The following is a 141,482-nucleotide window of genomic DNA, read 5'->3' on the forward strand; positions in this document are numbered from 1 at the left end:
TTCCTCCTCAGCCACGGTCCAGCTGTTGGCACCTGTTCAGGTTGAATGCACCAATGGCATCACCTTTTCATTACTAGTTTTACTGAATACAACTTTTAAGTTTTATTCATCAACCTTTGCTGTTCTGTGAGGCAAGTTTACCCCAAGAAAAAATTGCAGGAGTCCTTTCCTGCCATCATGCCTCTGGGTTCATCCACTAAATCAGCAGTGGTTAAAAAAAAAAAAAAGCTTACAGCCCTCAGCTGACAAGTGGGTACACAAAGAAAATAATAGAGAGCAAGAGAGGCAACCTAACATTTCATTTATCCTAAAGTAGCAGACAAGTACTCCTGACCAGTTACAATAATCTGCAGATTCTACAGTAAAAGATCAAAACACTTGTAAATAATTTTTATAAACCCAAAACAAGAAAACAAAACATCAGGAAAAAATATTTTGGCTTTAATCACTACAGTGGTGTTTTTCTCTAGAGATTTAATACATTTTTAGATATTCTCCAGAGTGTTGTGCCCCACTGTAGTCTCTAGAGATTACAGACTGAAACCCTCTCCTGCAAAAGCAGTCTGACAGAGCTGCTGCTGAAGCAGGACAGGCAACAGTGCTCCAGGCAGAGCTGTGCAGAAGTCAGAGCTCTGCTCTCAGAGGCTTGGGCCAACTCAGTCCTCTTGGTCTCACAAGACTGTGCTTTTTAAAAAGTCATCACATTTCACTGACCACAACAAAATATAAGGAGAGTGTCTAATAGTCCATCTCAGTTCCAGAACTGATTCTGGTAAAGGTTATAGTGGCAGAAGCTGTCTCATAATTCCCTGAAAAACTCTAAATAACAGCTGAAAACCAAAAGAAAATCTATTTCAAAGGCTATAGATATGATGAAGCTATAATGCCTTCAAATGAATTCTTGGATCAATAGCTCATTTAAGAGGCCCATCTCTTTCAGATGCACAGGCACATAAAGAGGGCAGAAACCAAGGAGTGTGGCTTAGCTCTGTCCCAGCAGCTCCCAACAGCACACAAATGACCTCTCTGCACACCAGCTAGGCAAGATGTATGTGACAAGTTATTTTTGGTCGCAGAAACAAAAGGAAAAATAAACTTACATTCTGTCACCCCAGCATCTATAGCTCCTTTTACTTGACTGAAGCACCACAGCACATCCTGCATGAGGCTTCCAAATCCTGCCAGGAAAACACATTCAGAAAGAAGATACAATCACGTTGGTACGTAGCTTGTCCTTTTTTCAATGAGCATACACGCACACACAGGCACACACAGGCACGTGCAATCTCTGCGTGGAGATAAATATCTGCTCACCTGGTGTCATAGTTCCTTGCAAAGTGCAAAGCTAGCACTGCAGAGCCAAGAGCATTGTGCCTGCCTTATGAATCAGCCTCTGTTCTCCCCGTGCCATGGCAGGGCTCTTGGGAAGCGGAGCCATCAGAGTCAGTCCCCTCCACATCACTGGCAGCAGCACAGAAGTCAGCAGGCCCTGTAGTCATGGTCTTTGTCACAGCCTCCCTCTGTCAGAATACTAATGCTCCCAGTCATTCCCAGCACAGTTAAAGGAGGAGTGAAACAGAAAAAAAGAACTGCTCCTACTACCACAAGAATTTTTTTTTCACATTTGTGGTCAGTGTAGTTCTGAACTGCTTGGCAATGAACCCAAACAGCATGGAGCTGCTTTACAACACATTATAACACTTTCCTCAAAATCTACCTGCAATCACAAGTGCCTGATAGTTGCTTTAAAAGATTACTACAGACATTTCCATTGACAGTCATGTCATTAAGCTGTAGGGCTTTCAACTGTGTTTGCTGCTGCAGCAATACTCTGTGTTAAGATTCTCTGAGAGAAATGAGGATTTCATCTACCAACGCTCCTTGTTTTCTTGACAGCTCAGCAGAATTTCCCTTTCTGTAACATAGTTTACACTGCTCCACAAAAAAAAATCCACTGCCTCAAAGGAAAACTTGTTTCCTTTCATCCTAGCACACATTTTATCTTGAAGAACTTCCAGGCATGAAGAAAGCCTGAAAATGGAGCCACGAGGACCAGTAAATTTCATCTCAGCTGTTTTACACACAGGTGTAACAGAAAATGTAGGTATTTCACAGCTGGCAGGTGTAATACTGGGCTCAGTCTGGGGTCATGCCATGGAGACACAGACTTGTTACTTCTCTACAAAAGAAAAGGAAAACACGGGGTTGGGAGACAGTGTCCAGTAGGGGATACCACCACGCTATATGGACTGTACTGAAGCCTAACTGGATGTCTTTGTGAGATTTCTGTCTGATTTTATTTATATTAATGGGTTTTGTATATTAATACAGGTATATATCAAAAGTAATGTAATAATCTAGAATACATAATAGGTACAAAGTCAAGCGTGAGCCTTATTGGATTATTCAAGCCAAATACCAGGAAAAGATGGAGCTTTAAGGGTATGAAAGGGGGAGGGTGAGGATTAAATGCTGCGTCTTGGCAATGAGGAGATGGACATTTTCCAGAGGCTCTGTGGTGCTTCCTGCAGCTTGAGCAGAAGCTTTGATAAGAGTGACAGTGAGTCTAACATCTGGGCAGTTTGCAGGGTTCTGTCTCACATCTTCACTCTCATAAACATTGCTGATCAATATATTTTTTGCCCAACAGTCTCTGACAGGACTTGTTCCTGTCCTCACCACTGTGGTTCTCACACTGACTCCAGGGATGGCTTATTCCTGCTTTGCATTGGAAGTGCTGACAGCGGCAGAGAGGTTTCTTAGCCTGTGCTACCCGAGACTTCCAGAGCACAAACGCTGCACTGTTCAGACTCAGGCTGGGCAAAGCTTGTAGTAACTGAGCCCTCTTTTCCTATGTTGGAGATGGGTGATTTAAAGAAAGTTGTTGTGGTTTTTAAGGTTTATTGCTAACTTAATTTGTGAAATTTCTTTCTGGACTGTGCAGACCTCACCTGTAATTTCTGGAGTTCTTTCTCTTGGCACACCAGTTCTTGCTTTTAGGATGGAATTTCACTAATGAAGTACATGGCTATGATATTGATGTATAGGGAAATCTTGCCTGCAGGCTTGGTCTCTCTCCTGCCAGTATGCAAACTAAAAGCCTTTTCATTCTAAGAATTTTAATAAATCTTTAAAAAATCAGATATGCATGGGGAAAGGCTGCACATAGATATTGATTAGTTCTATCTGTACTGTGTCCAGCCCTGGGACTGAACAAGTCCAAATGCTGGGGTAGAGCATCTGCCTGAGGTGCACACAACAAGCCTGGAATGCTGATGGGAGTGTACACAAGGATCCTGTCCCAGTGGGAGAGATCACAATACATACTAGTGAAAAGGAGTAGGAGGAGTGCTTTTACGTCCCAGCCATCTATTGACACCTTGTGTGACAATGGACCAGTGTTAATTAATGAGTCCCATTTCTCTGCAATGAAAAGTTGTTAGTCGCTGTTAACAACCCAGCTTGCTGGAGGAGAGCTGTCACTTTGTATTCTGAAGTCCTGTCCTGCCTTAAATTCTAGTGACCCCTAGCTGAGGAATCCTAGTGCTTCACATCCTGCAGCCAGGAAAAGACATTCCTCAGTGTGCTCTGTGAAATGGAGCTCAGACTCTACAGAAATCTTGCTGGGATTGGTGAGTTTAAGAATGCAGGTTCTGGAACACCGGGGTTTGCATTGTGAAAAGGATGTCCAAGCTATTCTCAGAAGCAGTCTCCTCACAGCATAAATCAGAGTGGGTGCGGGTAACCATCATCTGCTGAGTCAGGGGCCAGAAACTGTGAATGGGATAAGGCACCAGGGACAGATTTACCCATCCAGAAAACACTTAATCCCTGATCATGGGAGAGCCCCTGCTACAGGAGGGGAGCCCTGGTGATCCACACCTCTGCACAGCCGGCAGTGAGATTTATCCTTGATTCAGTATGTATTTCAATACCTACTGGTATTGGGACTGGCAGCCACCTGCAAGCCATACCAGACAATTCTCATTCAGAAGGAGCTGTGGGCAGTGTGTGAAGGTAAACCCACTTTAATCACAGGAGATGGCAGCAATGGGTATTGAAATCTAACACATGACAGGCATACCATAATGTTAAAGTTTGATGGAAAATTACAGCTGAGTTATGGCTGCTCAGTATAATTTCACTTCTTTAAAGACTTATGGTTCCAGAAAATACATAGAATAAGCATAGCAATACTTCTCTGGTTTTGCAAGCCATTATAAAAATTAGTTTGATAGTTGAACCAAAGGTATAGTTAGCTGAATAGTTAAAATTGTAAAGGTGAATAAAACTTTTTAAAATTATTTCTTAATTCAGTGGCAGCCATTAGGGGCTTTGCCCCCTCTGACCTTTGCGGACCCCAGGGGTTTGCCCGGGCCGGGGGAGAGGTGGGGTTTATGTGCTGGAGGAGTGCATGGGTTGGTGGCAGGAGCCTCTTGGAGGAGGGGGATGAGTCGTGCCTCCTGTCCGTTAGAAGGCACCAGAGATCCACGGCTGCGCTCCCATTTCCCAAGCCAGGAAAGGCGGCGGTGGCTGTTGTGCATGACGGGTGACTTGGAGAGACCACTGCACTCCCCGGAGTTTCTTCTTCTACTACAAGTGAAAAAATTCCCCAGCTTGGGACATGCTTCCTCTTTCTGGGCTGACACAGTAGAAAAGCTCCATTTCTTAAGAAAAGTGGGGGGCATGTTTAACTGATTTTTTTTCCTAAGTGTGCCCTCTTTTTATTGCAGCCCAAAGCCCCAGCTCTGGGACAGGAGGCTCTCTGTTTCCCATGGAAAATTAACCCTTCTGATGCACCAAGCGGAATGGTGTTTTCCCATTGCCCAGTGGGGAACAGAGCTGGCTGTTTCACAGGAGCTGTTGCAGATCTGCCTTCTGTTCTCTTATTTGCTGTTTCTTTGGCTTACTCAATGAATGTGGTGTCTCTCTTCTTGTGGGATCCTCCCAGGGGGAATGCGAACGGGCAGGGGAAGCAGCGTGACCCCGGCACCCGGCCTTACCAAGGTCAGAGTGACTGAGGCTCCGACGGGACCGCCCTCTGTGAGCTGCCCCCGAGGCGGCTGGGGGGGCTGGATGCACCCGGAGCCCGCATCCCCATTCCAAAAAACAGCAGAGGGCAAGGCACGAGGCTCAGAGCAGAGAAAGGATAACCCCGCAGCGAGGGGCGGCAGAGGGCTTCGGGCGGTGAGGTCGCCAGAGGGACTGTGGTTCCTCGCCGCAGGGCGGGGACAGGGACAGGGACAGGGACAGGGACAGGGACAGGGACAGGGACACCTTCCTGGCGGCGTGTCCGCGGCGCGGCCCCACGCCAGTGTCGCTCGCGGTGCCGCAGGCTCCTCCCGCCGCCACCGGGACCCGGCCCGGCCCGGCCCGGCCCGGCCGCTTCCTCGGCTCCGCCGCCCCCGGTGCCTCTCCTCCGGCAGGCTGCGCCGCCAGGGCCGGAGGCTGCTCGGTCCCGCTGCCCCAGGTAGGCGCCTCCCCGGTGCCGCTGCCCGGAGCGGGCTCTGATCCGCGGTGCCCGTGGCGGGGTTGGGCGGGGGGCGAGGCGGGGACGGGGCTCACTGTCGGCGGCTGCTCGGGTCGAGCGGGGTTCGCCGCTGCCCGCAGCGCGTTTGGGCTGCGGGTCCTGTCGGAGACCCGGCTGCGGCGAGGAGAACCGCAGAAGACACCCGTAGCTCCGTAGGAGACGCCCAGTGCACGGATGCTGAAACTCAGGGCGCCTCCCCTCTTCCTTTCCGAACGCCGTTGGGGCTGCGGGGCAGTTCAGGGTCATCGTTAGTTCCTCTGGGACCAAAGCCCAGGGTGATGTCCCTCCGGTGTGCCACCGTCCGGTCCCAGCTCCTCGGCGGAGCAGTGCTCGGGTAGTGCAGAGGTGCTGAGAGAAACTGCCGGTGAACCCTCGGAGGCAGCAGTCCCTCCGGCGTTTCGGCAGTCCCAGCAGGGATGACTCTGCCGGTGCGGCCGGTGCCCATCCTTGGGCTGAGCCTCCAGCCCTTCCCTCAGTCCCGCTGCGCTCCCGTCCCCTCGGAGCGCATCCTGCTCCCCGTACGAGCGCAAACCGCGCGGGTGGCCGCACTCCTCAGTTCCCCTCGGGATTTCGGGGTTTCCATTCATCTGTTGTAAGGCGTGCTCGGCCGTGTGCGGTGTGCTGCGGCTCCGGGGCTGGGAGCTGGGATGGCCCGGCAGCGCTGTCCCGCCGGTAAAATCCCCCGGTGACCGAGGAGCCCCGGAGCGCTCGGAGCGGAGCTGCTGCCGCGCTGCTGAGGGAACGAGGGTCCGACTGAACATGGTGTTAGCGTGGAAGACCTAGTAAATTTGGCCCGAGGAAAAGTAATAATTTCAATAGTTTTGTGACTTTACAGCGGGAAACAGTAAAAGATTTATCATTTTCATCCCCGGCTACACTTTGTAAAGGTGCAAATCCTTCTAATTATTACTCAGGCTAGCTTAACTTCAAGAAATATCTGCAGTCCTTCCTCAGAGCTTGTATGTATTGATGTGTTTTCAAAAATGAACTTGGCTCCAAACTGCTGTGCGAGGAAGTTTCCTCGGGAACCTGTGATATGGGAACCTGATTTATGGCTGTTGCATCTGAAGGTCTGTTTTTATTCTGAAGAGTAAGTTTTGGGGCTCGAAAAGAATTACTGCTGTGGGCTTGTTTGAGACTGAAGGCTCAATCTTTTCCTGCCAGAAGCACTGATTGGAATCGTAAACATTTGCTGCTTCATTTGTTTTCTTGCTGGATCTTGTTTCAGTTCTGAGATGGGAAATTAAGATTTCGTTTTGGTTAGCTGGAGAAAAGGAGCTGCATATGCTGATGGGGTAACCCACTGTATCCCATGACAGACCCAGTTCCCAGTAATTCTCATTTCTCCAACATCTTTCTTATGATTCCTCCCTTTTCTGCTTCAGTACCATGATTTTGTTAATTTAAAGAAGTGTAGTTAGTAGGCGTTTCCAAAGTGTAGATCTGAGGAAATGTTCAGTGAACATACGGGTGCCCTGGAGAATGCTCTGGGCTGGACCCGTCCAGATCTTGCTGCTCTGGTACTCCCTCCTTTTGTTCGTTTAAGGCTGTGTACTTGCAACATGGAATAAAGTTGTATGTCACAGGGATGTCAGTATCAAAAACAAGCTCATAGAGGTGCATTGCATGTGAATGCTTAAAAAATATAGTGGGTGCTGTAAATTACAGAGAGTGTTCAAGCTCTCTCAAGTGTCAGTAACTCTACAGACATGTCAGGAAAGATTGGAAAATTCCTGTGCTCCCTGCTAATGAAAAAAGCACAGGAATTTTCTCCTGTCCCTTTGCAGTGGGAGAGAAATCAGAAAACAGGTTTGCTGTTCTGTTCATAATTCGTATCCAAGAAAAATCTGAAGAACCTGACTGGAAACTGTACCTTGATTTTACATGGAATCTTTTTGTTAGAAATACCAGAATGGTATGATTTGAAATGAAAGACTTGTGTAACTGCTTAAATCAAAAGGTTGACACTGTGAATTTCTTCTTCCATGGCTTTTACCCTTCCACATGACCTCAGTAGTCAAAAGTGCCCTTTGGTTTTATCTAGCTAAGTCAGTATGTCCATTTATTTTGGATATTGGTTTCACTACAAGTCACCCCCGAAGCTACAAAATACATGCTGGATGATATGAGCCAGATCCTTGGATCTTTGGGTCTGTTGGTCTGCTCCTACCCTCCCTGTAGTGGGCAGCAGTCCTGCTCTGAGTTACAAGGCTATGGTGTTACGGGTTTCTCTAGTGAGCTCCATTGCAATGTGATTTTCCCTGACAGTCAGTCATGTCCTCAGAGCAGAGAACCTCCAGTGAGACTTTTGCAAGCTGTAAATGATGAATTTTGCTTCCTGCCTTCTGCAGGATGCATCAGCAGGACATTGCCAAGGTCTGGCAGGACTGACCCATAGCAGAGCTGAACCAGAGCCTTCGAGTGTGGGAGCAGAACCCAGGGCAGTGGAGAGTGCTGGGCCCGGGCTGAGCACACCATGGGGGCAAGCACCTCCAGCAAGGCACCACCCTTGGATGGCAATGAGGATGGTAAGAACTTTTCCTGTTGTTCCTGGGGCTGCAGAGTTCTCCAGTGCAGACTGACTGTGAGGGTGCCAGCCAGCAGCTGTGCTGAGGCTGCAAACTCCTGGGTGTCCCAGGTCAGCAGAGGGCTGAGGAGGTCAGCAGTGGCAGCAGCAGTGTGCCCCTGGCTCCTGCAGAGCTGTGGTCTGCTGCTGGGGTCCTTTTTACCTCCCCTCCCAGCAGCTCTGAAAGCAAAACTGTCAGCAGAGGTTTGGTGTTGAGGAGTCCCTGGGACACTGCCAGGCACCTCGAAGGCAGGGACAAAATGCTGCTGCTCTGGGGGCTGGAGAGGTCTGTCCTGCAGGTCCTGGTGCAGGGAGGAGCGGTAGAAGTATAGTGGGAAGGTGGCTGGAGTGATGGATGTTCCCATGGGAGTTCCTGGTGGCTGCCCAGCTCGGCAGGACTGCCTGCAGGCACTGGGAGGCCAAGCCTGCAGGTTGGGTTGGCTGGAGAAGGAGCTGGAAAACTACTCAGGGAGCAGTATTGGAGGCCAGGGTCCCTGTGCTGCCAAGAGACAGTCATTAAAAGATTGCTCCATAAATGTATTTGCTGTTGCATGAGTCAGCTTGCTGACTGCCATATGGGCTTTCACCTAGGCACAACAACAATATGCATATGTAGATAAATACAAATATATAGCAATAAACCTAAAACATACAAAGAGCTGGATATCCCATCCGCTGCTGTGTGGTGCCACTGCCAGTCTGCAGCTGCTCAGCAAAACCAGCTTCAGTTTCCAAATTATCAATGCATCTGCTTACAGTTTTTCTTTGGTTTTCATATTTTTTCCATTTCTGTAGTGCAAAAGAAATTTGTGCTGTGAAGTTTTCTTGAAGATTTTGTTCCTGCTGCATCTAAATGCTCAGTATTGGCATTTCTCATAAGCAACCACTTATGCTTGCTTGGGTTAATGAGCAGGTCTGTTCCTGACCACCTTCCCCAGGGTGGTGTGCTCTGGCTGTGGGATTTTCCTGGGAGTGGCTGGTCTCTGCTGGCTCTCTCTCTTGGTTCAGTGTTCATACAGCACCAGCTTCTGTGACTGAGAAACACAATGCCAGGAAAGGCTCTGTCCTGACCGTGCTGGGGGGTTTGCTGTCAGTTTGTCAGGTTTCAGTGGGCTCGGGACCACTCTTGCACACCGACACAGTGCACAGACTAGGGCAGTTCTGTTTCCATGGCCCTGCACAAATTTAAAAAGTGCTACTGCATTTTTTTCTATTATAAGTCATTTTCTAGTATAATGAGGGGAGAGAACCCAGCTGAAACAGAGCTGTCCCCTAGGGAATTTTCAGTTATCTTGCAAATTGGTAACCAGGGGCTGTATCGCCTTAGATGTCACAATCTTGTCCTCATTCTGATTTCAATTAAAATTGTAATTAATTAAGAGCTTCTAGGTGCAGTAGGAAACAGCACACTGCTCCATGGCACGGGCAGGTGCCCCCCAGGCAGCAGGTGGTGGGCACCAGTCCCATCTCTGCAGCTGTGCCACTGGGATGCTTTTCCTCTGGGCCCCGTGAGGGTCGGTGGAACAGAAAGAGTTGTGCAGGTGCTCCAGTGCCAGTCCTAACAATTCTTGCATATTTTTCCAAATTGCTGTTACTATAATTTCACTATTTTCTGTAGCACCACAATTTCTGTTGGAATTTCTTGAAGGGCTCTGTTTACCCTCAGCTGAAGTAGGGTGACAGGATTATTTTTCTCTCAGCATTTCCTCTGAGCAGACAGTTGTGGATAATAAGCAAGTGAAATGAAAATATAATAACCAGACAGAAGATTCAAGGCTACAAAGTGATCTGATTCCCAGAGTAGGCAAGATGAGACCATACAAGAAGCCAGATTTTGTTTGTGCTGCTCCTGGGCAGAAGGGTGTGGGAAGTGTCCTGGGGGATGGCAGCCAGATGTTCCCCCCAGCTGGTCGAGTTTGCTGCAAGATAAAGAAGGAATAGGTAGAAGGTGAGGACAGTGGTGGGTTGAGAAGGATGCACATCAGTCTGTGGGCCTTTGCCAGTGTCCTCTCCAGCCCACCAGCAGCTGCTGTGGTTAAATCACCCTTGGACCAAGCAGAGCATCAGCTGTGTGGTTGTTCCTCTGCCTGGCTCTGTGTCACATCCTGCTCCCTGGTGGCATGGCTGTTCCCAGTCGTGTGGCAGGGTTCTCCTGAAGCTGCAGAGCAGAGGAGGAGATAGGGAGGGATGGACTATAATGAAAATTGGGGAAATAACAGTGAGAAAAGGAAGATGAGTTGTAACAGACCATGTGGTGCTGTGCTGGCTGTGCTGGGGTGAGCAACAGGGATGAGGGAACCTGAGCCCCAAAGCATTGACTTCGCCTGGCAGGTGAGCCTGGGGACTTCAGCAGTGCTGACTGCTCTTTGTTAAGGATGTTTTTATGGCTGGTTAGGTCAGTATTTTTTATCTAAACATTGTTCCTTAAATCTTGGTTTAGAAATATGACCCCTGTTTACAAAACTGTGTTTCATGATTATACACCAGTTGCTTCTTTATGGCAATTGTATTATCTGCCTTTGCATCTCTTAAACCCTGTTGTCTGAGCTGGTGAATTTTGAGCTGAGCATGTGAGTTTTGTCCCTGAAGGGCAAAAGCTCATAGGGATAAAAAGTAGAAATAACATAATATCATCAAATGTTTGCTCAGCCATTTAATATTGAAATGTTGTTCTTTCTTGCAGTTACCTTTGACCATTTTGAGATTTTGCGAGCTATTGGGAAGGGCAGCTTTGGAAAAGTGAGTGTTTTGGAAACTAATCACCATGTGGGCAGCTGGAGATGTAACTGGGTGGAAATAGACGAGTTGGAGGCACACATGAGAGTACAGAACCAAAGCCCATGCACTATCAGTGAGCCTTGACCTTCAGTTCCTGGTAATCAGAAAGGAATCAGAGCCCAAATCCTTATCCATTCTGTAGGCACAAATCAAAGCCCAGTACCCCTTAAACAAAGCCCAAGATTTCCTGTGAACTGAGCAACACTTCTCAGGAAGGTGAGGATCAGGTGCTGGTCCCAGTGCTTGACCTGTAGTTCTGTGGTGGAGGGGGCTCTTCCCAGCAGTAACTAGTGAGGGAGGAATGGACATGATGGTTAGTGAATGAGAGGAAATAGAACGTTGACTTCTCTGTGATTCCCTGTCTCCCATGTTGTGATGATAAAGCTCTTCCTCTTATCTTCCCCCAAAAATTTCTCTTTGGGTGAAATTCACAAGAAATTCCCAGGCAGTGTCAGGGTTGCAGCATTGGTGGATGGAGCTGTGCCCTGGCAGGGTCAGCACTGGAAAACACTCATGTCACTGGGCTTTACCTGCCCAAATTTGCTGACAAATCATCTCTGCTTTATCCCCTGACTGCTCTCTTAGGTCTGCGTGGTGCAAAAGACTGACACCAAAAAGATGTATGCCATGAAATACATGAACAAACAGAAGTGTGTGGAGAGAAATGAAGTGAGAAATGTTTTCAAGGAGCTGCAGATTATGCAGGGCCTGGAACACCCTTTCTTGGTTAATTTATGGTAAGAGGTGGTGCCTTGGCTCGCTGTTTGAGTCAATTACAGACACTTTTGAGATCAGACCCTCCTCATCTGCTTCAAGCCTGTGCTGGGAGCAACTGGTGTGTTCCACTGATTTGGGCTCTTGTTTCAGGGGAATCCTGTTCAGTTAAGCAGTTATCTCCATTGTCCCCTCAGACAGCACAAGACAGTTTTCATGTGTCCTTTTGCAGTGTCCCCCAGGCAGGTGTTGGCTATCATCATAACCCACCTGTATTGAAAGGAGCTCTTTGCAATCAACAGCAACTTCTGGCAGTGTGGGACTGATGGCCAGGCAGGGCCCTTTGCTGGCTGTCCCCTGACATTTCTTTTTTCTTAATTTTATGAGGACACCAGTAACATTCCAAGGGGTGTGAGCTGACATATTGCATGATAAAGTCTCCAATATCCTGTAGTTTCATACTCCTCTAGGGTTGTGCGTAATTACGTTTACACAGGAATGCTAAAGGCATCCTGAAGGCAGGGATGGCAGGGCAAGAAGAGCAGCAGGGACACGTGGATGGTTTGCTCTGTACAGATCTCTAGACAGACACACCCTGGTCAGCTTTCAGCTGCTGAGTGAGCTTTGCCTGGGGCTTTGTGTTCCAGTAGGAAAGACAAGTCTGGAGATATTATATGGGAGGTGTAGCTGCACCTTTACCATTCATACCCCAATAAGAACCACTCTAAGTGGCAACAGCAGCAAAATACCAAGAGTTCACTGAACTGCACTCAGGTTACAGGTTGTGAAATTTGGAGTGAAAAATTCCAAGAAATGATGAGTATTCCCAGAGGTAACACATGTTCCTCTTTTACCTGTCATTTTTCAATGCCACTGTCCCTGAACCGTGTGTGTGCTGCTTTAGGTACTCGTTCCAGGATGAAGAGGATATGTTCATGGTGGTTGACCTGCTGCTGGGAGGGGACCTGCGCTACCACCTCCAACAAAATGTGCGGTTCCAAGAGGGAACTGTGAAACTCTTCATCTGTGAGCTGGTGCTGGCCCTTGACTACTTGCAGAGCAGGCACATCATCCACAGGTCAGCCAGGCCACAGGCAGGCATGTTACTCCATGACGTGAAGCAACAAATAGAAGTGATAAACAACATATTCTCCTGTGTGTATTTGCTTCTATGTGAAACACAAGGCTTCCCCCAGAAAAATATTTAATATACAGCAGAGACCATCTGATTTGTCCCTCTGGGGTAGCTGTGAAATAGAGTATTTGATTGCCCACTGATCCTGCAAAAATTTGTCTCTGATAGGTTTTAATTAGCTGTAACTCATTAATGTCCATCCTCATCCAGGGAGAGCAGGTGTCAGCACTCAGAACTCCTGCACTCATGCTTGAAGGTGTCTCCCTTTTCCCCCCTCTGCATTGCACCAAAATGCAAGGACTGGGCCCAAACACAACTTTTCCCTGTATGAAGTAAATCCCTTTTTAGAAGTGCAGAGAGTTTTTTTTTGGCTACTACAATTTCTCATGGCCGGTGAAAAAAAATGCCTGAGCTGTTCCCATGCCTTTGAAGACCTGCAGAACAGCAGAGGAGGCAGAGGTTTCCCCTGGCTGGGAAGCAGGGTTTGGCTGTGGATGGACAGACACGTGGCTCTTGTGCTGCTGTCATGGGCAGCGCCAAGCCCAGGGGCCCAAGAGCTTAGCTGAGTTAGCTGCTGTCAGGGGGGATGATCAGAGAGGGTCTGTGAGGGTCAGGAATTGCAGGGAGAAGGTCACTCCATTTAGACATACCCCTCCCGATGAGCATTCTTGTGCAGTATCAGAATTAAGCATGGAAAGTGTAAAGCTGAAATGGTCCTGGCAGTTGGTGGGAAGGCACACACTGTGAGGAGCTGTGAGGTGAGTGCCTGCCCTGTCCCCCGTGTGCAGCTGCCGTGTCCAGGGAGGGAGGCCAGAATGACCCCTTGCCTGCCCCTGCAGCACAAGAGCTCAGAGCAGTTCTGCTCTGCTGCAGTGGGGCCAGGCCCAGAGACAGCTCCCACCTCCTCAGGGTCTCCTCTTTCACACTGCTTCTTTTGTGCTTTACCTGCATGGATCTTTGCCCCCGTGTGAATAGGAGTGGGAGAAACCGCAGGCGAGGTTGCAGTGTGCTTTTCACACAGCTGCACTGTGTTTCAGGTAGATCAAGTACAACACAATATGTATGGCAGGCTGTAAAATTTGCAAGTTATTTAATTAACACGGTAATGCAAGTTGCTTAATTAACACTGTAACCCAGTGGGATAGTACTTGATTGATAAAGTGATTCAGCTGAGGCAATTACACTGCAACAGCTGTAACTGGGAACATAGGGAGACAGGGAAGCAATGGTTTTGTTTGGCTGAACAAAACTGTGCAAAGACACCAAACTCAGCCTGTAATTATTTCCCACCTAGATGTAAAAGAATGGGAAATATTAATATCTTTTAGGTTAGGAAATTATATAACCAGCTTTGTCATCGTTTGAGCTTATAAAAGAGAAATATACAAATGAGCATAACAAGAACTATCTCTGGTATTTGTTTGCATCCTGAGAATGATCTCACTGTGCTGGTGTAATTTCAGAGGCTGTATGCCAGACTGAGGGAGATCAGAAACAGCCACGCTAGAAATTAAAAAAAAAAAAAAAAAGGAAACAGTTCCACTGTGCATAGGGAGAAAATCAGCTGCTTACCTGACACTGCCCTGTGCTCTGCTAATGATGCCTGTCCCTACACTCACCTATATCATGGGATGGCACCAGGAAGGGAACCAGTGTTTATAACTCACTGGGAGTTTTTGGTTAACAAGATGCCAGAAAACTGTAAGCTATTAGATGGCAATTAGATATATTGTGGGGCTTTGATTCCAGGTGGCTTGGAGAACTCAAACTGTATCCTAATGATTGAATTTTTAAAGATAAAACCCTAATCGTGTCCATTTCTTCCCTTGGAACTCCTGTGCCAGGTGGGGAGCACCAGCTGGCACAGGGTCCCTGCACCTGTTGCCTGCCTCCTGGCTGGGACCTTTTCTCTGGGGCATCAGCTGGCCAGCTGCTCAGTGGGGACTGGTGTAATGAGCTCATTAAAGCCAGGTAATGGCTTGTAAAGTCACTCGGGCGGACACCGTGGCTGTATCAGAGTATCAGGTGTACATTTTCTCCCTTCAGTTAAGGTGTTTCCTTACAGCATTGCTACAGGTATTATTTTTTGGGGTCCTTTTACTTAGGAATAAACCCTGTTTTATTCATAAAGCCGTTTGTATCTAGAACAAAGTTGTTAAAATACTTTAATTTGTACTGGGGCCCCCTTCTCATACAGTATTAAAATAGATTGAAAAGTAACAGGAGGAAAAGGACAAAAAGGCTCTCTAAGTGAACTGTGGGTGGACTTAGCTGAGTGCTGCTCCCCCAGAGCCCTGCAGCCTGGCAGCATACCCACTGCTGCTGGTGCTGGTTGGCTGGTCACCCTCTGACACCCGAATCAGAGGGGAGCATCAGAGCTGGGGAGCCCCAGGCTCTGAGGGTGCAGTGTCTCTGGCCTTCCTGGGTGCCAGCAGCCTTGCTTCTCCAGGCTAATGGCTGTCTCTCCTTCTCTGCTTTGTTTCTCAGAGATATCAAGCCTGACAACATTTTACTGGATGAGCATGGTAAGTGCCAGGTGCTCTGTGGTCATGCAAATGTATAGCAGCAGTTGGAGACTGTACATACATAAACGTTTAGCAGCAGATAGAAGACTATATATATATATATATATATATTATATATATATATGTATAGCAGCAGACAGGAGACTGTATATGTGTATATATATGAATGTATAAGCAGCAGACAGGAGGCAAGCTGCGCTCTCAGGGCTTGCTGCTGCCATCCTCTGGTGTTGGGCTCTCCCGCTCAGCCCCGCTGGGAGCAGGATCATCCCATCCTTTTATGCTCCCCTTGCTGTCTCTTGCTTTTTGAGCAGCAGTGTCTTGTACCTTCAGGGCACTGGGCACCCTGTGATGCTGTGGTGTTTCTGGGGTTGCCTCGGTGTTTTAGCCAGCACCTCCTTTGGCTCACTGACTTGATGGTGTCCCTACAAGACACTGGCAGGGCCCGTACGTTTGGTGTCCCTTGGGGTCAGTAGCCCAGCACACCTGGTTTTAACATTTTCTTGGTTCTCGTTTAAAACTTCCTCAAAATGCATAATTTGAAGGGCAATGCTTGTGTCACTGCAAGGTTTGTGCACAACAGAATTAATTATGGTGCACTGCATAAGCTTTGGTCACGTATTTTCTTTTTTCTTGAACATTTGGCATGGGGGGAGCTCTGAAGAGGATTAGAGGCAAGGTATGTTATAAATGTTGCTATCGGTTTTTCTATAGTTTTTCATGAGCAAAACTCTTAACTATATTCTTGCAGGGCTCTTCAGTCACATTTTTTCCTTGTCAAAGATCTCACAGTGAAGAGCTGTCTGCTATTTATTAGTTTGTAACTCATTAGAGAAACATTTTGTTAGTTCGGTTTTTTTTTAATCCAAGTAACTGTATTGTTGTGAGAAATCTTCATTAGGGGCTAGAGCAAGGTGCTTGAAAAGTCGGTGCAGGGAGGAGGCATAGCTGCCTTTGCTGTGGCTTCAGAGGCTGAGGCAGAGATGCTGCAGCTCCCGAGGGAGGCCCTGCCTGGCTCTGTGACAGGGTGTGTGTGACCAAGGTTGCCTGGCAGCACCGAGCCCAGGCTCGGTCCGTTTGCATGACCTCCAGTTTCAGAGCACTGGTTGATTATTTATTTAGGAGCTGGCAGCAAAGTGGCTCTGCCTCCAGGAGCAGGAGCCCCTGTCCTGCCTTGCTCCGTCTTTCTCCAGGTGTTGCCCCTGTCCTCCCTGCCATGCCAGGGCCTGGCACTGCCCGTCTCATGTGGGACTGCTTTTGGTCAGTGCTCACTGCTGGCTGCTTTGGTGACCCATCACCACCCTCCCAGAACTCTGCTGCACAGACTTGGAGACACAGCTTCCTGAGAGGAGCTGGGATCACCGTGGCCATGGGAATGTGGGTCAGCACTCCCTGAAGAGGGGAAAAAAACAAGAAAAGGCTCTGTTCATCTCTGCAGCTGCATTCAGCCCAGGAAGACACAACCTACTAACTTTTATAATGATGCTGCAATTCGGGATGAATTTTGAGTCTATTCTCTGTTCACTGTGATTTTTTTTTTAACGCTCTCTTGCAGAGGTTTCAGAGTGTTTTTTCTGGGGACGTAACCCTGGCTCCAGTGTCCTTTTGTCTGTGACTTGTAGTATTCCTTTTCTTCATCCATGGCAGCAAAGGTTTGTCTTCCAATAAGCTTAGAAAAGCTAAGAAAGCTTTGGACACACACAGAGTTAATTTTTTTTTTCCAGACTGATCCTAAAATACAGGAAGACTCAAAGCAATCATTGCTAATTTACTTTTTGGAGAACTCTTGTATTTTCTGCTTCCCCAAAGAGAAAATAAGGGGATATTTGAAATAAGAGACATCTGCAAGCAGCCTGCAAGCTGAAATATTTTCTATCAGTTCTCCCACCAGAATTTTTTACCTGGAAACTCCTTTCCATTGAGTATTTTACTTTGTGTTTCTGATTCAGAGCTATTTCTTATGTGAAATTAAAGCCAAGCCTGTTACATGTTGGCCTCTGTCTTTCAGGACACGTGCACGTCACTGACTTCAATATTGCCACCTTGCTGACCAAGGACAGCCCTGTCACCACCATCGCTGGCACCAAGCCCTACATGGGTGAGAACCAAAGGCAGCTGCATGCTCTGCAGTCCCCATTTTGTGGGCTTGGGTGGACGGCTGTGGTGGGACACAGGTGAAGACAGTTTTGGTTGGAGCCGGGACTCTTTTCTTCCTGATCCACATCAAAACATACAGAGTTTGAAGTGAGGAGCACCCTGGAGAGGGGAGGCAGGGTGGGGACAGGAGTCCCCCCCCAGAAATGCTCAGTGCAGCTGGGGAATGTGTGTGTCCTACTTCAGGGGGGAGGTGAAGAGACACTTGGGTCACCTGATGCCTGGGTTGAGTGAATGTGCTTCTTCTGGAGAGCATTTACTGTGAACGGCAGGCAGCTCCTGTGTCAGTAATAGGCATTTGTTGGTTTTGGGCTTTGGGGCAGAGAAGCACAAAGAATTTCATGTGGAGGGGACTGTGGGGCTGCTGGGTGGCCCTGGTGCAGGAGCCTGGCAGCATGGGAAGGGCAGGGCTCACGGGTTCTGTGTTGCTCATTTCCACTTGGGATTGCAGCAAGGCAATTTTTTTCCCCCTGTATTTAACAGCACCTGAAATGTTTAGCTCCACAAAACCCACCAGCTACTCCTTTGCCGTGGACTGGTGGTCACTGGGAGTCACTGCCTACGAGCTGCTCAGAACTCGGGTACGTGTGGGGCTCGTGGCCTGGCTTGCTCTGCCCTTGGACACGCTGTTGGGAGGGTTAATGCTTTATAGCAGAGATGAGATGGCCAAGCTGAATTCCAGGCTTTAGGACTTATTACAGCAGAGGAAGCAGAGATCACATCTTCACCAGGGTTCTTGTGATCATGGTTAAGAGCTCAGAGAAGCTGCTGAAATGCACAACAGCACCTTGCGGCAGTTCCCTGCGCACCTGAGGCAAACAAACAACAGCTCCTGAAGTTTGGGGTGATATATCCTTTACTTGGAGCTTCTATCCTCCAAGGAAAAATAAAACTTTAAAAAAAAACTTGTTGCTGTTGTAACAAGACTGAGCAGTTGGAGCAAATGATGGGAAAAACCCAATCCCTGCCTGTGCCATCAGGGCTCTGCTGCTGACTTGGGCGAGGTTGGGAGCTTTTAGATAAACACATAGATAAGTGTTTTGAAAATGTTGCATAAAAAAGTGGGACAAAAATTTTAAAATTACATTATTCTAAACAAAAGAATGTAATTTAAAGAGGATCATTTAAGATCTTGTGAGGCTCAGAAGGTTTTTCCGTATGAGTAAGCAAAACATGGCTTTTAAAACCTCTCATCATCAGTCTTTGCAGGAGACACTTTGATGAACAGATTTTTTCAGCTGAATTTGAGTGTCTCAGTTGCAAGAGAGCAGTTTAGCAGACCTTGAGGAGATGTAGCTGTCTGACCTGTTGGGTAGCTGAAGCAATGTACCCTCTGTGAACATCTTAACGTAATATTTGAGTTTTCCACCTATAAAGCTAAATGAATGGCAGGACTGTGCATCACGTTGGTTTTTGAGTTGGTGGGACTGTTTCTAAAGGCAGGAGCAGCAATGCTGTCCTGTGCTCATACTTGAGGGCACGGCCATGGAGAGATGGTGGCACCTGTATGGCTGCCACACGCGGGGAAAGAAAGGGGCCTTGAGGTCCATCTAGTATTGGCACATGTCAAGAGCACTGCGCCTGATCTGATCTCGCTGTTTATAGCTACTGTTCTTTAAATGTACTTTTAATACGCTCCCGCCTTCCTCCCCCCAAAATAAGGTAAAAAATCTGTGAATCAAAACTTTTGTGATGGAAACACTCGGCCATTTTAAGTTCTCTCTCCAGATAAACTGGCAGAATTGTACATGGAAAATAAACAGGGAGGTGACTTCCCCTGCATTCTACACTGCGTGTGTCACTCACTAGCTGTGCACTGCAGGCTGATGCAGGAGGAGTCCCTGGTGCTCCACTGTGCCCTGAACTCCTCTGCAGTGGCTCACCTGTCCCAGTGACATGACAGTGGCCACAAAAGAGACTGACACCCTGAGTCCTGATGCCCACCTGAGGCTGATGACCCTTCCTGGGACATCCTTTTCTGAGCTGATTTTATTGTTGGGGGATATTTGTCTTCTTTTCACTGGCATTGTCCCCAGCATGAGTGAAAAACGTTTTAAAAGGAGTATCAGGAGTGGTCCAACCACAGCACTATGTGTCACAGTCTTGTAAGATAAAAACACTGAAAAGACCAAGCAAATTCCCACTGGCTGATAACTCCGACTTCTGGGGTTTGTTCCTGCCTGTCTTGCTGTTAAATGCCCAGTTATTAGTGTAGTTCTTGCTGACATTTTGTTTTTTTGACTGAGCCATGGTCACACAGGGGGAGATGTCCTACAGGAGGCTATGGACTGGACAGTGAGACTGTATGAAGCTTCTGTGCTCTAACCAGATTTCCCAAGAAGTCTGAAAAGCAGATAAATTCATGCTTGTGTTGTGGTGTTTTCCACAGAGGCCATACCAGATTCGGTCCAGCACTTCCACAAGTGAAATCGCTCGCGTGCTCAGGACAGCGGCAGTGACGTACCCGGCGGCGTGGAGCCTGGGCATGGTGGGCCTGATCAGGAAGGTGAGGGGGATGGCAGTGCCCAGTGCTCCTGCCACTCGCAGCCCTGCACGGTGGGAAGCGCTTGCAAATGGTCAGGGCAGGCCAGTGAGCCCCAGAGCTCAGAGTGACAAATGTCAGTGCACCAAGGTGACGGCAGCGAGCGGCGGGCAGCGGTGGCAGCGGCTGCTGCAGCTTCTCTAAGGACATGGGCAGCCTTGGCTTCCAGAGTTTCCTCTATAACTTTGCACTCTGGAATTAACTGACTTAGAAGCAGATATTGATACATGTGTCAATAAATTTAGTCCAAGGATCACATTTTTTAATCCTCAAGAAACATTTTTTCCAGTAATGGAAATATTTGCAAGAAGTGCTGACACTGTTCTAATCTTTTGATTCTGTGCTGTTTATGCACCACTGCATTTTTTTTCAATAAAGCTTTTATAAAAATTGCTTCAAAATCATTACTGGAATAATTTTGGAGCTGAAATCCCATTTGAAATGAAGCCATTGCTTCAATAAATAAGACTGGGGCTTAACAGTGGCAGCAAAGCTGAGCACTTACAATCTGCACAGCAGCACTGGCAGCAAATTTTAAGGAAGTATGTAAATAGTTTTTTAATTTCAATTAAGTGTGGGCAATGAAGTAGACTTCATGTAGCTTTCAACTGGCTTTTGTTCCAAATAATGTATATATGTATTCTGTAATTTCTAATGAAATAGACTATCAAACATTATACAAAAAGAGGCTGTAAATTCTTTACTGAGACAGAATCATGGCGTATTTTCCAGGAAGAAAATTGCAGAATATCTCCATTTGCTGAAAATTCAATGAAGCTGGTATTTAATTAAGTCTAACAGTAATACAGGAATATTTGCTGCAGATGTCCTGTGTGTTGCTATGCTGGCAGTTTCTTCCTGGACCACAGCAGGCCGCAAGTCATGGAGGCTCCCTTGTGAATAAATTATACAATGTCGCAATTATTTAAATTTCCCAGTGCTCCTTTGCATCTGGTTTAACAGCCATATGTATTATGTAAGAAGCCAGCTGTGGCTCCCTCCTGGCCCAGCCATGGCCTGTGGATTTCTGCATTTGCTCCTGGCCCAGGCAGATGTTTGTCCTGCGGAGCCGCAGCGCTGGCGCTGGGCTGGAGCCCGGAGCTCTGCAGAGAGAGCTGAGCTCTGGGGACAGTGCTTGTGCCTGGCTGCACTCCAGCACGGGCAGGCTGTGCAGGTCACCTTGCCTGTAAATTCCCCAAAGCGTTTGGATCATCTGGTTTTCCTGCTGAGTTTTGGGAGTGCAAGGTGTCAGGAGTTTATGCAATACATAATCCTTGAACAGAGACCACTTCAACCCTTTCCTTCCACTCAAGTAATCCCTACAAGACTGTTAAAAAATTATGAAAATTAGCAGTGTGAAGGCATACTTTCACACTGAAACAAGAATATTACTTTAGTAGAGTGAGAAAATAGGATGTTTTACTGATCCAGTATTAAAAGCAGAACCTGAGTGAACTCCCCATTCCAAACAAATGCTCGTTTTTAACATTGGACAAATTGTTTAATGCCACTGTACTGCCTCATTGCCTGGTCCTACAATGGGGATAAAAGTAATTTGTAAAAATGGGAATAAGCAGAGGCAGAGCTTGTGAGCCTGTCGCATACCCTGGTGAAGGGACTCTGAGCCAGAGCAGGAGAGGCACTGGTCCAAATGCCAGCACTGATGGACAGCGATGCAGTGTCTCTGGCACCGTGTGTCCTCAGCCGTGCTCCACAGAATGTCTGCCCTGGGGGATGGTCTCATCTCTTCCCTTTAACTCTCGCTGCAGTTGCTCGAGCTGAACCCCAAGAAACGTTTTTCTCAGCTGAAGGACATCCAGTCCTTCTCGTACCTGTCTGATGTGAACTGGGATGCTGTTCTCCAGAAAAGAATACTGCCAGAATTCATTCCCATGGTAAGGCCATTGAGTGTAAAGGTTCCTCCCACCCAGCACTGGGACATTCTGACAAATTTCCACTGAAGCATCAGGTGTTACAAGGGGAAAAGAGAGTCCCAGGCAGAGCTGTCTCTTCCCTGAGTGTGTAGGAAAGAGTAATGGAGGGAGACTCTAGTGTGGGAGCCCCAAAAATGATATGCCCTGTTTGTAATGTTCCCGGAATTTCTGGGTACAGAACTGGTGTTAGAGCCCACTGCATCTGTGTGGGATGGATAGTGCCTGTGAGCCTCTCGTGCTGACCCATGCTCTGAGCAGTGCAAACACCTAGTGCACCAGGATGGACTCAGCAGCAGCTTGGAGGTCACCCACCATCTTATGGGAATTGTTTTCTCCTGGAATGCTTCCCCAACAAGCACATTGTTAACAGTAAATAGCACATACACTAGAGTTGTATTTATGGGCCTTTTAAAATTGAATTAAAACAGCACATAAGTAACATAACCCTTATGAAGAATAGTCCAACTACTCCAACTGATTTTCAGCAGAAGTTGGGCTAAACTATGAGTATCTGTTAATTGTATATCTGCCCTTGTTGCTGGGTGTCTCTGTGGTGGGTTTGATTCTGTATTGCTTCAAGACCAGTTCCACGGGGCTGCTGTGGTACTCTCAAAAAGGCACAACCCGGCCTGGACACTGTCCTCCTCCTCATTGCCACTCTAAAGCAGCCAAAGGGCAGAGTAGAAGCAGCAGCACAAAAGGAGCCACTGTGACACCTTGAATATGGCCCATAGCTGAAGGGACTGATAAAGTATATCAAGAGCATAGCCAGGGCTCTTGGCTGCATCTGCAATTATAGTTAGTGCAATTTTTTACAAAATTCATCTCCCAGATGCAGTCCAGGTTATAAGATGCTCTTTAAGACAGGCTCTCAGGCTCTGATCACTTAAGGCCAATTCTCACTTCCCTCCAGAAAGGCAGACTGAACTGTGACCCAACCTTTGAACTGGAAGAAATGATCCTGGAATCCAAACCTCTTCACAAAAAAAAAAAGCGCTTGGCTAAGAAGGAGAAAGACCCAAGCAAAAGCAATTCATCCCAGGTGAGAGCAAACGGGTACAAGCACAGTAGGCCTTTCATTTTTCAATGACTGCTACCTAGCAAGACCACAGTAAACTGAACAGAATGTTTTTTTTTCCATTGTGACAAACTTTATTCCTAAAACTCTCCCCATCTTCCCTGTGGTGAACGGCAGAATGCGTCTGCATTGCTTTACTGCAAGAGAACCTTAATGCCATTTTCGCCACTGCAGGGCTAAAGGTGCTCTGCCAACATATCGCCATGTGTTATTGAAACTGTCCTTGCAATGTTTTTCTGTGTAAACTGTGAATTTATTCCCTGTATCTTTAATTTTTCCATTCTAATATGAAAGGCCAGCCACCTCCAGAAGCACCTGGAAATGCTCCAGAGGGACTTCATTGTTTTCAACAGGGAAAAGTAAGTTTTGATCCAGGGGCAGCAGAAGAGGCACTATCCCTTGCCAAAGCCTTTGACAGTTTTTGGGGGGGCAGGGCAGGGGGGGCAGGGGGGGCCCTGTGTTGGAGGAGCTTGGGGCACTCAGGGCTGCAGGAGCTGTGCAGTGGGTGGAAGCTCACGTCAGGCAGTGGGGAGCTCCAGGGCAGCTGTACTTCTATGGGGTCTTGGCACTGCCTGGGCTTTTCCTCACAGCTCAATCATCCTTTTCTATCCCCAAGGGTAAGACTCCACCATGACAGCATCCAAGAGACCATGGCAAAAAGTGGAGGTCCACACAGGGAGGACAATCAAAACAACAACCTCTGAGAACAGCTCAGCCCCTGCAGGGGACCTCCTCATGGCACTGGGGCTCACCCACCCATGCACCTTCACAATGTCAGGCCATGGACTTGTCCTCTGATGCTGGGACCCAGCCAGCCTCCCAGGACACAGAGGAGAGCTGGGGCACCAGTCCCTCAGCTCGTCCCCCACAGCCAGAGGGTGCTGAGCATGGGGGGAGAGGCTGTGGGGGCTGCCTTGCTATTGGCCGCAGTTGGTTAGACTCAGATCCTATCACATTGCCTTTCCTGGGGGCAGGAATGGGACCACAAGACAATGGATAAGTCAGTTTCCACTGTTTTGGCTTGGCTGGCAGGTGCCACAGCCCTTGGTGTCACCGTGCTTCCAGCTGCTGCAGCGTGCTGAGAGGCTGAGCTGCATTGTGCCGAGAGGTGCCCACAGGGCTCTGCAGAGGTTGGCATTTCTGCATGGATGGGCTCATGGCTGGTTGTTCCAGGGGGAAGAGGTGGCTCCCAGATGCAGGGTCTGCACCAATGCATTGTGACAAAAGTGGCCTTTGCTTACAGACAGCTCCTGCAAACATCCTGTGAGGGTGGGCACAGGAGGCTGGAGATGAGCTCCTTCCTTAGCTGGGAGGAGGCAGCAAAGATTTCCTGCCCATTTTGTGCTCTCTCCATGTACCCAGCAGGGCTGGCATGGTGGGTGGCCAGTGTGCAGACAGATGTGGACACCAAGCAGTAACACCAGGTGCTGGTGAATCCAGATGCTTTACCAATCTATCCTGAAAAATACGTTCACCATCATGTTAAAACTGCTGCAGCTCACTGAATCTGATGGGGTTTGGCTTCCAAAACCAGATGGGAATTTGAAAGTGTATTTTGAAGGTCTCTGCCACTGAAACCACACTTGATTTAAGCAGGAACTGTCTTCAGGAATAACTGCATTGCTTGTGTCGTCTTTCCAAAACTAAGATTGGCCAAAGTATTGCTACTGTGGTAATGCCAGGAATGATGCTTTTATTTAAATGCTTTGACATTCCTGATGTTTCACCTCCTTATGTGACATTTTCCCCATTCTTAGCAATGTAGTGAACATGTGATGAAGTCTTTGCCTCCCATTAACCCAAAGGTAAAAGTCCTCTCTGCCCCATGTGTCTGTGCAGTGGCTTGCAGCGCGTGTCCCAGCATGGAGCAGTGCAGTTCATGATTGAAAACAAGCTTTAGTTTCGTGTCTTCCACGCTCTGGTCCCTCCTGCCGTGGTGGGTTCCCCAGCCCCTCGGGGAGCCGGGGTGACGGGAAGGCTGCCCCACTCCCTGTGCTGCAGCCTCGCCCCCTCCCTGCGCATCGCCCAGCCTGTGGAAATAGCCCCGGGAAAGGCGACCCTGCTCCGCCCAGGGAGCTGTAAAGCTGGAACGGAATTAATTCAAATTCATCAGTAAGAGGGTATGGGCGTCCTCAATGAGTGTCTTTGTCATGGGAAAGTCACCTTTTCCTGCTTACTCACGACACACCTTTCCCTGATCCATCAGAAGGCACCCCAGTTAATGTCACAGTGCACTTCCTCTCCCCTTCCCAGCCATGCTGGCTTTCAAGCAATAGGACTTCACAGTGGGGTGGGGACTCCACCTCTCTCTGCCTTGGACTCATCATTCCCAGGAAGGCAACCCAGAGCACCTCCAGTGTTCTCCGTGGATGCTCTGCTCTCTGCCCAGCCCTCCAGCAGCTCTGGTGCCAGGCAGGACTGTGCTGACAGCTGCCCCTGTCTCCTGCACAGCACATCACCATCGCTGCCTTGCTCTGGTGCAGGCACAGGTTCATATACCGTAAGTGTATTTATCTGGAATCCCAGCTCTGCTCCTCACTAGGGAAAAATCTGCTGCTGCAGAGATACCTCTCCACTGGCTGGTCAGAAAAGCCCCAAAACAACTGAAGTACCTAAATGGAAAGAACATTGCATATTTAAAAATTTTAAAATGTAGAAATTTTAAGATTTCTACAACCGTCTCTCTATTCCCCTCTTCCTCTGTACACAGAGGCACAGTCTCAGCTTAATCTCTACCAGGCAACAGGAAAAACCTTTAATTACTCGATGGAAGAATTTCACAATGCTTGCAAGCACAGCCTTTCCCACCGTGGCACAACTATTATGGCCTGGCCCCTTAAGGATTGTGGCAGAGACAGCTTGCCCTGCCCTGCCACAATCCTTAAGGGGCCAGTTGCAGACATGTAAAAAAAATATTTCAAGATCAAATACTAAAGAAAGAAGGGAAAAAGTATATTCGTTTAGCATAGCTGAAACTGACCCTTAATTTTTGTTATCTTTAAACAGTCACTTTTTTTTACATGCTTTGCAAGCTTTAAAGGGCAGTGCCTTTTGTTCTAACAGACAATGCCTGATGGAAGGGGAGCATTTCACTAACAGGAGTCCACAGAAAACAGCCTCCAAGGCTGTCTGGCCAGGATGACCCCACAGCCGTGCCCAGGTGGAGCTGGTCCCTGTCAACACACAGAAGACAGGCACAGCTCTTGCCAGGCAGTCACAGCCCCTGGTGGCTCAGAGACTGCATGGACAAACTGAACAGCTGTTACAAATACTTGCATTGTGCTGTTCTGCCAATACCTTTACCTTTGCCTGAGAAGCTACACCGAGACCCTGACACGTGCAGCAGCAAGCACTGCGTGGTGCTGCCCCGATAGGCTGCTGCTACAGCCCCCTCCAGCCCCAACACCACCCAAACCCCTCTGCTGCCCCAGCCCAGTTCCCTGTGGGTGCAGCTGGGCACTGCCCCTGCCAAGCAGCAGGGGCCCAAGGAAGAGAAGAGCCAACCGACAACATGAGCGTTTTGAAGGAACAACTGTTTTTTTAATAAAGTGTACAAAGTAGTAAAACTCCTTACACAAGGTGCTGTGACAGCTGTTACAGAGATGATTCAAGCTCCCCCACAGGCCTCCTGATGAAACGCCAGAGCATTGGGTGGAGATGAAGGAGATGAATGTGACAGACCCACCTCTCCCTACGAGCTCAGTGCACCTGCCCTCCCCATCTGACATCCTGCCTCCGGCCAGACCCTGCCCCCTCACCTGCCTGGCCGGGTGCCCTGTGGGCCATCCCCACTGTCCCACACCACGGCATCCCACACACGTTCAACACCAATAACATTGAACCGAGCAACCTGTCCGAGCAGCATGCATACAGAGAGGAAGAGCAAAACACAACCCAACCAAACCCACAACAGTAACAACAACAGAACTTTAAGGCTATGCAAAAACAAAATGAAGCAACATCTTTAAAGCTAGGTAGCAAGTAGCATTTGTGAAACATAAGGCTTGAGGCTCATTGATTCTTCAGAACAGGTTTATTTCTTTTCATTCTTCAACACCAATGTACCATTTTTCTTCCTTTGCTTGAACAGGGGTTTTGTTTCCTCCTCAGCCAGGACATTTAGCTCAGGGAGGTGATGTTGGAGCGGCCTCCCGGGGGTGCGACAATGCGCTTGCTTGCTGAGCGCATGCCTTCATCAACCTGGGTACCTGGGATAGGATGAGACAGTACAAAGGGAACGGGGAAAGTAAAGTTAAGAGCATCTTCTTCACAGGACTGAGCAGTCAGGCAGCCTGGAGTCCTGCCAAGGCCCTCCAGAGGCTACCTACTGCAACCCGCTCCCTCTCCAACTCCAGTAGCAACTCAGAGCCACAGCAGCTTTAAAGTCTCTGCAGATGCTTTGTGAAGAGACCCACACAGCAGGAACAGCATTGGATGCTGTGCTGGCCTCCATGGCCACGGTGGCCTCCAGGTAGTCTGCCTGGCTACTCCTATAAGGTGCAGCTCCAGCCATGTCCTCTAAGGGACATACAGCATCTTGCCCTGCCATCATCCACTCTTGTGCATACCTTGCTGCAGGCCACCCCTAACTGCCCTTTGCCTCAGGCCAGGGACAGAAACATATGGCCAGTGGCTCTGCCCCCTCCCAGCCCAGCCACAACATGTATTCACCTGACAGGCTGAATCCAGACTGATGGAGATTCCTGACGGGCGGTGTCTGACGTGTGGGGGACCCCCTAGTTGACCCCGCAGGGGTGCCCCCCTTGGGGGTGGCGGTCAGGTCAAACACGGGTCCGTCATACAAGCCCCGGGGCACAGCATGCACCTCGGCCATCTGTCACCAGAGAGAAGAGGACAATGACACTTCTCTGAGCCCAGGGAACATCAAGCTCCAGCCATCCACCAGCTCCTCAGTCCCCCTGCAGAAGGGGGGACATTGCTACGTACTCTAAGTCCTGCAGCACTGAGGCCTGGCACAGCCCCACGGCCCTGCAAGGTGTGCAGAGCCAGTGCAAGAGGCTATCACCGTGATGGGGTTTATGCTGCACAAATCAGGCAGGAGAAGGCGATTTTGGCCAATCTCTTCCTTTTAAACAGTGTTTCCCTCCAGACTCCTGCTGCAGCAGGACAGGATGAGAAGAGACATTACCACTGCTAACCTTAAGGAGCATCTGTCTCCACCATGACACATCACTAACACAAAGGGCTCCCTATCCAAGCCTCAGTTATTTTGTATATTCAAAATACAACAGCAATTTGCAGCACTGCTTACAGGGTCCAGCAAGAACAGTAAATGAAAACCAAGCAGTTATTGAGGGCAATTTGGCCTACCAATAACCCAGCTCTGTCTCCTGGCATCCCCACCTCCTCACCTTCCTCCTGGCTTTGATGCGCTTGTAGACGTAGTCAGGGAAAGGGCTGCTGGGCAGGAATCGTCCAGTCCCCTGGGTCACATGCAGGTTGCCATCCTCCAGCATGATCTTCCCCTGGCATATGACAACCAGTGGGGCCCCACGGAGCTCCATCCCCTCAAAGATGTTGTATTCAGCCACCTGCAGCAACCCCAGGATGATGGTCAGGAGGGACAAGAGCACTGCCTGCCCACTCAGGGTGGGTCAGTCCCCACACCTCACTGCTGGAGTCACCAATGCAGGCAGAAGACACCCCTAAAGCCTTGCATGCTCAGAGGCCTCCTGTTGCTCACTAGCCCATCACAGTAAAAGCCCACCAGAGTTCCCAACATGAACCAGGACCTGCTGGTTTGAAGCTCAGTGTGAGGAAGAACTCCCAGAGCAGACAAAGGCAGGACTTAGGCTTGAGGTAAGGCACAAACAAAGCACTGTGGCAATGCCAGGAAAAATATTTGTGCCTGGAAGAGGAACCAAGGTAAGGAGAAATGTGTGTCTTTCCAGTTGCATAGGCCATGGTCAGGAGAAGAATGCTCAAGCAGTGTGAAAAAAGGCCCATGTGCCTAGGGCCCAGAGCCTGGTCTCAGTCCCTCCTCCTCAGAGCCAAGCAGCACAGTACCAAGCTCCCGGCAGCCAGGCGACCTTTCTACAAAACTACTCACACACCACCCTCCAGCGTTCACACAGAAGAGCAGAGGACTTACAGACTGATGGGTTTTTGCTGTGATGATTTTTACTGCATCAGGATCCCATATAACCAGATCACTGTCGGATCCCACTGCTATTCTCCCTTTTCGTGGATACAGGTTGAAGATTTTGGCAGCATTAGTGCTTGTCACAGCCACAAACTGGTTTTCATCCATCTTGCCAGTGGCCTGCACACACACAAAGAGAACTAAGTCCATCTATGGGGAAAGGGTGAGTAAGAGCCCTGGGAAGCACCATCCTCACTCCCACACAAGGTGCTGGCTGGCTGGGCCCAAGCTTCTGAGGCTGATCTTACTAGCTAGTGCCAGACAGACCAAGAACTGGAGGCACAGTTACAGCTTCTGGATGTTCACCCCAAGCCTGTGACAACCATCTCTCCTGCCCCAGCTTGATTTGACTCTCAAAGCCAGAGAGGGAACAAGCTGGTGCGCAGCTCTACGGGGCAGTAGCATGGGTGTGTGAGATGGCAACCAAAACCAACTCTTCCCACTCTGCCCCTTCCCTGGCTGGACTCTCACCACTGCTTTGTCCCAGATGACAGACATTCGTTCCTCTATGCCATTGGTTCCTTCTGGGATTGCTGTGAAGTTGTCTTTTCCAATGGCTTTCTGCGCGGTGCTGAAGGTACAGTGGGCACTTCCTGACACCTGCAGATCACCACTGCACAGGGTGGAACAAACCCACTGTCAGTCGTTTGCAGTCAGACAGCAACAGAGACATGAGGGATATGGATTTTCTCTGGCACAAGCTCAGTTTTTTACTCTGCACCCTCATTCCCACATTCCCTCAGCCTGAAGACTTCCACCTGACCCAGCCTCTGGGGCAGCTGTGTCACATGGGGGCAAGAGACCTTGGCCGAGCTGTGCCACCCACCTGAGCACAGACAGCATCAGTACAAAAGAAAAGCCAACAGCTCAGGTCCTAGGGAACAGGGCGATCTTTGTGTCAGGCCAGATGTCCTTTCATACTGAACCCCATTTCTGGCAGTTTGTCAGGTCTGCTTGAGAGAACCCTTCTGCCACAGAGGGAGGAAGAGGCCCCTCTGCTCCAGGGCTGTCTCCCAGTTGCACAAGCCAGCCCTTGCATTGTGCACTGCCAGCTCCTGCATGCTGAGGGCTGGCACAGTCCTCCCCCACCCTGTGAAAGCCTGCTGCAATGGGATGGAAGGAGTTTGGACTGCCCAGAAGCAGCTCTATGCAGGAAGCCCAGAAATGCTACACCCTCTGCCCAAAGGGCTACCTGGACAGATGAGATACCCTGACCCATCCTGCTCCTAGGAAATAGGAAAGGCCAGCGAGCTGCCCACAGACAAGGCAGGGAAAGCAGCTGTCCATGGCTCCCTGGAAGTCACCCAGCTGCTACTTGCTCCTCAGGTAACATTGGACAGGCAGCAACTGGAAAGTCAATGCTGCCAGGCAAAAGGAAGCAGACCAAGGCAGGCCAGCTCCCAGCACTGCCTGCATGAGGCAATGGGCCTCAAGCACCTCGACAGTGCAGACAGTGACTCTCCTTGAGGCTGCAAATCTGCCCTAATCCACTGGTAATCTCCACCTTCCTCTGATCATTTCTGCTATATGTCTGATGAACTGTACAGACAGAGGCCCAGAATGGCGACACAACGTGCTTCCTGCTGGAGACAAACAAGCCATCCAGCCCAGCTGGAACCTCACAGTCTCTCCTCCTGCTGCAGCCTCAGAGAAAACGGTATGGCAGAGGTGTCAGGACAGACACCTATGAGCTGCAGGGACCAAGAATTGCTTGTGTCTTCTTTGAGGTCTGGGCTACATTAGAAGTGGAAGGTAAGGAGTAGAAAACCAATTCAGGAGCTGGGCTCACATTTCCTTGCTACTTGTTAAGACCTGCACCTATATCATACATCCAGTATGCACTGAGGTCTCTCTTGTTCACTGACAAATGAACACCTGATGTAAAATGCAGGGTAAGCTGCATACTCAGACTGCAAATGCACTGGCCCTTCTCTTACACACCGACACAGCATCTCCACTCTGGCACAACCCAGAGTCCTAACATGCCCTGCTGGAGACACCTCTTAGTGAGTCTTCATCCCTTGTTCACCTTGGTAGAGATGTTTCCAGCATCACTTCAAAGGATGTTTCCATTTACAATCCCCTCAGAATCAGCCACTCCCCTGGCTAACAGACCAGGCAGCACACGCACAACTGATGTACAAACATGGGCTGAGAGTGGAGAGGGATGGACACATGGCACACAGACAGAAACATGCAGTGTCCTCAGCTGCTGTGCTGGCCTTGCCAGTGAGAGAATGGAGTGTAACTGTGAAAGGTCGTTGCAAATTGCTGAAGTGCTTTTTTTTGTTTGTCTTTGTTTTCAAAAAATCCTTTTGTTCACCCTCTTGCCTTCAGGATGAAAAAATAACCTGCCATCCCAGGCAGATGTGCAGGAGCTGCTCCTGAAGGTCCTGCACTCTGCAGACTCTGCTACTTCTCACCTGTATAGGTGTGTGACTATATCTGCTTTGTATTTGACTGGGGTCCCCAGGAGCCTGTCTAAACTCTAACGCTCTCCATGTTGGTGCAGCATCGTGCATCATCATCCAGCATCCCAATCCAAGCATCCATTCCCCACTTCTCCAGCTCGGTGAATCCTTCCATTGACAAGTCTGTTTTAGCTTGTCCTCATTTCTCTGTCTTCTTCAGGGCTTTTAAAATGGTTCATGACTACTGGTATTTTTCTCATTAGTGATGTTAAGCTTAACATGTCCCCCCTCAACTTGAGGACAAACCAACATGGCTTGGAGTCAGAGCCATTTCATTACATACCAGTGAAGTAGTTCAGGCTGGACTAACCTCTTTCTTCCCCATCCAGAGTACACTTTCTCCTAGCAGTACCCCCAGCAGAGCTGTCACTCACCTGGCCAGGAGGGAGTTAAGGTAGTCAGGAGTGGTTGGATCTGGGCTCAGTGGCGGAGAGACCACAAATGCCGCAGCCTTTGCCCAGTTCTTGCTCCAGTAGTGTGTTCCATCAGTCCCTAGACTGGCCGTGATGGGCTCACCAAACACCACAATGCCTGCAGAAGGGCACAGAAAGAACAGTGTTTCAGTAGAGCCTGGTGGCATTCTCTGCTCCACAGCACTACTAACAGCCTGCAATGTCCTGAGAACACCCAGACCCATGCCATCACCATAGGGTCCTCCTGCTCAAGGGCACAAATCTTCATGCACCCCTTCACACCTCGTGGGGCAGGGGCGCAGAGCCCGCTGAACAGAGCCGTGCACATGCCTGAGCTTGTGGGGCATCTCTGTGCTCCAGCACCACTGACAAATGGAGCTCCAGACACCTGAAAAGGCACCCAAGCACTTCCAAGGGGCGAGCATTTCAAAGGGAGGCCAGAGCTCTACACAGCAGCTCAGCCCACATGCATTGAACAAGTATCCTCATTAAGCCCTTCAAGCTGCAAACTGTGGTGTTTAAAACATTGCTCCTACCTGTGCCCCACATATGGATGTTACCTGACAGGAGGTGGCTCCACGTGTCCTACTGCAGTGTCACCCTGCCCTTCACAAGTCAGGCAAACTCCTAAGCTATCTGCTCCCTAGAAGGGGAAGCACTAGACAGCACTTGAAGCACAGTGCTGATCTTGGCAAAATAACCACGAGGACACCAGGACCACATAATCCAGCATCCTGGTGGCAGCAGCAGGGCTGAGTGTAGCACCAGCTGCCACTCACCTTTCTTTCGGGCTTGTGAGATGAGGTCAGCAGCACTTCTGCTCATCACTTTAGTCACGTAGAGAGGACAGTTGGTCTGGCTGGCAATAGTGATGGCCCGGAAGACAGCTTCTGCTTCCAGCTGGAAGAGAGGATGGCACACAGCTGCAGAGGAGGACTGGCTGGGCAGGGAGGAGCCCCTGTTCTCCCAACACACCACTGATTGCTGCAGACACTCCGTACCCTCGCTTTTACCCTTGACTCCCCCAGGGCAGTTTCAGCAGGGAGACCTGAGGGGGGAAGCTTCCGTCTCCCCAGGGCCTGGCCCAAAGGCAGGCTACAGCAGCACAATGCCTGGCACAGGAGCACTGTCTGAACCCTGCTCAGGGGTCAGCAGAGCTGCATCTGCTGTTTTTTCCACTGCCTGGTTCCAGCTCTCACGACAGCCCAAGGAGCCCAGGGACTGTTGCCCAGCCCAGCTTGCAGGCTGCTGCCAGGCAGTGGGAAGGTCCACCCTTTCACAGCACTCCTCTGCTCCAGGCTGTCCTACAGCTGCAGCAGGTTTAACCAGATGTCCCGTGTCACCCCCATGGCAGGGTGCAGAGGGCTGCAGGGTGGCAGGCTGCTTGTGTTTGAGGCCTAGCCATACTGTAGTGCAGCTTCTGCTTATCCCAGCCGGCTGATAGCTGCCTCATTTCACTGTCCTGCTGTTAGTGGAGGGTAGATTTCCACCAGGAAGGATATCTTTGGAACATTACATCAGCCTGTGCTCAGCCTGAGCTCAGCCCCAGAGTTCCCCAAGTGTTTGCTCCACAATTTGGCCTCAAGTGTTGGCTTGAGAAAGCTCAAAACAGAAGCCTTAAAAAGACACAATGATCCAGCCCGCAGGGCAATGCCTGGGACCATGCCAGCCGAAATGTCCCAGGGCAGAGAAGCAGAGCACTGCATCCAGACACACATGCACTTCTACTCCTCTCTATTTGCTGCACAGTGAAAAGAGGTTTTTCTCTTCTTAAAGACTCTTTAAATAGAAATTTAAGCAATAAGTGATTTTTTTGTCACCATACTTATGGGCTATAGTAGTTGATGGGGTTTAACATTTGGACAGGAGCAAACAGCCATCACTGCATACCTTCAGAGCAGGTTACCATCTGGAGCTGCATCATCCTGCCCTACCAAGTCACCACCATCACCTGACAGAAGAACATGCCTTTAACCCCCACTGAGGTCCCTCCAGGACAGAAGAGAAGACCCACAGAGCCACAGACCACTCCCCTAATGCTTTGCCATCTGCCTGCAGGCTTTATGTGGTAGCCAGGGTCATTTGTGCTCCACCTAACATTTTCCAAGGAAGAGTATGTTCTGGAAGAAGGACACTGTTTATTTTCAAAGGCAATGAGATCTGGATTTGGCTGAATGCATAATATCTACAGCCTTGCACTGTTCTCACTTGCCTTATACTTTAATGGCATTTCAAGATCAAAAACCTAACAATGTTTTATTGGCCTTGGATGAGATCTGCACTGCTTATGGTAATAGGACAGTTCTCAAATCTGGGCACAACCACAGCTTCCCGTAATTGCACTTCAGCTTGCCAACTAGTGGCAACAGGTTAGAGTCATAAAAATAAGAGGGACTCTGAGCCATTGTGTTTGACATTGAGACTCTTCCCTGTACAGGAAAATGCTTTATACTCTTATATTTCAAAGAGAGCAAGTACTGTTATTACACTAGGCCATCTATGTTGTTACTAACCCAAAAACAGCTAACTTCCTACACTTTTAATTTAAGCCAACGGATTTTATTTCAGAAGAACCTGAAGTACAAATCTGTCCCTGTGCTGCCCAACTTTGCTACTGTACCAAATTCCTATTGTTTTCTTCTTTTACATGCTGTGGGAAGTCAAAGCACCTCTCAGCAGGGAGTTATGTGAAGGGAACCTATCTAAAATTAGACTCAACTCATATTAATGGACCAAACAGAAAAATCCATACAAGCTAAAATTAGAAGTAATCTCATTAGTGTTCTGACAATCATTTGTAACCAGGGAATTCCCCTTCTCTTTCCCTCCCACTCCTTCAAACAATGGCTTTGTCCATCTGCCTCTGAAACACACTTTAGAGACTAAGCAGATACAAAGGAGGAAAAGTCTGGAATCTGCCAGCACTTACATGTGAAAAGTGAATTCTAAAACTCGTCAGTAGATTCTTCTTAGGCTTCTCACACCTATGGAGTCACCTATGTAAGACAAATGCCCCCAAAGCAGCCTCAAAGACTGCCATGCAGACATTTTGGTTGATTGATTCCTTTCTGTGAGACTCAGAACAAGGGCTTCTGTCTCTGCTGGGCAACTCAAGCACTACTAAGAAATGTCTATCACAAACATGCACTCGCTGTTTCCTGGGCTGCTGATGAAAAAGACAGCAGTGCCTGTAAAAATGGATACCCCTGGATGTACACACACTCTCCCCTGCCCTGATGCTTGCTCGGCCCCACTGAACACGCTGAGCCTTACTGTGACTGGGAAAACTCTTCAGTGAAGCAAGGCTGAGCTGTCCTCTGCATCTTACCTCCTCAGGTCTGCTCAGCACGTGGCCTTCAGGGCCTGTTATTCCCATCTCCAACATCCTGGCTTGTTCCTAGGACATCAAAAGAACAGAGGGATATTACAGGACTGAAACTACTGACCACAAAAAAGTAGATCCCCTCTGTGTCAAGCCCTTCCCTTAGGACCTTCAACACCCTCTGTCATGTGGGACCACCAGGCATGGTGAGAGGCTGCTGTACCCTCAAGGGATTTGAAAGAGGAGGGAACATGGGGCAATGGGAGGGCAGACAATGAGTTAAACCACTTCAGTGAAACAAGAACAATGAAATGTGGCAACACAACAGGGCTACAAAACTCCCAATTCTCTCCAGTTTCCTCTCCAGGTCTGTGAAGTGCTACCAATTAGTAATTTTGGGGCATTTTATGATCAGGCAGGTGCTAAAATATAGAGATAAGCTCTGGTCAATACAATTTCTCTGACCACTCGGTTCTCATGTGAAGGAGCCATCCAACTGTGCACTGCAGCTCTAAAAAGTCCAAACAAAAACTACTTCTTGTAGTCTGAAAAGATGCTCAAAGAATGACGTCTTGGTTCATGCTCCTTAACTCCCAAGAACAAGAGAGAAAAAAAATCAAATAGTTGTAGTGCTTAACTGAGCAATGTCTTCTGTGTCTTAATGAGAGTCGAAAGCATTTGGACCTTCTGTCACCCAGCACCAACTACAACACAGTAGGCCAATACACACTACCCACTTGATCAGTCAACCACGTCCCACAGAACATCTGCCTTGTGAATCCAGCTTCATTAGCTACCTGTTTGCTTACAGGGAGAAAATCTCTCTTGCCAAGGCAGTTCTCAATGGACTTTTCCTCTCCTTGTTATGTGCAAGGCAAAGGTCTCTGCCTCTCCTCACTGAAGGCAGCTGTAGCAAACATATCCTACCTGATGGACACTCACTTCCATTTAGGTAATTGCTATGCACTATTTCAGATTTGCTTATGCACAAGGTATTCACAGCAAAAAATCTTGCGAACTTTGATATTGCTTCTGAACAGCAAAGATATCACCTTTGCACAAGATGTCTAGTGTCAGAGTCATTTTGCTAATGCCCCAGACCAAATCTGCCTGCCATATTTTCAGTTCTTGCATGCCAGAAGTAGTTAGTTACCTGTGCAATTATATCCCCGTTTTCTGCATGAACTTGAGCTATGGCACCTAGCTCTGCTAGGCAGCTGAAAATCTCATACAGCTAAAAGAGAGACAAGAAAAAAACATTAGTAAGCAGGCTGCCTGTGGCCCTGCCACCCCTCATGGCCCTTCCACCCATGGCCCTGGCAGCAGCAGGACCCAGTGTAGCCATGCCAGGCAGAGCTCTGGCTGTGCAGAGACCAGCTCTCTGAAGGATGCAGTCACCAGCAGATGTTCTTGGTGATCTCCACACTAGACCTGTGCCTCCACCTGGCAGTGCGGGAGCCCAGCCAGCCCACAGCACAGCCTGGAGCAGCTATGCACAGGCAGCCAGGGTAGAGGTGAGGAGCAGCAAGTACCAGCCTTATGAGCTGTCCTATGCCCACCATGGCTGTCATCCTGCACTGCTCCTTGAATCAACACAACCACCATGGTGCAGGGGGTCTCACCTCAGTGTTGGACATCTGGTACAAATCCTTGTAGGCCATATACACCATGAAGGAGTTAACACCTGGGGCAGGGCAGAGGGGAGAGAGAGGTGAGCTGGGTAAGTTAGGCTGCCTGCTCTGGCCACCCTCCCCATCAGCCACCCTCTGGGGCACAGCTCCTGCTGGCAGCTCTGCAAATCCCCGCAGGCACCTCTTGTCCTCCCTGGCCAGGGGACAGGGCTGGCCAAGGCCAGGCAGGGAGCCCCAAGACACAAACCTTTCTCCTGGACCATGGTGTGCAGCTCCTGCCGGACGCGGTCGCTCCAGTGGGGGATGTCCACGTGCAGGGCGTAGTCGCAGCAGGCCTTGCCATCAGCCCACTCCCGCCACCGCTCCAGCGCCTCGGCCAGGCTGGACTCCGGCTCTGGCACCACGTGATCCACTGCAGGGGCACAGCAGAGCAAGGGCTGGGCAAGGGCTCCCTTCCCAGCCTGCCCATGCCACCGTGGCCTGGCAGCTCCACCACCCCAGGCTGGCCTCCTCAACAGCCTCAGGGCAGTCCACCTTCACAACATGCCTCGGCTCCTCAAGTGCATTTACTGGAAGTGCACAGAGCCTTTGTTTAATGGCCTCTGGCATAGGATCAGGGGTTTTTACACTCAGCTTCTGCTGAGAAACTGTCTGAAAGCTGAAGAGCCTTGTCTTTCCCCATCCCCACTCCCACCCCATTAGCACACAGCCTCCTGCCACACTGCAACACTAATGCATCTTTTATTGCACAGCATGGAATCTCCACACCTTGCCACAGACCATTTCACAAAACATTTTTTTTTTTGGCACAGAGGAAGGAAAAATGTTGGGGGGAGGACAAAGAATTTAGCCCTTTATTGGAAGGATCAACACTTGCTCCTGCATCCCAAGAAACCCGTCAGTGCAAACAGCAGCAACCACTGCACAGGACAACACCTGGACCTCAAACCAGTGCACAGCCATAGCATCCTTCAGGGAAGGACCTCAGAAATCCCTTTCCTTTTTCGCTAGCACTATTCATTTTTGAGCAGTGTGGGATGCCAACACACTGCTCTGCTCCTCTGCTCAGAGCCATCTGAGCACCATGCTGCCCTACTGTTATTTAACAGACAAGTTATGCCATTGCTCCTTTCTGAGGGTCCCAGAGGCAACAGTGGCTGCAGACAAGCACTGCAGAACCCAGGATCTCCAAGGCCAAGTTGTCCTGTGCACATCTCCTGTCCTATCATTTCATCATTACAAAGGATCAAAAGATTCATCCCAATCCTTACTCCCTTGAGTGCATTGTCAGAGATCACAGAAAGTATGAATGCATTGTCATGGGCTTTGAAAACACAGAAGACTGAGAAAAGCACATAAAAAATAAAGAACTGGGTGACCTTGCAGGAGTGCTGGCTGGTGTCATGCACAGGCCATGCCTACTGCACTTACTAATCATGGTGGTTCCACCAGCCAGAGCTGCTTTTGTTCCTTGGAAGAAATCATCCACAGAGGTCATTCCCTTGTATGGCATCTGCAGGCGAGTGTGGACATCAATTCCTCCGGGGATCACCATCTTCCCATTGGCTTCTATGGTTTTGACCCCTCCAGGAACAATCAGGTTGTCTCCAATCTGCCTGATAAGATCACACCAAGATACTCTCACAAAGGAAAACCTGCCGAAACTTATCTCTCAACAGCTCAGCCAGGGACTGCCAGGTAAGCTCCCTGCCAGCAGGAACACCCCACTCTGTCCTGCTCCCAGACACAGGCTCACTCCACTCTGCAGCAACATACAGGATTGTCTGGCTTGCTTACACCCATGCTGTGCTTAGTCCAGGGGTGGCTGCCATCTGTCCAGCTGCTCTGCAGGTGACTTGGATGGCACCTGCTGCCTTGGGGCACACACTGGGTTGGGGTAGCTGGGGAGTATGCTCTGATGGCAATCTGCAGCATGTGGTGAGAACCTGCCTAGGACACCTCATCCCATACAGGCTCAGGAAACAGGCTGCAGCACGCATTTCCAGGGTAGCAGCTCCAACTGCTCACCCAGGGTGCATGCTCACAAAACCCGACACCAGCCCTGCTTCCAAGTGAGCTACACCCCTAATCTCTCCTGTCTCCCATCCTTCTGCCCACCTTAAGTAAGGATCAAGTCTGAGCTTACTCACAGATAAAGATGATTTCCACTGTAATGCCACAGCTGCTAGACCAGCTCAGGGCTTATCAGGGACTTGCAATGCTGCTCACAGCACAAAGTCCCAAGAGTGAAGGGACTCCTGGGACCTGGGAAATAGCTCAGCAAGTGTCCAGGCAGACAGGCTGCAGCCTGCTGGCCTTGTGGCACAACCTGCAAGCTCTGGGCTCCCTGTCTTCCCAAGAAGTGCACAGTTCCCCCCTCTCAGCTTGTCTCTTCTGTGACCCTGAAGGACAACTTTGCTATCAGCAGGGCCACACTGTAGTGAAGGCAGCTAAAATCACAAGTACCTAAAAATGTCTTCTGAAAACAAGAAATCTAGAGAGTTCCAGCATAAATGGAACCTAATACACAACTATAGTGCTCTGGACCCTGTCCTGTTTGAGCACAACTTGACATAGCCAGCCCTCCTGCAGGCCAAGTCACCTGAACCTCAGCATTCCCTTTTTCAGCCCCTGTTCCCTCAACCCCTTTATGTGTCCATTTGTTCAACTCAGCCTTCAAATCTCTTCCTTCAGAAATCCTACTTTCATCAAGCCTTTCTCAGTGCTCCTTGATAAATCAAGATTAAAGGTAAGTTGGTTTTAGTGGAAAACTTCTGATTTCCTTGGCACACTGAGGAGGTAAAAATGAGAAACAAATTCCATTTTTGCACTTCATTCAAGATGACTCACTTTGCAGGTTTTTTTCCCCCAGTGTAACAAAAATTCTGCGGACAGAACTGCTCACTTTACTGTCCTCACAGCAATAAATCAGCAGCTCTTCCCACTGCTTTTACGGAGATGAATCCATCACTAAAGGTTTTTAATTGCTCACTCTATTCTTTGCAGAATTCAAGTTTTACTGCTTAGCAAGTTGGGCACAAGACCGCATCCACAAAAAGCCAATAACCAGCCAACCTGAAGCTGGTTTAAGAGGAGATGAAGATAAGAGAAATTCAATACTTACTTTATGAGGCCATCCTCCACGTAAATGTCAGCATAGAATGACTGGTCATCATTGACTATTCGCCCTCCTTTAATAAGGAGACGATCACTCTGAAAAGGGAAGAGCACAGCAGCTGTCAGGAGCACATAACACACATGCTTCGTTCACTTTTGACTGAGAAGGTGGGCAGACACTGGAGCAGGTTATGGGAGGTTATGGATGCCCCAATGCTGGCGGTATTCAAAGCTGGGTTGGTTTAGTCCTTGAGCAACCTGATCTAGTGGGAAGTGTCCCACTAGAGGGGCTTTGGACTACATGATCTTTTAAGGTCCATTCCAGCTCCTTTAATATATTATGATTTTATGATTCTCAGCACTCTGTACAGGTGCTCTTCCACTGCTCACCTCAACCACCAATGCTGCAGAAAGGTCATTGGACCTGTGTTAACACTCCAAACAACAGTACAAGAGCAAGGATTGAAAATGTCATACTCCTAAAGCTGTTTCTAAGTGGGAGAGGGGCTGCCAGAAACGCCACCGAGGCAGACTGAGCACAAGGGAGAGTCACTGGGGACACAGCAAATATGCTTCGATAAAATAGAGAGAGAAGTCAAAAGCTTCCTATGCTGGGACATTATGCACATAACTTGCAGGCATCATGAGCCACACACCAGCATTTAGAGTAAGTTTGTACTAAGGGCATGTCTCTAATGATATCATGTAAAGTAAGTTGCATTAAAGAAGACAAGTTACTCTCTCCTCTGTTACCACCTTTCAAAAACCACCAACAGGACAGGCAACCAGCTGCTAACCTGTCACTCTCCTGCTGAGCTTGGGATAATGCTTCTGAGGCATTTCACAGGTCTACACAAAAACCAGGAGGCACTGGACTGCACTCCAATCTCATGATTTACCACCTCTTCTGTTCTCCTTTCTATTGACCAAAATGGCCAGCAGCAGACACCAGAGGAACACCCCAACCAGAACTGTCCTTACGCTCTTCCTGCATTCACAGTTTTGGACCAGACAACTCAGTATACACTGATGGGAGAGGATGGGCACTGTCCTGTGGGGAACAGACCCTGTCCAGAGGAACTGGGAGGGCTGAGGTCCTGCTCTTCTACCTACCTCTACCTGCACAAGTCTGCACAAGCAGCTGCAGGCAGTACAGGGGCAAACCTGATCTCACATATGCCTGCCATGGATGCAGGTGACATAGGCTGACTGCTGTGCCAGAGAACATGTTGTCTACTTGACTGCTTAAAACACCTCCAACAACTCTTCAGCTCTTAATCACACCTTACGTTCCTCTCTGTTGCCCCTGCTGCCCACAGCCCACCCAGGTTTTGGCATGTAAATACACTCCCTTTCTACAGTGTGAGCCTGGACAAGGGCCGACCAGAGCCTTCAGCAGGGCTCACATGCCAGCCTCACCCTGTGATGCTCTGGCATGGTTAATTGCTCTGCAGGGAAATGGGTTTGCTGTCCACCCGCCACCCTTGGGGCCATTTCTGAAGTATCGCCACCATGGTGGGAATTTGCAGCTTCCTTTCTGTCAACAGAAAGATGCAAAGAATACTCCTGCACCACGGCAGCAGCCAAAGCCCAGAGCCCCGCGTGCGTTTTTACAGCAATCTCATGCACACGCAGCGCAGACAAAGGAACTGGGTGGGGAAAGGAGGGGAGCGCCGGCGCGCTCAGCCCCGCCGCAGCTCTGCCCGCCGCGGGCTGCCCGCGCTGCCCCCCGGCCCTGCGCACGGCCGGCACCCCCGGCAAGGGGCATCTTCCCTCCCCGCCCGGCACGGCCCACCGGGAGCCTCTCCTCCCACCGGGAAAAGAGCTCAGCTGAGCTGCTCCCGGTTCTCCTGCCACTCACCGTCCTCTCCAAAAAGCAGACCGGGGGTCAGCTCCGCTTCTTCCCTGACCCGAGCTAACACATCGGGCAGAGGTGTGCCCAAACTGTGCTAAGGGGGGCCTGGAAGCAAGGGCACGTCACAGCCCCCACGCACAGCTCCTTCAGACATCCCGCCCTCCATGAGCACACAGCGATCCTGATCTTGACCAGCGACCTGGGGACCACAGCCACGTCTCCCTGGGGACCAGAGCCACCTCTCAGGAGCAGCTGAGGCACAGGGACAGCTGCTGTGCGCTGGCTTGGCAGTCCCAGGTGCTTGGGCCAGAGCACAGCTGAGCCACGCCTCTCCCCATGGGGCACATGCTGGACGATGCTCAGCTTTGGGGCTGAGGGCCCTGAGCACAGACATGATAACAAAAACATTCTCCCTGCCCAGATCCACTAACAGCCCTCCATTGTTTTTGTCTTGCCCTCTCCAACTTGCTTTCTCGAATTCCTGGAGCAGGTTCTCACTAGAGTGCAGGAGCATTAGCAAATACTGATGCTGGCCTGCCCTTCCCTGCACATCAGACCGGAGGAAGCCAAGGGAGTCAGGCAGAGGCGGCACAGGTGCAGGAGACTGTAACATTGACAATTACTGAACAAAGTATTGATATGAGCTCAAGAAATATGCCTGCTCCACAGTCACAAGAGGTCATTCTGTGGCAGTGTGAAGGGCTGCTCAGTGCTAACTCTGTCAGTACACAAAATTGAGAGATCCACAGTGGCTGAAGCACAAACAAGGAATCCATTCAGGAGATCAGGCGCTGCTAGAACCCACCGTGCCCACCCAACAGTGAAGGGACTGCACCAGCACCCACCCATTAACTGCAAGGAAAAAAATGCAACTAAGTTCAATACGGAAAATTCAAATTACATGCCCACAGGCTCTGGCATCATTCAGGAGTGCACCCAGGTGTCAAGAGACAGGGAAAGAAGAAAGGAAGAGAACGAAGCAGTTATGAGGAAATGAGTCTGACTTAAAAGCCAGGCTTCTTCAGTGCATGCTACCAGAGCAGCCCCAGACCACAATAAATGCACTGTTCCCATATCATGGCTCACTGTGTCTCTGTACACCCACCACAGCTCTTACCAGCCAGTGTCAGGCTGTGTCATCAGCCTCTGAGCAGAGGGAAAAGCCCTCCTGCAGCAGGAGCCATGGGGCCCGGCCAGGGAGGGAGGAGCCAGTGCCCAGCACAGCCTTTGGGCAAAGGGCTCCAAAGCAGCCGTGAGCGGGAGATGCTGCGCTGGCCGTGGCTGCAGGCGGCCCTGCCTGACCCTGGCACTGACCTGCTGACCTCCACCGCTGACAGCACCTCCAAAGCAGCCAGTGACGGCTCATCTGCCACTGGTGTGATGCCTTCTGGTGCCTTCAGGCACAAGAGATGCCTACGAGGCCAAGCCTGGAGCTTTCCCTCCAGCACAGCTCCACCAAAACCTGCCAGATTAACCACCAGCCCTCCACACCTCTCCATGCTGGTAAGCCTTTATGCAGAACTCTCCCTGTCTCTCTGCCTGTTTGTATTTGGGATCAAGCTTTCAAACCTATTCCCCATTCCCTCAGGCCCACACTCTGCTCCTGATGCCCTTAAGCATCATCTGGTCATTTTGAGATCCCAAAGTATCAGGTGGTCTTCAGAGCAATACTGCAGAAAGAAAGGCAGGCCGCACTTCCAGAAGGCTGCTGAACCCAGCCAAGAACAGTGCTCACCTCATTTACAAAGCACAAGGGCATAATTAGGAGAGCACAGAAGCAGGTGTATGGTTTTACTGCTTTTTCCCTTGTAAAAGCAGACACACTAATTGCAGAGGTGTTTCATCAGAAGTTTGTTTCTTCCTTACTAATGCATCACACAACAGCATGGAAGAATCCCTGGCTAGTGTCATAGGGAGAGATAGCTGCCAGCTACGCTGTGATTCCCTACGGTTTGAGGCTTAGAAATTACATATTGACAGCTACCAGTTCACCAAAACCTGTCTAGTCAGTAACTGAGGCCTTCTTCCCCATGTGTAGCTGAAACACCATACTGGCCAACACCATACAGACCTCCTTGTTTTAAGAGGTGGCAGAGACATCACAGAGATGATGTCTGTGGGCTCCAGCAGGAGAACTGGGGTGGGCATGGCTCACACCAAGAAAAAATATGGGATCTCCAGTTTACCAGGCCTAGGAAAGGATTTTAAGACAAAAGCACAAAGACTGAGTAATTTTGATTCAACCAATAGTTCTGTTAACAGGTATTTTGTAATATCAGGACATGATTTTAGTCTTCCACCTCTTTTCCTGCAGAAAAACATACTGCAAGAGGGGAAATACTTTGATTACCTTTCCAAAAAGCCAAAGAAAAGGAATCGATAAAAAGTCTCTCAACAGACATACAAGATCTGAAATTGCTATTCTCCTGAGCTGGGCACCCTAGAATCAGCCCACATGTAAAAAGTAATATGACATTTAGTGGTCTCTGATGCGTGGTGCACAGCACGAGACAGTGAGGAGCAACCCATCCATACCAAGCTGATGGAGCCATCACTGAGAAAGCCAAAGCTCTGGCTAACCTCCCGTGCCCGTTTCCTCCATGGCGCAACTGACAGCCATGCCTGTACTTCCCAGCCTTCCATCAATAACTACAGTCTTGCCTGTCACGCTGTCACATACAGCTTTTGACCAGGCTTTTAGAACCCACGTTGGGAATAATTTGCACAGAAATTTATCTCGCACTAACACATGCACCACTCACTCGTACTCCTGGCCTCTCCACTAAAATGGCTGTCCTGGAAAAGATGAGAAACTGCAGCAAGCAGATACAATAGGCAAACTCTGATTTTTCAGATAGATGTTACTGGCAGAAACCGACTACAAATACTGACTGCAGCACTGTGAGTACAAGAGGAACCAGGAGGGACTGTTCCTGCATCTCCAGAAATACACTAGGCAGTTGAAACAATAGCTGTTGGAAAGTACAAATACCCAGTTTTCCAATACATCCTTCATGAAAGCCCAATCTGCCTATTGCTCAGGTGACAGAAGTGCAGCATTTTCAGCTTCAGCAAAAAAGCAAAGGATTTAATAGGGATAAATTAAGCAGCTTGGAAGATTTTGTTACCACTGAGGGAAGAGAGCTGCCATTGGATCCCAGAGGAGCAGGCACAAGCCCTGCATATTGATAAAGCGTATCATAAAGAAAAAGCCCCAGCAAATGGGAGAAATCCCACCTGCAGCAGCAGTTGGGGTGTCTCCATTATGGTCTAAGGATACAGAAAAGGCAGTAGGTGTAAAGCCATATTATTGCTTGTGAAATCATCAGAATCTAGGCTGACAAAGGAATTTCTCTTTACAGTGGTCAAGATCTTAATGCTTCTTTGAGAGCATTTTGTTCACATTTGTAAAAAGAATAATGGAACTCAAGTGCTTTGCTTTTCCTTTTTCTTCAGAGGGCCAGAACTGTCCTCAGCAGAAAAAATCAGAAGCTACAATGAAGCCAGCGAAAAGCCAACAAGATGAAAGACCAGACTGCCTTCCCAGGAGCAAGCCCTCCGCGGCCTCCGCAGGGCGAGCCGCGGAGCAGAGCTGCCAGGCAGAGATCAGAGCAGGAGAGCCCCAGAGGGAGCGCCACAGCAGGGTACCGCTGGGACCGGGGCTCCCGCAGCTCCAGGGCCAACCCACCGGCCGCCGCCTCTCCCGGGCGGGTCCCGGAGCGCTGCAGCGACACCGCCGCACCTGATGCGGCGAGACCGAGGAGCTGCTCGGCGGGGGCACCGAGCATGGGGAGCGCCCTGCGGGAGGCTGGAGCAGCCGCCTGCCCCCTCCGGCACCGCACGGGGGAACATCCCAGCGGCTCCGGGCACCGCCAGGCACCGACCACCGCAGACGCTCCAGCCCGCGCTGCGCCCGCGGGGGCGCGGGTTCTGCCCAGCACAGTTCACCAGCGGGGCCGGGACACCTGCGCGGGCGGCGGCTCTTTGTCTGCGCGCCGCCGCCCCGCTCCGACCCGCAACGCCGGACGCCGGCACCGAGTTTCACCCTGCCCCGCCCGCCGCACCCACCGTGATGCGCGGGATGTTTTTCTTGCCCTGGTACGACATGGTACCGCCGGTCCGGCCCGACCCGCCGCCGCCGCCCGTTCTGCCTCCGCGCCGCTTCTCACAAAGGCGAGACCGAGCCCGCACCCGCCGCACCGGGACGGCCGCCGCCCGCCCCGCCCACCGCGCCGCCCGCCGCCGCCAGGGGGCGCCCGGGCCTGGCCCCGCGCAGGGCGCGGCCGCCCCGCCCCGGCAGGTGCCGGCACCGACCCCGGGCACCGGCAACACGCACCGGCCCCAGTAACGAGCACCGATACCGGCCCAGGCACCAACGCAGTCCGGTCTGCGTCTCCACCCAGCCTTCAGGGGCGGCCCATGGGAGCAGCCACAATCAGGGCTCTGTGCTGGCCAAGACTTTCCGTGTAGCACTGGCAAGTAGAATGAATAAGGTTTGTAACAGAACAGGCAGTCTCGGGCTGCTGGAATGCACCTGCATCACCTCAACTTTCTTTCACATGCACAAGAATTGGAAACATTAAAAAATAATAAAATACACCATACATCTGGCTCCAGGAATCCTACATGCGACGCAAGCACTACAAGTGCTGGCAAGGACTCTTCCAAGGACTTCTTTCCTTTTCTCTGCTGTGACTTTGGTAGGAAGGTTTAAATGGTGGTATCCTTTGCAAGTACTCATCGTGTGCTGAAACAGATGATGCTGAGCCTGGCCCACAGCTGGGACAAATTTGTCTTCCTTTCTTGCTTGCCACAATCCTGTGTTGCCAGCAGATCCTAAGACCCACGGCCACCCTGAACCTTGCTTTCTCTTCCAGGCTAGCTGCGACAACACTCTTGTGCAGAGCTTTAAACACCATCAGCAAGATGCTCCTACAGATCCTGCTGCCAGGCAGCTCCACCAGGAAAATTTTACAGCCACACCTGGCAAGGACATTGCTGTAAATCCAATTCTACTTCCTGGCAGAAAAACAAGCCATCTGACCTGGGTGACCAACACCCAAACCCTCCCTCCAGTTTGCTTTCTGAACTAGAACCTAACAACGGCATCTGGGGCCTGACAAGCACCCTGCTCACAGCGTGTGCACAGCCAGAGCCATCTCACAGCACAATCCCTGACACTGCAGCCAACGTTGACTGCTACAAAGCCCTGAGAAAAGTGGGTGACAGCAGTGTGGACTGTCAGTACCGTGTGCTCTGCAGTAACCCAGCCTAAAGCTTTTATTACCCACTGAGTCTGTTACTCTGTGTGCTTCTGCTGAAGGTCTTGGCAAGTTTTACTGAATTTGTATTTATTCTAAACTCAAAAACCTTTCACCAGTTTGAAGTCAAAGTCAGCAGTTGCTCAACAACTTACTTATAACTACCAGGACTGTGAGAATACTGACAAAATTGCAAGGGCTGCTTGGCCCTCCTGTTTCCCTGTCCAGCTACTATGCCACTGCTGGTGAGCTGCTGCCCCCCAAGTCAGCAAGAGATGGCTGGAAACCTCCCCCTCTACGGCAGATCTGTGGGCAGGGGATGTCTGCAGGCACCAGGCAGTGAATGGAGGAGCAGTGCTGTGCCAGAACCTCTGCAACTAAAAGCCTGTGGGGAGAATATCAGGTACCAGACCACACTGTTCTTGTCACAGCACTCCAATGCATCAAGAACAGGTCCTGGTCTCTATTGAAATTAGACTGACTGGGTCTGGGAGGTGAGGAACAGCCTCAACTTCCATCACCAAACCTCTCAAAACTTCACTCTCACATTTTCTGGAAAGTTTATGAGCATCCCTACGCCTGGTGGTGCCACATTAACTTCATCTAGACTCAGAGCAGCAGTTACTTAGTTAATAATAGATAAATGACTATGCAGATGCTGCTGACTTCAACACTTGGACAGTTTCAAGAGTCAAGCTTGCATCAGCCCCCTGGATGCTGGCCAGTCACAGTGACTTCAGATCCCTAGTTTGAAGAGATGTGCTTTCCTCACGGTTGCTATGTGACACTCACACAAATACAATCAAACACCCTGCCCTGGGCCCAAAACATTCAAAACAGAAAAAAAACTTTTTCCATAGGATCTGTTCCAGGTGCAGCGTGTGAGGCGCTACTCACACACTTTAAAATATCCTCTATGAGAAGCATGGTCAATCTGAAAGTTACTTAAAATGGCAGTCCTCAGAGCTCAAAAGCTCCTCATGGCTCCAGGTGTTTGTGGACAGCCACAAGTGAGAAGAGCAGGATGAGGAGCACCAGTGGTGTGAAGACAGAATAGAAGGCCCATGGTGCTGCAAGGACTTTGGCACCAAAACAAACACAGCTCTGACTGTGGCCCACCAGTGCTCAGCAGCCTGGCTCAACCCCCTCTCTGGGGACCGGGAGGCTTCTGACCCGACTACTGCAAAGGGAAAAAGCAGATCCCACCAGCCCTATGAGTCTGTGACCAATGACTCTTATACAGGCACAACCAACATCCAGTGGGTATCACCAGGCATGGAACTATCTGGGCTCAAATGTCATAATATTCAGCAGATTTGCCAGGCAAGCCTGTCCCCATGCATAGAATCTCCTACTCCCATACATACTCTTTGCATGAAACCATCCCCTCTGCTCTTCTAGCAGATGAGTTTTCAAGGTTTAAGTTATCTCAGAGGCAGTGAATCCAAGGGACAGAAATACCATCCCTGCACCAAAGTGGGAAGTCCTGTGCTCCCAGAACAGTTCCTGCACACCCAGAGCCCCTGCCATGTTCCTGGAAATATCTGCTCCAACCAGGCTGAAAACAGGTTGTGTCAATGCGGGGCTGGCTATCTGTTTTATACCTGGCTACAAAACCCAGTTTCTTTTCTGCTTACAAATTCCATAATGACCAACATGTCCTGAGAAGAGCATGATGTTTTCAAGACCACATCAGCCCAAATAACACTCACACCATCATATCAAAACCCTGGCAGAGCAAGACTGGCCTGGCACCTCAGTGCCCCAGATGCAGTGGCCAGGCACCCCAGAGGCGACTCCTGCCAGCCAGCTCCCTGCCACCCCTGCACTGCCCCCACACCAGGGCCAGCCACTGCCAAAGCCTTGACCCCCCCAGAGCTGAGAACAAGGACAGAAGGAAACCAAGGACTGTTGCCACAAGGTGGGGTGAAAAATCAAACTACTTCCATGCTAAGGTAAGTTTTGTGTAAAACATAAGCTCTTTGCAGCAAGCAGGAACTCTTTAACTGAATCCCTAATTTCTCTGGAAATCTAGCCCTGGTGCATAACTCCCATGGAATCCAATATCTGTCTTCTTAATCAGGGGGGTGGGATAACAAACTCAAAGAGTTTTCCTTAAGTGCTGGCAATAACCTCTGTCCTAGCACGAGTAGCCAAAGAACTGACTCTTATTGCTGTGCTTCAGGCATCAGATTTCTTAAAAAATACAAACACATATATGTGGGATTTTTTTCAATAAAGACCTGAATACTTAGTATTCAACTCCACAAACTGTAATGCAAGTTGAACTGTTGCATTTGTTATGTAGGAACTAGTTCAGGGTGTTGTCTGTGACCTACAGAGAAACTCTCTTTTTACTTCATGATAGTGAAGTAAACACAGTAATCCATTCTGGCTTAACAAATGACATGACAGCTCTCAGAGAAAACTACAGCACACTTCAGAAGGGTAGAGTCCACACTGGCTATTACTGATGAAAACCTGCACTGAGTTAAATCACTCTTATTAAAAAAGGTCTCTGTGAATAGCCAAGATGAGCACTGAATCTGACCCCACAGTGTTGTTCCTCCAAATCTTAAGTCTTGTGTCAAAAACTCTTGCTGCAGAACTCAGTAGCAGGGAAACTAACCTCCTGGTTTGAGCAAAGAGCACCTGAAGGAGACTTCAGGTGCCCATCTCTTGTTCCCCAGGAAGCCCACCAGCCCACAGAGGCAGCTCCCCATAGCCATGACCTCCACAGTAGTCCCCTGGGCCACCACGCTAATGACTGTCATTCTGTCCCTAAAGCCACTGGCAAAGCTCAAACTCCCACTGACAGAGCAAAGGCATAGCTCCCAACTGCTTTGAGCTATATCCCCACTATGACTTCAGTACGCTCCAATATACAGCCGAGCTTTTGTCCTTCCAATAGACTTTGTGATAAAACAAAGCAAGACTGGACCATGTGCCTGGGTCTATATTATGCTGTCCAGTTGCATGACACCATATGTTATCACCAGGCATTTATTCACTGGAGTTGTCTCCCAGCAGAAATGTTGGGGCTTTAATTGTAATTAATGACCTTACAGGAAAACAAACAAGCAAACAAACAAAAAGGTGTGTTGGTCTGTTGTACTTCCAATAAACTGTTCACTGCAAAAATTAGAGAAGACAGATCTCTGTCTGTTGTCCTGGGCACAGGCAAGTCTCTTACTTTCAGCTTCTCTAATAAACAAGGTGCTTGGGCAAGAATAGATGACTTGAGCTCTCTCACTGTTTCTTAATCTGTGAAATTATTCAAAGTTCAATTTGCCTTGACAAAAGTGCCTTTGTGTGCCCTGAATCTGCGGAGTCCAACACAGGGAAACTCCCCATGGCTGTGCAGGCAATAGGGCTCAGCATGCACAGTTCATTTCCCATTGCACTGTCCTATTCTGGGTCACCCCAAAGCTTGAAAACCACAGTACCAAGTCATACAATTCCTTCTAGCCAGGCACACACAAAAACACATGCATGAAGTTGTGCACCCTCTTAGGGAAGATGTGCAGATAAAAGGGGTTACTTACTTACTGACCCTTACTTTCCTGATGCTTATCAGCTGAAGGAAGGATAATCTTTCAGAGGAAGAAATCTAGAGGCAGAAATCATCAGGAAGAGAGGAGCTGCTGAAGGAAATCCTCAGCTACAAAACACCAGAGATAAGGGTCTACATAAGACCTTAAAAGGGAACAAGGCTTTTTTTGAAAATTTGGCACAGCTAATAAAGGAAAGCTCACAGCAAAGCATGCAGACAGGCTGTCAGGAGCTTCGGCTCCTTTTCCAATAAGCAACAGCATAAAATTGTTAATGCAGCGGTTAGTTCTGCAGTTGCTACTTAAACCACAAGGACAAGGTTGGTACTGACAGGAATAATGTTAATTTTGTTCCTGACTCTGTAAAACAGCTGTAAAGGAGCAAAGCTCAAGAACATGAATTGAGAAGCATGCCAAGGCATGCCAGTAAGAAACCAAAAAGCAGAGGCTGAAGAAATTAAAGTGCAATGAAAAAAGCTCAAATTAAGCACTGCCTAGCTAGACATTCCTATAGAAGACAGTGGACACTTAAGACAGCCTGATTCTCTTCCCCAAAATCAAGACAGCTCAAGTTACCACAGTTCACTGCCATGCTTCCACTAGGCTCATGCTAGTGAGGTTAGGCTTCCAGATCACCAGTGTCTGCTGTTTATCAGGGGTTGCACTCCAGACCCAAGTGGAGGCTTCTGCAGAACACGAAGACAACCACTACACCTTCTGTGCTACGATGCAGGTGATTTTTTAGTCCATCTTCAAAAATGGGGAGGTGGGAGGAGGTTTGCCCCTGTTCACAGTTGAAAAAGAGTGACCTTAAGATGGCTATTCAAAAGTTCAGCTCCTAACAACAGCAACAACATTGACCAACAACAGCAAATAGCCTTACTTGCTTGATGCAAAAATGAGCCACAGGACCACTGAAATCCCAAACAAGATATTCACGCAATACTATTAACTTAATCATCTTCTTGCCCAACTGCTAGTGCAAATAAGACCAGAACCAGCACAGCAAACCAGTTCACCCTCCAGCAGAAGGACTATACTGTGGAGCTGGATGGATTATTTTATCATTTTCACTTTGGTGTAAGTTGAGAAACTTTGTGCCTAGTGACACCTTCAACGCCGTCACTTCCAGATCAATGTGCCGCCCCCCACTGCTGGTGTGGTACTTCTAGTTTGTGTCCGTGAGAGATAAGGATCTGCCTGGTTTGAAGTAGCAGCTCCAAAATCAGCACTGTTTTTGTTTTTCTTCCATGTTCGGTGGCGCGGGAGTAGCTACTCTTTCATAAAAGTATAAAAGAGCTCCTGCAGCAAACCGAGCCAGCGACTCTGACTCTGCCGGTGCCGCGGCGAGACCGCCGACATCCCGTTCGGCGGGCGGAGCTCCGCGCACCGGGGACGGCCGCGACGGTGCCTCGCCGCGGGGGCGGCGGGGGACGCTGCGGGCAGCCGGGGCGGAGGAGCCACCGCAGCACCACCAGCGGCTCCTCCAGGGCCAGCGCCGGAGGCGAGCGGCGGCCGGACCCACCCGCGGCCTCACACCGCCCCCGAGACCCCGCCCCGGGGCCCGCGCCCGCTGGCCCGGCCCCGGCCCGGCCCGGCCCCGCCGCGGGCCCTACCCTGTCTTCCGCGGGGGCTGGGTCCTGGAGCCGCTCTTCACCGGAGGTGGCGCGGAGGTCGCCAGCGGTCTGACCGGGGCCGGGGGCCGCGCCGGGCGGAGGGTCGGGGCCGGTCGGTGGCGGGGCGCGGCGTTGCCCAACGCGCAGTGCCCCAAAGTCGAGGGTCTTGCTCTCGAAGGCGCCCTCGACGTTGCAGAAGAGCCCCCCGCGCTTCGGACGAGGCGCCGCCGCCGAGCCGGGCCGCGCCAGGTACACCGGCAGCTCCTCGTCGTCGCGCCGCCCGTCCGCCGCCATCCCCGCCGCGCCGCCAGGACGGGACGGACGGGGCGGGATGGGGCGGGACTGGGCCGCAGCGCGGGGCGGACCCGACGTGAGGCTGAGGGGCGGCGGGACCTGGGTGGGTGGCGCTCGGTCGGACCTGGGGTCGGCTGCTCCGCTGTGCTCCGGGCTGGACATTTCTGTGCGGGGAGCTGGCACCTTCCTGGGACGCTCCAGCCGTGAGGACGGCGCGGAGCACAGCAGCGCCTCGCCGCTGACCGTGCGCGGCGCTCGGCAGACGGGCTCTGCCCGGGCGCACCGGCAGCAGCCCTGACAGCCGCAGCCCTGACAGCCGCGTGTCGGTTTTCCCCCGCCGGTACGCGGTGCAGCCCGCAAACCAGCGTTCGCTCGCAAGCCCGGGGCCGCACCTCCCTCTGCAGCCCCAGTGCGGTCAGGCGGACGCTAGAGCCAGACGTAGGCACTGCCCCCTGCACAAAGGCTTCGCTGCTCCCAAACGCGACCGCGACTGTTCCGGGCTGACCGCGCAAACAAGCTCCGTGTGTTGGCTAGTTTAAGGTGTTGCTTTGAGAGCTCCATTGCGACTTCATTTCAAAAGTACTGGAGGCCCGAAGGACAGACGGACAGCCAAGACTGGGTCTTACAAATGCTAATGGCTGCATAACAGTGGTAACCTGTGAAGTCCATCGTAAACACCAAAACGGGAGCTTTGACTAAAATCGTTTTGCTAAGTGCTCATTTCTTTATTTAGAGCAAGTGTACATGGTACCTGGGCTCAACATACTGTCAAGTGATTTTTCACACCACATTTTTGTGTTATGAGATATTGTCAGTCATGCTTTTTTCAACCTTTTCTGCAAAAACAAAACCGTGCCATTATCTCTGCCAGTCCTCCAAGGACTGGTGGTTCTTAAGGAAAATCCACACGGAGCGTGACCCATCATGGGTCAGAAAAATGACCCTGTGATTAAGCCTGGAGAGGCAGTCTGGGGGCACTGGCTGACTGCGGCTTGAGGCTGTGTGGGAGGAAATGCTTTGGGATCATTTCCCTCCTTTTGCACACTGCTTTTGTAACTGGACTTGTACCAGTGTCATTAACTGAATCATTTTTTTTTCTCCATCTAGGTAACTTGAATTTCTGGATTATTCAGGTCCAAAGGGTTAGGAGCAGAGAGGATGGACTAAATGAAAACAGACTGTGTCTGTAAACGTGGAAGAGTTACTTTAAAAGCCTCGCGTTACGCAGCACGGTGAAATACTGGTCAGTGTCTGCCCTTTCTTTCTCTAAAGCAGCACCAGAGAGGGTTGCATTTGGTTGTCCTTGGGCTCTTACGTGAACTTCAATACGCAGCTGCCCCAGCATTGTGGCTTCATGGTGCTCAGCACCATGAGTGCCATGCCCTCACCAGAGCCCTGCTGCCACCTCACCAGGATGTGCCAGGAGAAGAGCCCAGCACTGTCACGTCTCAGATGCAGGGGCAGCAGCAGTGGCTGGCAACTAGAGAAGGAAGTATCCCTTCAAACAGCCAGAAAACGTTTGTTCCAGAGTTTTTTCTACTCCCATTCTCCTGGCAATGCCCCTCCTCTGTAACTGGAGGCTTAGCAGCAAGACCACCAGTACTGGCCAAGCAAATGCACACAAAGTGGCTGCCCAGCAGGTCTTTACCTTCCTAAGGGACTGCCTTAGCATAAAGGAATTAATCCTCCTGCTGCAAGTGGGATCCACTGAGCAGAAGATGAAACCCCCTCTCAGATAGCCCCTGCCCGTGGTGAGTGGGATGTGCTGATCTTGGCGCTGGTGGCTGGCATGCTTCACACAGCGAGCTGAGCCCCTGCCTCCTCGTGGCCAAGCAATAGCACATGAGGAGTGGGCCTCTCCTGGCAGGAACAGCACTGCAGGCTGCCCTGTGCCTGTGTGCACTAACCGCAGTGGAGTTAGAGTGAACCCCTTGTTCTGGCTGGGACAACATCTCCGTACAGCTCTGCAACTTTATGGGGAATTAAAATTCTCTGGAACAGGGCCTGGCCTTTGTCTGATTCTGCAAACATGCAAAAATTTCAGCATTGTACTTTAATAGCAATATTTATTTAAATCCTGATTCCAGTGTTTATCTTTCCTAGTGCCTTGCTGCATAGATGGTTGCACTGAAATTATCTGCACCACAAAAGGAGTACAGGGCTCTTCTGGGGAGTGAAGGTTTTAAAATCTGACTTTTAATGAAAATCATTCCCTGTATAAAAGACAGTTCTTGATTTATACTTTTCAAATTTCCATTCACTTCTAAGATCTTTTTTGTTAGGTGTTGTAAGGCTACTAGTTCAAGAATACCATGAAAATTGAAGTTTGTATTCAGTGTGTGTTCACTGCACAGTTGCTTTTGAGCCCAGCAGAAGGCATTATTTATATTTCTGTATATGTATCTCTTGGATCAGATATGAAGCTTTTAATTATACAACAAAATGTCTGCCTCCTGTAGTTAAGTAAATGTTCTCTTCTTTAAATCACATGTTTATATGCTCATGGACAAAAATGTTTGTCAGGCAAACAGTCATGAGTGGTGCAACCTCAAACCCTGCCGGCAAAGCAGCTCTCCTCTCGCTTCTCTGTACAAAGTAGAATGAAGATAGAAATCAGGGAGGGGATCCAGTGGGAAGGCTGCTTCCTCTGCCTGAGCCCAGGGAGGATGGAGATGGTAGGCATGCGACCTCACGTGCTTTGTGCTGCCACAGACTCACAAGAGCCAACTGTCAGTCCTGCAAGGGTTTCCTTGGCTCAAGGGCTGGATTCACATCCTAACCCCAAAACAGAAGTGCTGGTCCTCCTGGGTCAGGAATCTGAGCTGAGCCTGACAGATGGGCACTGCTGGTTGTCTCACGAAGGAGTAGAAATAGGCTGCTCTTCTGATCTAGGGAACAGCATTTATTTTATGGGAAATTCTGTAGTGGCAAGCTTCTAATTCACGTCTTTCTAGTTGAGTGAGAACTAAGGCACACTGAGAAATGGAAATCAGTCATGTTACAAGGTGAGCTGCACTGGTTATGAATGGGGGAATGGTGCAGCCTTCTGGGAAGTGGTCTTTAAGCAAATCCCTTTCTGCAAAAGGATTAGTTAATAAGATGGGACATAATCATCCCATCTGGGGTGTGCATTTTCTTGTTCTGTGCTCTCAAAACCGCAGTGCTGGTTTTCTTTGTCCTCACTGGCTGCTGCCAGAGCACCGGCTGGGTTCCCGTCAGAGCCCGCGCAGCAATCGCAGGCTCTAAACGCCCGAGCCTCAGAGTGACCAGAGAGAGGCACAACGTAGCATGTAACTTCCTCAAGCATTATCTTCATGAGGCTCTCAAACTTACTTACTGTTATCTTTTAAATGTTTGAAGAGGAGTTCAAATTGCCAACTGAATCATTCAAATAGCAAAGGTACTGAAAGAGAAGTCAAATTAAGTCATTTTGCCTGCCACTGCCAAGACACTCTTGTCTTCCAATAGGTATTTTCTGATGACTTTGCTAATTTATTTTCCATTTGTCAGGAAAGTGGGCAGTTTCTTATTTGGAAAAACTCTACATCCTCTGCTGGCAAACTTCTGTGCTTGTTCCCAGATGCTTTGTGCAACATCATTCTATCTGTAATAAAAACAGAAATTATTTAAAATAGAAAATGGTTTAAAAGAGTGAAGCATGCCTCACATTGTGACATGTTATTTACATAATGCTGCCTGTGTCACTGGAAGTTGCTCATTACACCAGGAAGCATCTCAGGCTCCATAGCTGTGACTACAATGCTCACTAGACTCAGAGAATATTGTGTTATTTGAAGGAAATAGTCTGTTGACATTAGGTGGGATTTGACCCCTTCCTTCACCAAAGCTGACAAGCCTGAGCTGTGTCCTGAGTGAGGACATTTCCTTCCTTGATGTCAGATCCATACAGAATGGTCTTACACTGATTTTCCTGTGAGTCTGGAGGCAGCAGATCTTTGATTGCATGTGAAAAGGATGTGAGTAATGACTGCATAACATTGTGAACAGGATAAATGCATATCAGCTTTTGTAGCTTGTTTTCTTCTGTCTGCGGGTTCAGCTGGAGAAGCAGCAGGACAGCAGTAATAGCAGGTTAACACTGATTTCTTCTGATTCCTACAGGATTTGATAAAACTGCATCCCTTTATTACATGCATGATAAGTTGCAATGATGAAGTAAGTCCTAGTTGTCTCATTTCATGCAAAGTTTGAGCTGCCTTCTCATACTCTGCAGTCATGATTTACAAGTGTGTCCTGTTTCTGGAGGCTGACAGATAAACAGGGCTGTTCTACTATCATTCTTGCAGCAATGTCAGGACAGCCCCTGGCACTGCCTTTCGTGTGTCTCAGGGAAAGTCAGGCTAAGTATAAATGCAGAAGAAACAGTGAAAGAGTCAAGAAAATCTGATTGTCCCACTTAGATTTAGAAGCAGCGGTCAGAGATGGGTGGGCTTCTTTGTTCACTCAGAAAAGGCATGTTTATGAAGGGCAGGTGACTGATGAGCCTGCTATCTAATCAGCTGGGGATGGCCAGTGGCTGATGCCTGCATCACCACATTCCAGTTTCTAAACTTTCAGACACAGGCCTGTTAGAAGATGAGACAGACCTTTGTGATCCTCCAGGCTGCTCTACATATTGGTCCCTGGGGAACTGCTGTGCACAGGGTGTTGTCCTTGGTGAAATCCTTTACCAAAGCCAAATCACTGCAGAGTCAGAAAGGCAAAGCATTTGACTCTGTCAAAAGCTTGTTCAGTATTTCATGCCAAAACCACAGGGAGAGTGGGTTAGTAGTGTGGTAATTTCTACTGCAGAATGCTATTGAATTGTTGGAGGGAGTAGCTTCAAGCAACACACAGAGCCTGACTTCAGCATGCTCTGTCAGTCTGTCATCCTAACAGAGACCACAAATCTGATAAGCAGCTGGAAGTTATAATCTTCTGTGCTTGGTTATTCCAAGAATATTTCTGAAATGCAGTAATGCTTTTTGATCCCAGATTTGTTTAGTGCTGAGCAAAACCCTATGGAAAATTCCAGTATCTCAACACATGGGGTATTTTTTTCCTCCTAAAATGAGCTGCTAGTCAAAATATTAAGAAATTGTAATTGTGGAAAAAGAGTTCTGAAAAATTTTCTGTGGGGAATCTGGACTCTCATTTTCCCTCACCAAGTCCTCCAAAGAAGGATTACTGTCTTCTCAGTGCCGAAGGACTCCCATGGCACCGCAGGCCTTGCAGTCAGATGCAAACTGAGTCAATTACAAAGTTGTTGGGGACAAAAGGCACCAGAGATAATGTTTTCAAGAGGGTCAGAAGCACAGATCTGGCATCAGTATGAAACCCCAAATATTCCAACCTGGCTAGAGTGTGCTGGGCTCACCTGAACTAACAAGAAGGAACAGGTTGTGACCCTGGAGGTTCTGCACATCAGGTGAGCTCCAGCCACCTTCTATTAAGATGGACACACCCAGAGATGTCACTCCAGATTTCTAGGAACAGCCAAGTAAACTTGTAGACATCTTCTGTTGTTTGCATGTCAGTAGGTACCTTCAGGATCACAGTTTCAGGAATGGTGAGATTTTAGCCACTGTAACAGCTGTCTGGCTTGGTGTGGTGTGGGCTGTTAGGGCCTGTAGGAGACGGATTTATGTAAGAAAACACACATTCCATATAAGTTTGAAGCCCAGGATGTTCTGACAGATGTGTGCCACCAGATTCACTTCAAGATCCATCAGCCCACTTCCTCTGAGTTCATGTTCTGCATCTCAAAATCAGTCTCTTTCTACCTGGTCCTGTTTGTTCCCTGCTTCTTGTATGGCATTGTCCAGCATCTTCCCTAATCTGTGAAGCCTGGTTTGGCTGGTCTCACTGTGTGTTTGGCCTCTGTTGTAATGGCAAATGCTGACTTGCTTCCAATCATAGTAGTTGTGACTACTTCTCATTCCAGCTTATCTTAGAGATCACCAGCTACTCTCCTCTGTGCCTGCTTTTGCTTCCAGAAATGATTTGGAGGACTAAGGTGAGATTTCCTTGTTTCCATAATGTTGCACTTGATCTGATCAACCATTGCAGACCTAAAATGTCCTTTCTTTCAGCCTCTCTCTCTCCTTCAACCTGTGGCTTCAGGGGAGCACACTGATGCAAAAATGGGTGGTGTATCTAGAGATAATTAGGGATTATGTGCCAATGATTGCAAGCCTATAACGAATAATTAGATGTCAGCAGAGTAGAATCACAGTGGATTTAAAGGTACTATGTTTGCTTGTTTGTTTATATAGCTCCATGTGACTGTGAGGAAGCAAGCAGTCAAATATACTTTGGCCAGGATGGTGAAGGAAACAGAGCTGCCATTTGTGCATTTTTTGTCATGGCCCTGCACAGCCTGGATAATGCAAAAGAAGCTCTCTAAGTATCACAGAAACCAGGCTGTGACTGAAGATCCTAGTCTGCTTGCCTGTCAGTCTGTTTGCTGCTGCTTTGGAGGAAAACCACATTCTGTAAACTGGAGTGACTGATGCCATGCAGGAGCTAGAACCTGTGCTTGCCATGGCTGGGACTACTTCTTAATTTTTCACTTAATTTTCATACCTCCAGCTGATCTAGTTGTGTTAGAAATTGTGTTCAGTCTGTATTTACTGTCCCACCAAATTCTCCTTTGAAATCAGTGTTAAACTGTCCTAACTTTAAGGACTGGTGGGCTATTCCTTCCACACAGATGTTAAAATAGATAAAACTAGATAATGTCCATCTATGTTGCTCGCTAAGTATGTCCTAGGGAAAAGCTTACAGTCCACACTTTTCAGGGAATAGAAGAAAAAGGCTTTTGTACTGCCAAAATCCATCAACCAAACACAACCTGTCCTCCACTCCTTTGTAAGACCACTCTTTTGCAAGCAGTCTTGGGATTGGTTGTTCCTTCAACTCTTTTTCAGCTGCTCATGTGAGACCCAAGACTCTCTCTGAAGGCCAGAACCCAGTCTCAGCTGCATCAAATACATCTGGAAGAAATCACAGGAAAAAGGGGGACTTAACCCCAAATAAAGCCTGCTACATCAAGGTCAGTGTCTGCCCCAAAGGTTGAGAAGGGCAGGTTGTGCCAGTTTCAGACTACCTTTCATTGCTATTTCCCAGGGAAATCCTTACCTTACCTTATGGGATTACTGTGTTGCACAGACATTAAGTTAAAATCAAGGTTTTGTCTGTGTGCTCATACCCACCTTTGTTCCTTGCTTTTCCTAGCTTCCTAACTTCTGGCTTGGTTCTTTCATCTCTGCTGCTTTTAACTTCTAAACCAGTGGACAGTGAGTGCCACACCTTGGGCAGACAGTGGTGGAAAGAGCTGAGATGACTCATAAGACTGCAGGCTGTCTAATAGGGAATTGTGCATCACAAAATTCCATCGTGCTGAGTGTCACTGCTTTATGAATTTTACTAAATATGAAAAAATAAAGATGGAAGAGAGAGCAGATAGTGAGCCAGATGCTATTTTGATGGAGAGGCTGGAACCCAAGGTCAAATTGCAGCATTTTAATGTTGGTCCTTTCCTGAGCATAGGTGAGTTATCAGCATCAATTGCTGTGAACTTTCAAATCACAATAAGGTATTTTGGATTGGGAAGTTGTGAAAGGCAGTTTGTTAGTCATTTCCCTATGATAACATATAAATGTTGCATCTTTTATGATAAGCTTTGAATGCCTGAGACTGAAATCAGTCTGCATCCCAGATGTCCTAATGCCTTACCTGCAATGCAGCTTTTATGCATCCAAAAAACATATATAATTCTAAGAATTTCAGACCCATAACTGCCAAATGAACCACTCACATTCTGTGAAGATAAAATCCTTTTCCCTTTCCCTGTACTTGTTCCATTGCTATGGAGCAAGAGATTTCTCTTGATGGAACATGGCTAAGAACATGGCAGGTTACTTTTGCATTGTGCCCCTCCTGATTCACTGTTAGTGATTTACCTTTCCTTTATTTTTGATGTATATGTTGATACAGAGGTGGAAACCTGTGTGTGTCACCTACACATTTGTGCAGGCTAGGTGCAGGTTGAACAGTGTTAGGTACACCAGATCCAGTGTTTGTTCTTACAGGTTTAGACTAAGTGGCTGTTCCTCAAAATATTCAAATCCTTCATTCAGTGACTAGGCTAGCTGATAAAAATCCAAGTAACAGATACCACGGTAACTTCTGAAGTTTCTATGCTGAGAATGTAAAAACAGAGGTTTGTCTTTCCTGCCAAGCTGGAATGCTTGAATTCTTTTCCCAGCGCCTATCAGTTAAGCAATTGTAACTACTGGCTGGCTTACCTGGGGCTTAAAGAAGGATCTTGGGGGAACTGGCCACTTTAAAAGTTCTGGTTTGTGTACAAAGAAGCCCAAACTTCTGTAGGTTTTCACTATAATTCTTGGTTGATTTTGCTGTTCTTATCTCTTCTTAATTCTCAGAAGAGAAAGTTTAGCACCAATGCTTTCTATCTGCATCCAAAACCAAGAGTCTGGTTTGAGAGAGTGTGTTGGTTCTGGATGAAGAGGTTTACAGAGGGCTTTCCCAGCATCACCTCTGGAACTCCTAATGCTGCAGAGGGTCTGACCTGCAGCTCATACAGCTGCCCACTGCTCTCCTCTGGCTTGTCTTATAGACATGTAATATGTATGCATTAATTGTGTTAAGGAGTGTGTATTTTTCTGTAATTTTTCTGTACTTTACTTTGTTTGAAACTTGCTTAGTAGTAGTTTCTAATGCATTCACATTTTTCCTTTGAGTATCACTAGCACTTTCCACAACAATAAAGAAAGGACCAGATTTTCCTGGCAGAGCTCTAACAACAAGGGCAGCCATGGAACAACCCAAAGTGGAGTGCTGGGGATGGTGCAGGCATCCATGAGTGGTCTGCAACTGAGGAAGCATTGCTGGGAACATGGCAAGGGAAGTCCTAAAGCACACCAACGGAGAGAATTACTGTGGTTCTAAGCTACTGTGGTTCTGTGCTGGTTTCAGCTGGGGTAGAGTTAATTTTCTTCACAGTGGCTAGTACAGGGCTATGTTTTGGATTTGTACTGAGCACAGAGTTGATAATAATAAAGGTGTTTTTGTTATTGCTGAAGAGGGCCTACACAGATCCAAAGCCTTTTCTGCTTTTTTGTACAGCCACAATGGCAAGGAAGTTGGGGGTGCATGGGAGACTGGGAGGAGACACAGTCAGGACAGGTGACCCAAAATGACCAAAGGAATATTCCATACTAGATTATGCCATGCTCATATCTTACATGGGGGGAAGGAGGAAGGCAGGACATTTAGAATTATGGTATTTGTCTTCCCAGGTAACCATTGCGTGGGATAGACACTGCTCTCCTAGAGGTAGCTGAACACCTGCCTGCCATTGGGAAACAGTGAATGAATTCCTTGGTTTGTTTTGCTTGTGTGTGCAGCTTTTGCTTTACCTACTAAAGTGTCTTTATCTCACCCCATGAGTTCTCTGTCTTTTACCTTTCTGATTGTCTTCCCCATCCTGCTGGTGGAGGAGTGAGCAAGCAGCTGTGTGGTACTTTGTTGCAGGCTGGGGTTAAACCATGACAGGTTCTCCTCATGAAAAAACATTTCACACATTCTACACTGATGACTCATGATATTTTTGTAGTTTAGAGTAATTCTCTGGATTTAAATTAAGGAAAGTATCACAGCTTGCAAACTCAGGATCTAAAATATAACTGCATCCAGTTCTACTTGTCAGAATGATTGTGTAGAATTTCCTTGGCTTCCAGTCATAAAAACCTATTTTAGATGACTAATGAAAACACACTGATTTTCCTGTGTGCTAAGCACTTCCAAATCTGTCATTTTCCCACCTTCTTTTTCAGTGTAGTCTCTCCATTAATCCTAAAAACTATCCACTTGTATTCTCTGCATGCCTGTGCAGGAGTTCAGATCGCTAACTTGGAAACTGCTGTTGAAATATGTTGTTTTCTGCCAGGTCTCAGACCTCCTTTATCTGTCTCCAGGAAGTGAAGCTCATTATGTTTCCCCTGGACCATGCAAAGCAGAATAATAATCCTGTTTTATAAAGTATGTTTTGTGTCACGTTAACATGACTTAACTTCTGGGATGGTTGAAAACATACAAAGGATGTACAAACAAAAGACTTCCAGTTCCATTCAAATCTCTGAATGCACATAACCATGGCTCTTGTAAAGAAATCAGAATTAATGAGTCACTGATCCTTACTGCAGAAGGTTCTTACTGAAGATGATCCTTACTGCATTTTTATCACAGTTTATTGTTAAAGGAAATGGTCTGCTCAAGACCAGAGCATTTAAAGCACTTGAATCAGCAGCTGATATCCCAGCACAAGAGAGAGTTTGCCTTACTTGCTGAGTGGGTTTGTTTCTCAGATTTTGCCATATGTGGCTCAAATATACGTGGTTTTCCTGTGTCTGAGGCAGTTGGGGAATTTGGGCAATTTATAGCATTAGGTTAATTTCTGCATTTTACAAGGTAGGTTGGTGTAGTATAAGGCCAGAAGTAAGCCAAAGAGTTATCATTAATTTAGGTACTACAGGAAGCAGGGTTGGTGACAGAGTCTCAGTTCGGGCTCTGGGCTCAGAGCCCTGCTGGCTCCAGCCAGGCGCTCCAGGTTCATCAATGCCAAAGCTGTTTTCTCTCCCAGTCATTATCATGTAGCTAGGTCTGGAAACAACAAATGACACAGGGATAAGCTGACAGTGTGGATTAGAATTCTTAGGGTTAGGGATCTGGAGTAAAAGTGTTGTTGACCTTAGTTAATAGATGACCCTTGTTTGGCCCATGACAGTGGGGTCACCTGCTTGGTTGCTGGTTGCTTTTGGTTCTTGTGTCCCGGGACTCAAAGGTATCAGTTGAGTGTAGTGCTAGTTTTGTGGGCTCTGTACATCTCACTATATCATTTGTTATTTAACCGACTAAATAAGGCACAAAGGAGTGGGAATAGTGTTTTCATCTTCTCCAAGGCCAGAACTCAGTAAGATGGCACCATACAGGGACTAGTATTATGGTCAATGTTCAGGATTGTATTTGGAGGTGCTGAAGATTTGTTACTGGTTCTTGGAGGCTTCCTCTTTATATTGAGAAATTTAACTCCCTGACAGCCAATCCATCCCCAAGGGAGTGCCTGGTGTGGAGGAGCCTGTTTCATGCAGCTGGGGTCCTGCCTTTGAGCGCACGTCAAGCCCACTGGGCGTGTTCCAGTTTCAAGATCTGCAGTGGACCAGAACTCGGTGCAGCATTTGAAGATACAAATGACCAAGAAAATGGTACAGTGACATTTTCCAATCTTCATGCTTTCCCTAGTTATCCCTAAAATGGCATTCAGCTGTTGAGCACTGACCTGCAAGATCCTTCCCTTGGCAGAAGTGCTTCTTATAAATGGTAAATGTTAGTCGATAATTAGGAAGTCTGTAATCCATGGATTAGTGGCTCCATGCTCTCAAGTCTCCATCTGTTCTACACACTGAAATCATTATATCTCTAGTCTCAGTCCTGTTTCAGGCTTCTAAAATGGTTTTCACAGGATTTTCTTTGTTGTGCAAAGCAGCTCGTTCATGGCTGGCACTTGCTGTTCAGGCACTGGAGCAGATGTAGCACAATGGCCTCTTGTCAGTTTAGCACAAGAGTTGGGATGCATCTCTGCCCAATCAGGAACAGGGCTTTGAAATGTATATTTTGGTCATGTTCGGACTTAGCTCCCCTCAACACAAAGCAGAGGGCACATTGCCAGTTTTTAGGGCTTTTACTCTGTTTAGACATATCCCAAACAAAGGAAAACTGTTGCCATCCAAAGGGGCTACAGAGACAACCCAGAGACCTTCCAATACATAGTCAGACTTCAGTCTAGCCATGAGCACTCACCGTGCCTGCTCTGGCAAAAGCACAGTCTGGGACAGGGCTTAGTCCCTTGCTTGCCAAAGTATTTTATGATCAAATACCAGCCAAAGGTATGAGCCTCAAGGATGGCCCACATAGCTGCAACCTGGGCCTCATATGATCACCATAAACCCTGCCTGGGGCAGGCTGATGTGCTGTCGTGTGCCAGGGACAGACTCACACCAGGCCTGCCCACGGCTTGTCCTAGGACAGTTTGTAACTCCCTTGCATTGTCCTATCATTTATTGTCTTGTAGCTGAAGATACCTTGCAGCTGTCCCAGAGAAACACCCAGAGCATTCTGGACCCAATATCTGGTGCAGAGTTCTTGTTATTGTCAAAAAAAGGATCCCTTGGATGACCATGCTCCCATGTGTACACAGGAGATGGCAGAATCAGACATAACTGATGTTATGACACCTAGGCTTACCATTCTGAGCTGTATCTGTACAGAATGCAGGTTTTCTTGCACAGTCTTCATTCCATCAGCAAAGTACTCCTGGTTTACTCCAGCAGGTGTTCAGGCTGGGAGCTCGTGCAGGAGCTCTTCTACACCCCTACTGATCCAACTCTCATTACCAGCAGTTTCCCTGAAATACATTTCTAATTTTATTAGAGATTTTTAGAAAAGTGAATGCCTCCTAGTCTGGTCACTGAGCAACTGCTGAGTTGCACATCATTTGGTGTAAGGGATGTTTGTATAGGCAAATGAGCTGCACACCACAGCCTTATCCAGAGAGGATCCTCAAAGTCCTTCTGAGCTGAGCTCATCCCCCAGGCCCTGTAGCACACATCCATTTTATATTGCGTATCTATTATCTTTAATGCTAAATTAGTGTATTGTAATATTAAATGCTCCTTCCATTTTTTTTTTCAGTCAAAGGAAACAAGACTGCTTGGCTCAAGTTCTTTGCTTTACTCATTATTTAAAGATTATTGTGCAAGGGAAATTAATTCTCTAATATTTGAACTCTCTAAAAGTAGATAACTAAATCTAGATCCAAATTTCTGTGTTTCGGACCCACTTAATGTCTAAGAACACTTTAAAGATATGAACTGCATTTCTTGGGGACTGGATCTTGCAAAAGATAATGTCTGGGATTTTTTTAGTGAAGAATACATTAATGTACTGGGCTATTCTGTAACAACCTGATATTCTTTAGCTTAGATTTCTTGAGTGCAAAAAGGATGAGAGAGGTATAAATACCTGGCTACAAGTTTGCGCTTCCAAATGTGCTTCCCATTTACTTTCTAATATTTTCTTGACAATTTTCTTCCCAAAGGGCTGTTCGGCAGAGCACACAGCTCCCTGTGCCTCGGACCGGAGGTGCCGAGCATTTTGTCTCTATGACATCAACTGCCACAAAGTACCGACGTGCATTGCTGACCCACTCCTCAAAATGAAATGATTCTATGATTTCAAATTCATTATAGGCAGAGAAATAGCAAAGATTGGATGGGGAGGTTGGCAAATCCAGAATCTGAGCCTGTCAAGGGCCGAAGGTGTGGCGCTGACCCCCGCAAACAGAAGCGGGAGCCAGCTGCAGCCCTACAGCCGGTCACCGCCGTTACGGCTCTGGGGTTACGGTCACTTCCAAGAGTTACGTTCACGTCCCTGAGCTTCTACTGAGACTTCCCAAACCGCTCCGTCCGTCCGTCCGTCCGTCCGTCCGTCCGTCCGGCCCGGCGACCCCGCGCTGCCCTCTGGCGGCACACGCGGGGAGCGGCCCCCGGCCCCGCCCCGGCCCCTCCTGATCCCCGCCCCAGCCCCGCCCCAGGCCCCTCCTCAGCCCCGGCCCCGCCCCGGCCCGTCCTGATCCCCGCCTCAGCCCCGCCCCAGCCCCGCCCCAGGCCCCTCCTCAGCCCCGGCCCCGCCCCGGCCCGTCCTGATCCCCGCCTCAGCCCCGCCCAGCCCCCCAGCCCCCCTCAGCCCGCCCCGCCCGGCCCTCCTGATCCCGCCTCAGCCCGCCCCAGCCCCCCCTCAGCCCGCCCGCCCCGCCCCGCCCCGGCCCCTCCTGATCCCCGCCCCAGCCCCGCCCCAGCCCCCCCCTCAGCCCCGGCCCCGCCCCGGCCCCCCTCAGCCCCGGGCCCGGCGGACGACAGCGACTGGTCGTTTTTGTATTTCATACTGCGGCAGGAGTCTTCAAGAGCTCCCAGACCGTGCGCCGCGGACTCCAGAATGGCAGCAGCTTGTTGTTACGTTTTGGTTTCTGCATAGGCCTGGCAAACAGCTGTAAATTCAGCCTTGGCCCTCGCTGGGACCGCTCCCTGCCGTCCCTTTTCCTAGCGATCGCGCCAGGATCTCGCTCACTCTTTAATCGGTGTGCTCCCCACCCCTTGCTGTGTCCCAGCGCCCCGCGACCGAGCGTGTGCCTCCGTAGCTCGGCTTGAACGTGATTCCTCTGAACCAGCTCCAGGTATGCTGAATATCTCCGTGAATGTAAAGTGTTGTTTGATTTTTTTAAAAATGCTGCTGTTTTATTTTTTATACAAACTAAAACACCAGAGGTCATTGAATCCTATATTAAATACATAAATTAAAAAATAACCATTCATAAAACTTTACATACAATAAGGATTCTCTCCTACACGTTAATACATATAGTACAGGTACATGTCCAGTGTTTATCAAAGGGTCATTCTGCCAAGTAATTTACAATTTTGTTCTGGAATAGACACCAAAAAATCTGGAACAAAAAGTATATATAAAACCACAGAGGTGCTGATGTGAGAGAGGGCAGGGGAAGAGAAAACCCTTTGGATCACCAGCAGATGTCTGTTGTCTGAGCCCTGCTCATGTCAGGAGAGCCTGGCCTGGAAAGTCCTCATGGGATGCCATAGCATTGAAAGCTTTGGGTTTCAGAGGATGTTTCCCACTGAGATAATGGTAGACGGCTGAAGATTAACAACACCTCAAAAAATTTTTCCATTGTCCTCCAGGCACATCAGTAAGAGAGGATGGACCTGTGAGCCAGGCTGGTAACACTGCAAGAAGTACCATTTCCTTACTGCAACCCCAACTGCCTAAATCCATCTCACATAACCAGGCCCTCACCTGAAGTGCTTAAATTCAAAAAATAGTCTTCAAAGTCTCATAAGTTGGTCATTGTCAAATTGTGGTCAAGCTGATTTGTACTGCCTGCTGTGGCTCACCTCCTGATTTGGCAGGATAGATAGCCTGGAGTGCTGCCACTCCAGAACAGCCTTGAAAGGATGCACAGGAGGGATCCAGGGCTGTATTTGCTGTCCTCAAAGGCTGCAGTAAATTGATTTTTATTTTCGTTGTTGGTTTTGGGGAGGGGAGGTTGGCTGCAGTGACTAATCTGAGGGAGGATTCTCAATCCTTTGCTGCAATGAACATCAGGAACAGCAGAAAGCCCAGGATTAACAGTCCAAGGAAAGTGAAGGGTCCAGAAAAAAAGAATCAAAAAATTAGCTGCCCATGAAATGTGAACCTAAACCTGGAGGAATGTACCAGCTGTGGCAGCTAAACAATCTTGATTTAGTTCCCCATGCCTAGATTAAAGTATACTTTCGTAAGCTACAGCAATAATTTCTATATACAATAGGGAATTGGTAAGTATATGCATATATATGTATATATATGTACATATACATATAGATACATGTGTGTATATATATATATATATATATATATACAAACATGAAACTCATTTTGATCTAGCTGAGAGCAGAAAGTTTGTATTAACTTACATCAGCAGGTGTGTTTTAGGCATGGTATGTGTTATGCTGCAAGGAGAGTAAAGCAGCGGTGGTTCAGCTCCTTGGAGGGAAGAACAATCTTTGAAAATTTGCAGACCCCAGTCTGCTGCAGTCAGACTACCAGCCCCCATCCCACCCAGAACCCTTGGGATTGCAATACCTGCATGCATATATAAACACACAGGAATAAGTGAGGGCAAATTAGACAAAAAATAGAAATTTAGTAAGATAGCATGACTTAGGAAGTCTAAATAATGAAGCCTGCCACAAGACCAGTTAGGTATGTTGTGAAAGTGTGTACTTCTAACTGTGCTGTAAACCTTCTGTACGACTGCCTGAAATAAATGTTTCTAGGGTTTTTTTTTAAACCAAACTAGCAGTGGAAGTTATTGCACCATCACTGTAACCAAGAGCTGCTAATTCTTCTGCAAGAACTCAGTGCTTTAACTGCCAGCCCTAACACCAAGGAAACCCACCTGAAGGTGTGAAATTACTTGATGCTGCAACAGAGCAGAAAAGAGTGAGGTGGGAAGAAGGGACAACCAGCGAGAAAGCTCCTTCTGTAGCTAACAAGCTGCTGTTAAACTGCTCAGTGATCTCCAGCTGTCACAGGAATGGGACCACTCTTCCAGGGCCCAACTCCAGAGCTCCAGGGCTGAACAGCTAGCTCATGGAAAGCACATGTAAATTTGGGTCAACCTTATCCACAGAGTCTTCTGCTAGGGAAAAGGAATTTGAACAAAAAGCACGCAATGTGCCTGCAGTCGTGTAACGTATCTACCTACAACCATATTTCTTAAAAAATGAACCAGCATACATACAGCTTGGTGCCAGAACTCAGTAAACCCTTCGGCTCAACCAGAGTGTTTCAAAAAGATGTGGTCATTCTATAATTTAAATTAATTTTAAGGAGCAAGAAAAAAAAAATCACTTGCTACTAACTTCTAATCTTCCATGGAAGGTTTAGCACCATCTCATGGCACTCAAGAAATAAAGATGTTAGCAGTCTTTGTGGAGAAACTGAGCCCAGAATTGCAATGCAGTTAGTCAAATGGACATTGCTGATTAAAAGCTATTCTGGCCAAAAAAAAAAAAAAAAAAGTATCTGTGAGGGGCAGGCATCCTTGATACTAGAGGAACTTCCTCCCTTCTATGGCTAAGGAACTGCTTTTGATGTGCTGAGTTGCTCTGGCAAGTGAAGTGACCTCACTGCTTTGCTGCTTTGTCTGTAAAAGTAAACAGGCAACAAAAGGAGAAGATCTTCGAAAAACTCTTTGAAAGCTCTTGATGTGCACAAGATGCTGGTACGTGTGATCCCTGCTTTGAAGCTGTAAGTAATGCACAAGCTGTATTCTGGCCCTTAATTTCTAGTTTCTAGTACAGAAATCCATTTCTTCCAGTTAAATTAAGGCTCCATTGCAGACGACAGAGCCTGGCCACAGGAATCCAAAGTCCGAACAGGCAGGATTCCATTCCCCAGGAAATATAACCAGAGGCACTGAGAAGTGTACTGTCAGCCCATCAGTGAGAAAGGGAGGATGGGTGCAGCTGGCTGCACTCCTTCCCTCAGCACAGGACTCTCACAGTGATTGCTGTGGGCATTATGCTCCTCAGGGAGTACTCTTCTCAAAGACTGCTGGGGTGCATGGACCTTCATTCCTGACAAAGTATTGGGTGCATAGACCTATGACCTCAGGGAGGCACCACTGCTGGGTTCCAGGCTTCATGATCACAGAGGTAAGTAATGCTTTCAGATGAACACTACTTTTAGTTACTCTTAACTGTGGAAAAATCTAAACAGACTAGCAATATTTCTTATCTGTAATAAGGTTGTGTTCACAATGTTTTTCCCCATTTTTGGTCTATGTGTCATTGATCAGGAAGCCAACAAAGTCAGTTGACAAGCTGAACCAAAACATTTTTTCCAAGCTGGGACAAAGCAGTTGGAAGCTGATGCTTTGTGAATCATGTCACATGGATAAGGGGATTAGCTTTCCTCCCTGCCCTATCCTCCAACATTTCTTTTCTTTCTCAGAAGCTACTCTAAAGGTCCAATTCAGTGGTTACTCTATAGTGAAACCAAGTATAGTCATTATTATCTCAATGGCAGTCTTTAAAGAGTATGAAAAGTATCTGATAATAGACAGGCTCTTCTTCTTGGAGGGATGGTGAAGAGAGATAAGGCTTCAACTCCACTGGAAACCCTCCTTATGCCATTCACCTCTTCTTCCATTCCTTGGCCAAGGCAGGTGGTGCTGTGTAACGATCTCAAGCACAAAACATGGTGACCTGTCCTGCCCATCCTGCAGTAACACAGACTGGGTTTTTTTTTTTCCTTTCTTCCTTCCACACTGCAGCTGTCATTTGTTCCTGAGGTTAAAACCAAAGAGGGAGAGCAGGAGTCCCTGCAGCAAGAAAGCCACATACTTCAATTCGAGCACTTTGTTGTCAGCATCTCTTGAGTTTCTCCTGCTCTCATCTGTTCATTTTTGATCCATTTGTCAGATGACAGGGTGACATTTAAATGATTGCCCTGCACAGCAGGAATAGATTTTTCTATTGTAACTTTGGTTCCGTGCCCAAGACACACTGACTTGATCAGCTGAAAGTGGTTCCTTCCCTTTAAGTTCTTCCTAGGTGATGTAGGTTGTCAGTTTTCTTCCCCTTTTGTAATTTTCAACATACAGGATTTTGTTAGATGCAGCATATATAATAGCTTTAGACAGGAATTGTCAGGTAACAAATTTTGAGTGATGGCTTTAAAATACAAGGTGGTTGCAGTCTTGGCTACAGGTTGTTCATTTTTATACTTTTGAAAATAGTTGTAAACAATATTCTCTTCATCAAGGGGTGGAAGCATATGCCTTTATAAGGACTTATCTGTGTGGTCGGGCACTCTAAAAGTTAAAAAACAAAAAAGAACATCTGTATCAGATAAGGTATGAGCTTGTAAGTTCCTCTACCTACCTATCCCAGATTTGCCAAGATACAATCAATCTATCAATCAGGAAGCTGAAAAGGCTAGTTCTTGTAGCTATCAGTATGAAACTGGTTTTGTCTGCATGAAAAGCACTTGTGAGAATTCTGTGTAGTTTGATAAGCTTGTCCATTTAAACCTCACAAAGTGCACCTGTGGTGCATAAAAGTCCCATGAGCACGTTCACATGAGTAGTATGCATAAGTTTCAATGACTTTTGAACCAATGCTGCCTACAATTCACCCATAACAAAAGCCATGGCAGCAGGCAATATCCTTGGGTATCAGAGCAAGCCCAGAATTTTGGCTAATGCAGCACTGAGGCAAACAGAAACTGCTGATGTGTTCTGAGAAAGCCCACCCTACCTATAGAAAATAACTTTGGTTCTCAGGTTTGAGACCAGGGAAAAAAGGGCATATTTTCTCTTTGTTATCTCAGCATTCAAGCTGACATAGTAAAATTCACTGGGTGCAAAATCCACGCAGACCACACTTCCTTATGTGATCACAAATAAGTGAATACGTATGTTCACAAGCACAGAGAAAATGCAGGTAGGAAAATCCCATTGAACCAGGAATTAGAGAGCTTCTGGTCTGGATACTGTATCTGCTGCACATGGCTTCCTTCATTTGCACATTCTTGTCCTTTGTAATTTCAGTACAGCAGTGAGTCAAGTGTTCACTCTGGGTGAGAAGGAAACCAGAAAGTATAATCTGTGACCACACTGTGGGTTTCTCTCTCCTGGTTAAAAGATTAGTGAAGGATAAAGTGCACCAAGGAATGAACAACCAAAGACTTTTCACCATCAAGTGGCTCCCTAGGATGAGCTGGGCTTTTTGTTTGTTTTGTCAGGGATCTGTATGAAGTTCTATATGATAAGGCTAAGACAGTTCACTTGCATCCAGTGGAAGTAAAGCAATTTTGCAATATATATATAGCATATTATACATATGATAAAATATACAGCTCAATAGTTGTAAGAAGAAATGCTGATGGCACACTCCCCATGCCGTGCTCACCTTTGCTGAATTAAATCACCTGGGTAGGCAGGTGTTTTTTAACGCGAATGGGCAACACAAATCAATGTTAGTTATTCTCTCCAATTCCATGTATTCCAGCCTTGGAAAATCTGACTTTGCTAAAATCCCTCTCCATCTTGCCAACACCATTCACAAATTGCTTGTGTCTGGAGATTTCCCCTGAGGTACTGAGGGGAGAGGATCCCATAGAGGAAAATGCAGGGTGAAGGCAGGGGATGAGGAGCTTACCATTACCTTGTTTTTGAGGAACTGCTACAAGACTTGATGCTTTGCACCTGTGGAGTGACTGGCCTTGGTAAAACACTCTACAGGTATCATGCGTGCTTTGATGCTGGGCCTGCTGCAGCTGTCTTTACAGTTCAAGGGAGTTCACAGCACTGCAGATCCTCTGGAAAAGCATTGAGTTTATATATCCCCCACACACACCTCACCCGTAAGATGTTTCCACCTCCATAGTTAATGTCGATTCTCTAAATCACTGTATCTCCACCACTGTCATGGCTCTTTTCCTCCGTCACTCAGCTTACCGTAATCTGTCTTGTTGATCCCTACCTGATGTTCATAAAGCCAAATATGTAAAAACAGGATGGGAAAGGCAAAAGAACCCTTCATCTCCTGGGTGGTCCTAGGAGTGCCACAACTGCCTAGCAGGCTTTATGGGGCTGTAACCCACATTCCAGCTTTGCTGATGCTTCTCATCTTCTCTACGGGGAACCAGACCCCTGTATGCTCCAGGGACCAGCCATTATGGAGCAACAGTGACTTCAATGAGTGAAACTCATCTTGGCATAGTAGTTAGAGCAGCATTCCTGGGCTCAACAAAGTGATCTCGAAGGGATTTACACCTGCTAAACCTCAGATGTTATGTAAAACAAGAGGAAAATCCGTTGAAGGAGATTGGGCCAGAATGGGGGGTGGAGGGTGGGGAGAGAAAGGGCGTGGGGAGGGAAGTGAATTCTTGACACAGTCCCTAAGGGATCCATGTAAATTCCCCTGCAATGACATCAGTCAATTGTGCAGCTGGAACAGTCGTGTCAGCCTTAAAGACAGCACAGAAATGTTTATGTTGTTTTGAGTTTTAGTCCTGTTCAATGAACATGACAGCAAGGTGTACATCAGCTCCAAGAAGATTGAGAGCTGAACAGGACCCAGCAGCTCATGGAGGCAGGATGACTCCAACTGAAAAATAGCAAACCTCCTAGAACTTAGGAAAAACATGGAGTTCTGACCTCAAGCATCTCATTAGCTTTTCTAACCAGCCAATACCTGCCCTCAAATTAGGCCAAAAGGACATAAGTGTTATCAGCAAATGGTATTAGGAGATTGGTATTGGTAATACTAGGACTTACAAGCTTCTCACCAATTCTGTAGCTGTACTAGAAGAGGCAAATACTCACTAGAGAACCACTGCCATACCCACGCTGGTGGAAAACGTAGGTGCAAACTGTATATATAGAAAATTCTGGACCTCTTATTTCCCAAGTTTCTCTCATATGCTGCACAAGGACTTTATTTTAGTTATGTCAGGAACCGAAAAAGGACAACGGTACAGGCAAATGGAAAAAATTCATGCAGGCAGGTTCTCACAAATGTCACTACAAGTTCCTGTGATTTTTCAAGGTGCACCTTAAATCCAAAATTTTTTTTTATTTGGCATCTTCCTTTAGGTTGACTGCTTGTTCTAGACTCATGATTCTGTGGTACAGCAAAAGACACAGTCATATAAAGTTATTTGCTACTACTGTGTACTGTGAAAATCTTGGCTTCTTAAAATTCTTCTGTCCATAATTTGGTCACTTCGGAAGAATTTCTAATTTTTTTTCTCCATTATGAATAAGCAAGAAACTGTGAAGTCAAACTTTCACCAGTCAAAGACACCTAAAACATCTCACAGCCATACCAGGCTGTACCATGGTTCTCAGAAATCCTGCAGTAGGAACACAATTAAGTATGCAGTCATAACTTAATGTATTTCATAATCACTGGATCAAGGCAGTAGTTTTAAACAGCAGTAACTTGATAATGATACTGACTCTTGTTTACAAGAGCTGTGATCACTGATCTGCCTGCCCACATTTCTCCTAATTCTTCTCTATAGGTTGTTCCCCGTTCAAGCCAACCTCCATGTATAGTGCTGCCTCAGCCCATGGAAACATTCATTTTGAGGTCTGGCTGAACACAGTGGATTCCAGTTGATGTGGATAATTCTGAGAGTTGTCTCTGCATCAGGACAAAACTGCAAATGAAAGCTTTGATCTAGCTGAAATGAAACACAAAGTAGGGGCTTTTCCTTAAAGGGAAAAAAAAAGGAAAACCCACCAAACAGGACCCATGCCACTTAATTATATCAATACCTTGAATTGTATCTGGAAACAAAGAATGAGCTGGTACAAATGGTGGAAGGGCATGGCAGAACATCTTTCACACAACTGTATCTCAGCTTGTCTCCAGTGGAGAGCAGAGGAATTATTCATTGACACAGCTGAAGCCAGAGCCAAGAGAGACTGAGAAATTTAATGGTATGGGTCTGACCCCAAATCAGAAAATTATGCTGTCATTACATGTTCTTGAGACTTCACCATTATGTTTTCTATGCTACGTTCTACTTTTGCTATTCTGGATCAAAAGAAAAATTGTCCTAGCACAGTATCCTTGTTCTGGAAGTGGTTAGCCACAGATAAAAATGGGACCATTATAGTTCTCTGATTTATTTCCCCATCTTCACATTACCTTTTGAATTCTGAAATTTCAGCTGCTAAGCATACTGTGACAGACTTCTTTACAACCTGTATCCTTAACTATGAATTTTTATTTCTTTAAGCTTATCACATGGTAATTTTTTGTATTAGACAGTGAACAATAGCAAGCTGTCTGTCCATCCATCCATTCTATGACAAATTTTTTAGACCTCTCCAATACCTCCTTTTAGCAGTGCCACTTCCTGAGCCAGGCAAATCCTTCAATTTCTCTGTCTCTCCCTTCCTGTCTCTCAGCAGTTGGTCATTCTTCCTTGTCCTTCTTTGTATTTTTCCTGCTGCTGGACACAGAGCTCTACCTGTTTTAAAATTCTGATCTCCTTCCTGAGTGTTAGTTCAGAGTGTGTTTACAGTTGAGGTTATTTTAACTCTTTTCCATCTGCATCCCTTTGTAAACATCAACAATAAATTTCCCCTGCAATTCCCTCGGCTTTTCAATACTGTGAAATTCCTTGTTAGCTTTTATTTTTACAATCATGAATAGCACAATATCACCAGCAGCTCAGCAGTACAACAACCCCCTTCCGTGAACTATTGCAAATTGACAACAACCTGCTGCATTCGCTGACTCCAAACATCCACAAGAACACACAAGGATGTGATCCTCCCATCTGTGCAGGAAGTGCTAGCTTTGAGGAAATAAATAAAACAGTCTTACCTTTCCAAGAGGCACATTGACATCAAGGCCAAAGAATAAAGGCAAGAGAGAAGAACAAGAACAGAAATAGAAACTGCAGAAGAAAAAAAAGACTGTGTAAAAATGAAAGGTAATGGCATTGTAAGCATCAGAATTATTTGTGCACTCTGTAGAACAGTTAGAATATTTATTAATTCAGAAAACACTGTTATTTCCCTCATTACTTCTGTAAGTACCACACCACCTCCCAGGCTTAGAAAACAGATCCAAATAATTTTGGTGATGGATTACCACTGGCACCATATTGAAAGCCTGAGGTGCAACTGTCACATCATGATAGCCCATGGGTTGACAAGTCATAAAGCTGGATAACAAAAATAGCATGCATAGTATTTTTAAGCATGTTAAAAGACAGTGGCTGCAATCCATGCTAGAAATAGCCTGGATATATAAATACATAAGTATAAACTTATATATATGTACACATGTATGTTTATAGGTAGCTACACACACACCCATATCAAACACCCACCATTACATGTTTAATAATGTAATGTAGTATTTTAAGATTAAAGTCTGTATCTACTGACACAAACTGAAAATAAAGGACAGTGGACCACCACCTACAGGTGCAGCTGACTGAGCAGAACGAAAAGGTCATATAGTTCAAGAGAACTGGATGACTACTTTCAAAACAAAGTTAGTCAGTATGCTTCAAAGGATAACAGAACCAACCTTTTCCTCCAGATCCTTAATTTGTCTCTTTTGGATGTCAGTTTTATCTTCTAAATCTCGGATCCTCTGAAAATCAGAAAAGAAAGCATATACACTAAATTCTCAGTAAATCTATCCCACTGAACAAGTAGCTTAATGTTCCAAAGGCCAAAAGCCTAGAAATCAACAAATCCGTTTCTGTGGCAGGGACAATCTTGTGTCATACTGTGACTCCATCCACTCATCCCGCCAAACCACAGCTTAGTACTATGTGTGCAACTGCTCAAAATATGATCTTGCATATATGTAACTGGATCCTTAAATGCTAGAAATTAGTATCAATGATTGATCTGTTTTCACATTATTTATTTATTAATTCTCTGTTAAACAGATCAAAAGTGTAAGATCGTGCTTATGATCTTTAGAATTCTATCATGATTCATTAATATTTTTTGCAGTTTGATGTGTCAAAAGAGGATTAAAGTGTTATTATTAGAGCCAAAATGATAAATGTATAAAATACTATGAACGTATTGATTCTGTGGTGAGTGACTTACATGTAACTTATAGACAAGGTGTGTATTTTTAGCAAAGCTAGGTACTTTAAAAAAATTATGTAGCATGACTTTTGCCTGCTTGGGAGAAGAGATTCCCCAGAACAGAACTTCTAAGCACAAGAAATGAGGCCTTGAATCTCAGTATCTTTTTTTAAATTTAGTCAGGTCATAGGACAGCTGTCTAGAAATACAGAAATACAAAGAGGCAAAGCAGGAAACACCTGAAGGCCTGAGCACCTGGGAACAGGTGACCTGTCTTCCTCAATGTGTGGAGATGAGATAACTAGCTTATGGCAGCATTCAAATTCTGTGGAACCACAAAATCACAGAATGAGTCACTTTGGAAGGGACCACGGTAGTTCACCTGGTCCCACCTCCCTGCTCAAGCAGTGTCATCCTAGAGCACATGGCACAGGATTGCATCCAGATGGCCCTAGAATATCTCCAGGGAGGGAAACGATACATCCTCCCTAGGTAATCTGCTCAGTGATTGGTTACTCGCACAATGAAGAAATTCTTTTTAATATTCAGGTGGAACATCTTGTACAACAGTTTCTGCCCACAGCCTCCTATCCTATTGCTTGGATACTCCTTCCTTTGCCTCTCAGCCGCTTCCAACTGAGGCTGGCTCAGAGTCGTTCTGAGAAGCCAAAACTGCTGTGGCAGTGTCCCTCAGGGCAGTATCCCTTGGGGCAGCTGGCATGTTTAAAATCAAGAAGGTTCTTATGTGGCCAAGGCCTGGCAACAAAAGGTAAAGTCTCAAGTGCCCAACTCAGGATTAGGCAAGACTGTGAGAACTGAGTCTTCCTGTGAACCAAATCATCCTGACCACTGGGGATGTGCTTCTTCTTTTACTCCCATAAACGTCTGAGTCAGATCTGTTTCAGGTGCAGCTTTCATGTTATTCAATGTGCTGTGACAGTTTGCCATTTTGCTCTGTGACCTCACAGCTTGCAGAGCAGCAAACATCAATCTTTTAAGGTAAAATGCAGTACCTTATCTCAGCAGTGAAAAGTACAAATGCCCACTTGGGAGGGACAAGTACTATCTGGTAAAACAGACAGCTCTCCTGTGCCATACAAGCCAGCAGCATTTACTCCGTTTCTTTTGTGCCCAGTCCAGTAACTAGGGATGACCATTTTTATTACAAAGCTAGAACTATGCAGACAGAATTCTGGATGAAAACTTTAGGCTAGAATTTTAAAACTCAAAATACGCCAAAACAATCTTGCACAAGCTAGTATCATGTGTGCTTGCAGGCACAAAAACAAAGTATGAGATAGTTCAAAAAGCTGGATGCCAGGCTCCCTCATGGCCTGCAGCTTGTCTAGCTTTGAGTTCAGATTGTGTTCTTACACAGAAAGGCTGAGTAGATACCACATGTGTGTTGTTTCCACTTCTTACCTGATGAGCCTGCTGGAGCAGCTCCATCCTCTCCTGAAGAATCTGGCAATCATATTCTCTGCTTTTCCTCAGCATCTGACGTCTTAGCTTTTCTACTGCTGTCCTCAGCTCTTCCTGCTGTTTTTCAGTGAGTAGCTCCCCAAACTTTATCACTGTTTCTTGCTGCAAAGCATTGTACAAGGTGGCTTCAAGCTCCTGGATCCTCTGGTTGATGCAATACCAAAAGTCAATTAGAGATGAAACATGGTTTAAACCACATTGGAAACTGGGGAATTGGTGGCAGATTCAGACCCCTGCATGTGAGGCAGTCCCTGTGCTCAAGTGTGCAAAAATGTGAAAAACTGAACTCAGAAAATGGTTCTATATTCTGAAAAAAGGATAGGAACTTTTATTTTTAAAGTACTTTAATATTAACTTTCACTGAAATCCTTCACTTCTACTCTTTTTTATGGAGTTGGAGTTGGACGAAATGTTCCTATCTGAAGTGTAAATTATTTCACCAATTCTAAAATTTCCACCTGTTATGCTAAAAAACTCCAGCTGGACAAGCCGATATTAATGAGCAATATCCGCCTTAAACTGACAAGAGTTTCAGACTTCAGGAGATGTGCCTTTTTATGACATCAAAAGGTGAGCTATTGTGTTGAAGCTGTGCAGATTGTATGCTAGTACATCGAAGAATGAGGAAAGAACAAATTTTAAGAAACCCAATACTAACAAAAAAGCAAAAATCTCTCCTCCTGATTCAAGGAAAGTCTGTATGCTATTGCAGAGTTGGCCAGTATGTGCTGCAGAATTTCCTTTGTACATACCATGTACGCTTGGTCAAGAGCTTGCTTTCTGTAGTCTAATTCTTCCTCCAAATAACCTTTTATTTTGCAAAATTGCTCCTACAATGAAGGATCATTTGGACAGAAAAACAAATTAGTTACTCCAAATACTTTAGGAAGTTTTATCAAATCATTTACAGATATCTAATTCAGCAGGACAAGGAGACTGGTTTTCGACTGATACTCAGCAGAGTTATTAATACCTGACTCAGCTAGAAAAGAAGGAAGGGCAAATAGCTGTAGATTGCTCTTGTAGGTGAATACGTCTGATGTACATGGAACTAAATCCGTCCTCTCTGTTGGCTTCAGTGGTACTGCTTGGCATTTCAGTAGAGAAATTTAGGGTGTTCTGTGTGATTTTTCTAAAGATACTTCCTCTGGCATAAGGAATTACTCTTTTTGTGCCTTCTCTTATTTTTGAAGAGGTGTAAAAGTGGACTGAACTAAACAGGAACTAACTATACATTCACATTCCTTGGGGACAGCTGCTGTGCTCTATCTTATCTGTCCACCTTAAGCTGAACAGACTTAAGTACAGACATATCACAGGAACAAAACACAAGCCACTACAGCTGTCTAATTCTTGTAGTCATGTTTGTTCATCTTGAAGGTTACTGCCATTGACAAGAATAGGAACAGGGTATGGTACTAACTTTACTTAGTGTGTAATGAAAGCCAACAGTGTTATGATTCAGTTCAACAATTTCTAACATGCTGGTCCTGAATAAAATGCAATACAACAGCTGATGTTTAGGCTGTGAATCTTACGAGACAAACAATGCATGCATCTCTCAAAATTATTGAGAAATCTTTGAACCCTCTGTACTTGTTAATAAACACTCATCCTCGTGGAAAGAGAGAGGAACTTTTTAAACTTTTACTATTTCTGTTACTGTTATTCTGCATGTGAGCTGGACCAGGAACAATTTTATGGATTCACCAATAATCAGACAAAAGCTGATAGTTCATTTGTCAATACACTTTCCTAGTTATTTTTTGGCACATCAAGTAAGTGTGACACGATCAGTGTCCCTAAAACATGTAATAAGGAAAGTTTTCTTACCATATCACTTTCCAGTTCCATCATCTTCTGATGCAGAGCAGCTTCAGCTCCCTCAATCTGCTGGATCCACTGGAGAGAAGACAATGAGACCTGTAACCTGCTGTGTTTTCTAGCACACAAGCAGTGGCAAATGGGCTATGTACAGCATCTTGTTAGTCTGTTTTTAGCAGCTATTGCTGCTGAGCTTGTCTTGAGGCTGTTTGTGACAGAGGCCATGATGTCTGCAGGTAGCACTTGGCAGGGAAGCAAGCAAGAGGATTATCACTGCTGGGTCACCAGAAGATAGAAAAGCACACACCGTTGGACGGACAAGGAGCCCATTCCATCCCATGCATAAGGGCCCACAATGGGGCTATAGCATCTCAAAAATAGTTTAGTTGGCTTTATGGCAGTTTTTTTTGAAGCGGAGGCATTGTTGTGCAGAGTCCTTGGAAGCTGTCATGTTGAAATCTGTATGCTGCATTTGAGCCTTAAAAAGCAATTTTAGCCACCCCCCACTTTCTTCCTAATTTTTGAAACAAGAAATGTAAACACATACTTTCAGTGAAATCTTGGCATACAGATGCTTTTGGAAGCTATAGAAATCTCAGGACGGTAAATCCCAAACTTTATCTAATTACAGCTTAAATTTCTGATGCTTTCTCATTCGGCTTTCAATTGCAAGTTTTGTTTCATATTATTTTTGTATTTGTAGTTCTTTCTACTGCACAGCTTGGGCCAGCTCAGTTTGTTATTTTTGCTGCTTCAGCAAGGTGTCTGGGACTGTGCTGGCACAGTTTATTTTATTTGGGGAATACTCCCAACAGTAGAAAGTTTAATGATATTGATGACAACAACAGGGCAGAAAATGTGTTAGATGAGGCTTTAGATAACATGTGAGAAAAGCAACCATGCAGTTTACCTTTTCTGCCAAGGACAATACCGTGGAAGCCTGAATTATGGCCACTTGTTCTTCATTCCTTAAATTCTGTGAAGAGAAAGACAGGAAAGAGGAAAATTGGCAGCAGTTTCCTTCATGAACAAAGACAATCCAGCCTACAAACCAGGTCCACAGTTTTGAGAGGATACCTGTAGTACTGAGTATTTGGTTTCCATTGAAATATTCAGTGTCTGTTCACTTATTAAGAAGACCACGAGTTTCGCCTTTCTACATAGTATAGATTAATTGTATCATTCATTCCATTACACCTTAAGAGAAATGTTAACTAAAATTAGACTCATTTGTTTGTCTTCATGCTAGTTTTACAAAGCTGAATTTCCGTTAAAGCTTTTGTAGAAATAGTGCTGATCTACATTGTTTTTATTTCTTATAAACTTTTTAAAGATGTATCTAATGTTGGCCAGAGATACAGCATCTCTTTTACTTGGACAGCTATGCCCTCTTAGAAAGCCACAGGGAATTTGATAATTCTTGCCTATTTATGAAACGGTAAGAAAGAATCCTAGTCCTGATGAAGAGTGGTTAACTCAGACTGCCAAACTCCTTCCTGTGTTTTCCTGAGTGAACAGGGTGCAGTCAGGCCCAGCCCCAAATATTGGTGGTCTTTGAACATTCTTCCCAGTCTGCTAAACCGTACAGAACAGATGCATAATTTAACAAGTGTCTTTGAAAACAGTCATAACTATACATAACACTTACTGCACTATACAAAATGCAGCTTGTAAAGACAAAATATCTCCTATTTCAACTTACCCCATTATCACCTAGGATGTCTAACTGCTTTATAAGGTCTGGGATGCTGACATCCTGCAAAGAGAGAGTATGGTAAAGGCATGGCATCCACCTTTTATCATGGCTGCAATATTCATCTATCCTATGAACAACGTGGAAGTCAGACATTTTGTTTTATCCTATGGAAATGCATCACACATTGATTTCAGTTGCCTTTGAACCAGATTTTATCATTATGGAGAGAATTTTGAGTATAACTGAACTGTGTCTGGCACCACACTCTTTCTTACATTAGACCGAGTTTAAATACCTAAAGTCTACTGGAATTATTTGTAATGGATTATATGGGCAGCATCCACCACTCCTCCCACTTCTCCTTAGGGAGAAGCACTGCTTTATACAACGGACCTACCTTAACCCCTTCCTTCATGCAGTAGATCTGTAGAGCACTCACACCATCTGAGAATGGGTGAATCTGGAGATTAAATGGTGGGGACCGTCTCTCTCTTTCCTGCAAATTAATTGAAAATATGCTAGAGAATCTATTAGAATGAAGGAAGTGCACTGCAATAGCTGCTGTTTATATCATGCTTGGCTTGCAAAGCCAAGGAAAGAATCGTGTAGACCTTGTCTGAAAAAGTCAGCCAAGTGGGATAGGATCTTAAATCCAAGGTAACTGTTTAGCAAGAGATTATTTCATAAATTATGTCAATTTGCAAACTGGCTGTGGAAAGGCTGTCACCTAGTATTAGAAAAATCATGCCCACAGGTGTGGCAGCTAAGAGGCACACTCATGTTAATCAGTTAAGCTTACCTGTGCACACTGAGCACCTGGCTCAGGCTAAAGTGAACCAGCTGGGTATGGTGCTTACTATTTCCAGGATATTAGAGCTGACATACTTCACAATTAAAAATGCTAGGCCTGATTTGTTACTCTGTTTTATTGCTACAACACTTGCGTAAATCCTTGATTAAAGCTGGTGTCCAGGGCAAGTGCAATCATGTAATTTTCTACCAGCTCTACTGTAAGAAGTGCACCCATCACCTCCAGCTCAAGGTTGCGGAACTCCAGCAGCTCATTCTGGTCTCGCGCATCCTGCAGCTCCTGTTGCAGACGGTTGTTTTCTGCTTCCATTTTCTCTATCTAACAAAAATATGTAAAATCATTACCTGTGTGAATGTTACAAGAACCATGTACTATTTGGTGAGTAGTAGTTGAGGTAGCATAGGCTGAGCAAAACCTAAACCCTTAAGATGTCTCACAGGATCCAGATAACACTTCAGAATGAACATGCAAACCTTTGGAACATACCTTGTCTAAAAGCTCTTGGTTCCTCTTAATAAAAAGCTGCTTGTCTTCTACCCAGTGTGAGTCCTGTTGGATGGAGCAGTAGTAGTTACAGAATAATCAAATTCCCTAAGGCTGTGCACATTTATTGAAAACTGGACTCACAATATTCAGGAACAAGCTGTCTTTTACAGAACAAAAACATTTTAAGTTTACCAAGGTGTGGCAAGGCTTCTGAACTTGCCAGATCTGCCTATTTACTGACTGGCGACATTACACCTCTTGGAAGTTTATACTGAAATTGTGCTTGGTATTTTGTAAGCAGACTGGGTAAGATACAAAATAGGGGAAAAAACACACAAGAATTTCTTACCTGCCCTTTCTGAGCCAAAGTTTTTTCCAGATCTTCTATTTTGGCTTTATACCTCTGGACTTCAGCTTGAAGTTGCTCCTGAGCCTGTTGAAGTCAAGCACCACATTAAAGAGTAACAAAACCAGCAATGTGACTGGTATTAAAAGGAAACCAGAACCAGCAGAGACTAGGTTCATGCTGTCAGTTCCACTGAGTGAGTGCCCATTAGAAAGATTCTGACTTGGTGATGATTTGTGCCACCCCTTAGACTGGCACACAGATGACACAAGAGAACAGAGCAGTGGATCAGCCCCAACTCCCCACCCAAGCCTGTTCCACCATGGATTGCATCGGAGCAGCAAAACACAAGCTCGGGTATTTTGGGTGCTCTGCTCCAAGACCCTCATAAGGGGCAATCCATAAATTACAAAAAAAGTGCTTAGCAGATCAGAGTGACAACAGGTAGTGGGAAGAGGCAAATTTAACTGCCAGGGGGTTCTTCAAGAACTGACTCAGCTAAATACTAAAAAAACTGATATGATCTCTCAGCTAACTGCTTTGAGCAAGAATCTGGGCTGCAGACTGCCTGAGGTTCCTTCCAGCCTGAATGATTCTATAATTTTATTAGAGGGACAACATTTTTAGCCTTGGAAGGTTTACTGCAGCCTGCATCGTATTAAAATTTAAATGTAATTTGCATTTATCTATTAGAAACATTCAGATGTTCCTAAAGTTGGTGCAGTGTGTGCCTTTGTGAAAACCCACAGGCCTTCATTTGCCTTTAAAACCCAACCCCCATCACACCTAGACAAATGATGAGAAAACCCTTGTGATTCCGTGTCAGGCTGCAGAGTTGTCTGCTTTGGAATGCCTGCCTGTCTGCAGTGTTTTCAGGTTCAGGTGGAGGACAGCTTTCTGTAAACTGAGTGACTCTGTGCATTCTTAATGGTCACTCTCTTTCAAAATGTACTCAGTAAATGAGTGAACAGACATTTCTCAGTGTTATGGATGCTATATGTAGCACCATTCCATTGTATATCTCTTTGAGGGGTTTCTTGTTCTGACAGCAAGGAAATACTGTTACTCTCAAACAAATACTGACCCTGGCTTCTCTTTCAGCATCTATGACCCCTCCTGTCTGTTCCTGCAGCAGTGCATATGCTCTCTGCAGGGCCTGGTACTCCTTTGTCAGCTGTCGAAACCGCAGCTCTGACTCTTCTGCTGCTAAACCCTGAAGAATAAGAAGGGACATGTCTAAGCCATGGAGAGCAAAGCACTGTCAAAGCAAAGAATGCAAAAGAGATTTGTTAAGCCCAGTAGCTGCTTTACAGATCTTGATTTGAATAGTGTTTTGGATCACAGTGAGCTTGCTGTGATCCAAAATTAAAAAAATGAGGAGATTATACAGCATTTATAACACAGTATCAGCTGAGTTTGAAGAGACCTACAAGGATCATTGAGTCCAACCCCTGGCCTTGCAAAGCATCATCCCCAAGAGTCACTGAGAGTGTTGTCTAAACACTTCTTGAACTCTTGTCAAGCTTGGTGCTGTGACCACTTCCCTGGGGAGACCATGCCAATGCCCAGCCACACTTTGGATGAAGGACCTTTTTCTAATATCCAACTTAAACCTCCTCTGACACAACTTCAGGCCATTCCCTCAGGCCCTGTCATTGGTCACCACATAGAAGACATCAGTGTCTGTCCCTCCTCCTCCCCTCACGAGGAAGTTGTAGACTGCAATGAGGTCTCCCCTTAGTCTCTTCTCCAGGCTGAATAGAGCAAGTGACCTCAGTTGCTCCTCATACAGCTTCCCCCCAAAGCCCTTCACCACCTTTGTTACTCTCCTTTGAACACTCTCTAGCAATTTAATGTTTTTTTTATATTGTGGCACCCAAAACTGCAGACAATATTAAAGGTGAGACCACCACAGAGCAGAGCAGAACAACAGGACAATCCCCTCCCTTGACTGGCTGGCAGTGCTGGGCCTGATGTCCCCCAGGAGATGGGTGGCCCCCCTAGCTGCCAGGGCACCGCTGACTCATATTCAACTTTCTGTCAACCCCTGGGTCCCTTTCCAGGCACTGCTTTCCAGCATCTCATTCCCCAGTCCATCTGCAGATCCAGGGTTGCCCCATCCCAGGTGCAGAATCTGGCACTTTCCCTTGCTGAGCTTCATCTGGTTGGTGATGGCCCAGCCCTCTTGATTCATCAAGGTCTCTGCAGGGCCTCCCTGCCTTCGATGGAGTCAAGAGCTCCTCCCTATTTTGTATCATCTCAGAACTTGCTCAGTATCCCTTCCAGTCCCATGTAATTTAAGCCCAAGTAATTTATGATGAAATTGGAGAGCACAGGGCTTAAGATGGAGCCCTGCAAAACCCCACTAGTGACAGGTCACCAATATGATGTCATCCCATTCACTATGACTCGCTGATATGTCTTTAACTACAAGAAATGTGATAGGTTTCCTTGAAAGAGGAGAGGAAAAAAATACACCTCAAATTGCAGGGCAGTCATACCTATAGACTCCACATACTATATTGTGGAAGAAACTCTCAGCATTTTAGTATATGAGTAAACAAAATTAAAGACAAACTTAAAAGGTATTTGTCACTCAGCATGCACTGTAAAAACTTAAGTGTTCTTGAGAGCCTGACCGCTTGTTTTCAAAGTCCTCTGTTGAAAACCTGTAAATTGTCTGTGGAAAGTGTCAGATCTTACCTCATCCAGATCATCATCTGGGGTTGCTGGTGTCCTGTCTGTTCTATATGAGGCCACAGAGGATGTTTCAGAGTCCATAGAATCATCATCATACCCAAAAACTGTATCCACCACATGTCTCTATAGAAGGAAAAGCATGATCTGAACCTTAATGTAAACTCATAGCATGTGTTCTAGAGAGCAGCAGAGGGGGCAGTTGCTAGTTCAAAGATGAGGTGTGAAAAGTGGACAGTGGGCTACCCCTGCAATTACCATCTTTACACAAACTCAAAGGAAACCCATTGAAGATCAGGTCTTGTGCCAATGGAGAATAAGTCTGCTGAATAATTTTTCTGAGGGTCTAATGGGAGGGTCTAATTTGGTCTAATTCTGAGGGTCTAATTTTTCTGAGGGTCTAGTTTTTCTCAGTCTAAGTGGAAAACCTAATGTGAGCAGCAACATGCCAAAGGAAAAGTCTCTGCCCTTGGAGGAAGGCAGGAGAATTGTCTTCTTCAGAAGACATCTATCAACATGAAAAGTGTAGTGTGCAAAGGTTACACCACAAGGAGCTAGAAACATGTGTAGGATAGGTGTCCCTCCTTCTTCTCTCACAGACACAGCTGATACTTTTAAAGTCCAGGTGCTTCTCTTGCTGATATTGCTGTTGGATTATATAAGTGGAAGCTATGCTAATACAAAACTAACGTGAAGGAACTTTTATTGCATCTTTCCAGGACTACAGTAACTGGCACCCATTATAAACAATTGCTCATGCTCCACAGTTTGGCTGTACGTCTGACACCTCCCTATTGCCAATTTTGTAGCTGAATTAAATCAGATGAAAACTGTGAGATGTGTCCTGTGAAGACACAGATGCTTGAGCCTGCAGGCTTGGTTTCAGGGTACCAATTTGAGCACTTAAGTACTCAGCTTATGGAAAATTCTGAAGACAAACTGATCAATGAGCAATTAAGATGCACTTCTTAGCAACATCTTTCACCTTGCTGACAGGCTAAAACCTTCTAAACCTGGAGTTTGAATCACACAAAAAACATGTACCAAAGATGTCAATTAGCTTTTGCATATATTATAATTTTTGCTCATTGTGTTGTCAAGTGAAAACAATTGCCATATTCTCCAATGTTATAATCTCTGGTTTAGAAATCAAATTTACTGATGAAAATACTATTCGGTCCTTGCTGTGTCTGCTATACATCACTTCACAACCCACAGAGAAACATATGATGACACAGCTAGGATTTACTGGTCTGAAATTCCCAGTGCGTAGACAGTGCTGTGTGACTTTCACAGAACATGGCTGACGCACTAAGGGATGTCCTTGGAGGACTGAGTGCAACCAAGTAACCCATATTTCCACTTTTTGGAGGTGGGACATGAATGCTGCAAAGTCATGCTTCACATCTAGCTGATAAAGGAGCTATGCAAACCACTCCTGACTACTCAGCTCGAAAATTGTTGTAAATTATACCAGCTTTGGACTTAACCCAATTCAGGGTGATACAAAGGTTAGTCAAAGGCATGTGGAACTGAGCAGGAGAGAATGACACAGTATCTCAGGCAGAAATTTCCACCTGAAGAACAGAGATGCACAAGGATTTGGCTTTAGTCCACATGTGCTGTGAAAAATAGATTGCAGAAAAAAAATTCTCATAATGGTAATACCTCTCAGCATAACAGACCCTGAGACCAATACTTATAGAAACCAAATGGAAGGACCATTATTACTACTGGGGGGGGTGGGCATGGGAAGGACGACAGATGGGGCAGGAGCCCCATTTTGCTGAAAATAAAATAGCTGCACACCCTTAACAGAATTTCAAAGTGGATTTAAAAAGCTTTCCCAAAGTAACTAAGGAATTTATAAACCTGATCACTAAAGCAGATTGTTATAATCCACAAAGCTCTGTTTAATCAGATTGCTAGTGTGTTTTCCTACACAGGCTACTTGAACACTGTAAATAAGAAACAATTTTTCATCTCACCTTGATTGGTTTTGAGCTCCTTTTATGCTTTCTCCGACGAATGAGTTTCTCCCTATCCTAGAAAGTAAGATTAAAAAGTTACTCTCTCTTCTCTTCTTTAAAGCTGACAGATGGCCAAATATATGGAGGAAATAAATAATGGAAGTTCCAGTGACTTTCTCCATATGTTCAAACAGGAATCTGATTCCAGGTAGAAGGGAGGATTCATATCCAAATCTGTATGTGTGTTACCTGAAAACCACCTGAAAAAAGCCTTTGTGCATTTGCCTTGAGCAGCTGTCAAACAACATGAGCAGCTGTCAAACAACATGAGCAGCTGTCAAACAACATGAGCAGCTGTCAAACAACAGGAGCTGATGGATTGCCCTCTAAAATCATTGGGAGGCCTGGTGCATGGGTTTGGGCACCGTATAAGGGGCTGTCTGCCTTTCCTGATGAGGAGATGCTGCCCCTGTCTCAAAGCCATTAAATGATGGGAGTGTCGATCTCACCATTCCTAGCAATGATAACTTTGAAGAGACAACAGCCTGCTTTGGAATCCTTCTCCTCATTATCATACTGCAAAGTTCACTGACAAAGGAACTGTCAGCATTAAATGACAGAATAACTGGAAACCCACTGTCTAGCGGTACAAGCTTTTCCAGCACACAATATGGCACTGTGGGCCGGCCTCTTGTTAAGGGAACTTTTTAAGCATGACTTAGTTATAATGGTAAAACACCTCGGCACAGCCCTGCCTTGAGAACATGCAGGTACCTTCCCAAGCTCCACAGCTCTTAGTCTGCATTCCTTTCTGGAGCTCAATTCACAGTGTTATGGTTTGAGTTGCAGGGGCTGATGCTCCACTACAAATTCAGTAAACTGCACACATGCATACCTACAGCTAAACATCTGCAGATGTTAAAAGCAGGTAAGGTATTAATGCTCAGACCTCCAGTTATAAGGAGAAATACTGTCAGTGGTAAACTGTACACAGCAATCATTCCTAATTTCCTTGTGCTCTGGACATACCCTTGTTAACTCATCAATTATGTTCTGCTGTTCTATGACCTGAAGCTTTAAAAATTCAGTTTCTTGTTCCTCATTAGCCTGATCCAGGTCATTGAGAGATCTTAATTTCTTTAGAGGAGGATGTGATGTTATTTTTTCTCTCTGTGGTAAGAAGAAAACAAAAAAGAGATAAAATAAGATCCAGCAATTAGAAGGCCACCTTTCAGTTAAAAACTAAACATCACCTTTTGTTCATTTCAGCTATACAGACCTTTAAAAATGCCTCAGCTACACCTTTTTTTTATTCATGTCCATCAGTGCTTCTTAACAATAAAATACCACAGCATGGCTGAGTTCTTCAACCAGAACAACAAAGCTTTAGCTATTTAGTTACCATGTGGCAATACAGCCTCTACAGTTCTTAAAGGTCACATACCATAGCACTTCCTTGGCCACACATCAAGATGCCACCACGTGTGGCAAACAGAGTTGAACCTGTCCAGTGGGTAGGCAGATAGTATCTACTCTCACAACCTCATGTCCTTACTGATATTCAATGTGAGGCACATTGAATACACAGTGAGGCAATGGACCTGCTTTACTCATGTTAAAGACATGCATCCAGTCACACCAGGAGGAAAGCCAAAAACTGTGATAACAGATTTATTTTAACCACAGGTCAATATCCTGCCTGCTCCTGAGCACATGTGGGAAAGGAGATGGCTACAACCTGTGAGAATTGCTCTAGCCACTGACAGCTTTCGTGATTTGCGCGTCCATAGTGCGAAGAGCAGGTATCAGGGAGCTAAGTGAGCACATGTACACTGTGTCAGCAGATATGCACCAGTGGTACTGCCCACTGATGCCTAATGGATGCAGATTCCCAAGTCCTTTCTCTTTGCTGTGGGAGACTCCAAGGGACTGTGATCTGCACTGCCACAGCTGTGGAAGAATATTTCTGACCCATGACACCTGCAATAAGTTTATCTGTCTTCTAGGAATGGGTAAATTGCAGAGTCCTTAAGTGGATTAACTGTGTAACACTAAAGTCTGTTTTCTGTGGGACAGGAAAGTGAATCTGATCACCTCTGCCTAATCAGCAGGAAAGCTGCTCCCATTGCAGAACACTTAGCCTGCTCAGGACAGTGGCTACTACAGGTCAGGGCAAGGTCCATGAACACCTTTAGCAAGGGAAGTCATCTCAGTCTGCCAACTTACATCTGGCAACCCAGAACATCCACCTCCTTTTTCATTAGTGCCAAAGCCACGTCAGTGCTTGTGTAGGAACATAGGGCCTGGAAGCAGACTGATAATCAAGGATATACACAACAGTTTTGACCCCACTTCATATGGCCGACATGGGAAATGTAGAGCCCTAACCAAATTTAAACACCACCATTCTCCCTTTCCCATATCCACCAACCACGCATGTTTTACTGAAAGATTCTATGTTCTTAGTGCCATACCCGAAGTTTACTTTGTCATCATCAGCTCTAAAAGAAACGTTTACACGTTGCAAGAACATCATTCTGGCTGAAAACATCACTCTTAACAGTGCTCTTCTTAACACTCTTCCTTTTTGAGCTCCAGATAAAAAAATAGCACAGGAGGACATGCCTCAATGATATAACATTTTCCTCTTTTGGTTTTTTTTTGATTGACACTCAATATTCTAACTTTGAAAATATAATTAAAGACTGTGATTATGCATTCATGTAAATATATTGCCCATGTATGCATAATACACAATGTTATGGTGTGTAAGTCTATAATAATACAGACCAAAATGTGGCTGTATCTTAGCAATAGTATTACACATTATATACAATGCATATTCTCTATTCATATACATCATGGAATATGCAGATGTGACCACCAAAACATAGATCCTCCAGTAATACTCATTTTTCTCTTCAGTACCAACCATTTCTATATTTTCTTTAGTGACTGCTTTGAGTTTATCTTCCATGCGCTGCAAAGACTGCATAAGTTCATCATTTCTCTTCGTGAGGCACTTGTTCTTTTCCAGAAGAGGTTTACATTGTTTCTCAGCTTCTCGGACACGCTTCAACTGGATTGATAACAGCAATTAATAATTGTCATGAGAGAAACATTAATATACTTGTAATTTGCAATCTTGACAGCTATTTTACAATTATGACATAAAGAACATTGAAGCTGGCTAAACTGATATGAAAGGAGTGCATTAAGATTTCTAGCTCAGGAATAAAAAAACCCATCAAGAGTTCAATTTATCACCCTCATCCTTAAGCAGAGAAGTAGGAATATAAACAGGTTAAATAGCCAGGGTTCTAATTCAACACACAGGTATCACCACAGAGTGGACAATCACATAAAGGGATCAATTCAAAGTTGTCAATTCTTCCTAGACTCAGTACTTCACTATTTTCATCCTGGTCAAATACTGGACTACAGACCTAACAGACATTATTTCATTTACAAGGTAAGTCTCACCGTGCACAAGGTAAGCCACCAAGCACATGTTGTGTGCTCAAAAGGAGGGAACAGAAACATTCACACAGAATCCTACAAGCCTTGCTGCCTCGACCTCTGCTGTAATTTTGAACTCACGTAATTTCAATGAAATTACTGTTTTATTCTAGGATAAATAGTCCTCCTCAGCCTCCTGAGTGATGGACAAGGCATGTTCATCACCAGCTTTATCCTCTTTGCCTTTTCCCATGGCTCTCAACCTCCTCTGTCTGCCAGTGCAAAAGCTCACATACCAGCTCGTTCCGTTCATCAACGAGCAACGTGTTCCGGTCTTCCAGCTTCCGAATGGTGGCATTCAGCTCTGCTATCCTCTTCTGGTTTCTGCGCAAGTCCTGTGCATGGGCAACAATGTCACACAGTTACTGTTTCTCTTCAAAATACATGCTTGGGAAAAGAATCCTTAAAAAATAGTCAACCTAAACTGTCATCATCAACAAATTATCTTAAGGGACTTTCACAGTACTGAATATGTTGGCAATATATATATATATATATATATATATATATTTTTTTTTTTTTTTTTTTTTTGGAGGAAGTATCTGGTTTGGGGATACTTTAACTGAAAATTTTAAGCCATTAAAAAAAAAAAAAGAGATGGTGCCAAACAGATGATAAATTTTTATGACAGAGATAAAAAAGCTAAAAGATTCTAATTTTTCTTCTCTTTTCCTATAGATTGCTTCTATTTGCTGAGCCACTATCTCAGGTGAAAAAGCCAGGACAAACCTTTCTGTATCAATTACATTTACTTTCTTATTTCTCATTTGTAGATATGAAATTATGCTTTTAAATATGCATTGGTTGTGTAAACATCTTCTGTTTAGTCACACAATGGGTGACTTGTGTGCTTTGTGAATGACACCCAAGGGCTGTCTGGGGGAAACAGACAAAGAGGAGGATCTCCTAAGGGTCTCACAGATTCTCCATGCCCAGCGTTTTCCTTGCCCCTCCCTGCTCATCCTTGTAATTCTATCTGGTTTTGAGGATGCATGTTATCTAGGTAGTTAGGTTCATCAATGATTCTTTCAAAGGGGCTCTGATTATTTAGGATGTGTTATATTTGTGACTAGAACAACTGATGAAAACCAGCAGTACAAAGTTTTGTCCAATTAGCATGCCCTCTGAAGACTCTATGGACATTAACTTGTCTGTAGTGAAAGACTTGGAATGTTTTCTAGGGCCTGAGAAGGTATGTCAGAAAGAAACAGACATCCACACTACTGTTTTGCAGGACCAGTAAAACCTGCATACAGGGCTGCTGCAGTGCTCCGAACCATCTCCAGCCCTTCCTGGGATTTCTCTCTTGGGACTGCTCATGTTACACTCTGCCTCCTTCACCAAAAAGAGCTGTTCATCCAGAGCTTCCTTTTGCAGCTGCAGCTTCTGCACATAGCCTGTCTGTGTCTCCAGTTCTTTCTCCAATGAAAATATGATCCTGTCTTTAGCCTTGATCTCATCCATCTGAATGAAAGAAACACCAGAACAATATTACTGTGTGAAGGCAACAGCATTTCTCCAATTTGTATTGTATGGTTTATTTAAGAGTAGTGATCCCCCCTCAAATATGCTCTACCATACTGCACCAGGCCTGTAAAACAACACAGTCTAAGCCATACCCATAATTTAGCACAGCAGCACATTCATTGAGCATTTTGGCAACACAAGAATACACCTCTAGGATGCAGACTGTGAATTGGAGGGGGGGGGGAGGTAATCATTCTTGACAGTTTAAATTCCTTTTTATTTTACTTAAATTGTAAATTCTTGAATTCCAATTTTCAAGCTCAACTTTCTACCATTACAAGCACGTCCAGCTCTCCACATGACAGTGTGTCCTGGTTCTGGCCAGGACAAGGTCAATTTTTGCAATAACCAGAGGTTATTCTATATCATCTCACGTCATTTTCTGGGGATGGGGGAAGGGCTCCCTTCTGGATGAGGGTAGCATGGCTGTGGTCAGGTCACAGGCTCCACGGTGAGCATTTTGCACCCAAGTCACTCTCCTCTCTCATGTACATATCTCATTGCTGTTTCCAGTCAAATGGTCTTACTTCAATTCATTATCTCATCTTTAACTTTTGTGCCTCCAATTCTCCTCTCCACCCCACTGCAGGGAACAGGGAGTGAGCAAGTGTCAGTATGGTTTGGAAAGCCTAAGTGGCAGCACAAATTGGGAAGTTTCCAAAACACAACACAGGGAAACAATGCACCTTTGCTGGTGTGAGCGTTTTGTTCATTTTCCACAGAAATTAGTGAAGGCTACACCAAGGCCAACCCAAAAGATATCTCCTCTCCTGCCATGGTTTATTGTGTTTAGGATACCATAACATAGGCTGGAGAAACCGAAAAACTGCAAGTGCAGATGCAAATGCTCTTTATCTAACCCTCTGCACCTTGCATGTATTAACAAATCAGAGAGCCAGATCCTTATGGATTAGACCAATCACTCTCCTAATTTAGGCTGTTGACTGCCATAACAGTGTTATAACTGACTCAGTGTGATCTATTTATTCCTGACAAATGAAAGTGAAATCTGTAATACTTTTTCAAAGCGAGTTGCATTGCAAGAGATCTGTAACACAGAAAAAGCTAAGAGACAAAAAAGGCAAACTCTGTGCAGCCCAAGAGAACACATGAACTGTTTTGATTACTGACCAGGCGTCGAATATCCCTTTCACTCTCCCATTTGATCTTGGAAATGGCCTCTTGGTGGGACTGATGCTCACTCCGAAGATCGCCTGCCTTGATCTTGTCAGCCTGGATCATATTGTTAAGGGCCTCATCTACCTGCTTTTTGGCAGACTTGAGTTCAGTAATTTCCTGCAGAAGCTTAAGGCGCTCAGAGTCAAACTGTTTCCTGGCCTCTTCACGAGCCTCAATAGTCAGCGCTGTCCGTACTTTATCACTGCTCCCATCCCGCAGTGCGCACAGCGCCGACTTCAGGCGCTGGATTTCACTGTCTCGGACTTTCACCATTCTCGTCATCTCCTGCTCATGCTGTTTGATGAGGTTCTCCCTCACAGCCTGCAGCTCCTTCATTTTCTCCTCATGGAGTTTGGCTTTCAGCTCTGTGATCTGCACGGTGTGCTTGCGTTGCTCCACTTCGCGGATACGTTTCGTTTCTTGAGTCTTTTCTCTTTCGAGCTTAGCAACCTACATTGAGATAAAATGAAAGTCATCTGCTGCCAACGTAACATTATCAAAACAAACCCACCCAGACACATCCACGTCAAATTGAGAAAAAACCCCACTGAGACTCTAGACAATCCTCCATATTCCTAAAACAAAATATAGGCCCGCTCCTGAGGTATTCATGTAGATTATATTGTTTTTACTCAAACAAAAAACCCTCTCTTCTCCAGGTGTCCTGCCTCACACAATGTTTTTAATATTTCCTTCAGAAATAAGACTCCGTATATATGTGTGCATTTGTCTAAAAGCTTTTTAATCCAGCAGTCAAATTCATCAGAAAATTGGAGGGCTCAGAAAAAGCAAAATTCCTACAACTTTCCCATACTGCTCCATTTGAGGGACAGAGGTTACTCCAACTTATAGCTCAGTAAAATGGAGTCTTTTCCAGGGAAGCCATAGGACATCCATAGTAAATGCTGTAATTTGGGAAAAAATCAGACCATTTTTTTAGCGAAGAGTTGTGTGGCCTCTGTTGAATTCTGTGCTACTATTTTTTCCACCTGTTTGTCTTCTTCAGCAGACACTTTTATTTAAAACTGAACTGTCACTCACCTTAGATTTCTCCTGATGCAGCTCAATTTGAATGTCTGTTAGCTTAGTCCTGAGGTCCTCATTGGCAGCCTGTAGGGCAACAATCAGCGCCTCAGGCTTTTCGCCCTTGCTCCGTCCTTTTTTTGACATGGTTTTTTATCAGAGAGTCCACGTGTTTATTTCAAATATGGATTGCCATCTTCTTCTGTTCCTTCCAGTGTCAGTTAGGTCAGCAACTACTGTGTGACATTTCTTAAGGTCCTGGACTCAGCTGCTTTGGAAGCCCTGTAAGAAATAAGACATGCTATTATCTGTCAGTGGACACTGAATCTGGACAGCTCACATGCTTACAGAACACAACAGAGCGCTCCCATCTCCAAAACACTGCAATCTTTGCCTGAAAACCTACAAGGCAGATCCCAGCACAATCATGCTTCTGAACACCAGCCTGCCACACTTTTGGGAATTCCATGCTTGCCCTTTTCTGTTCTTAGAAAGGGGTGCCATGCATTGAAGACAGGTGTTCATTTACCATAAAGATTAGTGCTACTGAGAGTACGAGACTAGAAGGGACAGGTTATTTACTCCAATCCTTGCAGTCTGAGTTAATCACAAACTAGATGCTTTAATCTCAAGGATCTACCAAAAATACCATTCTCTTCCCCTTCCTAAGCCCTGATCCTCTTCAAGATCCTGTGCCAAACTCAAAGACTCTCCACAACACTGCTACCATCTGTCACAAGAGGAAAAGACAAGTGAAGTCCTCAATCAGCACTCCAGGTCTCTGTGGAAGCAGAAAAGGAGTAACATGCAAGGGCCTGTTTAGACTAGAAATTGTCCCCATGGAGTGAGAAATGAGTGCCTATGCCTTTTGGAGGATTAAGATCCTAATTTACAAATGAGGCAAGAAATGACAATATCACACTTTAGTCTCGCAATTGGGGTTTTAACATCTGGTTATTAACCAGATGTTAAAAAATAAAATTCTGGACAAACATCATCATTATCCCTGTATTCATTTTAATTTTATAGCATTATTATTCCCATTTGTGGCTGCTAGCTGAAATAATGTTTGGAGGTCTGGTATATCAGTTTGGAGACAGGCAAAGAGCTGAAACTTTAAGACTGCAAAGAATGGGACAGAGCACAGTGTAGTAGTGGTAGTGGTGAAACTTTCCAGCAATAATGATTAGTGCTCCAGTGCTAGATTCCAGGCCTCCATTATTGTCAGGTTGCACATTACTTTTTTATATTGTATTTGCTTTAGGTACAAAACATAAAAAGAATTATAATCTCCCATGTAAAACAGAAGAGACCTCCAAATATGAAAGACTGTTTAACTCAACAAAAACTTGCATACATCTGTTATAATTTTCTGCTTTCTGAGGGCAAGAGCAGATCGAAACCCTAACTCATACATGTGCTCCTCCCAACACCTTGCTCTTAGACACTTGGTTCTGCTCAAAGAGTGGCTCCACTGTGAAGAGAATTTACCTATGTCAACAAGCAAAAACTCTGATCTAAACTTGTTTTTCTCTGAGCCCAGAGCTGGCATTTCAGCTCTTGCCAAGAAAACAATTAACATGCTAATTTGAAAATCCACTGACCCAACTCTCCATCAGAAAAAGAGAGCTGTAATTCAGGTTAGGTAACTTTAACATGAGGGGATGCTCCAAATCACAACTGCTGATCCAAGCACCCTGGCTCTAGATCCCAATCCTCGCTCTAGAACCAGAACTTCAGAATGTGGCAAACATGATGAGAGTATTATGAGAAGCTTTTTCATCCTTGGCAAATTCTCATGACCTTTCTGAGCTTCACCATCTCTGCCAACAATCTGCAACAATTCTGAGAGAATTTTCTATTCCCACAAAACAGTGAAAATCCCTTGGAACTTAGGAGCAGTTAGAGTGCTTACCTGCTGGAAATTCCAGTAGCCAGACTGGATTCGTGCTTGTTGATTGATCCAGTCTTAGGTCATACTTTAAGGAAATAGTATTTCCACCTGAGCTAATTCCAATTACTGCACCAACTCTGTTAGCTACAACAGGAACACCAGGCATACACAACTCTCTGTGCCTCCAAAATCTGTCTCATTTGCCTAGTGGGATTTGAATGAATTCTAAATTAAGTCTTTGCTTTGGATTTTATTTACCAGGTTCCATCTTTGTTTTGCATTTTTTCAGAATAAAATTCAACCCCTAATTATTGCATACCATTCTCTGTGTGTTATGACACATAACAAAATACATAATTAATGAAAACTGTGATTAAAAGCATGAGTTACATTATTTTAGTATTATATCGTAATTCAGCATGTCAACATCAACCCAAAAACTCAGCTCAGACTTGACAAACAGCTCTTCAGGACAAACCCTAACCACCCTCTGATTTTGACTGCACAAAAATCACTGTATTGTAGTTAGATTTCTAATCAATACCATAATAATTTTCAGGAATATTAAAATGAACGAAGCTCACAATATCCATTGGATATGAGGCTCTACACAAGGAATACGGGATGAATCTTGTGCTGCTAGGCTGCTCATGCTAAAATTACCATTGGCCCTTGCTCTAAAACATGAACCAAAAAAGCCCTATCCAAGCTGGTGACTCCATGGAAACAGTAAAAAGGGTACAGAAGCATTATTGTTACCCACAGCAAAGCTAAGCAGATTTGTTAAAACAATATTCTAGTATTTTGTGGCTAAAATACCATCTGTCTCTTTCTCACACAGTTATTTTCCTAGAAGTTGGCATAACACAATGCATACGGAGAACACTAACAGTGATAAAGAAAATCCTGCCCTATCCCAAAAGTTTTTCAGAATCAGTACTTTTCAGCATAAGATGCAAATGCATACTGACTGGAGGCTCTACATAAGAATGGCAGGATTGTCAGAACAAGGACAAACTCTAACAACCTGCTCAGCTCACTGCAAGACAGGGGCCTAACAAAACATTTTAGTGGTTTTGTACTTTGAGCATTATTTTATGCAAGTGGATCACATTCAACCAACAGACAACATGCACCACCTAGAAGAGAAACACTGTAATTCATGGAGTTAATTGTATCACGCTCTCCTGGGTTTGATTTTAACAACCCAACAAAACCCAATTTTATTTAATTGAAATGCATATAAACAAGAAAACTGAGAGGGAAAGTTCATGCCCCAGATCCTTCTCCTGAAAACCCTTCATTTTCCTTCTAAGGCTATATGAATGATCACCTCTTGTCTTACAGATACCAGAGGAAGGTATCTTATATTCACTACTAAAAACTGTCAGATATTTAAGGAATTTCTCTACTTAAGGAATAAGGTTAACTTTGGAAGTCTTTTGCCATTTTTAGCTCAGCTCTTGATACAGCCAATAAAGGCAGACATTGGTTTTAAAGTAGATTTTAAAAAAAATCTGTACTTTGGCCTCCCACATTCACTTTTAACAACACAGATCTCTACAATGAACTGTTTTCTGTTTTTTCAACAACTGGTTTTTTTTTTTTCAGTTTTAATTTCCATGTTATTTAGGCCCTTTGTTTGAAGTCCATGCAATGTAAGGTTTAACAGGTCTTTCTCTTAAGCACTTTAAGGAGTATTGTAATATTCAATTTCAAAAAATAAACTAATAGCTTGAGAAATGGAGTATGGGGTGAAGATATTACCTCCTGGATGGAGACAGAAGGAACGTATAAAATGAAAATGGGAGCCAACATGCATTTTAGCATCAGCTGCTTTCAATTATTTCAAATAATTCATATTTTTTATAAAATAATCTGAGATTCTGTTATACTTTGCATTATCATTTTTAACATAAAAGATCTGCCATACCAGACTAGCTCTTTTATCCTAACAATTTTCTCAAGCACATCATGCTTTATTATTTATTAGAGTACATTTCATCCAAAGTTAGGAAAGGAATTGTAGTCTATCTAATCTTAATTTACATTCCTTATTTGTTAAACTGTTAACTAAGAAGGTTTCACTGCACAGCTGTGTACTAAAGTGTGTGCTGCACTTGTGTGCCTCTTGTGAAATGCCGCTGTGTGGATGGTCACATACATCAGTTCACTTTGCTGCTCTTGTGACCATGGCTGATGCACACTGCTCAACACAGGAAAATACCATGTCCAAATATGATCTAGAGAAAACCCAGATCCTAAAGTTTACAGGATGAGTGATGGTTTCTCAGCAACCAAGCAGTGATCCAAATGCATGGCAAGCAAACCATACAGTTTCACCACTTCTAGTGAGAAGAACTGAAAGCCCGTTTTTCTGAAAATACTGCATGTTTTATTTTTCCTTTCAAGTTCATTGGATGTTTCAGAGTCCAAACTGCAGACTATGATCCACACTGTTGTGTCATTTCCAAAGAAGCTGTGTTTACACTCATTTGACCTGGCAGCGTACAGTGTGGCCGCACCACAGAGCCTTCTCATGGTTCTTCTAGCATGCTGTTGAATTTTCTATTTAGAGCCCTACCTCCTGGAGCAAAGATTTCTAGTCCTTATATTTTAAAGGAGAAATTCAAACAGACTTTAAAGATACAAAAACTAGAAGTACTACCAAAATTACATTTTTCTACCCTCATGGATTCTGGATTTTGAGAGCTGTTAACAGAGAACTGTACAGATGCTTTGCACAGACCTATAAAGAGAAGGTAGCAGAGAATCCATCTCTGAAGATGGGAAGATAAATTTGCTATAATCTGATGAAGACCCAACCTTGAAGGGATATAGATTTACAGAGGAACTTTGAAGATGTTACCTGCTTGGAGGCTATTGATTTCAAAACACATAATGCAAACACGTAATTATAAATTCAAGTAAATAATAGTAACATAAATATTTTAAAAATTGGTTTTTAAAACAAAAGCATTTGGTTTGCAGTCTTGTAGTACAAATATTGCACTGCCATGCACAAAGATTAAAGAGAAATCTGATGGATGTAGAAGATACAACATCACTGGAAAGTGACTCAAAATTCAGGCATCTGACAAGGGCTGTTTTGCTGCCTCACAACTTCACAAAACCAACAGAAAGCAAAATATTTACCACTATTAAAAATTACCATGACTGAGTAGTGAAAGTATCTTCAGGCTCACACAGTTTGGTTAAAAAGAAGAGGGGAAAACCCCAGAGGTTAGAATTAACAAACTACTTGGATTTCAACTGCTCAAGCTACATTTGAGTTATACCGGCCTTACAGCAGTGGAATCCATCCCCACACCTTTGTTACAGTTGGAGGACTATTTTTGTAACTTTCTAAACCACAATATCAACTATTAAACTAACTAATAGAGATCAAAATTGAAAATTATTCTGGGCATCATTCTATAGTTACATTTCACAGCTTTTTCCTGATTTGAATACCCTGAGGTCACATATGCTTTGTAATGACAGAGAACTTATGCAGCATCTTTCCAGCTACACTGAAGTCTTGAAAGTAAAAAGTCTACCAGAACCCAGCATATATTTATTTACAAATTAAAATAGCGAATCACCTCCTTAAAATACAACCATACACAACCATACATAACCATACATACATAAGCCCCACCTTATGTTCAATTCTTAATGTGCAGGATACTAAAGTTCCTACACAGAAGATTATTTAGCTGGAAATGGCCTCTGAAAGCAGATGGATTACCAAAAGCCACTGAAAGGTGACAGTGGCAAGGTTCTCAGAAAGGAGGCTGAGTCAATGCATTAGCAGTATCACAGAGCTTGAACTTAGGCTTGGAGAGGACACTGGAAATACGTGGCTCAAAATCATCTCCAAGGTGAGAGCCATATTTCTCTACCTTAGGCACTACCAAAACAGAGCAGAAAGTCGGAGAGGTTGCAGTATGTCACTGACAGTCTACTCCTTTCTGCTAGGAGTTCTGCTGACAAGGCAGGGAATCCCAGCAGACCACCAGATTGCCACAGTTCTGGGAAACAAAGTCAAAGGGGCAATCTCTCAACAGCTCCTGGCAGCCACCTCCACTGGGTAACTCCTATGGAAATCCCAGCAAAAACTTTCCAGCCTTTCCTCCCTGAGGCTTTTCCTTGGGATTTTGCTTCTTGTGGAAGCAAGGGTGGAACTGGCTCCAATCTCAGAGCTTGAGTAGAATCAGAGTATCTCAAGTTGGAAGGTACCCATAAGAACCACTGGTCCAACTCCCTGCTTCTCACAGGACCACTTAATACTGAACCACATGATTAAGAGCATCATTCAGATAGTCTTTAAACTCTGACAGGTTTAGTGCCCTGACTACTTCCCTGGAAAATCTGTTCCAGTACCCAGCCACCCTCCCAATGAAGCAGATTTTCCTACTGTGCAGTCTGAACCTCCCCTGGTGCACATTCATTGCATTTCCTTGCGTCCTACCTCTGGTCACCAGAGAGAGGAGATCAGCACCTCCCCATCTGCTGACCCCCTTGAGGAAGCTGTAGACTGTGATGAGGTCACCCCTCAGCCTTCTCCAAGCTGAACAAAGCAAATGTCATCAGCTGCTCCTCCTACAGCTTGTCCTCAAGATCTTTCCCCATGCCTGCTCTGGATCCACTCTCAATAGTTTGATGTCCTCGCATCAAGGTGCCCATGGCATCTTTTGATTGACACAGAACTACTGATAGAGTGCTTGCATGTCGTTATAGAGCACGACACAGCACAAAGTACCACAACTCCATCGGAAGGGTGCAAGAGGGAGATTTATTACAGCAACATTGCTTTTATAGTTTTTCAAGATATTTACTTTTATCCAACATACACATTCACTGCCCATTGGTTATAAGAGAGAAACAAAGTTCCCAGTAGGTGATCAGGGAGCCACATCACTCTGCAAGCCAGCCAGAATCCGAATCTCTTAACTTTCTCTCCTTTATGTCACTATGGTGACAACCTTGGTGTCTTCCTCAGGAGAGATATGGGGCTTCCCTTATCTTCAGGAGGCCTTTGCTAGCTCACAAGAACAGCACAGAATGTCTTCTTGTGCCCTCTTCAACAATGACTGTCTCACCACTACCAGATTTCTCCAAAATCATACCCATTCCGAGAAAACAGCAAGTGTTCTGTCTGAGACAGGCTGAGTACCATTTACAGCACAGCAGCCCTGGGTTTGAAATTCCTATGCAGAGAAGTAGGCCAGATCAATAGAATCAAAACCTGAGTCCGAGCAGAAACAATAAACCTCACATTACTGCCTGAAAAGAAATAAAATATTCTCCTGATAGGCTACCTTGATGCTTAGATCAAGCATGATACCTGCACCATGGCAGAATCTGACCCAGCAAACCAGAGATGTTAAGAATGGAAGTCCAACACGTCACTTTACAGGTGAGGCACAGGACAGCATCAGAATGCAAATGTTTTTTTAAAAATGCGCCTCTGTTTTTTTTTTCCTTAAAAGAGGTCAAAATAAATTTTTAAAATATGTTTCTATGTTCCCAACCTGTCAGGTATGAGCAGCATCTTTTAAATATTTGCATTCTCAGCAAAAACCAGAAACAGGCTTCAAATGAGTATTCAGTGTCATAAGGTAACTCAAATGTAGGATCTAGATCTGTCGTAAGTGGCCAAAATGAAACTGAGGAATGGCAGTCCAGTAATTTAAGGATAAATTGCACACCAGTCCAAGAGGCAGGTTTCCTCCATCAGTGGCTGTGAAAAAGGCATGCGTTGCATGTACAAAGAGATGCACTCTGCGGGGTCTGTGTTTGCAAGACAGAATGCCTTCTCACACATAGACACGCCAGCCCTGACAGCCCAGGACACGTACAGGTGCAATTAAGAACATTCTGCTGGCCAGTACCGCCGTGGGAGCGGGCACAGAGGCACCGCGAGTGGAAACGAGCGCAGGGAGTGCCTGCAGGGCCGCGCTGGCCTCGCTCCGCTCGAGCTCCCCCGCGGCGCCGAGGCCCAGCCGGGCTCCGCCGAACGCCCCCAGCCCCGGTGCATCCCTTCCCTTCCCTGCACCAGCCGTCGCACCCAGCGCGCCGCGCCCGCTTCGGGCGGACAATGACCGGCGGTATACAATGGTGCAGGGCCGGCGGCAGGCTGGGGCGGCTGCGGGCTGCGCCTGCCACACCTCTCCCGCCATCTCCTCTCCATCACCAACGTCGGCTCCCGGTCGCGCTCCCCTCCCGTTCATCACCTCCATCGCTTCCTCCCCCTCCGCGCCGCCGCCCCGGCCCCCCGCAGCCGGTCGGTCATTGTTCTACAGCCACGGGCACCGGGCGACCCTCTCGGCCGCCGCCGCCGCCGCTCACCGTGCCGCCAAGGAAAGACGCCGAGCGGCGAGGGATGAGCACGGCGCATCCATCTTCCTGCCGCCGCGGCGGCTCCAGCGCCCGCACCGGCCCCGCCGCCTCCTGCGCGCCGGCGCTGAGGGCGCGCGCCCGCCCCGCCGCCGCCGCCCCGCGGCCGAGGCTGCGCTGCCGGTCCGGGGCTGCGGCAGCCCCGCCCGCCCCGCCGCAGCTGCGCCCCGGCAGCGCCGCGGGGAGCGCGGGCCGCCCCGGCCGAGAGGTGCCCGCGGTGCCCGGAGCGCAGGGCTCCCTCAGAACTCCCTGCCGGCGGGGCCCGAACAAGCCGGCCTCTGAGGGCACAGGGCCGCAGCCCCCGGACCATATGCGACTCGAGGCGTCCGGAGTCCCCGTGGCCTCAAGCTACAGCTCGTCCCAGGCCTTGCGACTTCCGAGGGATACACTTCATCACTAGTCTCCATTTGGACAGCACGTCAATGGCCACAATATTTGGGACTGTGACCTTCGTCACCCAGGGGTCCACCTATCCAATCCATGTCTTTCCAGCTTAGAGACAAGGACACCGTGTGGAAGCAACAGTATCAAATGCTTTGCACAAGCACAAGTAAATTACGTGAGTCACTTCGCTTATCCACCAGCACATTAAGCCCCATGCAGAGAGCCAGTACCAAGTTTATCAAGCACAATTTGCCCCTCGTGACAACAATTTTATAATAGTGTCATTGATATCCTCAGGTTTGCAAGGAATTAGGAGAGTTCTTGGAAAATACATCAAGATCCAGTTTTACTGTTTAAAACCATCTGCAGTAGAATTGGTTGTTGAATGGATACTATGGAACATGGGACAGTAACTTCTAAAGATGCCCAGAACTAAGAACATGGGTTCCCTCTGCCCCATGGACATGTTGCAAATGCATTGTACAGAGGGCCCATGGCTGTGACCCAGGTTTCCTGATGTGCCCACCTCTACAACTGGTCTCAAGAAACACAGGAAGCTATGGCTAAATGGGAAGGGTTTTTTAAATGCTTTGTCCTTGATTTAAAGTCATGCCACAGACATAGAGGTGTGGCTGTAAATTTATAGGGGTGAACAAGCACACTAATTCTGAAACAAAGGCATAATTATCTTTTTGTCTCCTTAACAAAATGATCCATTATAGTTCATTTGATTCCATTGCTACAGTACACATGGAACCTGCACCACAAAGCCCAAGAACTGTAACTTCATTATTTTTTTAATTGTGCTATCCCAACTGCTTTTCTACTGAAAGACAAAACTATCCATCAGATCTACAGTGAGAACTCAGACAGCTGTCACCTGTAGCTACTTGGAATTCCTCTGACATTTGCCAATCCTTTAACATACCCATGGGACCTATCTCTAAGTGCCTATTCTACTGCTTTTGTGAAATGTCTCCTGTGTAGTTCAAGACAAGCAAAAGTAATTACATAGACAGGTAGGTAACAGCTCCTGATGAGGACAGCAGTGATACCACTAAGAGGTCCTCCAAAGAAGTGCAGTAAAGACCAGAGGTAACTTGGCAGAATCAGACTTTAAATGTATTTTAACTCAAGCAGACAAGCTCTTCCCAATGCCTCCCTTAGTAGTCCTGTGTAGTGGGACATGTCTGCCCTCTGACTGGAATGACATGGTGAGAAGTAGAACAGGTTCTCACATTGCAGCACAGGCACTTTCACATCAGGCTCCCCTTTTCCCTGTTGGGGCCCGTCTGTCTTCAGCTGTGGACTCTGCTAACTCCTTCCCTTTATGTGAGGGCAACAACAAAAGGAGGAATTTCCCTAGAAAGAAGTGGTTGCATGTCCCATCTGCAATGTCACATCCAATGCACAAGTTAGAAGTATCAGAATTGTTCATGGTGTTACAGAAGACAGATTGAGAGGAGAGACACGACGTGTGGGAGTGTTGTTGGCTGACAAGGATGCAGGAAGGAAAAAAGGAGCAGCAACATCTGTGGATGATGTTTCTCCTTGGCTGCGAAGCTGTAAGATCTGGCGCAGCAGGGCCTTTCCTTCTTCTCTAGTCTGAAATTAATTTGTAGAAAACAGAACAATACAACTATGAATGGATGGTTTCTGGGTCAAATTCTGTATGTAAGCAGTGTAATTTAAAGTAGCTTGTCATTCTGTAAGGCTACAAGCTATAAAAGACATTCTCAATTCTTTTTTCATCTGCTCCTTAGAAATGTTAAGGTAAGTCACTTTTTTTTGTTTTAGTCTTTCCTCCTTTTACTCCTGATTGGTGTGTTTCTTGGGTATTTCAGAGAACAGAACCATCAACCACTGAAGCTGTCTAAATATTCCAGCAAAAAGTAGATTGGGAAAACTTCAAATAAGGTGAATTCAGGTTATAGAGAGCTCCAGGCAGCTTTGTCAAGGATAGGCTAAACACCCTGCACTCATGATTAGTGGCTACCACTAGGCTGAAATTAAAAATCCCAAACTGCCCACTTACAGATACATAGCATCACAGAGTATGAAGTTGCACACAAAACCCAAGTACTATTATACTCTCTGCACCATCTACACATAGAAGATGAGGAAAAAAAGTTTTAAAATTACCACCACCACCACCACCACACAGTGTGTGGGAGTTTGTGACCATTCCACTACCTCCTCAACACCAAGATTTTTAGCAGCCTTAAGACTGCCATGTGATGCTTCAAATTCTTTTACTTAGTGAATTCCAATGAGGTATGGTTCAGTTTCATTATCTACACCACTTTCCATGACTTTTATCAACCATCCTCAGCATAACTGATCAGGCATAGATGACAACCACCATTCAGGATGTGACTTGTATGGCAGGCAGCCCTCATTTCTTCTTAGAAGATTCTTTCTACTCTGAGCGGAGCCAAGATCAAGGTCATAGATCCCTTAAGAAAGAAGCACCAAAGACTGTGCAGGTACTCACATCATTGAAGGCACAGCATTTCTGAGCACAGGCTGAGGCTTCATCCCAAAGCTTACATTTGAAGTAGTACTGGGCCAGGTAACGAAATGCAGTGCTGACCTCCAGGTGCTCCACTACCTCCTACAGTGAGTGGGGTAAAAAACATAATTAGTAAGTGCCTTCCAATGTAGTTGTACACCATGTTTACGTCTCCTTTTATTCCCAAGCTATCTTCTTACCCCACAGGAATAGATATCCTGGATATATTTGATGTAGCATTGAGCTGCCTGTTCAGATTCATTCAGCTGTTCATGCAACCTACAAAAGGAGAAAAGTGGGTCACTGGAACAAGACTGCCCTGTTGAAGACCTTCTTGGTCTATGAGAATGTACCTGCTCACCCTGACCTGGACTAAAGCCAGGTCCTTTCCTTCAGAATTTGCAGGACATGCAACATGTTACTACTCCTTGTGGAAAGACACGATCCAGTTTGCAGTCATGCTGACAGACACAGAGGCAGTCAGATATGACTAGACAGCTAGAAGCAGTGACAACCACAGCAGGGGCCTTTGTATATTCTGTTGCATTTTAAACCTTTTAACAAACCTTTCCCATTCTACTTACTCACTACTCCCTCCAGTGCTCCTTCTTCCCCTGCTACAACCCAAATTTGTACAACAGTTTCACTTTTCATTTGCCCCTTTTTTTCCCTCTTCTCTTTTCTCACTTTATACTACTTTATCCCCACCAAAATAAAATTAGTGCTGATGTCACAGTATTCACATTAGACCTCTTCCAATGCACAGCCATATACTAGAAAGGAAAAAGAAAATCAAACTACAATTTTATACATCATCTACAGCCATGGTCTGCTTTTAAGTTGCAATACAACAAATACAATTGCTAGTACTGCATGCTCAAAACACCCCAGGATTCAGAAGTCATTTGCAACCCACATATTGCTATCATTCCCTCTAATTATCCTGACTGAAACAAAGATGAAGCTGGACACCAAAATTTGCAGTCACTACAGCCCTAAAGACACCAATTCTTACACAGCTCCAAAAGTAATGTTAGCTAACAGCAATTCCACTTGTTTAAATTCTGTATTTTATCATTGGGCATCAAAGTGGGACTTGCATTTAACACAACCGTGACAGTTCAGTGAGGGTACATACTCACTTGGCAAGTTTCACAAGTGCCATTTTCTCCACATCTCCCACAGCATAAGCTCTCCAATAGCACTGTCAAGGAAGGAAAGTCAGTCAAGCATGCCACAAAAATTAGTTCAGTTCATGACTCCAGCATGCAAATCAGAAACAAAAAATTACAGGGATTGTCAGCAAAAGGGGCATGCATCTATAGACAACTCCTTATTTATCAGCTGCTTTAGTTATATTGCAGCAGTACTTCCCCAGCTGTAATTGCCAATGAATTTAGGTAGCACTAGCTACATAATTTTGCTGCAATTTCACCCAGTGTTCTGGAAGACACCCTAGTCTTACACATCAGTTCTCACCTTCTTAGCTTCCACCAACTGATTGAGTTTCTCATAGCATTCTCCTAGAGCAACCAGCATACGAGAGTCATTTGGTCTGTAAAAGAGCAATTCTTCAGGTAGTTTAATGGACTGCCAGCTGATCTCAGGATGAGGGGAAGATGGAGGGTGGTCAAGAGAAAAAAATAATCTACACCTGGCAGTCTGCATCCTTTTGCATAAAGCAACACTCTTACTCCTGACCAGTCATCCTCAACATTTAACTGACAAAGCTTTTGTTAACAGTTAACTAACACAACTAAAAGGATTTGGAACAGTGGGACTGCACACATCACAAAGCATCAATGCTTTTTTCCTTCCCCAACTTAGTTCCTGCATGTAAACTCCTTAGCCAGTATCAACCATATCAGAATGAAGACCAATAAACACGGCTCCATTCTCAACTCTACCTGAGCTGGTGGGCCCGTCGGTAGTAGTAGAGACAGTAAAATGGCATTTTGAGGATTTCATAGGTTTGCCCCAAGCCATACCATGCTCTGTAGTCCCTTTTGTTCACCTCTATTGCATGCCTGTCAATGAAAAGGAAATAAACTAGACAGAAAGTCAGGATCAAAACCAAGTCCAGCAAAACACTAAGAAAAAATAGAAGTTACTACTTCAGAAGGAAACACCATTTTGTGCAGTACATGAGCGGTACCTATAAGCCTGGATAGCTGCAGATGTGTTCTTCATCTCCATATACTCATGTCCCATAAGTGTCCAGGCTCCTAGATAACGAGGATTCAGTTTCAAGGCCCTCTGGAAATAGAGTGCTGCTTTTTCATGCTGGGAACGCAAGCTATAATAATTTCCTAAAGTAAAAGGCATAATATTTAAATAATTTTTTAAAACCCACAACCAGCCAACAAGAAAAACCAACACCAATAGAGAAGTAGAAAAAATGATGCAATGTCTATTATCTACTACCTCCTAACAAGAGTCCTAATAAAGACAGAACTAATTCAAACCTCAAGAGACCCAATTGCACTCTGTTCACCAGTCTTCTGGTCAATCCTTTACCAGCTGTACCAATCAATTTATGATTCCATCACCCCGGAGTGTCATGATCTAACAAATCAATTTCCTGCTCCTGATACACAACTATTTCTACTGGAGTTTGAAGACTATAAAGGGATTTTTAGGTAGATGGGTCTACTTTCTGCCCTAGAACTATTACAGCAGCTTTCAGAAAGAAATGAGAGAAAAAGGTACTCTGTCATTTAGTCTGCTTTTCAGGCTGCCTGAATCCAAATTCACCAAGCGGTGATTTTGATTGCCTTGCCAGCTTATCACTTCCTCAGGTGTTTCCAAGATTCCCTCACACAGCCTACACACAGCAAAATAAGATGCAAAAATAACATGTAAGAGAATTGGCTCTCACCAATTACACAGCAGGTCTCAACACGGTACTTGTCTATCTCACAGAGATTATGAGCCAGGTAGCTCAACTCAGGCTTCATGCTCTAGTGGAACAAAAGAATAAAGTAATGAGAGAGAGAGAGTACATTATGCTTTGAAAGAAACTGCAATAAGCAATCTGCAATGCATACAGTGCCTCTCTTCCATGGAGTTGGGAAAATGAAAGCCAGTATTCAGAGAGGCCAGACAGCACCAGCTGCTTTGCCAGTGTTTAACATACCTCCAACAAACACCATCACTACGGACAGGCCAGACAAAGAATGCTTACCCTTACATAGAGCAAGTTGGAGAAAGTGTCCATGTTTTCTATCCTGTAAGGATCTTGTTTCCTCAGCTCATTAAAGATGGATAAAGCTTTGTCAATATCTGGTGAAAGAACAGCATATGGGACACCAACAACTATAAATGCCAAGTTTGCATTAAGGGGGTCATTCCTACTTAATGTCACTGACCTCTTATATTGTGGTAGGCAACTGCAATCTGAGAGATGATATAAGTGCTTTTGGAAAATCCTGCATCAATGAGAGACTGATACTTCTGCAGAGCTTCCTCTATCAGCTGCAGTTCCGTATAAATGTGTGCAAGAAAGAACTCTTTCATCCATGTATCTGGCAAGGACAGGAACTTCAGCTAGCAAGAATCAAAGAAGAGGAGGAAGAGATGACAATCAGAAGTATTCTACAAGCTACGTGTGGCAAAGAATCCATTATCTTCCCTCCCATGACTCAGTAGATGGTCCTGAGGTCCTGGAGGCTTTCCTGCAGTCACTTTCTTAAACCCATTTGGTCAATCAGGGAAGAAATTGTCTTCAAATATGACATTACCTGGCTCTTGCTTCAGCAATTAAATTCCGACTGCACTTTCTTCCTATGTTTGAACATCAATATCATAACATTAATTTCAATGAACTATGTAAGCAGACTCAAAATTATATAATAAAATATGCATTTCCCTTCTTCCACAAATTGGTAACACTCTTCTGCATCACTTTTTAAAAAATTTTTTTAAGTACTGTTTTAAATACTTCATCATCCAGAATTTATCAAAGAATTCCAGAAGTGGACTCAAATTCCATACAGAAAGAAAAATAATCTATTTTGGTTTTGCATCTGAAGTTTGTTTCTCAGATACAATTCACCTCCTAGGTGGCTGTGTACATTATCTTTCCAGTTTTGAAAGTAGCGATTCTATATATCCTTTCAAACTATGAGAAGTGCTCAATAACTGAGGAATTAGAATCAGATAAAGAAAAAATTAAAAAAGGACGTCTCTTAGGAGGATCTCCTTCATGTGACAAGATGATAACCCCAGTGACAACTGCTTCCAAAACACATGAATTGGAAATTTTTTAAACCACTTTGTGGGGGAATGATAAGAAATTAGGTGTGCCTGTATAAAGATTCTCAAGCTACAATACAACAAGCTATTGAAGATAAGGAGAATTTTAGAACATAATATAGAGTCATGGATTGCCTTGCCTGACAGTGTCTCACAGAATGAAGCAGTAGGCAACATCAATCTTGTGGAAACAGAAACACTGGTCAATGAATCAGGCTAAACTCTTGAGATTTGTTACCACATCTTGCTATCTCCAAAGTTTTACCATCTCTTTATCTGTAATCAAGTTGCAAAGTTCCAGCCAGGCTCCCCAGTGCAAAGGCAGAACATGAGCAGCTTCAACAAACACATCTATTGCTTCTTTCACCAGGTCCAGTTTCCGCAGCACAACACCATACCTGCAAAAAAAGTATCAGGTTGACAAGAATCATGCAATTCTGCGTATCCACACAAATATATAAGAAATATATGCAAACACTTACAGATAAAGGCCAAATCCATCCAGTTCCTGTGCCTTGTGTTTCTTGCTGAGCTCAACTCTCAATTCTCGTAGAGCTTCATTTTTCACCTGTCCTTTTTCCAGAGGCCCTACATGAAGAGAAAGTCCCACAGCTAGCTTTCAGTAAGGAGTCTCACCACAGCAATGCCAAGTCTAGGATACAGTCAGAATTATCACTGACATGACAGCTTCCCAGCCTGTGTTTATGCTCCCCATTTTAAAGAAAATTGCTTAGTCTGGTCACCCAGTTTAAAAGAAGACCTAATAGATGAAAATATGCAACCTGTAATTAAGCCAATGAATCGAAAGAGAATGAAAAAAATCGTGTAACAGCACCTATTACCCAAAAAATTGAGGGGAAAGCCATAGACCCAAGATGAGTTACATGAAGAGTCAACAACAAAAGCTTCATAATCTCATCATGCATTTCTTGACACCAGAGACTTACCCAAACTATCAACTGTCTCATCATCCTTTTTCTTTTCCCCTGACTGTAGAAAAGAAAGAAAATCCAAGATTATATTATAATAATATTTTTGCTATGTTTGCTGCAGCACTTGCAGCAGTGTTTAAACTGATTTTTCACAGATAGCACAATTCTGAAAAGAACAGCCCTGTCTTTCTTTACCCCAACACAGAATTTGGACTTCAAGGCAGCCATTAGGAACTAAGCAAAAGAATATGCAAAAAAAAAAAGATATGCCAGGGAGGGGTTGGAAGCAGAGTTCACCGCTAGGAGGCAACCTTTTTTTCTACCTTACCAGGTATCTGGAGTACATGTACAAGAAGTAAGCTTTCTGGCTCTTGCAGCCCTGTAAAAAGTAGGCAGCCCTGTCATATTCCTTGAGATCGAAGTATGACTTGGCCAACGTGTAGGCATCCAGATCACGAGCATCCTCCTGCAGGGACACACAAGAGTTTTAAGACCCAAGAAGCTCTGACATACTTTAGGAAAATCATGGTCACAAACATATCAGTGAAATTGCTCCAAAAGCTAAAAATGTAGTTTGTCCATCTTTATAGATGGTTTGAGTACAGTCAGAAAAGTTCCTCCACTCCCTCACACGATCCAGTTCTAGAGTTCTCAAATAATGAGTACAGAACATTTAAAATAAATGTTGAGATTTCAGAAACAAATTGTGGCAAGATTCCAGAAGGCAAGACTTAGCTGTTCAATTAGTATGACAAACCATAAACAAGAAACCTGCTCAGGAATTCCATATAAAAGAATATTAATCTGCTAACATACAAGAGAACACTTCCTTGGTAATTATACCTTGAAATGCATTTATGACATGTTACACTTCTATAACACAGCAGGACATACACCTATGAGTTCTACTGTATTCTACAGAGGTGAGGATGGAGACACGACTTGTTTCTCTTGTGTCCCAACGAGCACAAGTTTAATGGCAAAACATAATTTGTATTAAAATAAATTTTGACCTCAGTGAAGAGGAATAAAAATAAAGTAGCATGCACGCGATTTCAAATTTGGCATACAGAGTGCTTCATTTAGGACACAGTAACAGATAATGCTTTCATCTGGGAAAGCACATTCAGCTCTCTGGCCCTGTTGAACACGCTATGGAAAGGACGTTCCCAGCATTATGGCAATACTGGAGCTCAGCGCTGACTCCCGCCCGTGGCACTTGGGAGATTGCAATGACGTGTTTTCCTCCACAGTTAAGATTAAACAGCCCACCCACATGAGCTGCAGCACCTTCTGGAGCTCACAGCCACTTCCCCCCAAGCACAGCCTGAGCCGTACCTCGGTGAGCACGGGGGGAGGCGGCAGCTCGCTCAGTGGCAGTGGCTCCAGGGCGAATGCAAGTTCAGCAGCCCTGAGGGAAAGAGAGCATTAGGATCATTGAATCATCAAGGTTGGAGGAGACTTGTGAGATCATCAAGTCCAACCGTCAGCCCAGCACCACCACTGCAATCCCTAAACCACATCATCTAGCGCCAGATGCAGACACCTCTTAAGAACCTCCAGGGACAGAGGTTGGGAAACCTATTTCAGTGCCTCACCACCTGAACATTTAAAAAACATTTTCCAATATCTTATCGAACCTCCCCTATCTCAACTCAAGGCCATTTCCTCTGGTCCCCTCCCCGCAGGCACAGCAAAAGAGACTGGCTCCCACCTCAATGCAAACTCCTTTCACGAAGTTGCTAAAAATTATGTACCCATCATGATGAGCCTCCTCTTCTCGAGACTAAAGAAACCTAGCTCCGTCCCATCCTCCCTCCCTTCCCTCCCCGGGCACAGAACATGTTAGCCCGGCGCCGCCGAGCTGGGCCCCGGCCATCTGTGCCCGGGCCCGCTCACCACTTCCCGCTGTGCTGCAGTCCGCGCTCGCGGCTCCGCTCCGCCACGCTCAGCAGCTGCTTCTTGATCTCCCGCAGATCCGAGAAGTCGCCACCGCCCGCCGCTGCCACCATTGCCGCCGCCGCCATCGCGCCAGCCCGGCCAATCACAGCCCCGCCCGCCGGCCCGGCCAATCACAGCCCCGCACACTGCGTGCCCGCCCGCCGGCCAGTCCAATCACAGCCCCGTTCTCCGGTCCGACCAATCACAGCCCCGCACACTGCGTGCCCGCCCGCCGGTTTGTTCCAATCACAGCCCGTCGGCGGTCTGACCAATAGCGGACCTGCACACTGCGTCCCCGCCCGCCGGTCCGGCCAATCAAAGCCTCAAGCACTGCGCAGCCCCGCCCCTATACGGAGTCTTCTACTTGGGCGAGGGCGAGGGGTCCCGTGACCAATCCCCGGCGCGTCCCGGAACCGTGCTGCCCGATTGGCCGGTTGTGGCGGGCGCGCGCCGGAACCGTGCCGCCTGATTGGCCGGTTGTGGCGGGCGCGCGCCGGAGCCGTGCCGCCTGATTGGCCGGTTGTGGCGGGCGCGCGCCGGAGCCGTGCCGCCTGATTGGCCGGTTGTGTTTGAGCTGGCTGGCAGTTCCCTGGTGGTTAAAAATGTGTCACATTGTGAGAAAAGATTTGTGGTTTTGGATGAGCTGTGAATGACACTAATTCTCACACTGACTCCAGTATAGAGTCTAAGGCTACCACTGGTCTTCACTGTAGTGATGACTACTTTGAACATTTCAAGGTTGCGTTGATCTGGAACCGTTTCATCTGGAGCCACCTGCTGAAATCGAGATTGTTCTACAAAGGTTTGCAGAGATCGGAAATGTCCAGTTTGTCGTTAAAGTGGGAAATGATGAGTTATTTATAGTCTTCAATGTTTTTTCAAATAAACAAAGCAAATTAAACCATTATTTGAAGTATAACTTTAGCGTTACATGGGGTTTTCCCTCTCTTAATTTTAGCCAAATGTTTTGCAAGTTCCGTTGTAGCTTTGACAGAAAATACTTTTATTACTCTGCCAGCCCATATATCCAAAACGCAAATAAAAACTTTGTTATTATTGTTACTACACAGGTGGGTCTAGTCAACACAAAGCCTAACTCATACCTCATTCTCTCTCTCTTTGCCCCGTCTCAGAACACATGGAAAGAACCTCAGAATTATTTTCTGATGATACATTTTTGTTGTACTTACCATCTCTTTTATGTTCTCCATATGTAGGGATCAGCTGTTAGTGCTCTATGCCCCTAACATTGTATTTGGTATTTGTTTGAGTCCACTAGTTCGACTCAATGATCTTATCCAATCTAAATGATTCTGTGATTCTCTGCTGGTTTTAATATAAGGATGTTCAGTTTTTACATGAATACAAAGAGTCATATTTTAAAAAATTTGTATGCGTGAAGTAATTTTATTAAGGTCTGTTTATCTTCAGTTTTGGGCCCACTGGGTATTATGTGCTGCTTTCCCAATGGAAACTGAGACAATATGTTTGAAGTGAGATTTCAATACAAAACACTGAATCTGCTGCAAAAATGCACGAAGTGCTGCTTCTCTTCTCGCTGAAATCTAGGCAAAATACCTTTGAGTCACGTTCCTGTGTGTGAGCCCTGGGCAGCTGTGACCCAGCTTTTCACATGCCTGCTCCTGTGAAAGACCAGCGTTTCTGGCAGCGGTGGCACTGCGCGCTGCCCAGTGACAGTCGCCTTTGGGGGGGTCCGGCAGAGGTGGCACTGCGCGCTGCCCAGTGACAGTCGCCTTTGGGGAGGTCCCGCAGAGGTGGCACTGCGCGCTGCCCAGTGACAGTCGCCTTTGGGGGGGGTCCGGCAGAGGTGGCACTGCGCGCTGCCCAGTGACAGTCGCCTTTGGGGGGGGTCCGGCAGAGGTGGCACTGCGCGCTGCCCAGTGACAGTCGCCTTTGGGGGGGTCCCGCAGAGGTGGCACTGCGCGCTGCCCAGTGACAGTCGCCTTTGGGGGGGGTCCGGCAGAGGTGGCACTGCGCGCTGCCCAGTGACAGTCGCCTTTGGGGGGGGTCCGGCAGAGGTGGCACTGCGCGCTGCCCAGTGACAGTCGCCTTTGGGGGGGTCCCGCAGAGGTGGCACTGCGCGCTGCCCAGTGACAGTCGCCTTTGGGGAGGTCCCGCAGAGGTGGCACTGCGCGCTGCCCAGTGACAGTCGCCTTTGGGGGGGGTCCGGCAGAGGTGGCACTGCGCGCTGCCCAGTGACAGTCGCCTTTGGGGGGGGTCCGGCAGAGGTGGCACTGCGCGCTGCCCAGTGACAGTCGCCTTTGGGGGGGTCCCGCAGAGGTGGCACTGCGCGCTGCCCAGTGACAGTCGCCTTTGGGGGGGTCCGGCAGAGGTGGCACTGCGCGCTGCCCAGTGACAGTCGCCTTTGGGGGGGTCCGGCAGAGGTGGCACTGCGCGCTGCCCAGTGACAGTCGCCTTTGGGGGGGGTCCCGCAGAGGTGGCACTGCGCGCTGCCCAGTGACAGTCGCCTTTGGCTCCCTGCCCGGGCGGAGCCGGTCCCTGCGGTTCCGCCGCGCGGCAGCAGAGGGCGCTGCGCGCTGGCGAGCAGCGGGCCCGGCCGCGCTCGGGGTCGGCTCCGCGGCCGCTCCGCAGCGCGAACTCGCGGCTCTGCTGTCCGTCCATCCTTTAACAGACGGCTCTGAAGTGACAGCATTTAGAGCCAGGAGACTAATTAAATCCTCTGTGCGTGAAAACAGATAGTATCTTGGGGAAATACAGAATAACTGAGCAGTACTGATTGGGTGCTCTAGGAAGAGGGGAGCTTGTGCCCCTTGATATTCAGCAGCTACCTGGATGAGATTGTCTCTAGTCCCTCAGAGAAACAAATTGACAAAAACAAGGAAGGTCGGTGATGGAAGGGTGGGAATGTGTCCATCGTCCCAATGGCTTGTGTAGGTGCTTTAAAAAGAACTTTTTTTTTCAAAGTGGAGATCTTCAAATGTACACGTAATGCTCGATGAAATCCTGTGTAAGTGGTCTTTAGCAAGTGAAGTGTCTTGCCAATGCAATTAGTTTCATCTGTTGACAGTTAGAGAATTGAACTTCTTTATTATGACGTTTTTAAACTTTTTTAAGGATCAACTGTGATTATAGTTTCCTATATAATTTTACACAGAGAAATCTGATGTTATAAGAACTTATTTTCTGCTATTGGTTGTATTCTCCATTTAGCATAGTTAACTCAACTCCCACTTTTGCTTTTTGTAGCCTGTTGGAACAACAGTAATGTTAAAGCTTGGAAACCATGTGACCCTAAAGTATGAGGGAAACCATTTATACTTGATTTAAATTGAGATGAAAGAATAAATTTGCACCAACTGGGGATAGTTTCAAAGGGTGGGAGACCTGAATTCCAGGAAATCTGCTTATGACTCAGTTAATATAGCATTGTGACATCAGAGTAGGCTATTGTGCAGTCAGTAATGTCATTTTTCCCCTCTCTGTCTCTTGTTCAGATCTCAATTGTTTTCTTGGGAGGTTAATTGAGATGAAGTGATATAAAATGCCTCTGAGACCTGTGGACTAATGCAGCAAAAGTGTTTATTGTGCCTGAATCACTTCTCTATATCTGAAAAATTCATTGACTCATGCCATGTGTTTTCTAGTTTTAGGAGATTCATTTTAATTGCAGCTTTTGATGAGCTTGGAAGCAGTAGCAGTTAGGCGTGCATATCTAGCCCACGTGCTCTGAGAAAACCAGCATGCACCATTTGCTTAGCTTATTGCCCACTAAGACCTCTGAGTATCACAGTGAGATTCTAAAGAATCATGCAGGTACTTAATATGCTGTTACTCAAGACACTTCATGTTGCTAAACTGCAGTTCCCTATTTAATGGAACGTGGACTCCTCCCTTTTCAGGAGACCAAGAAATTTGTTTTAACCAGTTTTCAAAATTATGGTTAGGCTGAACATTAGGAACTAGGAATTTGTTTGATTGGGTTGTATTTAGTGTGCTGCCATGCATCCTTGAAGTCATGGAGGAGAAGGGAGTCTGGATAGGACACAAGGAGTAGTGATCACTTTGCCACATGTGCAGCTGGAATCTGCAATTGCTGAGCAGCCTGGGCAGTGCTAAGATCCTGCAGCCTGTGTCTCTGCTGGCCGTGCTGTCTGACACACGTGTGCAGTGTGTGCTGAGAAGGTTGGTCCTACATCTGTCATCCCCCCTTCAGTGCTAATGACTGTGTGCCTAGGCAGTAATGAAAAACTAATTTGGTTTCAAATCCATTGCTGTTTTTTCTTGGGGCCCCTGAAGTCAAGAGTGAGTCAAGTGAATTTGGGAAGGCAGAACTGCCCCTTTTATTATTGGAGAAAGCTTATGCTGGAATAAATAGAAGTCATTGATATGCAATGATTTTTTTTTCTCTACCCTCCCCCTAGGAGGGAAGTAAACAATGCTGCTGGTAAAAAAAAATTAAATAAATAAAAAAGCTGCTGCTAGTTTCTTTATCTGTGAGCTTTGTTACTGAGCAAGTCAGAACAGATTTGTAAAGTCAGGAAACTTACAAATTCTTTCTGCAAATCCTTATTTATATTTGGTGTGTCCAGGCACTACCCCCCCTTTTTCATTATACTTACTCTCCATTTGAGGAAAGAGAAGGATATTTTATGGTGAACAGCAACCCATTGCTATGTTTTAAGGCAGTACCATTTTATACAGTTTTGACCTTGCAAAATAACTAAATGCCTGGTGATTATAGGAGGGGACTTACAGTTGCTCAATGCAACACAAAATCAGAATGCTTGGTAGCATTTCCATTTAGCATGAATGTTACTGAGAGGATATATATTTAATAGGAAGGATGTCATCATCAACTTGATCTTTTCAAATAAAACACAGTGTTTCTTTAATGTTCTTTTGAACCTTAGCATTTAATATTTTCTGCATACTGCATCAATGAAAAAGCAATTATTTAAATACCTGCTATAAAACCAGTGAATCTTCAGAAAAGAATGTTCTGTTTTCTGCATAAGAATTCCTGTGAGGCAAATGAAGGCACAGTGCAAAGTAGAGCTCTATGTACTGGAGAACAAAAACAAAACAAAGGTGGATAGTTGTCAAAAGGGTGTGGCTAACATCTTCATGAATATTCTGAAGGTGTTGGCACTCTGCACAGCTTTGTAGAATTTACCTTGAAGAACAGCTTGTCTTGGCAGCTATGGACAGCTTATGAAAGTTGATGAGCATCATCATCACTGATCAAGAGCAGAAATCCTAACTAATGTCTGAGCAAGACGATGAAGTGAAGAGAGTCACCTAGGTTTGCTTTTTATTTGCTTTTTTCTTTGGTTGTTTGCTTTTGGTTTTGTATGTTTGAGGTTTTTTTTAATAGCCAGAGTAAGTAGAAGTTCAGCAGGTGAGCAAATGAAGGATAGTTGAGGAGTTTATGAAACAGAACTCTTGGGTTGTGTGTTGTCCTTTACTCCTACGGGGAAAAAAACTAGTATGTGATAGGAAGAAACTTGTATAAGACATGGTATTTTAGAAGGCTTTTTGGACTACTACAAAAACCTTCTTCATTCATGAAATATTCCTGGTTCATCATCTTTGTGGCCCTCTGTGGGACTCTTTGCAGTAGGTCTGTGTCTTTCCTGTTCTGGAGAGACCAAAACTAGACAAAGCACTCCAGGTGTGGCCTCAGCAGTGCTGAGCAGAGGGACAGGATCACCTCCCCCGTCTGTTGACAATGCTCTTCCTAATGCATCCTCCTCCATCTGCAGCTTGTGTGCAGCCTGGTGCCTCCAGGATATCCAGATCCTTTCCTGCAAAGCAGCTTCCTGTTGTAACCAGGCATCCCCAGAGGGGAACAATCAGCACTGACTCCAGGATTCCAGAGGGCTGATCAATCACTTTATTATCCTGCACTTATTCAGAAACCCATCACCCTTACAGACAGTCTGACACAGGTGGGCCCCATTGGTCCTTGGACCCAAACCCATCACCAGTGGCCAGCCAAGAACTCACCCTTTGGTAAACAAATCTCCCTAACACATTCCTCATGTTCACAACAACAGGTGCAGCAAGTGGAGAGAAGAATTGCTTCTTATTCTTGTCTCTGTGCTTCTCCCAGCCTGCCCCAGGACAGGGCCTGGCAAAGCTGTGCCTGCTGCTCTCTGTGGCCAGAGAGATGCTGCCACAGCTTCCTAGCTGGGTGCCCCCAGCATAAATTGGTACATGTATTAAGTAAGTAATTTTCTTTCTGCTTCATAGGTCTGTTATTAGAATGACATTTAAAATGGTTTTTAGCAGGTTATTTTCTACTGTTGTGGTGACAAAATGAATTTTAATAAACTTTTCAGTGTAGTTGTGATGACTCCTGAAATTTCACCAGTTCTTTTGGAACATAATGATTTGCAAGCCTTTCTCAAGAAGAATTTTTGAGGACATAGTGAGTATCCAAGTAAACAGCAGTGCTAGATTACAAGGTTTTTTTAACCTGTGCTAATTAGATTAAAGTTCCTAGTTTGTTAACTGAGTGCACTGATTTGGATGGAAGATAAAGTAGGGTGTGTGTAGGCTTCTACCATTTTGTTAAGTTACTGCAAAAATATTTTCTGTTGTCACTGGATCTGATACAAGTGCAAAATTTATTTCCTTGGTGTATCAGTGTACCATACTAGACATCCTGAGGAAAATTACTTTAAGTATTTCTAAAGTATGTTCTGCATATAATTGACTTTATTTTATTTGAGGTTGATGCTGTTCTGAAACATAATTTAGTATATCTAAATTGTCTGTTGCTAGCTGCATTATGATGGATTAGAAAGTCCAAAAAACCCAATAGCCACTTCAGTGACAGCTTGTTTCCTATGAATTTTCCACAGGTCAACAGAAATTAAGGTAATAAAGACTTCCAGTTTAACTCTGACACTGATATGTTCAGTGCTATCTCTAGCCATTGAAGGATTATTTTTCTATAATTTATGCTTTTAAACTATTTCTGAGAGAGTTTTGTGAATTTTGTCTAGATGCCCAGGTAAACATGTGTATGGATTATGTCTTTTCCCCTCCCTTTTAAGAGCAGGAAATATAAAATCCCCAAAAAGCCCACTAATCTGCATCTCCATAATGGAGGTGCAATATAAGGGAATTTGTAGGGATGTTTTTGATAAAAGTAGATTACGTTTTTATCACCATTAAAAGTTAGGATGAATCCCAGTAACCATAAGCGTATATCAAAATACAGCATTACAGCAATTCCTGGTAACTGCTTTGGTTCAGGAAAGAAAAATACCACTTTATGGAGGTTTGCTCCCAGTGGCACGTGATTTACTGCTTATCCTCATTCCGTGTTGACGTGATCTGGAGCAACTTCTATGGCACTTGAGGCCATCTCTTTCAAGGTTGCATAGTGTCATTGGGTCAGATAACTGAAATCATGAAGTTAATAGTGATTTATACTACTATTGCTACTACATCCTCTCTGAAAGATATCCCTTTATCTGCTGAAGGAAGGCAGCCGAACATAAATTCTCCTCTCATCTGTTATCACTAAAGGAAAAGCAGGTTAGCTTACATCACCATGGTGTTTCAGTGGGCTAGAAATGTATAGCCATTTGAAGGATATTCATGTCTTAAAATTGGTTAATATTTGTCAGAAGGCATCATCTCACACTGCCATTGCACTGTTAAGGGAGACGAGTAAGAAGTTTCTGTATTCAAAGGCAAAGAGGAGGCTTTTCATGCTCACTGAATCAATGCTTTCTGCCTAACTGAAAATGGAACCTAAATCAGGTGCCTGTGTTGCTGCTTATAAATTGAATTTCTTCTACTAGTTTCACTTCAAAAAATGTTGGTGTCCTGTCCTCCTTCAACCTCTTGGCCACTCCAAAGAAGTGAGCTACAAGAGGTATGGTGGTACCTAGCTTATATGATTAATTCAGTTCTACACCCATATCAAATCAGTAACTAGCAAGGAAGGGTCCAAGGAGGACTGAGTCTGGAATTTTCAGTGAGTGACAGGTACAATAAGTGAGGGACAGTGTCCAGATTGGACTGAATCCAGCCAGTTTATAAATGGAGAAGCACTGGTAGCATGTCACAAGAGTGTAAGCACAACATTTATTCAAGGAATATTTAATTAAATTGGAAGGTAATGGAAGATACAGTGTATAGTTCTTCCATTACAGAAAGTACTAGATTGCTTTGACGATTTATTACTGGGGAGAAATAATGGCTTCATGTTTTTTCCAAGACACAGAATGAAAGTGAAATCACATTTTAAAGCTACACAGATTGCACTGATATAAACTTGAGAATTTTTGCTAAGCTGAGTACTATCTTCTGTAGATCTACTTGTTTCTGATCTTGTTAGATAAAATATATCAGAGGAAAGATTTGACTTTCAAATTTGCAACATCTGCTCTACGGCGCAGAAAATTTGTAGTGTAGCTGCTGTATGCTGCCTTTAGAAATAAAATTCAACACAGTAAAAATAACTTCCTGGTTAGGCACAAGATACTGTTGCTGCTGAATGGGAAGTGGTTTCAATTTTTGTCATGAGAAGTGTATGCTGAAACATGTAATGTTGCCATGTTGAATCTCATACCAGTTACGGGAGTTCTCAGTTGAGTATTTTACATTTGCTGATTTCAATTTAGATTTGTATTCTTTTCAGAGGTGTTAAATACAGAGTAAAAACTGTTGGTCTGGTACGACTGATGGGCTCTTGAGTAAGAAAGCCTGGCACTGAAATGGCAAAAAGGTTGTTGCCAGTATGGGGGCTGCTGGGTTTTACAGGATGGAGCAGCTGTGTGTAAAGATGCTTTTCAGCCGCTCTTAAGGTAGCTGTGAAAATAATATTATTAATACATGTTGGAAAACCAGTGAGGTTTTAATAGAAGTAAATGTGCTTCTCCAGCCTGTGGGCTGCTGGTCCCATTTGGGAAGGCATCTACAATAATCTGACATCTTGTTTAGCACTGATAAAGCTAGAGAGTCCAATTAAAATACTTCAAGAAGACGTCCCCATACAAGACTACACTGATTGTCCACTAATGCGTATTGAATTTTAGCTAAATACAGCCCCGGGTGCTGTGCTGGAAAGCAGGAAAGCTTGCTTTTCAGACTCTTAATTCCTTTTATATTGATTTGGCTGCTAATGATATAACCTTCTACTCTAATTAACTGACATCTGCATTAGGCTGAATAAGAGCCCCCAGCTTGAAACTGTCCACTTGTTTGTGTTATGAAATGTGTCCTTGTTATATTTTACCCAGATTAGGTCAGTCTGTGCAAAATAGACCATCTAAAGGATTGGCTTTCTTTTTAAAAACCTTGTAAAGCAAGTTTACCTTTCTGCTGTCTCCATTTCTGCCTGTTTTTCCAGGGCATGTGTTGCTGGGAAGCCTGTCCAGAGCTGGTTCACTGACTGGGTGCTTTTCTAAACCTTCCTTCCCCATGGACTATTAGCTCCTTTGACTGATTTGAGGCTGCCAAGAAAGGTGTAAATTGAGATAAAGATGGGCTATGAAGACCTGAGGATAATGGGCCGTTTTGTATGGTTTAGGTTATGAAACAATTGAGATGTAAGGGACTTAAATCAAGCTAAAAATATTACTAGGTTGGAATAGGCAATCTGCTTATGAAACCATTTTGCCAAAATTAAATTAGTTCTCAGTTTGGGAAATTTTGATATCAACATGAAAAAATAAAAGACACGTTTTTTTAGATCACTTAAAAAGTTAAAGACACTAGTTTGCAGAAAGTTCATCATGAGCAGCTGTTTGAGTTCATTATGTGTGCTGTTGCCACATATGTGTTTTCCCATTTTTCTTTAGGAGAAGGTTGGGAGTCTCAGGAAAAATTATGTGAAGTCAGGATTCTCTCACATTTTTACCTTTGTAGAAGCTTCAAACCCAGTGACAGGTGCTGCAGGAAGCTCTTTTCTTGCTTTCTCTTGTTGTGGGGACTGGAGCATCTCTCTGATAACATCTGAGGAAGAAAAATTAAAACAGGGCGTTAGACTCAGTCTTGGAAATATCTTAACATAGGCAACTGGAATCTGAATTGAAAAGTTCGTGCTTGAAAATCTGAATTAAATACAGACTTGGGTAGTTACCTGAGCAATACTATGCTGTCATGAGTAATAGCAGGACTCTTGGTGACATCTGTTAACTGAGATCAGTCAAAAACAAATGAAAAATAGACGAGTAAATCAATCAACTCATCATCTTGTCCATTTCATTACCATTTTATTGTATCTGATTTACCAGGTGGAAGATGTAACTCAGTGATGCTTGAGAAGACTGGCCAACCTTGAGCTCTTACTGTTAGCATTTCAAGCTTGTAGAGGGACTCTTATGTCCTACATAGTATGAATAAAACAGCTCTGATATTACTCCAAATATTTTAGTAAATTGCTTCATGCCAAGCTATAGTCCTTCTCTCAGGGCCTTTCTGCGTTCAAAACGTATATAAAACTGACATTTTCACTGTCATTTGTAGTCTGTATTAGTTCCATTTACACTGTGAATTGTATTTGCATATTAAAAATGAAGTGTTCAGTTCACAACAGAGCTTCTGTTGTGATACCTCTGCAGCTCCCAGTTGGGAGTAGCATAGCAATTGGTTGTGTAGTGTATTGGTGGAACTGGATTCCTTGTGCATTAAAGTTTTTGCACAATAATGGATGGAAATTGAGAAAAAAATATGGGAAATCTTAGCTGGTTTCTGGTAGAACCATCATAACATATTACATACTTTGATTGGAATTATGGGTGTGAAATCCAAAGAGCTTGTAGCTGGAAGAATTAGCTGCTAATCTCACATTTCTACAGAAAGACTGAGCAATTCCTGTTTTGTAGCCCTGAAAGCATAATGGAGCCCTGGGGATCATTGACAAAACAAGCTTCTTAGAGCCACCAGCACTTAGCAAAATTGACTTCAGTTAATCAAAAGATTCTTTAGGGAGAGGGGGAGAAAAAGGAAGAAGCTGGTGGTTTGGAAAGCTGGAGAACAAGTAACTGTGTGCAGATGTTTAAAGAAATTCCAGTTTCTTGTGAAGCTCAGTGACTTTTAATATCAGTATCTAATGGGCAAACTTATACTGAAGATAAAGTCCTATAAGTACTAGACTGGTGGGGAAAAAAGGGTGAAAGAGAGGAAAGTATAGTGACACTTTGCTCAGCCTGTATGGACATAGAGGCATTGACCACAACTCTGGTTGCATCTATCCAGCCAATTCCTTATCCACCAATTTGTCCACCCTTCAAACCTCTATCTCTTCAATTTGGAGATAAGGATGTCATGCAATTTACTAATCAATTTTGATTCAGCCATATTATCAGTAGAACATTTCTCAGTCTTTTTGTAGTTATCTCTGTATATAAATAATCTTCTCCTGTGTTCTCAGGCTCACTAGCAACTCTTCTTGCAAATTGCTTCTAGAGGGTCCAGTCCATACCACTTAGCTCTTTAAGCATCTCATGGTGTGAACTCTGTGATTCTGGCCATACAGTAAAGCAAAGGCAAAGATTATTTTCTCTACATCAGGGTAAGTGATTGGAGTGTTGCTTAATAAATTTTGTCATCTGATGGGGGAGGAACAGCTGAATCACATGCCTTACAGAAAAACAGGTGGGACCAATGGGAAGAAAGATGAGCCAAAAATCACACAAACATTTTATGCTAGCCTAATGTCTGCTTGTTCTGCCCAAAGGTAAAGACATGGTTATCAGAGCCATTTATCAGGTATACCATTTTAGTATAAACTTGTTTAAAAAAGGGTAGAGCCCCTTTGTCATCTTAATTAGACAGTAAGCCATTGATTGCAAGCGGGCCTTCATTTTCTAATTATTTAGTACATAATGTCATTAAACATCTTCTAGTGGACAGGATTGCTCTAAAAGCTTTAGTTCCAGAGCTCTAATATTAGGCTTTTGGCATTCATCCCTGTGAGTGAAAAGCAGTCCGTTTGTTTACCAGGAATTTAGATTCCCATTACTGGCGGAATTAGCAGCAAGCTATTAGTCTGATTCAAGCACTTAACAATTGCTGATCATCTCCTCCTAGCTTGGGGATAATGGAGGTGATCAGCTGTAAATGGAAAGTATGTGTGGCTATTTTCATGGAGGCACTTGGAGAAAGTGCAGCATCCCCTGACCTCTGCTAACCCTGGGGTTTGCAAGAAACCCAAACACCAAGTCACTTCCTGGAGGAGAGCTAATCACTATCAGAAGAGCTTCCATTAGAGACTAACCAAGCTCAGGCTCAACCGACCCTGCCTCAAATGAAAAAAGGTTCAGCCACAAAGTCCCTGGGGTAGAAGTGATTAGCCTCTGATTGTATTTACCAGGATCTGTTTCAGCGGAGGAGGCAGATGTGGAATAGCTGTGAGCTGTGATTCCATAGCTGTGCTGAACTATCCTGTGGAGCTCAGCAGTGCTGATTGGCATCCTCTTTCTCCACTGTTGTCCCCAAAAGCTTTGCCTGGTTCGTGGACACCTCAAAGATTACTTTGACAATTCTCCTTTTTATTCTGTGTAGTTTATTGTTGTAAAGTTGCCTATCATTTTGGCAAATAGAGTGACGTGATTTTTAGGATGTATTGAAAAAGATACTTTCATTCTTTATAGATGCTGAACCTGTAGTCCTTTCCTATCAATTGAAATTATTGTCAGCTGATTTTGAGAGGTGGGCCCGGAGACCTGTAGCCAGGAATCACTGTTTGAAACCAACAGTGCTTTAGCTTTTCGTCATCTGCAATAACATATTGTTCCCCCTTCTAAAAGGAAAACTGCAGCCGTTTGATTCTTACTAAAACACAGGCATTTCTTGGAGGCAGTGGGAATTATTTGAATGAGGCAAGGACACTATTTTGGACTTGCAAAATCAAGGTTTATCTCTGGCATCATCTTGCTTATAACCTCAGGCAAGAAATGTGAATTGGTTCTCCCACTTGTCAAAAGAAACCACTTATCTAACAGCTGGCTGAGTTCACTGCTGGAGGACTATATGAATGCCCTTTGTAAATGCTACTTTAGATGATGTTAAGAGACCTAAGGCTCTCTCAGAGTTCTGGAAGCCACACCTGAAGTACCTGACAGTGAGTGATATCTGTAAAAGTTAAGATTGCTTTGTAAGAGATTCTAACTGTGATCTTTACATTTCTGTTCCATAATGCCTCCAGCAGTGGAGATAAGGAGTGTAGCTTCTATTAAATGCAAAGGAAGGCAGGAGACTTCTAGAGTTGCAAGATAAATTTTATTAGTCAGACCTCACGTTATTTTACTCTTTAAAAAATAATCTACATTGCAGTAATTAGAAGGTTCCCTCCTCCTATATGCTCGCTGAATGCTCATTTTTAAGACTGTCTGGATAGAGAATTTTTCTTGGATTAATTTTGTGTTTTGTGGATTATCTTTTGAGAGATCATAGGTGCTCTCACAGGATGTTGTTTTCCACTTTCTGGGAACAGAAGCTGAAGGGGGGGTTCTTAATTGCCCTGCAGTATGGTTAGTAAGCTGTTCTGAATGGGTTTAGGAAATGTGCCAGTCTAGGAACATTGATGGTGCTAACAGAACTGAACTGACAGTGATACGGGCATGATATTTCTAGTAGCAGTTAAGTTGTGCATGCATATATCCTGTGTAGATGAAAAACTGTGATATATGGAGATCAGATGTTAGAAAAGCCTAAGTGGAAATGGGTTTGTACTCACAACAGTGTGAGTACCTGTGAATGAAGGTGTAGTTAGAAGTGAATTTTGCTTGCAGTTATTGATGGACAAGCTAAGAGGCAGCTGTGTATATAAAGGTGCATGAAAAAAGGACACAGGACACTTGGGAAAAAAAAAACACAACAAACTGAAATGTTTTGTTTCAATTTCAGTCAAGAGTATGATTTGTCCAAGTGTCAAGCATTTTCCTATACAAGCCAGGATATGACAGAAGACTGCGATTGCAATCAATAACCCTCTTAGTAGGAATTTAGTGCCCTAAACTTGAACAAGAATATGCTAATCCCTTTCTCTATATCAATCTGTTTTACAGCACTAAATTTGGGAAAGAGGAAAGACCACAGCACAGATGAGTGGGAGATCGATGCAGTGCATTTTGTACCGGTGTGTGTGGTGCATATCGCTCAGAAAGCTACTCCATTATTCTCATAAATTGTCTCTCTGTTGTGTGGAATAGTGAAAAGAATAACATTTTCCTTTTTCCCTGTCACTCTCCATTAACTTCTAGAGATGACAGATGCTATTACATTACAGTCAAGAATCTTGATACATTTCCAAGTCCCACCATATGGAGGATGGTCTAATGTACATACTGTATTAGGGTTACATAGGGTTGCTATATTAGGGTTATTTTTATTAACTAATGGTGGCAAACATTTGGAAACAGTGCTGTCTCTTGCTCCAAATAGCCATATTTCAGTAGGTAATGAGAAATATCAGCATTAGTACGCCTGTTTATTAAGAAAACATACTCATTCCTACTGCATGTAAATAATACATTGCTTCTCTGTGTGACAGAGGAGACGATGCTGCTGCATGCATGTTTTCTTTGCTCTACCTGCCTAGGAAATAAATAAAAGCCTGGAAGGGAAAATGGAAACATTACCACTGCAGAAGGATAATTACTTTGATATACATGACAATGTAAGATTCTGTAATAAGGTGTCTGACAGTGACTGTGCTTTCCTGGCAACAGATAAAACACAGGATAAAAAGAAATACTCAGTTACTCTGCCTCTGTTCAGGATTATAATCTTGTTTGGATGTGTATAGTATTGTTCAGATCTGTTGCCTCTCTCTGAGTATGAGCAATGGGCTCTACATGTGTGCATGGAGGAGCTGTTTTGAGCTGAGTTTCTGGCTATTTGAAAATGTTGGCTGGCTGATGAGGCAACTCTTGCACACAATTGATTGTAGACTGTTAACCTATGCTCAGAAATCAATATTCACTTAACACCACATTTTAACAGACAAATGCAGTACAAACTAACAGCAGTTACACAGCGCACACATTTACATTCAGAATAAACAGGTTATGAGATGGTGCTTGGCAGAAGAAGAAGATGGGGCAAGTGGCTGGAAGATGACAATAGTAACTTGAATATGTGGACAGATATAAGGAGATTCTTGCAACTGTATGTGCCAGGGTTTGTGGTCAATGTGCCTTCAAGGAGCCAAATGTATTCTCTAAGGGTTACAGAGAAGGTTTGTCCTGAGGCCAGGCACGATCTTTTTTTCCTAGATAAGCCTAAATCTACTGGAGTTGAGCGCCATTCATCTTGAACAACAAAACAAGTGTGTTGCTAGCTGTGATAATGGATTACATGTATGTTGAAAGAACAACAGAATGGAGCATAAACTCTAGTATAGTGCTCTTGATCTGGACTGGTATTTTTCTTATGCTTAAAAGAATGGATTTGAAAATGGTACTGAAAGTAATCCAGAGATGGTGTTTACCGGGGACTTCACATGTATATTTATTGAGCTTTACTTGCAACTCACCCTGAAGCACAGGCTTCTAGTCTTTAGGGTGATATTCTCTATGCCTTCATAGGCTTGAGAAATGGATACCAACAAAACTCATTAAGCGCAACAAGTCCGAGCACAAGGTCCCACATCTGGTTTGGGGCAACCCTCAATATCAGTACAGAGTGGGGGAGTGAAATGGATTGAGAGTAGCCCTGCAGCAAAGGACTTGGATACATGGCTAGATGGAAAACTAGACATGACTTGTTAAAATGCACTTGCAGCCCAGAAAGCCATCCTGCAGCCTGGGCTACATAAAAAGAAGCATGGCCAGCAGGCTGAGAGGCGATTCTTCCCCCCTACCCCAGCCCACCTCCCCTCCCAGAGTTCAGCATTCCAACTCTGGGGTGCCCAGTACATGACAGACATGGACCTGTTCAAGCAGGTTCAGATGAGGCCATGAAAATTATGAGAGGGCTAGAACTCCTCTCCTATGAAGAAAGGCTGAGACAGTTGGTGTGGTTTGGCCTGGAGAAGAGAATGCTCTGTGGAGACCTTGTTGTGCCTTTTCAATACATCGGGGGGACAATAAGCACTGAGAGAAACTTTTTTTCCAGGGTCTCTAGGGACAGGATATGGAACAGCATTTTTAAACTGAAAGAGGGTATGTTTAGATTGACTATTAGGAAAAAATTATTCCCTGTGAGGGTTGAGATGTACTGGCATAGATTGTCCAGAGAAGCTGTGTTTGCCCCATCCCTTCAAGTGCTCAAGGCCAGGTTGAATGGGGTTTTCAGCAACCTGGTCTAGTGGAAGGTAGTCCCTGCCCATGGCATGGGGGTTGGAGCTATATGATTTTTTAAGGTCCCTTCAAACCCAAACCATTCAATGATTGTATGCCTGAGGAGGAGCTTTAGATGGTGGGGTGCTCGAAGGCACTGTCAGATCATCCCTAGAGTCAGAAACCAAACTCTGCACAAATTATGAAAGAAATCAGACCTTTGATTTAACCTATTAAGCTGCAATATTAGCCTGCTACTCAGAATGTGCACACAGCAGAAGCAACGGTGAGAACTGTACCTGCAGAGCTCAGTGCAAACTGACAGAGGGAAAGTGGGGTGCAAGTATGTGGGAAGTTTCCAGTGATTGCCATTCTGGGTTAAGGCCATTCTTCTTGTCTGAAAGCCTTCTGTTTCCCAAAGGTAAATGTGTGTTGGGACATGCCTGGATATGGAATAATATTAATAATATGGGAAGGAAAGATTCCATTTATGCCACATTAATGTGGGCTAAGCAACAGGGGCAGGAACAGAGCCAGAGAAGGCCAGGAAGTAGCAGCTCCAGAAAATACAGAGGAGGCCATAGGCATACTGCTCTGTTTGGAGCTGTCTCGTTGTGTCTTCCCTTCAGCCACCTAGGAAATAAAAAGGAGGGATGAATCCCAGTTAGGCACATTTATGCTCAAACTTCTGGCTGCAGAACCTCTGGTTCTGAGCACGAATGTGCGACTATTGAAACTCCTGTGGCCAGACATACATCCTCCTATTTTTGCTTGTCTGTGGAAGGATTAACTTAAGGTAGTGTAGTCCAGTGTTCTGCATGCACATGGCATCCCTTGGTTTGATGTCCAAAGTCACATATTTCCAGATGCAAGGTTTTTCAACTACTGTCTCTAGACTACTTGACTTGCTGCTTTGTGAAGGCAACAAAGCATTGCGTACCTGGGACATTGCCGAAGAGAGAGATGTGCTGGCACTGTCTCCTTGGAAGCTTAGGGAAGATGAATAAAATAAGTCTTCCTGTCTTTCTAGAGCTGTCTGCTTCAGGTGCATTTGAGACCAAATGGTATTTTCTGCAAACAGAAGTAAAGTAAGAGTCTTACTGTGCTTTTCTTGTGCACACCTTGGAGTCTAGAGAGCAGAAGTCTAGAGAAGCTGTTTTAGGAAAGGCACTCGCAGGCTGTGTGGCCTTGATTTAAAAAATATGTATTCTCTGTTTTGTGAATGGCCTGTCGGTTTGTGGGTTTACTTGTGAGATTGAGCAGACTGCAAAAACAGTTTGAACGGTACTTGAAGACTTTTGGGCCCCTCTGTGACTTTCCCAACTCTGTATATTGTATGGGGCAGGTTTGTAGTATCTCGGATGAGATGATTAAATTGTAGATGTGTCTATAATGCTGGGTGTAAGGCTTTTATATACTGTAGGAGGCAGGTTTAAATATTAATCATTTATGTAATGATGCTGTTTTCTTTTATACCCTTTTAAAGCTTTTAAAAACATAAAATATTTAAATCTCATTAAGGTATGTTGCTAAAATGCTAGAGAAATAAAAGAAATACAGACTTAGGGTTACACAGTTGCATATAACAGGACTTTTGCAACTGCTATGCTGAATCTAGTAACAGGCTGCATCAGGAGCCTACTTATCTTGACTGAATAAATGAGGGCCAGAGGTGAGTACAGAAACAGAGGACAAGGAGGGGAATCCTGACCCCATAATCCTGCACAGATGTGGTTACTCAGCAACCTATGGATACAGCATGTCTCACCACCCCTTGTTGATGTTTTTTCAGTGCCCTTAATTTGAATGATGTTTGGAAATAGCTTCAAGGGTGTTCGAGATGAGAAGAAATGTTGCCAAAAGATACACAAACAGTTCTTAGAGCAGATCCAGGCTGGTCCCATAGGTTGCAGAGGAGATCATGGAGACATTGCAGAAGATAGAACTATACACAAGAGCAGTGCAACACAGAATCTTGAAACCACAGGATTTAAATTGCTCTCTGCTGAGCTGTTTCTCTGTGACATGACTGATGCTTACCAAGGCATTTGTTGCTCTCAAACATGCCGAGTATCTGGTCACACTTCTCCTTCTGGTTGCCGCTGTTCTCACATGTACACCACAAGGAAACCTCCACACTGGAGTTACTGAGATAGTTGGGTGTCATGGGTGTGCCTGTCCCAAACCCCCAGATGAAAGAAGCATTATGAATCACGTTATACTAAAGGAAATGCTGCCCTGGAGGCAGAAGCCTTCCACTGTGATAAGCGTGGTACCCAGTTGAGGTCAGGAGTGCCACTAGGTGACCCAGGCTCAATGAACCTACTTGAAGTCTGCTGAGCTGTGAGAAAGTGTTGAGATTGCTACCCCTGACACAGGCACTCTGAGATGTATTGAGAACTGAAGCTGGTGCAAGCATTAAATTGTGATGTGTACACAGCAGAAGCAATGGTGAGAACTGTACCTGCATAGCTCAGTGCAAACTGATGGGGGAAAAGCAATTTAATGGGGCAAGCATTAAATTATGAAGGATTTTTGTTTTAGGATGTGAAGGACTTGCATGGACTCAGCTGACATATGGCAGCAAAAGGTACTCCTGCTTCTTGTGTAACTGGAAACACTGTGTAGCCAGGTGTCTTTTGACAAACACTGCACACCTGTAGTGTGCCACTCAGGCAGTGCTCATTTAGCTCAAAATTAGCAGAGCCATCTGGAAAAATTGAAGGTATAGTCTAGATTTACAGCTTCTGAGGTACTGCTGCTCTTTACATCCTCTTTTGAGCTACTCTGAAAATGTTTTAGTAGGTTGGTAGATAGTAAATAACTAAAACCAAAGATGACCTTCCTTCTAACAGTTGGTAGTCCTATGTTCTGGCTGGCTCTGAAAACATAGTGCGTACAATACTAACAAGCCATCAGGAGTCTAAAAGTCAGACAGTGATGGAATGCTGTGTTTAATCACTGCTGTAATGGGATATAACTCCAGCATTAGGAATGACAATGAATTAATTCACACAAGCCCACAGAGCGCTGTTGCTGAGGCACTTGGAGTGCTTTGCACCAGCTGATGATGCAAAGTGGCACACAGAAATCTCTGGCAAGGATGGGGCAAAGTACAGCAAAAAATGCCATGGAAGAGCTCTCTTTGGATTGCATTTACCTCCGAGGCAAGGGAGAGCACTAGCATCCTTTAGTAAGGCATATTCACCGCTATACTGAGTGCTACGTCCTGCAGGAGACCAGAATGGTCCTTCACAGCATCAGAGAGTTCCTGCAAGTTTGTAGCCTGAAAGCATCTACCCTGTATCTTCCTGTGGATATCACTCACCAATCATCCCCATGTAAGCCTGCAGGCATGCAGCATGGTTGTGCAGAGAGCAGCCATCTGGAGACATGTCTACAGGTTGACAATTTTGTTGGAAGTCAGCCAGTCGGGATCTGTAGGAAAGAAAATGAGACCATCAGTGTCGATGTTGTTCTCTTGGAAAACATCCTCTGCTGCCTGACCTACTTGCAGATATGGTCTTCTAAGCAGGAGTCCAGAAGCCAGAGGCAATTTGGTTTGGTGTTATACTGGAAAGAACAATCAGGAACAATAGTTTTGCGCCGTCTTTCTCCACAAAATTCATCTTGACATGGACAGAACAGGATCCTTCTGGTGAAATCCTCAGGAACTTTCTCAAAGAAATTCCTTAGCCCTCTGTGGCACTTGCGCCGGTCACACACATCCTCACTTCCTGCTCCCTTGGTGCAGATGGAGGCATAGTCTGTGCGTAGACGAAAACACTTCTTGCTCAGATTACAGATGTGTGTTGCTCTCAGACATGGATTTGTAGCATCTCCTGCTAACTGTGAGCCTATAAAGCCGAAAGAAACACAAAAATCATGAAGTGAGTCTCCAGAAGAGATTTTGTATGGAAGCAGGAGTACTCCTTTCTTGATGGTCAGATTCGAAAAATCAAAAACAACAAAGCAAACCAGTCCTTCCATGTGCCTGCAGTATGACACTATTGGTTCATAGTAGGGTGCTTGTTTCAGAATATGGATCATTGTGGGTCATTACTGGTTTCATGGGCCTGGATCTGTGGCTTTATTTACTCGTGGTAGGAGTGACAAATTTAGGCAAGTAGCTAGAGCATGCATTCCTCTGATTAAAGGGGCCATTTTACCCCAAATTGTTCTTAATAATCTTCAACCCATGAAAATATAAGAGAAGGCAGCATTATATCATGTAACCACTACAATTCTTACCTGATACCAGAGCTGCCAGTTTATTATAATCTGTCTTCCAGTGCTCTTCATTTGCTGAATTCTCATAGGGAGAGGTCTCCAAATTGAGATAACCTAGGCAAGGTACAAGATATTTAATGCAGTGGGAAATGGGAGAATGCTTTATGACTAGCTTTATTTATTTGTATGTTTGTTTATTTATTCTTAAATTGATTTTTTATTTATGCCTGGTTCTTTCCTCAGGCTGGATTTCCAAAATGCTCTGTCTCACTCAAAGCCAAATGCTAAGAATGGTTCTTCTAGAAATGCGAAGCTATTACTATATAAAACCCTCATAACATTTTGACCAGCTGGAATTTGGTCTATGTAGTCATTTGGATTTTTCAGCTTCAGTAAGTGTGAGGAGCTGAGCAGCACAGGCAGGCTCTAGGAGGTCAAGTAGAAGCATCCCACAAAAGAAAGCAGCAGAACACTTAGGGATGCTATGGCAATATGTGTCATAATCACATGTGTTTTCAGTGATAGACAGACAGGACCATTTTGAGGTATTTTTTCACAGCACTAAATCTAACTATCTCAGTGTAGCTATCTTTGTCTCTCAGGTTTGCTGGTGTATTTGAAGGGCTGATCCCATACCAGATAAGTTTTCTCTGCTTATCAAACAGAGTAGTAATGAATTCTCTTTACTAGGAGATATGGTTCCGGAGCAATTACCTACAGTGCTGAGAAGTGGACTTTCAGGGTTGTTTTCACCTAGGGGGTGGAGGTAAGCCTTACTAGTACCTTGTAAATTTATATTACTTCATCTCACCATCTGTCATGCTGGAGTGAACGGTCCAGAAAATGCGTAAGCAGTGCTCCTGTCTCTTCATGCGCCGGTGACACCTGCAGTGCAGCAAAGAGCTGTTCCCGAGGTCAAGCTCTGCATTCAGACATCTGACCCTGCTATCATGATCCAGTGAAAGGAGGCGAGTCTTGGCCAGGGCACAGTTTTCCAGGGTCCTGTATGTGGCATTGCAGGTGGAGTCAGAGAGACATAGCTGCTCTGCCATGACACAGTCGCTGCTGGGCAGAGCCATGAGGTCTCCTGATCAAGTAGAGAAAGGACTGTTAGGACCCCAGTCAAAATGGCCAAATGTCAAATGCCACAAATGCCACACAAGCATCTTGCCATTGTTCTGCAGGGATTCAGTCTTCAACAAGGACTCCTCGCAAGAAACAGAGCTTGTTGGGATCTTTCATGTGGAGACAAGAGTTGTCTCCATTTAGAAAAAAAAAGGATGAGTATAAATGAAAGAGGGAACAAAAGGTTAAATAAGAGCCTCCATAATAATTTTGTTCAACTTGGCTGGGATCATGGATTGCTCTGTATTTTGGGGACTAGTAAATCCCTGTGAAACCTTGGGGGTGCTGAGGCCTGCTTTGAAGAAGCTCTTCTATCTGCCTGCTGAAAACCATCGTGCAACAAGCACATAGTAACACCATACTATGTACTATGAGTCAGTACTGCTGCAATTACTAAAGTATATGCTGGTCATTAAGAGATATACCAAGAAAACAATTTATAGGGCATAAAAACAACTACGTTAATGAGCCTGAAGACTTAAGAATGTGTATTCTTTGCATAATAAAATGAATCCTTAACAAAGGATGCAAGTAGCTTCATACGGAAGGGCTGATATGCAGTCAATTAGAGGACATAGAGCCCAGTCCCTAAAATCCCTGCCAAAAATGCAGATGAAGGCTTGGCCCATAAGAACCTCATAAAGTTCAACCAGTCCAAGTACAGGTGCTGCACCTGGGTTGGGGCAATCCCAGGCCCAAATCCAGACTGGGAGATTAACTGAGAGCAGCCTTCCAGAGGAGGACTTGGAGATTCTTAGGGGTGAGCTGGTCATGTGCACTTGCAGCCTAAAAAGCAAATAGGTCCTGAGCTGCATCAAAATCAGCATGGCCAGCAGATTGAGAGAGTAGATGCTGCCCTCATGAGACCCTACCTGTAGTGCTGCATCTGGCCCTGGGGCCCTAAGCACAGAAAGGACACTAACTTGTTAGCCTACGTCCAGAGGAGGCCCAAAGACACTCCGAGGGCTGAAGCACCTCCTGCTTTGAGACAGATTGAGAGAGCTGGTGTTATTCAGCCTGAAGAAGGCTGCAGGGAGACCTCCACTGGATCCCCTTTCAGTGCTTAAAGGGGACTTATAAAAAAGGAGGGATAGCAACTTTTTATACAGGCAGATAGTGATAGGACAAGGGGGAACAGTTTTAAAATAAAAAGACAAGATTTAGATTAGATGTGAGGAAGAAGTTATTTACTCAAAGGGTGGTAAGGGCCTGGCACAGGTTGCCCCGAGTAACTGTGGCTGCCCCATCCCTGGAAATGTCCAAGGCCGGGTTGGATGAGACTTGGGGCAATCTGGTCTAGTGGAAGGTGTCCCTGTCCATGGTAGGGGGGGTAGACCAAGATGGTCTTTAAGGTCCCTTCCTGCCAAAGTCTTTCTATAATTTTATGGTTATGTTGTCATGGGTAGATTAATTCAGTCTGTAATCTTCATTTCTGCAGTATATGAATCTATGTTTACAGTACAATCACAATGAAGTCTTCAAACAAGACAGTTTCATAATAAAATTTATATATAGGCTGATATATTCCTTCCCTTCAGGAAGGAAGGCTGACTTTTGGAAATGGCTGTGCTGAGCGTTACATTTACCTTTAGTGTTCTTTGGGTGCATCATGTTACTTATCATTCCCTTCTTCTGCAGGCGCAGTAGTACTACTTCAGTCTGCCATCACTATAAATTCGGGGGAAATCTTGGTACAACTCATATTACCCAGTGTACCATCTTCCCCATGTAATTTTTGCTAGTATCATCATTTTATTTGCTGCAAGCAGTAGAATGCCAGCCTGCTTCTCAAAGTTTCTACTTTCCCTACAGCTCAGTAATATTATCTAGGTACCTCTGTCTCACTTGTACAAGTTTCTTTGTTCTTCCAGCAACTGACTGTACTTTGTAATTCATCTGGCTCTTACATAGAGACTTGATGACTTTTCAAACTCCCTGAAAATTTTCTCATCAGGAATCCTTTGTATCCAGCACAGTGGGTTCAGGTGAAGGTGCTCTAAACCTCAACTTTAAAACAGTTCTCCTTTATACGCATCATTTACTGTCTGTGCATTGTTATAAGCCCTGAAGTTTGGCAAGTTGTTTAATATTTTTTTAAATTTTGTCTTAGTAGCCCACTAACAATTGGAAAGAATGAGAAAGCTAATTCTTTCCTAGATCTGTGATCTAGGTTGCAGATGTATGTGTATGAGGATCCCATCTGTAGTTAAAAAAAAAAAAAGTTAAAAGGTAATAACCAATTAACACGTGATGATTATTTATACCTTAGAAAAAAAAAGATAGGTAGTACAATGCACCTTTATTCTCCCTTTTCAATGTCCTGTCATATAGATACGTCTATCTTGTTTCCCCTGATGCACCATGCCATTTAAAGAGATGGCAGTTACAGAAGAGAACCTTTCCTTTATCAAACACAGTTACCAAAGAAGCATTGGCATTTGGACATGGGAAAATTGTGGGAAATCTTTTGCAATCGTGTGGCTGCTAGTGGCTACTGTAGTGTAAGTGCAGCAGCCCGTCTTTTAGCAGTCAAAAAGCTGCAGCTTTTTCTGAGTGCAGAGCACCCCTAGAGAGAAGCTAGGAATGCTTCAGAGCAGTCTCTAATTTCCCTATTCCTAGTCACATCAACCCTGAAGACTGAACAAGAGATGAACTGGGTAAAGGAATAATTTCAATCCTGAGCTCTTGTCATTTGGCAGTAGTAGGAGGCAGAGTAGAACAAGCAACTGCATCTCTGCAGGAGATCCTTGGATTGGTCTTCGCAAACCGAGCCTAGTCTCCGAAAACTATGGGCCTTAAGCATTTCAGAGGGCGAATGAATGGGGGGTAGGTATCAAAAACTGCTCTGGGCGAAGCCAGTGAGAGCGCGGCGCAGCCGGGACCAGCTCAGGCGAACGAATCTCCGCGTTGTGCCCATTAAGGGATCGGCTCCCGGCATCTCCTCTCGCCTTCTCACGCCTTGCCTCCAGGGCAGACGGTCCCCTCCCCAGAGCGTCCCTCCAGTTTGACCGCAGCTACACCGGAGGTTCCCCGTTCGGGCCAAAGCAGCAGCCGCCTTTCCTTTGAATCGCGAATTCCTCCCCGCAGCGGGAGCCGGTGGACGGGAGAGCCGCGCTCGGGACGCGCTCCGCGCCCGCGGGCATCGGCAGAGCAGCGGTCAGCCCAGGCGACCGCGACGCCGGCACCGCCCCTGCAACCCGCGGCGGGGCCGGGGTGAGAGCGATGCCGCTGTCTGCCCGCCGGGAGAAGGACGTGGTCGTGCCGCCCTGCCCAGCCCGCCCCGCGCCCCGGGCGCTGTTACCGGCTCGGGAGAGAAGTAGCCCCAGGAGCAGCGCCGGCCCCATGCTGGCGGTCAGTGCCTCCGAGCGCCGGGGCTGCAGCTCGCATGCTGCGCGGCCCCGCCTCGGCGCTGCTGAGCCCGGCCCGCCCCGTCGAGGTGCGGGCAGCGAGCACCGCCCCCGGCCCGCCCCAGCGCGGGTCCGCGGCCCGCCCGTGGGGACCGCAGCGGGCGGAACGGCCAGGCGGTCGTCGGACAGCTGTGAGATGGGGCGAGTGACGGGGGTCATCCAGCGGCCGCTGTCCCCAGGGCGACCGGGAAGCCGCTGGGCCTGGGGCCGGACAGTGTAGGGACGCTTCGAAAGGGGCTTTTTGGAAGGGGATGCGCAAGACGTTTGTTTATTGATTGATAGCACGCTTCAGTACCTAGAGCAGAGCTGTGACTGCGCACCCTCGGGGGCATATTTGGATAAAGGACAGTAAGTCTCCAACTTAGAAGAATCTCCTTCACTCTGGAGGGATTGCTCTTTGATGATACAGAGGCAGACTGGCTTTTGGGTAGATTCCCCAAGTAATTCTTGGGATGGGATGACTGAGCTTGTGGCTTCTTCCTTTTGGCTTTGTTGTGAAGGCTGTTATTTCAGTTCCTTACCTGGTGCTGGCTCTTTCTCGATTGAGCTGCTTGTCTGCAGCCACACAAAAGATGGCATTTCTGAGAGCCTATATGGCATTTAGGCAGCTGTGCTTCTTTTGAACAGATACTTCATTTTAATTTGCATCCTAAAATCAAATTAACCAGTGTGAAAAAGTTACAGTCCAACACATGCACATCAAACATTAGTATATGAAAATGGTACAAATGTTTTTGTAAGTCTGTTGTTTGCATATATAGAGAGACCTACCCCATCTGCCTGAAAACCCCAACAGAAAGGGTAATAAGTGTGCAGATATATTAAGTATTCAATGTATCTGAATATCTAATTCAGTGGTGCCCTTCTCTTCTTGAGTTTTTAAGAAAGATTAGTCCTCCTGCTTACTGCAAGGAACTGGTGTGAGAGAATTCTTCTGCGTGGATTTTACTGTACATCACCATATTAAAGCAAGTATCAGTTCCAGTGATATGCTAGACATTTCATCTTGACATCCATGACTGCCACAGGCAGTGAAGTGTGGCTCTTTTACCAAGGAAGTATTTTGTTTGCTGTAGGTGATGAGTTACTTAGTTGTACCTTATTTTGTATAGTATTAATCTTAGGAAGATTACAGCATGCTGGTGCTTCTGCTGCTTTTTTTCAGGATTTGACCACTACAACCCTTCTTCAGTCAAAACCAGAGCACATTACTGGGAAGTGCAAAGGATGCTGAGTCTTGGCCATTTGTCAGGAGTACTACCAGAGAACTAGTGGGGGAGGTAGCACAGAGGAGGGCTGAGCAAACACTTCTGTGCCTGGGCTAATATTTACAGCACCACATTCTGCTCTTTACAGGGCTAGAGACAGACAGCAGACATTCACAGCTAATAGTAACACCTGTACACTACAGAAATATTAACCTAATGCAAACAACCCAGCAGAAGTTGATGTCTGTATTTATGGAAAACCAAATAAAAACCTCCTCCATTTCCTAGCATGAGTGCTAGTGCCCTAAACAGCTCTGGCTGCTCATTGCCAAAGAAGGTTCAGGGGTTTGACATCCATAGCAGCTACCCTGGGATACTTGGCCACTTCTGGCTCAGACAGTTTTATTTTTTTGTTCCTATGAGTAAAGAATTCAAAGCTGTCCTTGTATTTTACCCCCAGTATGGGTCACAGCAGGAAGGTCAGAGATGTTTAGGTATCTGTCTGATTAAGTACAGTCATACAGCTCAATGGGTAGACTATATCTTTGGTGAGAATAATTGTAAGACATTCTACAGGAAAAGGGAACTAAGAAATTTATGATGATAAAAATTCAGGGTAAGCAATGGACATGCTGAACAACATAGCTTCAGTCCAGAGGGACTTTGAGAAATGAAAGAACTGAGTTAACAGGTGCCTTACGATGTTTAGGAAGGACCGTCATGTTCTGAAACAGGGCACAGTGACCCCGTGCATCTTTTCTGGCTGAGGACTGAGTGGATGAGAAGCAGTCCTACTGGAAGGACCTGGAAGTTGCCATGGATACCAGTAAGTTGTGATTGTGAATGAAACAACCCACACACCACGCTGTATTAGGAAGAACATGGCCAGAGACTGAAAGAAGTTATTAATGTCTGCATAGCAGTGGAGTGGCCACACCTGGACTGCTGTGTGCCATTTCCTGCCCCTGAGTTCAAGGGGGATGTGGAGGAACAAGAGAGGATCCAGTGGAGGGCTACCAAGATGGTAGCACATGACCTACATGTGCTCTTTACAAATTGGTTATCAGACCTGGGCTTGTTTGAGAGACCATCTACTACCATCCTACAGCTACTTAAAGATGAGCTGCAAAGGTGATAAACCCAAAATGGCAGGTGATACAAGAAATTATGATGGCCAAAAATTTCATCTTGGGTTGTTCAGGCTGAGAGATATGAAAAACTTTTTCACTAAGACGTTGGTGCGGTGCTAGAACAGGTTATCTATAAGAGTCTCTACTGACTAGTCAAAGATGTTGGATCAGAGACTAAGTCCTTTTCCACCAACTACTTAAGGCAATGGTTAGTGTGCACATGATTGGATGACAGAAGCAATTTAAGGCATGAGCAGCTCAGAAGAAAAATTATTTGTAAAAGGAAAGCAAAACTACTTTTTCAAAAGAAAGGAAGAGCACCTTATAACAGCGCTGCTGTA

General features: G+C 45.6%; 5 protein-coding genes and 1 long non-coding RNA gene across 13 annotated transcripts; 2 read left to right on the forward strand and 4 right to left on the reverse strand.

The window, feature by feature from the left end:
* Window positions 1-8,006: 8,006 nt before the first annotated feature.
* STK32A (serine/threonine kinase 32A) lies at window positions 8,007-23,660 on the forward strand. 2 transcript variants are annotated; one of them, XM_009091579.2, is made up of 12 exons: window positions 8,007-8,058; window positions 10,780-10,835; window positions 11,460-11,611; window positions 12,493-12,666; window positions 15,211-15,248; window positions 17,257-17,346; window positions 17,886-17,983; window positions 19,792-19,908; window positions 21,714-21,839; window positions 22,792-22,920; window positions 23,251-23,315; window positions 23,573-23,660. In XM_009091579.2, the coding sequence occupies exons 1-12, from the start codon at window positions 8,007-8,009 to the stop codon at window positions 23,658-23,660; spliced, it is 1,185 nt and encodes a 394-aa protein (XP_009089827.2). The 2 variants fall into 2 exon arrangements, with proteins under 2 accessions (XP_009089827.2, XP_009089826.1); XM_009091578.1 differs by lacking the exon at window positions 23,573-23,660 and having other exon boundaries at window positions 22,792-22,934; window positions 23,256-23,319.
* Window positions 23,661-26,970: 3,310 nt separating this feature from the next.
* DPYSL3 (dihydropyrimidinase like 3) lies at window positions 26,971-52,650 on the reverse strand. 2 transcript variants are annotated; one of them, XM_030229306.2, is made up of 14 exons: window positions 52,357-52,650; window positions 40,081-40,169; window positions 38,388-38,572; window positions 37,204-37,368; window positions 36,948-37,009; window positions 36,479-36,559; window positions 35,332-35,400; window positions 32,783-32,903; window positions 31,965-32,121; window positions 29,591-29,732; window positions 29,069-29,239; window positions 28,329-28,508; window positions 27,628-27,790; window positions 26,971-27,164 (listed from the first exon to the last, which is right to left on the reverse strand). In XM_030229306.2, the coding sequence occupies exons 1-14, from the start codon at window positions 52,648-52,650 to the stop codon at window positions 27,076-27,078; spliced, it is 1,968 nt and encodes a 655-aa protein (XP_030085166.1). In that variant the 3' UTR covers window positions 26,971-27,075. The 2 variants fall into 2 exon arrangements, with proteins under 2 accessions (XP_030085166.1, XP_050835704.1); XM_050979747.1 differs by lacking the exon at window positions 52,357-52,650 and adding an exon at window positions 45,997-46,131.
* LOC127060114 (uncharacterized) lies at window positions 52,485-63,926 on the forward strand. Of its 2 annotated transcripts, none has more exons than XR_007778752.1 (3): window positions 52,485-52,605; window positions 59,580-59,704; window positions 63,774-63,926. It is a non-coding gene; the product is annotated as an uncharacterized LOC127060114 (long non-coding RNA). The 2 variants fall into 2 exon arrangements; XR_007778751.1 differs by lacking the exon at window positions 52,485-52,605 and adding an exon at window positions 58,589-58,666.
* Window positions 63,927-66,998: 3,072 nt separating this feature from the next.
* JAKMIP2 (janus kinase and microtubule interacting protein 2) lies at window positions 66,999-103,852 on the reverse strand. 5 transcript variants are annotated; one of them, XR_003944976.2, is made up of 22 exons: window positions 103,742-103,852; window positions 95,512-95,775; window positions 94,423-94,920; window positions 93,019-93,228; window positions 92,001-92,099; window positions 91,178-91,324; window positions 89,275-89,415; window positions 88,264-88,320; window positions 86,282-86,401; window positions 84,663-84,791; window positions 83,582-83,665; window positions 83,233-83,295; window positions 82,966-83,064; window positions 82,333-82,431; window positions 81,942-81,995; window positions 81,150-81,215; window positions 80,249-80,317; window positions 79,168-79,245; window positions 78,356-78,559; window positions 76,416-76,481; window positions 72,522-75,774; window positions 66,999-71,167 (listed from the first exon to the last, which is right to left on the reverse strand). XR_003944976.2 is itself a non-coding variant. In XM_030229169.2 (22 exons), exons 2-21 carry the CDS (start codon window positions 95,638-95,640, stop codon window positions 75,724-75,726), a joined length of 2,463 nt encoding a protein of 820 aa, XP_030085029.2. In that variant the 5' UTR covers window positions 95,641-95,775; window positions 103,742-103,852; the 3' UTR covers window positions 66,999-71,167; window positions 75,702-75,723. The 5 variants fall into 5 exon arrangements, 4 of the variants coding, with proteins under 4 accessions (XP_030085029.2, XP_050835571.1, XP_050835570.1 ...); XM_030229169.2 differs by having other exon boundaries at window positions 75,702-75,774; XM_050979614.1 differs by having other exon boundaries at window positions 66,999-72,675; window positions 75,702-75,774.
* Window positions 103,853-104,731: 879 nt separating this feature from the next.
* CDC23 (cell division cycle 23) lies at window positions 104,732-113,926 on the reverse strand. The gene is made up of 16 exons (XM_009091582.4): window positions 113,771-113,926; window positions 113,210-113,282; window positions 112,200-112,337; window positions 111,887-111,929; window positions 111,422-111,527; window positions 111,205-111,337; window positions 110,054-110,231; window positions 109,870-109,967; window positions 109,564-109,645; window positions 108,841-108,994; window positions 108,593-108,712; window positions 108,165-108,240; window positions 107,828-107,889; window positions 106,886-106,964; window positions 106,668-106,787; window positions 104,732-105,778 (listed from the first exon to the last, which is right to left on the reverse strand). The coding sequence occupies exons 1-16, from the start codon at window positions 113,896-113,898 to the stop codon at window positions 105,608-105,610; spliced, it is 1,761 nt and encodes a 586-aa protein (XP_009089830.1). The 5' UTR covers window positions 113,899-113,926; the 3' UTR covers window positions 104,732-105,607.
* A 13,107-nt stretch (window positions 113,927-127,033) lies between these two features.
* GFRA3 (GDNF family receptor alpha 3) lies at window positions 127,034-138,795 on the reverse strand. Its single transcript, XM_050979808.1, has 8 exons — window positions 138,698-138,795; window positions 135,083-135,358; window positions 134,293-134,385; window positions 133,553-133,898; window positions 133,370-133,479; window positions 132,082-132,216; window positions 130,982-131,112; window positions 127,034-130,674 (listed from the first exon to the last, which is right to left on the reverse strand). Exons 1-8 carry the CDS (start codon window positions 138,738-138,740, stop codon window positions 130,540-130,542), a joined length of 1,269 nt encoding a protein of 422 aa, XP_050835765.1. The 5' UTR covers window positions 138,741-138,795; the 3' UTR covers window positions 127,034-130,539.
* Window positions 138,796-141,482: the final 2,687 nt, after the last annotated feature.

The sequence above is a fragment of the Serinus canaria genome, chromosome 13 (genome assembly GCF_022539315.1).
Source record: "Serinus canaria isolate serCan28SL12 chromosome 13, serCan2020, whole genome shotgun sequence".
In the NCBI taxonomy this organism is placed as follows: Eukaryota; Metazoa; Chordata; class Aves; order Passeriformes; family Fringillidae; genus Serinus; species Serinus canaria.

Bases quoted from the DNA above. Each gene is read 5' to 3' on its own strand.
- STK32A (XM_009091579.2), top strand. From the start codon at position 8,007: ATGGGGGCAAGCACCTCCAGCAAGGCACCACCCTTGGATGGCAATGAG. The intron at 21,840-22,791 runs GTAAGGCCATTG...ACTTCCCTCCAG, and splicing joins TGCCAGAATTCATTCCCATG to AAAGGCAGACTGAACTGTGA. The intron at 22,921-23,250 runs GTGAGAGCAAAC...CTAATATGAAAG, and splicing joins GCAAAAGCAATTCATCCCAG to GCCAGCCACCTCCAGAAGCA.
- DPYSL3 (XM_030229306.2), bottom strand. From the start codon at position 52,650: ATGGCGGCGGACGGGCGGCGCGACGACGAGGAGCTGCCGGTGTACCTG. The intron at 37,010-37,203 runs GTTTGTGTCTTG...GCCCTGCCCCAG, and splicing joins CACCATGGTCCAGGAGAAAG to GTGTTAACTCCTTCATGGTG. The intron at 28,509-29,068 runs GTAAGTCCTCTG...GGGTTGCTGCAG, and splicing joins CAGCAAAAACCCATCAGTCT to GTGGCTGAATACAACATCTT.
- JAKMIP2 (XM_030229169.2), bottom strand. From the start codon at position 95,640: ATGTCAAAAAAAGGACGGAGCAAGGGCGAAAAGCCTGAGGCGCTGATT. The intron at 89,416-91,177 runs GTTGGTACTGAA...TTCTTACCACAG, and splicing joins CTAAAGAAAATATAGAAATG to AGAGAAAAAATAACATCACA. The intron at 83,065-83,232 runs GTATGTTCCAAA...TATTTTTGTTAG, and splicing joins ACCAAGAGCTTTTAGACAAG to ATAGAGAAAATGGAAGCAGA.
- CDC23 (XM_009091582.4), bottom strand. From the start codon at position 113,898: ATGGCGGCGGCGGCAATGGTGGCAGCGGCGGGCGGTGGCGACTTCTCG. The intron at 109,968-110,053 runs GTCAGTGACATT...TTCTTTCACCAG, and splicing joins TGCCTACCACAATATAAGAG to ATATTGACAAAGCTTTATCC. The intron at 108,995-109,563 runs GTGAGAGCCAAT...CTTTTACTTTAG, and splicing joins TGAGACCTGCTGTGTAATTG to GAAATTATTATAGCTTGCGT.
- GFRA3 (XM_050979808.1), bottom strand. From the start codon at position 138,740: ATGGGGCCGGCGCTGCTCCTGGGGCTACTTCTCTCCCGAGCCG. The intron at 133,899-134,292 runs GTAAGAATTGTA...TCGGCTTTATAG, and splicing joins ACTGGCAGCTCTGGTATCAG to GCTCACAGTTAGCAGGAGAT. The intron at 132,217-133,369 runs GTGAGTGATATC...GGTTTGGGACAG, and splicing joins GGCTTACATGGGGATGATTG to GCACACCCATGACACCCAAC.